The sequence below is a fragment of the Anas acuta genome, chromosome 1, assembly GCF_963932015.1.
Source record: "Anas acuta chromosome 1, bAnaAcu1.1, whole genome shotgun sequence".
Taxonomy (NCBI): domain Eukaryota; kingdom Metazoa; phylum Chordata; class Aves; order Anseriformes; family Anatidae; genus Anas; species Anas acuta.
The window spans coordinates 59,543,256-59,687,434 of record NC_088979.1 but is presented as its reverse complement, the minus strand read 5'-3'; the positions used below and the strand labels follow the sequence as shown (position 1 = coordinate 59,687,434).

Below are 144,179 nucleotides of genomic sequence, written 5' to 3'. Positions count from 1 at the left end.
CAATGCTATAAAAACTAAATATTTGGCCTTTTATCTGAGGGCAGGATAGAAAATGAATTCAATTTTTTAGCAGATTCTTTGACTGTATCCTATCAGGCACTTTAGAAGTAAAAGCTTATTTAAATACAAGCAAGAATCACTGCTATTTTAAAGTCACATTAATATCAATTCATAATAAAAATAATGACAATTAACCACATAGACACAGAGGTAGTATATTCTTCTGCATCCACATCAGTTTTTCTGATTGCTCTCGGAGTTCTTTCTGCCTTTTACTAAACTTGTTTGAAGCCCACAACTGCTCTCCTTTCATCACATGCTCCTGAGCTGTGGCACTACCCAGGAAACAAACCAAAAAAACCAACTGCACTTAAGACGGACTAACACTGGTTTTCATATCATTAACCATCAATTCCATATATGACAGAGATTTTCAAGTCATAGAAAAAAAAAAAAGAGCATCAGCATTTTCTTTAATTAAATATATTTTTACTTTCTTTTCATTCTCAAAGTAAGCATTAAAAATATAGTTTTCCTATTCAGTAAAACCATTGAACACCACTCTGGTTTTAACTCCTAAAATAAATAAATGAATAAATAATAATAAAAAAATCAACATTGTTTTTGCTGCAGTAATTTCTTTCAGTAGTGCAGATCACAGTAAATTCACTTGAGCAGAGTTTCACTGAGTCTGCCAAACAGTCTCCATTTTCCAGCAGAGGTGTTAATGTCAAGCACAGTACCAGCCTCAACAAATCTAAGATTATAGCTGGCTGATAGAAGAGTTTCCAAAACCAAAATTCTTCCTAGATATTCTTCATTGTAGAATCACAAAGGGAAAGATGCAATTTAGCAAACCATATTTGTTAACTCATTATCTGTTTTCTAATGTGATCTAAAATATTTTTGGAATATATTTAAGGGCTTAGAAAACTACATATCTAAGCAGCTAGTTTAGCTGCTAGTTTTGGCTGAGAGACTGTGTGTATGTGTCTACGTGCATTTGTTTGCATGTGTGAAATAAAAGATTTTGATCCATGCACTGCAACTGCTAGTACTCGCACAGGAACATGAGCAGTCCCCATGAACTGCAGTAAGAATATACAAAAACAGTTCAGGATCAGACACTTCTGTTGAAGATCCTGACAGTTCAGGATCAGACACTTCTGTTGAATTTTTGATTGGTATCCAGCTTCTAGGATGATTACAGACATATATATATAAAAAAAAAAAGCCTAATGAAATAAAGAGGGGGGTTGATACATACATGGGGCCATTATAGATTAACCTGAAGTTGCAGAAAATATCAGCAAGCAAACAAAGAGGAATAGAGCAGGGAAGTGTGAGTTAATTGCTCTCCTTAGACCCTGATACTGTAAACACTTCTGCAAGGCAAACCAACCGGACCCTTCGGAGGAATGAAACGGAGCATGGGTTTTAGAGTTGGTAGGACTGGGGCTCCTACAATTTTAAAAGGTTTTGCTACACAGGGTACTTTTAGTTGGGGGTATTACAAACCCACCAAGAAGACTCGGTGCCTACTGAAAATACACAAGTGAATTGTGGTCTGCCCTGCCAGCCTCAGGTCTGGCAACTTCCCGTGTGCCCGTGCAGCCACGCTAACAGCCCAAGAGCACAGAGATGGATCCCTCGGCTGGGATCCGGGCTGGAGGTGTCAGAGGTTAGTCCAGCACATCACTTTGGAAATCCTGAGGGCATTAATTCGGAAGCCAGCTTGCTTGCCCTGGGCAGAGAAAAGTTTGGAGGTATCAGCTGCAGGTATGCATCTCGCTCTCTGATTTTCAGCTCCTTCAGATCTGCAGCTGCTAAGGCTGGAGGATGATGCCCTCCTCTGGCTATGCATCCCCTTTTCATCAAGCCTCAGAGGCTGAAGAGAAATCACTTTGAACACTGAGGCGGGGAGCTGGAGGCAATTACTTGTGATTGATAGCACTAAATATGAAACCGCATGTACCTCATCCATGAAGCATGGAATCAGCAGCATATTGTTAGTGGGGGAGATGAATGGGGCTCGAGATAACCTTGGCAAATTAGGCATATGTTAGCATTAAGCTTTGTCAGTAAGCAGGCTATAAATTACAGACATATTGTAACTCCATAAACTCATCTAATGAATTGAATGACAGTGGTAATTTAAGGCAGAATGGAACTGTTTAACCCTTTTAAGAATTTAGCTGTATTTCTATATTATGCAACAATCCAAACTGTATTAAAAGGCTGCTGTTTCATATATGCTGCAAGATACCATAACAGGGAAACAATCGTTCCATGTTTCATGTACATTTTTAAAAACAGTTGGTGACCTGTGAATTATTTTACTTATGAGTTGATTAAAGCAGAATGGAAAAAGAATGGAATAGTTGGGGGGGGAGGGAGGGTGCTCCTTGCACGTTCTCTTACTTTGTCATTATTTTTCTGTGTGATCAAGCTAAATATATTTAAGCTATAAGACACAGCATGCCGCGCATTTCTGGACTACTACCGAACACCTCGGGAGGTGTTATAAGACACGAGGCTAAAGGGCAAGTGACTTTAGTCGTCAGAGAAGTGCAATAATCCCTTCAAAATGCATGGCCTGCAGTGTCTTATTGCTGTTCTGAAATGGAATTTATAAATAAAAATAAGAGGAAAAAGTCAGTCTCCTGCATTTACTGGCTGCTATTGACAGACTTATGCCATCAGTGACAGCTAATCCGGGATTCTGAAGCTATTTTCTATTTTACTGCATATTTCAGCCAAAGTAACATCTGAAAATCACCGGCACATCAATGGCACAAAAGGGCTTAAAATTGAAACCAGATAATTTAATGCAACATATTATCAATTAAAATGTGTTGACATAATAATAATAATAATAATAATAATAATAATAATAATAATAATAATAATAATAATAATAATAATAATAATAATAAAAATTGTTCTTATTCAGCTAGAAGTAACTAGAATTGATTGTATTGACTATACCATAGGTATGGTTTCTTGCCATAAACTGATATACTAGCAAATGAATCATTTTCACGTTTAGAAAATTTTAGGAAAGAACACTTTTTTACACACTGCAGCTCCTAGGCACTTGATCTCAGCACTCATACAAACTGCTGAAAAATTTCTCACCAAACTTTTGTAGAGTGTTTGTCTTCATACATCTCATTCCCTGTAAAAAACAAAACAGAACAGAACAGAACAAAACAAAACAAAAAAAAGACACAGCAAATGAAGCAAATGTAAGCATTTATCTCAGTGCCAAGTGAATACAGAGATCAGGAGTCAGTCCTGTGGGATGAAAGGTTGGAAGTGGATGCTGGCAAAAGGGATAGTAAGCAGAGGGTGAAATCTTCAGCACACGACCTTTCTTTTAAGTGACTAATTATCACTTCTGCTGCCCACCCATGCAATAAGCCACGGGAATAACTAAGAGTATCTAGCGTGAACACAGAATAATCAAAACGGCTGATCTGGGTTGAGATGAAGAGAGTGAAGTAACAAGATCAGGGAAGACAGGTTGGGATAAGAGGTAGATGTAGAATAAAAATGACAAGATTCAGTGACAACACAGTGTGAAAAAAGGAGGGAGAGGTGCTTTTATGGATTTTTTTCTTTTCTTTTCACTTGTGACATTTTGTAGTTAGTGCCTCACACATATTTCTTTTTAGAAAAGAATTATCTTTATCATAACGTCAGGAGATTGAAGTACATTGTTAACCCGGCTTTGCCAAGTGAAGAAACAAAGCCTCTTTATGGCTCACCTGGAGTTACACAAGGAGAGTACCAAAAAGCCAAGAGGAGATCAAGTTCTCATCAGTTCCATTCTGTTACCATGTGTGGTCTTAACACCCTGCCTGGGAACCTGTCTGAGATCAATGAGAGAGTTTTCTGTTGCCAGGAGTTGCAATATAGTAAATTTGGCAGGGCAGGAAAGTTAGCAGGGTACTGCAATGGCCAATAGAGATGTGAACCCTGAATAGATCAGGGTAAAAAGATAAACTGTGAGCAGTTGGCATGGAGTATTTAATGAAGCAGAACTTGTGATCCCCTGCTATATGTCTGTTCTTCCAGATCCAGGTGTCTCCTTTGCCTGCGTTTCCTGTAGGACCTGGTGTTTTCCACTCCCCAGAGTTCGTAGCCCCACATTACCCTAGAACAAAGTGAGTTCACTGTAATATGTAAATACAAATTTAATAAGGCTTGTAACCTTGCTGTGGTACCAAATGTAAAGGGTTCTTATTACTTTTCTTTTTTACATACAGTGCTATTATAACACATTTTTCCATTAATACATGTGGAGCAGAACTTAGGAGGTCTTCCTTAAGAAACTATTTCCTCAATAAACTATTACTTCCTTTATTTCTGTCCACATCATTTGTTTTTTAAAACCTTGCTTCAATAAATAAGACTAGAAGGTAAAGCTCATAGTTCAAAACCCCACTGTTTTTCAGTGCATTATTGCTGTCTTTCAGGGAAAAAGGATCTACAGAAAACTCCTTGGCTTTCATATATGTACTTATGAAATAAACATTTGTTATATTTTCTTATAACTGTAGTACACAAACTTATCTCTCTGTTTTGTGAATTTTCAGTGTGCCACAGGTTCAAGGCTTCTGGCACTAGGGACACAATGAGGAGTACAAGGAAAGATTTTGATTGAAAGTAAAAAGGTATAAGGAACAGGCATTTTGATTGAAAGTAAAAAGGTATAAGGAACAAAGCTGAATGAGGCAAAGGGGCGTTATGTTCATAGTGAGAGTTTAAAACAGCAGCAAGTGGGATACCAATGTAATTCCTGTAAGAAAAATGCTTCACTCAGCTAACTCAGGTACACTAACTCAGGCCAATAGCTGTAGTTAACCCTTAAGCTAAGGGGAGTCTGACAAGCAGCTTTCTGCAAAGCCCAACTTCTGGGTTTGGCAGCTCTAACTCTAGGCTGCCTGCTCTTAGACTTCCCTCACCTTTAGAACAGAAGCCCCATGGAAAGTGGTGTATGTGCCTGAAGCAGGTGGGTGCCTCGGGCTGCCAGAGCTGAGGCATCTGAGTCTGACATGTCTGATCCAGGACCTGCAGTAAAGTCACTCTCACCCTTATTACAGGATAGCTGGGTACCTTGAGACCATCTGCACTGGCTCTAGACTCCTGTGTTTAGGCATCTGAATTGCTCCCAACATTTACATGCTAAGAGCTTAAAATTGCTTACAGGCACTCATCAATACTGAGGTTGTAAAATCCATTTTTTTATTTAAAGACACTATACCTGTGTATGTAACTTTTGTAGTTATATCATACTGCCTTCTTTTAAACATGGAACAACTTTGTTAAACACTGAATATCTTTCATGTGGAAAAAGACGAAAAATAAAATAAATGACAATAAATTCAGTTTCTCTCTTATAGCAGAAAGTATTTCCTCTAAGTATCTGTGTAGGAAAAAGTGACTGCTTTGAAGAAAAAAGTGATTACTTGTGAGGCAGATCCAAGGTACCTCTCCACATCCCAGTCACAGATCATAAGGCCAATATAGACACTTTCATAGGATGGAGGAGTACAAAAGTGCCCATGGAAAAATGCCCTGCTTGTATGTAACATGGGAATCTCCCACTCCTGAATCTCCTACTATCCATGCATAGAAGGAAATAAGTCATTTTCCACATTTCCATCATCTGTTGGCAACACGTTTCACAAATATTGCATAGCAATGAAACTTTGTACATACTTAAACAATGGCATAGTGAGTGCTTCAGAGCTCTTGGTATAAATCTGGCCTCTGAATAAAATTGGTTCTTTATTCTTCATTCCAGAAAAGATTACTGTGACCTTTACGTCTCCATTTTCCTAATGGTTTCTACACTGCAATGACAAAATTGAATGACTATCTCAGCCATCTGTAAGATTTGGAATTAAATTTACCTAGTGCAAATCAATAGAGTGGAAATCAAAACTAAAAGCCTGGGGTTATTTTTGCAATACTCTACATGTAATACAACTTTGCATTTAATCTCTGGACTAAGTGGTGGCTCCGTAACTAAGTCAGTTGTTGAATGCATGCTTTATGTACTTTAACGGGATCAAATTGTTGAGATACGCAATGATTAATGAGAAGATCTGTTAAAAGTGATTTAGAGAAATGATACCTACTCAATCATGCAAGTTTGTTAGACCACAAAGTCAGTTCAAATACATACAAATTGATTGTTCAATGTAAAATAGGGTGAATTTTATTTCAGCTGTATAACACTTACAGGGGCTAATTCTAATGAAGGGATGTGCATGTTCATGATGGGAAGAAATCCACTTCCCAGCCATACCAATGGAAAGTACTGTAATACAAGGGATGTTCCCCAACTTCCAGCTGTAGGAATCTCACAGCTGTGGATTCAGGTCTTTCCCTGGTGATAGACAGCTTCTCAGTGGCCCTCACAGGTCCATTTGGGTCTGAAACCGCCAGTTCCATAAAGCTGTTTGTTAGCAGAACTTGGAAAGACAGCACGCATCTGTTTTTACAGATACAGGTAAGCTGTAGATAGCTTTCAGGTAAGCTGAAATAATTTGCCCAAAACAACTTCAGCATGGAAGCAGTATCACTGGAAGGTGAGCCCCACTTTTCCCAAGCTTGGTTCACTTTGTTGGACCACAGCAAGCAGGCAGCAGAGTGGTCACCCTCCAGAAAAACTCGTTCGTGACACCAGCACTCCTCACCCCACTGCTCCTCCACAGTGATAAAAGAACCCTATTTATCTTAGGGGCACAGGGATCAGACCCAACAAATACTAATGGACTCCAAAGTGTACTGTCATGTACCATTTAATGGGACTGTTATTACTGCCTTACCCCACATCAGTAACCTTTCAGAAGGGGCCAGTCTGAGTTTTTCTTCCCAGACTTAAAAGAAACTGGTAGAAACTCATCGGGAGTGAGGGCACACAGCCTCTTGAAGAGAAGCGATGCCATGAATTGCATGACCCGTAACACCTCATCCACCTCCACAGCAAACAACTCTTGCGTGCTCTGAAATCCAGGAACAGTGGAAGGGAAAAGCAGAGAGATGCTCATTCCTTCAGGGTGTTGCTGGGTGCCAAACAAAACATGTTTGTTCACCAGCCTCGGGCCGCTTGCCTTGAGCTGCTGGTGCTGGCTCTGCTCTGTTTTTTGAGCAGCACAGGTGTGGTACAGAGGGGAGAAATCTGTGCTCCAGCTACTGGGGCTGGGAGCCTCTCAAGGATGCTCATCAGCTCATAGGGGCTGGGAGACCTCCTTAGGCTGGGCAAGTAATGGGCAACCAGCTCCTTATAGATCTCTCCCCCCTATAGCACCCATGTATTAGTCAGTATTTTACAGGATGTAAATATTAATTCAATGAGATGAACCTTGTTTTTACTTTAAGATTTCAGTTCTTCAACTATTCTTGCATCCAGGATATGTCATAGAAGTAGAGCACATTAGTGTATTAAAACCGAGTATTAGTGGAGACTGTGAAAAGATGGGAGATACAAATTACTTTCAAATAACATACAAGTCTAAGTAGGCAGTATGATAATATATGTAACAACTAATAATAATATGTAAGAATTATTTATCACTACTTAAGATAAAAACACCTATTTTAACAAAGAACACAATCAAGATGATTTCTAAATATGATATTGAGAAGTACCTGTGTATCCCAATCTCTTGTGAACAAGTGTCCATAGGAATGTTATTAAGTGTCCAAAGTGGCAGCATGGTAATGGGTAGGACCTAAGCACAGTGTACTCCCTCATCCCACCGCCTTCACTTTGGTTTCTTCTTGAGACACACTTCAGGTAACTGGGTTAAAAAAAGGCCAGAACTTTTGGATGAAAATTAATCTGGTCTTAAATGCTGGTCTTACTTTTATAAAAAGCTCAGTTTTACTCCTGATCACTAGACTCAGACACATTACTGCAGATGGCAAACCACAGTTGGCTTTTACCATTCAGAGCTGAAGTAAGGGGTAAATCAAGCAAAGCCAAGAAGCTTGATCAGTTTCCACAGGGGGGAAGTGTCTCTTCACACAACTTCCTAAAATTTTCCTTGCACACATATTAGGTGTTCAGTCTTGTTTGAGGTAACATTTTTGGATAGGATCATGGCCCCTGTTGGCTTTGGAGAGGTCATGCTTTCACATGGTGTTTCACTGAGTAGCAAAGTCAGACCAACACTGCGAAGGCATATTCTGAAAAGTGGGAAGAGTCTGTCAATCTTTGATAAGATCAGTTTCAAATTACAAAGAGAGAAATCCACCAATTCAAGCTTCATGTGATTTAAGAATCATGAAACATAAAAAAGAATAAAGTAAGTGTTTGTATAGATTCAGAGTGCTTCATTGGCATGAATTAATCAGCTGTAATATGAATAAAAATACTGTATGTCAAAATGTTCATGGATTTCACTGGGGCCTGGATGTCATTACATAAAAGAAAGCCTGCTGATAGAGTAATTTCCAATAAGCTCTGACCCCACGAGATCTTTGCAGTCTTTTAAGGGGTCACATTAAAAGGGAAGGGAAGGGAAGGGAAGGGAAGGGAAGGGAAGGGAAGGGAAGGGAAGGGAAGGGAAGGGAAGGGAAGGGAAGGGAAGGGAAGGGAAGGGAAGGGAAGGGAAGGGAAGGGAAGGGAAGGGAAGGGAAGGGAAGGGAAGGGAAGGGAAGGGAAGGGAAGGGAAGGGAAGGGAAGGGAAGGGAAGGGAAGGGAAGGGAAGGGAAGGGAAGGGAAGGGAAGGGAAGGGAAGGGAAGGGAAGGGAAGGGAAGGGAAGGCTTAAAAGCAAAAACATTTGAGCATCACAACCAATTTACAGCACTTATTTTCAAAGAGACAAGTGAAAAAAATGCTATTGTTTAACAAAAAATGAAGAGGAACAGATGCAGCTAGTAACTCAGGAAATAATGATTCATTAATTAAATTAGGGATCAGAGTTCTTGAAACACCATTTGAAGAATTAAAAATTGGTCTGATGGATGACATTAAACATCAGACAATTAGAATCACATTTGACAGAACAGAGGTGTAGCAAAGAAACCTGAAGTTTAGAAAGAATAACGTTCCAGTAGTTTCTGGAAATATCTACAGTTCAGTTGATATTCCTATTTAAGCAGATGAGAGGATCAAATGCTGTCAACAAAGATGATTCTGAAATTCATGAAAGTTCATTTTCTGTACTGTTTCATGTGTCTCATTAAAAAACTTCCTGTGCCAACTAACTGAAATTCAACCAGTTCTTTCTTACCCATCTCAAAAAGTTTGTTGCCCTTTTAGGCAAAATTCATAGACTTGAAGGATTGTTTCCATTATGGTCAGAAAAGACTATGTTTACTAAAAATGTTCACACGGAGAATGGTATTGCTGACCCTGAAATCCTTGTGTTAGTAAGAACTTTCTTTAAGTGTAGTAGAGATGTTGAGATTGTTTTTATACATCACTTGAAGATGTCACTCATTATACTTTCTCCTGCTTTCCTCCTACCTGTTTATCTTACAGCTTGTAAGCAGTGTACTAGACTTTTTCATCTTGTTAGCTAGTTTGGAGGTAAAACTCCTTTTCTATTGCCTCCTGTGATGGTTTTACCTTGCTAGGCAGCTGAACTCCACCACAACTGCTCTCTCACTCCCCCTTCTCAGAAGAGGATGGAAAGAAGAAAATGAAAGAAACAACTCACGTGTTGAGATAAGTACAATTTAATTAAGGGAAGAATAATTATTACCAGAAAAATATTATTAATCAAATAATTTAACTAAAGGGAAAAGGGATAGGGGGAGAGGGGAAAAAAAGGCTGTGTGGAAACACAGAGGAAAGAAATTACTCTCTACTTTCCACAGAGAAGTGATGCTTGACCATGTCCTTGAAGCAGGCCTCAATGTGCATGGCCATTGCTCAGGAGGACAGATGTTTTCACGATGAGAGCCCACCCCTCCTCTCTTCTTCCTTTTGCCACCTTTTGTGCTGAGTGTGACACCACATGGCATGGAATATCCCTTTGGTTGGTTTAGTTCAGCTGCCCTGGTGATGTTCCTTCCTCACCTCTTGCTCACCCCCAGCCTGCTGGCTCTGGGGGTGTTGGAGGGAGCCCTGGTGCTGTGCCAGTATTGCTCGGCAGTAGACACATCACTGGTGTGATACCAGCACTGTTCTAGCTACAAGTGCAGAGCACAGCACTGTGTGGGCTGCTGCAGGGAAAGGTAACTCCACCCCAGCCAGACATAGTACACCTCTCTTCTCAAAGCAGCCACAGGAGCAAACTAAAGAAGCAGATACCATGATGTAAGGCTCTGTATTAAACTATCGTGACTACCTACTGAGCCCTGTCCAACCCATTCTATTCAATCTGTTCAATGTCACTGGATCTGAAATCACCATGACAGAGGAAGTATTAAAATCTTTCTCTCCACTGTAAAGTTTTATCTAAAGAAAGATTTCAGGCCAACTCTGGAAAAGCATTCTACAAGTCTTAAAATGTAAACAAGGTCTGTCCAGTAATGCACTCAGTGCACCTTTACAAGAGTTTAAAGTGTTCAGCACTTCACAAGACCAAGCTCTAAAATTTCACGTTCACATGACCTCTTAACAAATTTTCAGTCAATTTGGATGAATTTTTTGTTATCTAATGCAACAGAAGTCTTTCCACTGACTCCAGTGAGGTGAGAATTCACCCCCCCCCTTTTTTTTATTCCTCATCTTCCATCACACTTAGTCCTTTTAGCCCACTTCAACAACTCATTTTAGAATAAAGTTCATATTAGGTGCTATGTATAAAACATGACAGCTTTAAAAGTGAGAAGACTAAGCTAAATGACTCATAATCATTAGATACTCAATGTGTTGTCATGTTAACTATAGGGTGTAGCTCTGCTTCTCATTCCTTTATTGTTGAAAAGGGCTATCCCTGTTTCTCTGTGTTGCAGAATTCATGTGCTTTTGCATCCAGACTACTTCTGTTGCCCACATCCTGTGGATTTTCCCTTCTGCTTTTCCTGTCAGCAGCAGTAGAGGTTAGCCCAACGAGAAACTGCTGCTTTCAACAATGAACAAATAATACTAGATGAAAAAAAATCTCTGTCCCCTGAGTAGTTGTCAGTAGTGTCTAGTAATTAAATATTACAGGCTTCACTTCAGGTGAAATGCATCCTTCCTTGTACAAGGAAGACCTCTGACAAGGACAGAGATGGACTACTTCCTCACTGCCTTCATGCACGATGCAGGCCTTTGGTGGGCACCACAGCAAATGCTCTATCTTCCAGTATACTCCAACAGGGTTATGGGCCACTAAATCTGTGTGTATACCAGGATGCTGATCCTTCCCTTTTCTTGACAGCATTCCCTGAACTTTTCTGTGCAAAACTGTGTCCAAAACGTGCCATGCAAAGTAGATTAGCCCCACAGTCAGATTACCTGCCTGCTCTTCCACCCATGCAGGATCAATCCACCGCCAGACTCCAGTATTTCTCTTGTCACTAGAATGATGGAGAAGAACACGTGTATTTCTACATATATTTGAAAACTTTGTTTTACGTGAGTTTATCAAATGTTGGTAAATAATAACCAGTGTATTCTCTTGTGTGTGTTAGGAATTACAATGTGCACGTGTCTGATGATGAACCAGGTACAGAAAGGTAATAGACATCATTATTTTGCTTGCCAAGGCAAAAATTGGGAGCTGTGAACTTCATGAAAGAAAGAAAATAAGAATCAGTTCCATGGAAGAGAGTTGCATCATGAAAGAGAAGGAAAGGAAGAGGTCTACATGGGCCCCTGTACCTCCATGCTTCAGTCAATTATTAAAGTGCGTAAGGTGGGTCATGGTCTATAAATGATTATTTCTCTCTACTGACCATAAAACAGCCCTGAGTGACTAGTTCTTCAGAAGACACCTAAATGATGTCATGACCTGTGAGCATCTATAGTCTCATCCCACGTGTTTTGCTCCAGCAGAATGATGGTCTTGTAAGAAAAATCTGTCCATGTCTTCCTTCTGCACCAGAAATGTATAAACACAGAGGAATAGATTTACTGACAACACTGTATTTTCTCCCTTTGGAGAAAATAAAGCTCTTATTGCAGAGAGTATCATTAATTTCCTTCTTTTCAACTTTATTGCCTTTTAGGGGGATGAGACGGAAGGTTGACAATTCAAGGGTTAGTAAAAAGGTTTCTTAGTGGAAAGGACTTTTCAAAGAGGAAATCAAAGAGACAGACCTTGGTTTGACTGGTGTCGTTTGGATGGCTGTTTCAAACTGAATTTCTTGCAGTCATTATACTTTGGTCTCACCTCTTGCAGGGCTTATCCTGGATTTTCTGCTGTGTGATGATGAAAAAGAATACAGCTGCATCAACAATTCACAGAAATGTAATCACCAGTATAGCAGGGGCTTTATTGGAAATTTTATTCCATTTTTAAAGTTGGAAGCAAAACTTTAAACTAGTATCACAGGCTGCCAATAGAACCAGAAGGGAGGAAAGCTGCAGTGACCCCAACCAAGAAGGGGTAGGGACCCCTTTTATATCAGACAAGTTTCATGAATCATCTTTGCTTTTTCCTTCAATTCTGTCACTCACTGTAGTCTAGACTGGAAGTGACATTAGACAGTGTAGTTTGAAAGGCATGCCATAAACACAATCAGAGTTCATACAACAGGCAAGAGGGATACTTTCCAGTCTAAACAAACAAACAAACAAATAAATAAAGTCAGAGATTAACTATGGTTCAGTTCTGAAGGGAAGATATGTACAAGTCAAGTAGCTGTGCATAATTTTAGCAGTCTACAGACTGGAGTTCGGAGTCCATCTGAGGATTGGAAATATTTTTCTAAATTCAGATTAAAATAACTCACGACTGATTTAAAGAAATAATATTCTGGTGCTTTCCCTGTTGCTTACTCCCTGAAAGAGTGATGCTGAACAGTCATATATCCCTCTGGATCTTCATTCAGCCAGACTAAGCAAGCTCAGCTCTTTAGGTCTCTTCATGAATACACAAATTCTTTATCATCCTGGTGATTTTTCCCTGAACCACTTTCTTTGTTTTCTTGACACGGGTGAAACAGCTCTCTTATTAAGGGCTTTCCAGTGTTCTGTGTGTCACTGATACCAGTTATTGCATCCTTCCAAAAATAGCTTGTTGGATGCACCCCTAATAATATGATTGGTTCCTCATCTTCCTAAAATCAGCCTTTACACACAAATCCATACACTGTTTATTTCCTCCCGATGAACCTTTACTCACAGTAAAATGTAGTTATTTAAACTCTCTAAGACCAGACAGGGCACTCACCTTGACTATCTTCTTTTCCAGGGTATTACTCTAACTGCTGAGACAGGGTACCTCTGTCTCACAGGTACTAAATCTTCCCTGGCCATATTTTTAAAAATAGCAACAGGTGCATTTGCACTGACTGTATCTCTTTTCATCAACAGTCAAATGTGCTTAGACCATGACTACCATTTCTAAGGGATTTGGACAGAACTTCCCCTTGAACTAGATCAGATACCAGAAGAGAATAGGGTTAACAGCAGCTCTGGGTGGTATGCAGGAATCATGACAGCCTTCAGGACAAAGAGAGACCTGAAAGTTTAATGAAAGACTGAAGAGTTTTAGGATTTTTAAAATAATGAACTGCAAGTCTACTTAGAAGTCCCACTGACTTATCCAAGAAAAGGGTAGTCAATGTTGTCATCATCGCCTGCTGACCTCACGAATTCCTGGGGCCCAGTTTTGATTCAGAAAAGCACCTAGTACATGCTCAAAGCTATTCCTCTTCAGGAACTGACAGGCAAGCTCCTCCCAAGTACAGCACTGCAGATCAGCATCATCAGTCGGGACAATGTTGCTCACAGCACTGGTCCATCCAGCCCACCACCTTTCTTCTGAGGAGATGGGAGGCTGCTCAGAGCTGCAGGCAGCCTAAAGTGCTGTCTTATGCCTGCACACAGCACCATGCTTGGGCAGCTGTGGATACCTCCCACCTAACTTTAAACATGACCACATCCCCCCGTCTGCCTTGCAGTCCTGCCCCTGCCCCACCATGCAGCCCACTGACCCACACTCAGCCCCTGCCCCACGGTCTGACCTCCTGGCATGACCTTGCCCATTCTCATCACCATGAACTTCCCAATGACCTGGGCTCTGGAGCAAATGCTGTTTTACTAAGCCCTTCTTCTCTAATTCTGTTATCATTATGAGCACTGGAGATGTCTGGGGATGTAAGAGTTTCCCAGAGGAAAGCTGATATAAACTCACAGATAGAAGCTTGTACCTGTGATGTGATGACAAGACAGGATCAAGATTAATTCATATAACATCTGAAAAAAAAAAAAAAGCAACCCTGATTTTTAACATGGCTTATTTGCCCTAGTGACACTTTACAAGCCTTTGTACAAGACAAAAGTAGAAAGGACAATTACTTAAACTGCACGAAGACAAGAAATAGAAACTAAAAAAATCCAACAACAATATATCACAAACAGCTCAGTAAATAATAGTGCAATTTTCCTAGCTAATAGAATGGTTTAACACCTGAATACACTCACACGCCTGATTAAACACTAACAACATAAACCCATGAAAGAAGATTATAAGTTGTAATATCTCTTTGCAAATAATAGCATATTAGCCACTGTTGCATACTTCTCCAATTACATCCCTTTAATTCTTTTCATCTGGAAAACAGTTCACATTATAATAGTCAGCATCATTTGTGTTTTAAAACAAGTGATTACTTTATATGCAGTGTATATTGCCAAATTGCAGGTCTCTTTCTAAGTATACTTTCAAAGTTAAATAAATCAGCAATTGGTAATGTAAGTTATCTTGCACTAGGCATTCTATGAAAAAAAAAAAACGTTTAACCTTCAATAAACTGTTACTCTCTGTCACATTGGACATTTTTTCCAGGTCTTTTTTCTTTTTCTTACATGAATTATAGGAGCATGAATTATACGTAACAGCAGCACACTCACTTTTACCAAAATGCATGAACCTCTCCAGATCCACATTTACACAGCTTTGGTTTGCTTCTGTTCAGCTGACTTGAAACAAGTGTGGGGTGGCTTAGAAAGAAACGTGGGAATCCAAAGCCTCTGGTTTCAGTCACAGCAGTCTGTTCACCACCTATTGTTATCAATCACCTCCACCCTTCTCTTTTCCATCCACCTCCAGCTATGCAATTCACTGTCTCTTCTTGTTTGGACATTCAACTACTATAATTTACTGACCTTCAGAGCTGCCCTCCTGCTTGAATTACTTGGAAATCCCCAGCTAGCTTGAAAATCTCCCAAGTAAGGGAAGAGAAGAGAACCCCTGCAGATTATTCTGCTCCAGAGATTGAAGCTAGTAAACAAACTTTCCAATCCAATGGCAAAATACTGAAAAGGTGTAAATCAGTGCACTGTAGCATTTCTGCTGCTGGAGCTCTTTAAGAAATGGAGAAACAAACATTTCTCAGGATTAGTTTGGGTATACTAGATCCTGTTTTACTGCACAGGGTGAGACTCCATCATCTGCTGCATTTCCATGATTCCTTTGGAGCATGTAAGTGCAGAGCACTGTGGTAAATGAAGCCTAGGGCTGAGCCAGTATGGCAATTTATGTGTTTCAGAGGGTTTCAAAGTGAGGAGGAAAATCAGTCCAGTCTCCTTATGGCATGCTGTTTAAAAAAAGGGGATATTTGTTCTCAAAAGGTAGCCTGGATAGAAGTATCTATTAAGAACAAAGGTAGGCTACTTTGTGGATAACTGCTCCCTTTTTCTTAATTATGTATTCCAGCTATCGAGACATTAAATGTCTCAATATGGTGGTCAGGACTTGTTCATCATCTTGCAGAACTGTACTTTGTACTTTTTTTGTATTTTTCTCCACACTCTTCTAAAATACCAACTATTGGCTATTTACAAAGACAGGCCAAGGATGTTCTGGATCACTCTTCACTATTGATGTGGCTAATACTACCAATAAAGTTCAAATAGGTTAGATTTATATGACTTTTCCCTTTCACTTTTTTTTGACTCCCAAAAGCTTGCAATTTTCAGGGTCTTTATTCTGATTCTATATGCTGATATACCTCTAGTTCATTTACTAATTTTCTGGTGGATTCTGTGACAAGGTATTTTTAAACTGCTCCCATAACCAAGCCAAAATCAGAAGTTACAACCCTACTATTTCTAGTGATCGTTTCTCTGAGACAATAAGCTCTTTATGGGGTGGATTATCCAGAATCATCCTGCTAGCACCTCTTATAGCACCGTACATACCTCTTACCAAACCGCTGTTAGCGTGCTAAGAAGTCTTATTGAATAAAGTTTCCTTGGAGATGGAACCTGTGCTTGTAACCTGTAACCTGTGCCACAACAAAAGAGTGGAGAGTCCTGGTGATAGGGGACTCCTTGCTGAGGGGCACTGAGGCTCCTATCTGCCACCCAAATAACCTAGCCAGAGAAGTGTGCTGTCTTCCTGGGGCATGTGTCAGAGACGTTAGGAAGGCTCTGCCACAACTTATTAAACCGGAGGACTACTATCCTCTCATAGTCATTCAGGTTGGATCCCAGGAAGCTGCTATTAGAAAAATGAAGGATATTAAAAAGGACTTTGCATCCCTGGGGAGGTTGTTGAGGGGATCGGGGGTGCAGGTAGTGTTCTCCTCTGTCCTCCCACTGGGTGACTGGGATGAAGATAGAAGGAGCAGAACAGGACAGGTAAATGACTGGCTGAGGGGGTGGTGTCTGGACCAGGGATTTGGGTATTTTGATCTTGGGCTGTCCTTTGAGAGGCCGTGTGTGTGGGCTACGGACAGACACCAACTGAGCAAGTGGGGCGCAAGTGTGTTGGCGAGCAAGCTCTCTGGACTGATTACCAGGGCTTTAAACTAGGTTTGATGGGGGAAGGGAGGGGAGCTAAAGGTGACAGAGAAGGGCTGGGGGAAGTCGTCACTGCTGTCACTGTTGAAGACAGGGAAAAACTTCTGAGCTCTCCCATAGAGAAAAACTTCAGAAAAACTTCTGAGCTCTCCCATCTCTGAGGGCTCCTCAGAGAAGATAGCCTTCCTGATCCCCTGGCCAGTTTCTTCTTCTTGCCCCCCCCCCCCCCCCCCCCAGGGGTAACTGCACCTGCTGCTTCCCTAAAGTGCCTGTACACCAATGCATGGAGCATGGGAAATAAACAGTTTGAGCTCGAGATCTGTGTTTGGTTGCGGGGCCACGATCTCTTTGCAATCACTGAGATATGGTGGGACAGCTCGCATGACTGGAACACAGTCATGGAGAGCTATGTCCTCTTCAGGAAAGACAGGCTGGGGAAGTGAGAGGGTGGGGTTGCCCTTTATGTGAGGGAGCAATTAGAGTGTACCCAGCTCCAGCTGGGGGAGGGTGAAGGACAAGTGGAGAGCTTGTGGGTAAGAATTAAGGGGTGGGCTGGTATGGGAGACACAGTGGTGGGGGGTCTGCTACAGTTCTCCAGATCAGGAGGAGGAAGTCGATGAGGCCTTCTATGAGCAGCTGCTAGTAGCCTCACGATCACGAGCGCTGGTCCTCATGGGGGACTTCAATTACCCAGACATCTGCTGGGTAAGCAACTCGGCCAGGCATGGGAAGTCCAAACGGTTCCTACAATGCGTTGAGGACAATTTTCTGATGCAGGTGGTGGAGGAGCCAACGAGGCGGGGGATGCTCCTGGACCTCGTTCTTATCAACAGGGATGGCCTTGTTTGGGATGTGAAGGCTGAGGGCAGCTTGGGATGCAGCGACCATGAGATGGTGGAGTTCCACATGGAACTAGGCAAAGGAAGTAAGGCTAAAAGCAGGATTGCTACCCTGGACTTCTGAAGAGCCAACTTTGACCTCTTCCTGGATCTGCTTGGGAGTATCTCGTGGGATAGGCTGCTAGAAGGCAAGGGTGCTTGTGAGAGCTGGGCTACATTTAAGCAGCACTTCTTCCATGCTCAGGATCGCGCATCCCGAAGAATAGGAAATCGGGGAAGGGGGGCAGAAAACCCACATGGATGAGCAAGGAGCTCATCAATAAGATCAAAAGGAAGAGGATGGTCTATGAAATGTGGAAAAAAGGCCTGTCCTCTTGGGAGGAGTATAGATGTGTACAAGTATAGATGTGTGTAAGAGTATAGATGTATAGGACGTGATAAGGAAGGCTAAAGCCCACCTAGAGATGAGGCTTGTGAAAGAGATAAAGGATAATAAGAAGTTTTTTTTTTTCAAGTATGTAAACAGCAAGAGGAAGACTAGGGACGATGTGGGTCCCTTGCTGAATGAGGGGGATGTCCTGGTCTCGAGAGACGCTGAGAAGGCAGAGATACTGAATGCTTTCTTTGCTTCAGTCTTTGCTTCAAGGACGCTCCCCCGGGACTCCTCACCCCTGGCAATAGGACAAAGGGTCTGGGAAATGGAGGGCTCCCCCCTGGTGGATGTGGGAGCGGTTCAGTAGCGTCTGAGTGGGCTCAAGGCACACAAATCCATGGGTCCCGATGGGATGCATCTGCATGTGCTAAGGGAGCTGGCAGATGTGATCAACGAACCGCTCTCTATCATCTTTGAAATGTCCTGGAGAACGCGTGAGGTGCCTGAAGACTGGAGGATAGCCAATGTCACTCCGGTCTTCAAGAAGGGCAGGAAGGAGGATCCGGGAAACTACAGGCCAGTCAGTCTCACCTCTGTCCCTGGAAAGGTGTTGCAGCAGCTTGTTCTGGATGCCATCTCCAAGCAATTGGAGGAGAAGAAGTTTATGAGGAGTAGTCAGCATGGATTCACAAAGGGGAAGTCGTGCTCGACCAACCTCGTTGCCTTCTATGATGGCATCACCAGCTGGGTAGATGAGGGGAGAGCAGCGGATGTCATCTACCTTGACTTTAGCAAGGCTTTCAATACTGTCTCCCATTCCATCCTGCTAGCAAAGCTGAGAAAGTGTGGGATAGAGGAGTGCATGGCAAGGTGGGTTGAGAACTGGCTGACTGACCAAGCTCAGAGGGTGGTGATCGGCGGAGCAGAGTCTGGCTGGAGACCTGTGACTAGCGGTGTTCCCCAGGGGTTGGTGCTGGGTCTGGTCTTGTTCAACATCTTGATGAGCGAATAGTGTCTGCCCTCAGCAAGTAACGCTGATGACACAAAGCTGGGTGGAGTGGCTGACGCCTGAAGGCTGTGCTGCCATTCAGTGAGACCTGGACCAACTGGAGAGATGGGCAGGAAGAAACCAAATGAGATTTAATAAGAGCAAGTGTAGAGTCCTGCACCTGGGAAGGAACAACCTGAAGTATCAGTACAGGCTGGGGGACGACCTGCTGGAGAGGAGCTCTGAGGAGAAGGACCTGGGGGTCCTGGTGGATGACAGGTTGACCATGAGCCAGCAGTGTGCCCTTGTAGCCAAGAGGGCTAATGGGATCCTGGCGTGCATTAAAAGGAGCATGGCCAGCAGGTCAAGGGAGGTGATCCTCCCGCTCTGCTCTGCCCTGGTCAGGCCTCACCTGGAGTACTGTGTCCAGTTCTGGGCTCCCCAGTACAAGAAAGACAGGGATCTCCTGGAAAGAGTCCAGCGGAGGGCCACAAAGATGATACAGGGTCTGGAGCATCTTCTTTATGAGGAAAGGCTGAGAGACCTGGGTCTGTTCATCCTGGAGAAGAGAAGACTGAGAGGGGATCTCCTCAGTGTATATAAATATCAGGGGTGGGGGACAGAAGGATGTAGCCAACCTCTTCTCAGTGGTTTGTGGGGATAGGACAAGGGGCAATGGCTGCAAGTTAGAGCACAGAAAGTTCTGCACTGACATGCGAAAGAACTTCTTCATGGTGAGGGTGACAGAGCACTGGGACAGGCTGCCTAGGGAGGTTGTGGAGTCTCCTTCTCTGGAGATGTTCAAGGCCAGTCTGGACGCCTACCCTACCTGGACAGCCTGCTCTGAGGAACCTGCTTTGGCAGGGGGATTGGACCTGATGATCTTTCAAGGTCCCTTCCAACCCCTACAGTTCTGTGATTCTGTGATCCACCTCCACAGGAGAAAAAAAGGGCAGACTTTTACGTGGTGTTCAAAGATCCCTGATCACCTTGGATACATGGCAGTGGGAAGAGCCAGAAAGAAGAGCAGTAGTGTCTGCTCAAAGTTATTTAATTAAAATAGAAATCCTCTGGACACATTGGCAGCTTCTGTTTTATTCAGCCCACTCCTCACAAATAAGCTTTGCAAGAAACAGAGTATAAAGATTAAAAAAAAAAAAAAAAAGTATATACTTTATTTTTCATACATACATAGCACACCTCCCTACTCTGGAGGTGGATATAAAAGGAAGGCAACAAGGCAAGAACAAAAATGTAAGTAGTCACCACTCACCCTCGGAGGATTTGAGCACCACTTCAAACATCTAGAATCTCTTGAAATGGATGGGGGCAGTTGCAGGTTAGAAGATTGCTTTGCACATAGAAAGGCTGTGGTCCAGCCAACTAACTCCTACATGAGCCCTGTTCTCTGCAGCTGTGCAGCATTGGAGCCCTGGTGACAAAGTAGTTACATGAGTGTTTGTGTCCTTCATGTTCACTTATTAATATATTTTTCTTTTCCCTGGGCTTCATGTTCTCATCTGTTTACCCTACCTTCATCCATCACAGTGGTGTGGCTGGCCAGGATGCATTTCAGGTGTCCCCTCTGCAGAGGTGAGCAGGACCCCTTACCATCCCCACTTTGTCCTCAGTCCCAGCTGGGGCTGCCCCAGAAGCAGTGCTGGAGCATGTTGGGGTGCTCGGGCTGGCCTCCCTGCGCCAGTGGTGGGGTCAGGCCATGCTGTGCTGTTCCATGCTGCTCCTGGTTGCTGTAAAATAGAAACATGTTACAGCATATGCCTATTGACTGCCTCGCACATTGCTTCTGGTGTAATTATGGAAAAGGCACAGAGTGAAAACAGTATGTCTAAAACAGTGCTCGTGTGATGCAGCTGTATCCGTTCTTAATCCTTCATTAATGCCTCATCAAAAGAGTACTGTACTTTCCCTTTGTTTGATTTACCAAAGGTCAGCATACTTGGAAGCTATTGTCACAGAGCATTACAGAGTTTTTACATATTTCTCTGGTATTGTTCCAAGCCATCGTATACGCAAATGAGTCAATTGGTATGCAGATTTTCTATCATTAAAACCATTTCAAAATCAGCTTTGTCATTGGTTTAGTGTTGGAACTTGCATACCCTTCTTGAATGTAATGTGTTGTTCTGCGTGGGTATGGTGAGGCCAAACTCATCCTGGACCAGTCCTGGTTTTCATACAGGCAGAACTTCCTCTGACTTCAAGAGAAATTTTGCCCAAGTCAGGCCTGAAAGGTGAAGTCCCCTGCTTTTACTAAGTTGTTTTTGTGAACTGATAGGTCTTAATAGACTATACATGGCCGTGTCAGTGACCGTGCTTGTGCTTTTCCTTCCTCTCCCTTCACTATTTGCTGCGTTGCTCTTTGCCTCAGTGTCCAAACATGCCATTTTCAAAAGCTTTCAAAAGCTTTTCCTAGCTAGGCACCTTTGAAGAACCGTCAGCCCCCTGAGCTGCTACTGTTTTTCCACCAGGTGGCATATCTTCCACAGCTATCAGTGCTTCATGCAACAGTAGCTGCCTTTCTGTGGGTGGCACTGAAACCATATAATCATCCATACACATCAAAAGTTCACACGCATCCCATGGAGGAATGCACTTTTTTTTTTTTTTTTAACCGCTGAATTTCACCTCTGAGGAACAAATAATGCTTAAAGAATAATTATAATAATACTTGCCTTTTCTATTATCTTCACATAGTCATTTAGTGCTTCCTCGTTTTTTCTCTGGCTGTATTCAGGTATCACATACTAGTAGTGTAGAACCTGGTTTCATTCATCTATAAAAAATATCTTAATGACGTCTACGTGAGAAAAAAAAAAAGTGTTTTTATTTGCAGCTGCATTGTAGATGTGTCAAATGGCATAAAAGTCTTCTCTCTTTAACAAGTGAAATATATAATCATAATCAGAATAAAATGAAAGTAAAAATTAAAAGCTACATTTGTTAAAAGAATATTCAGTGACAGGAAATGTTCATTTTAACAATGTGCAATTTATCTGAAGTTTTAGAAGAACAGGAAATCTAGATAGGCATTTCTTTCCAACAGTAGAGGAGGGCTGAACTAGGAACCATCTGTACAAACTCAGTATTTACAAGCCGATGGGACCTGATGTGATGCAGCTGAGGGAGCTAAAAGAGTTGGCTGACCTCACTGCAACACCACTTTCTATCATCTTGGAAAGATCATGCAGATCAATGAGTACCATACAAGTAGAAAAGGGTTAATAAATTTTGGTGCAAGCCATCATGGAAGATATTTTCAAGCAAATGAAGAACAAGAAGGTGAGTAAGAAAAGACAACATGGACTTACCAAGGGCAAGAATTTAAGTTAGGCAAATAAACAGCCACTGAAAGCACAATCTTTGGTCACCCAGTGGAACCACCTGCCAGTGTCCCCTCTAAAGGCACAGCATTACTTAAGGACACAGCTATGTGTGCTAGCCCAGATACATGATGACCATAGAGATTCTGTCTTCATTCTTATGGAGGGCAGTAACAAAATGGGTATATGTGAACATAACATACACATGAAGGCTGAAGAAATAATCACTCAATAAGCTAGGGAAAACATGATACAATAATTCCTTAAATTTGGGATGTTCTGGCCAGTGGGAAAGTATTGGCGGAACACAATAATCCTGATGCTACACAAAGCAGAAGCTGCATGAGTGTGATGCTTTTCCCTGTGTGATATTAAATAGCAAGGTCTCCCATGGTGTCTTGATGTCCCCACCTCTCTTCCAGCTAGTCAAGTTATTTCCCACACTCTGATGCTTGCAGAGTAAGTGGTGCTATGTTAAATACTGTACAATTTACCAAACTAAATTTACATTGTAAAGCATTTTTGGAATTATTTGATTTGAGGCAATTCCATGATAAAATACTAAATAGTTATTTATTTGAAAGTATAAACACTTTTTAGCATTTTTTTTTCAGATGAGATATAAATTCATATGTTCTCTTAAAATCTTTGAAGAGCAGATTACAAAGATGTAAAAGCAAAATGTTTTGAACTACCCACTGAAATGATGGAGGAGTTGCAGTAGGAACTGGGGAAAGCAAAGTGTGCTCAGTTGAGTCTGTGTTAACTGGAAGACTCGTAAACCTGAGGTTTTAGAGCCACGTGTGGATAAACTGCTTACACAGCAGGAGGGGAACAAGCCAAGGCAGATTGCAATGACCCTCCATGTTATACTTTGCAGGTACTACAAAGCTGGTCCAGACTCTGCGACCAGTTCCAGTCCAAGCTGAGTCTCAGAGTAAGCTGTTACCCTAGTTTTACAATTGGTGCTGTGTTGTGCTCTGCATACACTGATATTCAGACATAAGACAAACTTTCAGTCAAACTTTCTGCAGGTTGGCAAGTTCAAGGCAGGACTGATGTTCAAAATAACACCGTCTTCTAATGTAGGAAGACGCCACCGTCTTCTAATGTAGGAAGTCAGGTCAAGATCCTGACTCTGCAGGTGCTTTATTTTCTTGACTGGTGCTTTATTTTCTTGACTGCCTTGATGAGTAGCAAGTTCCTCACTACCTACATGCCCAGAGAAGCTGTGGATGCCCCATCCCTGGAAGTGTTCAAGACAAGGCTGGGTAAGGTCCTGGGGAACCTTATCTAGAGGGTGGCATTCCTGCCCATGGAAGGGGGTTGGAACTAGGTGATCTTTAAGGTCCCTTCCAACCCAAGGTCTTCTATGATTCTATGGTACCTGTTACAGGGCACAAAGTTTTCCACTTGCCCAAGGGGAGAATGACTGACTTTGTGCCTATAAAAGGATGCACAGACAGGTTTGGGTTGCTAAGACTGGAAGACTTTGCTGGACCTGAATTCAGTCTCCCAGCCTGAACTGGAGCAAGCCAGGCTGGTCCACCCTCTTCTTTTCCATTACCTCCAGGGACTTCTGGTGTCATGTCAGTGCAGGATGCTCCTGTGTGCCTACACTGTGTGGCCTGGGTTCTTCCATTTGCTTTTGAGTTTGCAAGGACTTTCATACTTCTCAGATGTGTGGTTGTTAGAAAGAAGTGGATGCTGGAAGGAAACGTCACAGCCATTGCCACAGCACAGGGATCTTGTACAAGCAGTCAGTGCACAGAGCCCAGCGTGGGCACCAGCTGGGCCATGAGCCTGGATCCCACTCCATGTCCTGTCCCCCTGCAGGGTATAGCCTGCCAGCCTTGCTTTCCTTTTAGCTTCATGCCTTGTCCCTAGGAAATGAGAGCAACCTCACAAGTAAAAATTTTGGTTTTGAATTGCCTTGATTAGCACTAGAAGGAACACCTTTTGATGCACAGCTTGTGACTCTGCAAGCTAGATATTCCCTGTGCTTGTGGGAGTATTGCTACTGGGAAAAATATATTTTAGAGGTAAATGAGAAAGAACAGATATGCAGAAGAAATACACTATTTTATCGGTTCTTTTGCCTTCTTAAAGGCATGAAGTTTGTGCCCAAACTTAAAACTACCAGTGGAATTTGGAATAATTAATAAAGTATGCAACAGAACAGTACTTCCCTTTGTTGTCTATGAACTACATTGACAAGGCAGCCTATCTTTGCAATACTTCAGAATTTTCAGAAGAAAAAAAAAGACCCTTTTCACTCCCAGTCATTCTTTCTATAGCAACACAGATGCCTTTTCTATGTAATGATATAAAGACCATACTTATAGAGTATCTTCTTCACTCTTCTTCACTAAAAGCATGATAAAGGGGTCATGGTACAACTGAAGAAATCAAACGATCTATGCATACAATTACATCAGTCCTTACCTACTGAAATCTACTGCCAGTAAGATATATTTTTCCAAGTCTTCAGAAGAAAAACATTGAAATCATATACAAAAATTCACTTACCACTACTTTCAACTATTTTTTTTTTCAAGATTTGCTAATACAAGTCATCCACTCACATCATGATTTATCATTCGTCTTTTTGTCACATCTTTGTTGATGATTTGGATGAGGGAATTGAGTGCACCCTCAGGAACTTTGCAGATGACACCAAGCTGGGGGAAATGTCAACCTGCCAGAGGGTAGGAAGGTTCTGCAGAGGGACCTGGACAGGATGGGTCAATGGGCAGAGGCCAATGGGATGAGGTTCAACATGACTAAGTGCCAGGTCCTGCACTTTGGCCACAGCAACCCCATGCAGCGCTGCAGGCTTGGGGCAGAGTGGCTGGAAATCTGTGCAGAGGAAAAGGATCTGGGGGTGCTGGTTGATTCTCACCTGAACATGAGCCGGCAGTGTGCCCAGGTGGCCAAGAAGGCCAACGGCATCCTGGCTTGTATCAGGAATTGTGTACCCAGCAGGGCCAGAGAGCTGATCATCACCCTGTACTCTGCTTTGTTGAGGCTGCACCTCGAGTAGTGTTCAAATTTGGCCTCCTCACTACAAGAAGAACATAGAGGCCCTGGAGCATGTCCAGAGAAGGGCTATGAAACTGGTGAAGGGTCTGGAACACAAGTCTTACAAGGAGCAGCTGAAGGAACTGGGGTGGTTTAGTCTGGAGAAGAGGATGCTCAGGGAAGACCTCACTGCTCTCTACAACTACCTGAAAGGAAGCTGTGGGGAGCTGGGGGTTGGCCTCTTCTCACAAATAATAGGCAAATAATAAGCAATAGGACTAGATGGAAGGGCCTCAAGTTGTGCCAGGGGAGGTTTAGGTTGGAAATGGAGACATTTCTTCTCAGAAAGAGCAGTCAGGCATTGGGACGGGTTACCCACGGAGGTGGTGGCATCATGGTTCCTGGGGGTGTTTAAGGAAAGGTTGGATGTGGTGCTTAGGGACATGGTTCAGTGGGTGACATTGGTGGTAGGGGGATGGTTGGACCAGATGATCTTGGAGGGCTTTTCCAACCTTAATGATTCTGTGATTCTATGATCTGAAGAAATCTGTTTAAACAGATCCCAAATCCAGATGATACAAAATCAGTGTTTTTTAGCTGCAGACACAGCCTCTGTTCACTCACCAGTGTCTGGTGAGAGATGTCACTCTAACATGTAGCCTTGTAATGCAGGTGGTGTGGTTAGAATGTCCTTCGGGACAGTTTGAAAATGTCACCAGAAGGCACGGTTCAGCCCATCCTTGGAGAATAATTTATTACTAGTGGCCTACTGCAGTTACATGGACTAGTGGTTATTTATCCCCCTTTGGATTTGAGACCAATCTGTGCTTTCCTAGCAGACTGGGTACTATACACTGGTAAAGCAGTGTCTTTTGCATAAGTAATATATATATATAAAGCTGTATTTTAAAGTATCATTGCACAGAGGGAAGTGATGGTTCATGTTCTGAGAGCACTCTCTGCCCTGGTTTCATTTAAATTCTTTCCACTTCAGATCTTCCTCAATGACTCTTAACTGTAGGGGAAATGGGAGTAAGTTAAGTTGTACATGGGTGTGTGATGCCTACTGTGCTCTTCCCCAATGTAAACTCCAGCAGTGAATGCTGAATGTTAGAAAAATAGCTACATCCAAACCATCTGTTTGCAAAAGGAGGAGAAAGAAACACGGTAAACTACCCCTTCTGCTCAGTTTTCCCCTGATGGGCCTGAGAAGAATGATTATACCCTCTGGTCCTCTTGGCATTTTGAAGAATGAAGATTGCTCTTTCTCCATTGCCTGGCAGCAGCCCCTACCTCCCCACAGCAGGAGGAACAAGGCGCTGTCAGAAGCTTCTCTTGTATCTGTCTAGTCCTAAATAAAAGCAAATAGATCACTTCAATGTAAGGAGCAGCAGCACCTACATGTAAATAGCATAAAAAAATGTCCATTTATAATTTTTAGCTCCAATATGGTAACCCAGGTGAAATACCTGTAAGAAAGAGTATGGAGCCCTAACGCAATGCTAGGCACCTTCTGCTCCTCCTCATCTTTTACCCAATACAGTGTCCTACCTAATTTCAGGTTTTCTGCTGTGATATCCAAGCTAAGTGGTCAACAGACCACTTCCACTATGTAGAAGATGGTCAACTCCAAGCATAATCCCCCCAGCTAATATATTGAACATACTCATTTTCATTATCCTTCTAAGGACATTCTGCTTGAAATATTCCTCACATTTCACTGGACAGGATAAGTATTTGGAGTACCTGAAACACTGCATACAGGTCTGGAGCCCCCAGCACAAGAAGGATGTTGATCTGTTAGTGTGCGTCCAGAGGAGGGCCACAAGGATTATCAGAGGGCTGGAGCACCTCTCCTAACAAAGAAGGCTGAGAGAGATGGGGATGTTCAGCCTACAGAAGAGAAGGCTCTGGGGTGACCTCACTGCAACCTTTCAGTACTTGAAGGGGACTTATAAAAAAGATGGAGAACAACTCTTTGCTGAATCAGATAATGACAGGATGAGGGGGAATGGTTTTAAACTAGAAGAAGGGATAATTAGATTAGATGTTAGGAGGAAATTCCTCACTCAGAGGGTGGTGAGGCACTGGAACAGGTTGCCCAGAGAGGTTGTGGATGCCCCATCCCTGGAGGTGTTAGATGAGGCCCTGAGCAACCTGATCTAGTGGGTGGCGTCCTTGCTTACAGAAGGGGCTTGGAACTGGGTGGTCTTTGAGGTCTCTTCCAACCCAAGTCATTCTGTGAAGTATTTCCCAAGGTCATCCAGTCAAGTCTGCTTGCATACCAGCATTTAGACTAATGAATGAACTGAGTCAATAAAATTCACTTTGTCTTCTTGCCCATATCTATGCAATGTACTGTTGTGAAGTTAAACTGAGTCTTACCTAACACATGACTGGTATCATTTGGGCTTCTTGATCCAGTATTTCTTAATTTCGTAAACTACATCTCGCCTCATGCTGTTTTTGAATGCTTACTTTAGTCCTTATAGATGGGTTTTGTTTAGCTGAAAGTCAGAAAACATTTTTCCATCGCTATATGACCTCAGCTAGAGAAATAACAGGGCAGATTTTGTTGTTGCTATTGAGTTATTTTGAATACAAGGGAAAACTCTGGTAAGGCAAGACTTGAGCATTCAGAATGAGATTCTGTACAAAATTAATGGTCTATTTGCTGAAGCAATTTTCAAATCCAACAGTGCAAATTTAGTTTCATAGTTCCTCAAACAGATCCTAAGAGAACATTTTACAAATTAAAGCTCACAAAAATGGTTCTAGCGAAGCAGCATTTTTCAGCTGAAATGTATTTTATAGAACAAAGAAAGTTAAGTGTAGTAATGCTCCTTATAATAATAATCATAATGCAGTAAAGCCATGTGATCTATGATTCCCTTCTGCAGCACATCTTCAGTGGGAAACTGAAAATTTTCAGTCTGCAGGTAGTAGACTATGGATAGGAATGGTATTTATTGGATAGAGAGAAGAGGAGCACAGTGGAAATGTCGCTTGTCTTGGAAATCTCTCTCTACTACACTGAGATACCTTTGTTTATACTCTTTTTTTTCTAGAGATCAGTTCTGAAGAAGATTTTTAGATGCCAAAGGAACATGGTGTATTGGGAATAAATAACATGCTGTCAGCCACAAGAGGGCTGCAGAGGTGGCCTCTGTGAGAAGAGACCAGGGGTTGTCCTCTGCTGTACACGGACATTTCCAGACAGTTTCAGTGGACCTACTGCTGGACATAGCTGAGTCCATCAGCAACCCTGTTGGCATCTTGTGATACCATATGTAAGAAAGGGCAAAAACTATAGAACTGGCAGAAGAGGAGGGGAAAAAAGAGCAATAAGCAGGAGTGCAAACAACAAGGTCAGAGAAAGACAGGGAAGCGATGCTCCAGGCACAGGAGCAGCCCATGTAGGACCCCACACCTGAGCAGTTAGGTATTCTTGAAGAAACTATTGCCCATTGACAGTCCACACCAGAGCAGAGAAAAGATGTGAGAGGGAAAGAGTGGCACAGATAAACTGCTATGCACTGATCAACAGCCTGCCCTCCCCTCCTCCTTGCACAGCTCATTGCCTTGCTGGAAGGACTGAGTGCATCCACAGTGATAAGGAATAAAGGATAGGAGTCTGAAGGGAAGGAATGAACTTGAACATTGGAGAGGGGAAAGGAAATACATTAAAATAATGTTTGTCTTTTTGTTCCCCAATACCCAAATCAGTAAATATTTATTTTAATTGTCAATAAATTAGTTTTCCCCAACACAAGTCTGCTTTTCCTATAATGGTAATTGGCAAGTGATCTCCCCATCTTTATCTTTATTGTGACCAGATAAAGCCTTATCTATACCAGCTTGGTCAAGCTTTTCTGATTCCTAAAAGCTGAAATGAATGAGCAGCTCAGTGGGAGTTTGGCTGTTACCCAGAGCTAACCCACCACCTATGCCTACTGCACTGGAATTAGCCAAACAGACCACAAAGAATTTTTCAGTGAGGTGGAGTTAGCATCTCATCTTCCATACATGGGGATTATTCTGGGCTATTTGGGAAATATTCTGCAGCAAACAGAATGCCTAGGTCTTACACTGTAGCAAGCTCTTAAGGCTGGTAATTATTACTTAAGAAAGAAGTCAAGCCAGGAAATGGAGCACTATAAAGTCTTACTTCTTTTCCTGTTAAGAAGAGTTGAAAACAGGAAAGAGGACAATACTAAAAATAGGAGTTGACATGGAAAGGAACAAGAAAGCAGGAAAGAAGAGAGATGAAAAGAAGAAATGAGAGTGGTAAGGAGGGAAGTTCTTACTGTAGTCTCTGGAGTTGCAAAACAAGGGTGTGGCTGGTTGGAAGGGATGGAAGTTTAGTTTCCTACCAAATCAGGCAGGAAAAGAAAGTTTCCTCCTTATATAAAATTATGTCCAAAATCTTCCTTCAGGGGCCAAATGCAGTCCAAGAGTAATCAGAAATAAAGGCTTAAAGAGACAGGTTGAGTCTCTTGAGACTAAGGAAGCTCAGGGCAGTGGCTGATCTTTCTAAAATTGTGGGAGTAATGGTTGAGCTGTCACTCCCCAAGCCCCATGGTACAGAAAGAAGGTGTTCAGGGAAAGGAGTACAAGACAGACTTAAACCAGAGAGGGAAGGGTGCTTCTTTCCACAGCAGGTGGCAGGTAGTTCTCTCAGGTTGAAAGAGCACTTTGAAGAATTAATGGAAAGCAAATACATCAGAGATTATAGTAAAGGACTAAGCAGGGCTGTCACCTCTGTCACCCAAGCACAGTGTCTGAGGGAGTGGTGGGAGCCCAAGGGAAGGACCTGCAGAGAAGGGTGAGCTTTGTGTGCTCTCTTGGCACAGCATTTGTTGTAGGAATGAAGCAGTGCTTAGCTGGAATGCAACACCAATACTGTGTGGCTTCATGTGGTCCTATGTGAACACAAGGATGAAAGAGGAGAAATGTAATTTAGGTTAGTGCTGGCATAGGAACATATACATGTAGGCTGATTATAGAACCACTTCTTTTAATAGTTGTGGTGTAAATAGCCATTAGAGTAACTTTGTGGCAGACAAGCCTTCCACAATGGGAACAGTGGGAAGAAATGGCTTGCATTGCTTTAAGGGTCAAGCTCAGGACACTGGTAGAAGAAATTCCTTTAACATGGCAATAGCAATAACCTGAATGCATCAGTAAGCTCTTCCAAGATCTTTGTTCCTACAGGCTCCCAATCTAGATGATAAGGTCCCCTTTGGGGAAGTGGCTTTGAGCCCAGGCCTGCTCTCCAAAGCCCAGACTGCTCATGCAGAGATAAAAATTTGAAATACAACAACAAATTTAAATCATTAGCAAAGTTTGGCAAGTCTCCCTTGAATATTGAAATTGCAGCACTCCAAATCAGTGCTTATTAAAGGCCCTGTTCCTGACTGTTTAATAAGAAAGCTTTTAGCACCTGACACAGGAACAAGGCATTTATGAAGACAGCAGTGACCTTCCTTCTGTTTGCCCTTCTGTTACTACTTGGATAGGCTTTAAGGGTAAGAGAGAATTTGGCTGCATCTCACCGAATCAGCTCATTAAGAGTCATGATTGCTATAGCCCTAAAAGCAGTTCTAGAGACAATCTAAAGAGAGGCTCCACAGTGCATTCATATGTGGTAACTTGGAAGTTACTTTCATTGCTTCAGAAATCAACAAAATGTGGAGTTCAAGGACTTTCACTCATTCAGAGACACTAACAAAGTGAAAAATGAAATGTCATATCAGTTTGAGAGATTACACAAGGATGTCGAATATTTTCAGCAATACACAATGCACCCCATCCGATATATGGAATTACATGATTCCCTCCAAGAGGGGAGTGCAAGAGAAACACAAAGGCTGGAGATCATAAAGAACAACGAGGGGAGACTGAGATTGGATACTATGAAGAATTTCTTCACAGAGAAGGTGGTCAAGCAATGGAACAGGCTGCCCAGGGAAGTGGTGGAGTCCCTATCACTGGAGCTCTTTAAGAGAAATGTGGATGTGCTCTTTAGGGACATGGTTTAGTGGTGGACTTTGTACTGTTAGGTTGATGGCTGGACTTGATCTTAAGCGTCTTTTCCAGCCTAAATGTTGCTATAATTCTATCATTCCAGGACTTTTTTAATTGGCTTCAATTAAGAAGCCAATATATCATTGTCATTTTCCGAAACATTATTGAAGAGAACAAACATTAACTGACACTGCTCATAAGATATTCTATACTAACTCCACATCAAAAAAAGAATGATAAGACCACCAGAACTTCTTAAATTCTATCAAATCCTAAAACCATGAGCAACTTTCACAACTACCTGTTATCCACTGCTGCTGCTCAGAAACAAAAACTTGCAAGAACTACAGTACTTGCCTCACATTTGTTTTGCAAGGAAGTAAAGGCTGCAATCTTACTGCGTCATTTTAGCACTAGTCATTTTGTACCACAAGAGCTTAACATTTGTCGTTTTACCTTGTGTGACTGTGGCTTGGTTCTACAAGCACTGGAAGCCAGGTTCTGTTTTGTATTTATGCTAACAAAAGTAATAATTTTAAAAGTTTTTCTGTTAGGCTTGGTATTTGCTGATATTTGGACTGCATATTAATAACTGCATATTAAGAGCATTTAAGTAGCAGTGAGAAATGAGCTAAGAAAATCACCACTTTCTCCAAAATAAACAAGTATGGCTAAAACGGAGCAAGTCCTTGGTGATCACACTGATTTCTGAGTATCTAGATCTGCTAACACAGAGCTTGTTGCAAGCACTGGATATGAGATCAGCTGGCAGAGAATACTCGGGTGTTCATTCTACCTCCTGAGACTTGTGCAACAGTTACAGGAACACATAAAGAAACCATAAAATTACTTACGCATGCCTATTATTGAACACAGTTTTTACAAATAGCCAAAGCTGATGTGGCAATGACAACAATACACGGAACTGTGACGACATATACCAAACTGTGAGCCAGTTATCAGCTCTTCAGGACATATGTCAGACATCTGTAGCAGCACTTCGATTTCCAGAGGTGACTTAAATCAATGATTCTCTAAACTAGGAATTTTCTGAATCCTTCAGCTTTCCACACTTTCTGAATCACTTACTTCATTGACCAAATTTTCTCCTGGCTGAAATGCTGCCCGCAAGTGCTCCCATGAAGCTGCACTGGTAGGTCCCGTAAGTGGAAAAACAAACAACCAACCAAACAAAAAAATGGTATATTTTATTTCTCAGGAGTGGAGAATTGATTCCTTACAGCAGATCTGATCTTATAACTTTAATTGGTAAAGCCAGAGAGTTGCTGAAATGGCTTAATAAAGATGCAAGCTTTTAGTCAGTTTTGAGAGAAGGAAGCAAAAACTTGACTTCAGTCTTATAGGAGAAACAGAGCTTTACCTACAGCTAAGAGACACAAGAAGAAACCCCAGAAGAGAAAAGGAAATAAAGCTTTTTGAAGTCATCCACAATTCTCACCTAAGATTGTCTAAGGCTTAGGGAAGCACCAAGCAAGTCCCAGGAACTTGCTGTAGGAGGGCTCCAAGGAGCCAGGGAAGAGCAGAGGGCTATACTGCTACCAGGCAAGACATGGCAAGAATTCAGTTAAAGCTTGTTTAGTCAACTAAAGAAAGTGAAAAACAGAAGAAAGGGAAAGGAAGGTAAAGACAAGACACACTTTTCAGTAAACACACAGAAGGCCTAAGACATAAGAGCTTGGTATTACAGGTCTCCTATCCCTATTTCATCCTTTACATAGGTCAGTTTTTATGAAATACATTCATATAACGAGTATTTATGCTAAAAAAAAAAAAAAAAAAAAAAAAGATCAGAATCACACCAGAGTTTACGTAGGCCAGGTGAGACAGAGCACAGTAATCCTGTAACAAAGGTGAGGAAGAAGCTATCCATCTGGACAGAATGAGCAGCAGATGTAGGGCAGGTTCCTATCTTGTTAGTAAAACTGCTTACTAATCTTAGAGGTTGAATTTTGACTGCTTCAGAAGACTAACACCAATTTATCTTAATTTTACACTGCACCAGAACTTTGTATCATCAGGCAGATGTTCCCCCTGCCTAAATCAGTGAGGAGAGATTATCCTCATATTTGAGACAGCAAAATGACAGACAAATAAAACAGACTGGCAGCGTAAATTGCAGGTCATATAACACAGGTTATTCTGGTGAAAAGTACAGGACATATTACATTGGAACTTGCAGGAGGCAAAATAGTGCCTTTGCTCAACTACCAAGTGTGGAAAGTCTTTATTGCTCAGCAGATTTTTTTTTTTTTCAAGGGATTGGCAGCTGGCTAGGAAGTAAATCTGTTCCTTTGGATTTGATTTAAAGGGCTTCCTCTTGAAATGATAAATCTAATTGTCCAGAAAGGAAATATTAAAGTTGAAATCCCACCCTTTCAGGTGGAATATATTTAGCATGATGTCAGATGGTATGGAATACCCCTTTGGCTAGTTTGGGTCACCTGTCCTGGGTCTGTCCCCTCCCAGCTCCTGCTGCACCCCCAGCCTGTCCGTTGGCAGGACAGAGCAAGAAGCTGAGACATCCTTGGCTTGGTGTAAGCACTGCTCTGCAACAATTAAAACATCGGGGTGTTACCAGCACTCTTCTCATCCTAAACCAAAATATAGCATTCTACCAGCTACTAGGAAGAAAATTAACTCTGTCCAAACTGAAACCAGGACACTTGGCTATTTACTGTATAGAGGACTGGATCAAACACACTCATTCAACCAAGAGATCCTCCTGTTGAGTCACAAGGTTCTGAATGTACCCCCTTGCTTTCTAAACTCCTTCTCAGAGGAGTCTAGGTGTGGCTAAACCCAATCCTAGTCCCAGACTTGCTCAAGAGTTTTTGTCTAAAATGGATTATACATGCAATCAATCCAAAATACAACTTAAGAAAACTTCAGCATGCCAGCTATTAGTCACTTACCAAGAATCTGTTGTGGATAAGTAATCTGTCAACCTCACTGAATAACCCTGAGAAGTATCCTCACTCAAGGAAAGAAACTAGTGTGCAGCCCGCTGCCATTTCAGAGAGCTCAATGGGCTCCAAGCCATTCCCTGTTTGTAGGGTAAGATGATTGACTCAGTCATATTTGCATACCAAATGTATTTGTTTGGTGCATGCTCAGTTAGCCCTTGGCTATTGTGTTATCTGTCTCCCCAGTCTAACATGAGCCAGATGCAGCCATCATAACCACCTCTGGTTGTTACTGCTTCAGTAAGGTAATGGGTGAAAAAGGTCAGTTTGGGGATGGGAGGAGTACCCTGCCACACATCCCTAGGAGAGTTCAGCTCCTTTATTATTCACAGCAGCCTCACCTGAAAGGCCTGGCAAGGACCTCTACTTCCCAAGGGTACAAGTGAAGTAAGGGCAAGGGGTAAAAATGGCCACAGGCCTGGTTTATTTGAGGGCAATTGCTAATGAATTGCACACAACTTTTAAGTACAGATAATACTACCAAAACCTTGTAATGGATTTGTCTGCTGGCGATGTGTAAATTCACTGCACTCCTAAATGCAATCTTCTCTGTGCGTAACCCACTCAAAAATTAGTATCTTTCAATTGCAGAAAGCAAAGCAAGTGTTTGAAAGATAATTGTGCTTTTAATTTTTCTGTAAAATTAAATGTTTTCTGTGTTTTCTCACCCTGGTGAGGGCTGTGTGCATCTTCCCCAGGCTGGGGTGTGGCTGTGTATTCACTTGTGGGCTCTTCAGTGGGGCTGGGGGTGAATAGCAGGGGCCTCAGGTCTGGGCCAGGTGTTGGGTGAGGATTCTTGGGGGGGGAGGAGGGTCTTCTGAGTACAGTGTACATGAGGGACCAGTGTGTGCGCGGTGGTTTAACCCAGCTGGCAGCTCAGCACCATGCAGCTGTTGGGTCACCCTTCCTCCCTTGGTGGAATTTCTGAGGGGAGGGGGCAACTAAAAGCTTGTGTGTTGATATAAAGGCAGTTCAACAGCATGAAAGAGTAAGAAAGATAATAAAATCTGTACAAACCAACCTATGCATAAGGCAATTGCTCATCACTCCCTGGCTGATTCCTAGGCTGTCCCCACACAGAGGTCTTCAAGCCCTCTGGCTAGTCACCCCTTGAAACCACTCATCAGGAAGCCACATCTGGAATATTCCTGAAGCCAGCCAGGGGTCAGCTGTCCTGGTTCTGTCCCCTCCTTCTGTGCCCCCAGCCTGCATGCAGGCAGGGTGGTGTGAGAAGCTGAGAAGTCTTTGGCTTTCTGAAAGCACTGCTCTGTAACAATTAAAACACCAGTGCATTACTAACATGAGTCATTTTAAATCCAAAACACAGCACCATAGCAGGTACTGGGAGGAAAATAATTCCAGCCCAAACCAGGATGGAGTGTTGTCTGAGAGTTGAAGCTGGAACTACTGGTGAGGAGGAGAGCTGGGAAGTAGGCAAGGGGTCTAGGATGTGGGCAAGGGTTCTGGACAGCCAGAGGGGCCTTTTTTGGTGTTCAAGGATCTGCAGCTGTGTGTGTTCCTGTGAAAATGGAGAGTGCTGCGTGCGTGCCTGCAGTAGTGGACTTGTATCCTCCCTAGTTGGAGAGGAAGAAGGGGACTTGACCGAGTCTTAGGTCTCCGTGAGTTGTGTCAAAGATAGCCTTTGGCTCAGGCAGCTTGGGTGATACACCTTTTGTTTCCTGTTTGTCCCTTGTAACTGTGCTCAGCTCATGTTAGCATTCAAACTTGGGAAACTGTTTTGCCTGTAAATGTCTGGAGTACTTGCATGTGCTCCAACACCAAGATGAAGGGTTGATCTGAGAGATACAGTTCCTATGCTGTGCTACCTCTTGTAGTTGTTTCAGATAGAGAAAATAGGATAATGGACTAGTAAAGGTGTCTCTTTGTGCCAGAATTTCCTTGTTTGGTGTCCTCTAAAGATGGTTTGAAAATACAGATCTATTTCTTAAGTCCCTAGGGAGTTACAGAGTAGATACAATCAACTATTTATTCCTGAGGGCAAAGAAGTAATGTGGTTTAAGGAAATGGGAAGGACTTGAAGTAGATTGCTTGTGAAGCCCGTATTCTGTCACAGTCAAGTACAAGGGCAATTCAAATGACAGGGCTTTTCAGTATTTTATTTTTAGGGTGTTTGGTGAAATGGTGAGGCGTTGCTGGGTAATGGGGTTATGGTTGTCATTTGTGCTTACTAAACCAAGCACCTTTCTGGTAGCTCTTGACCAACTTCATAGTTGAAGAACTGAGTTATCAGCATGTTTGAAACAGTCCTTCAAGGCTTCTCTATCTTCCCTAAAATGCCTCCAGAATCTCAGGACTCCTTTAGGCCTTTTAAACAGAAAAATGAGTCTGGTGGGGAGGCAAACAAAGGTGACATAGCACTTCCAGAATGTGCCTGTGTCCTCTGTTTCTCAGTCCTCTTTTAAAAAGAAGAATTATGATAGGTGTAGGTAGTGAAGTCACTACACCTTGTTTACTTTTTTTGGGTGTTGGGGGAACACACTGCATGCTACTCTGAAAACAGGGTCATTTCATCTCCTGGCTTCTCTGGGCACCATGTAGTAACCACCTGTGCTGTCTTTGCAGCTGTGGTTCTGACAGCAGGGGGGAAAGGAAGACCTTAGCAGCAGCACCCCCTGCTGACCACCTCCTCCTTTCTAGCCCTTTCCAGAAGTTTCTGGAACATGGGCTGCTCATGTGGGGGTAATAAGCATATGGGGTGAGGGCTGGAGGTGGAGACTTGGGGGACTGGCTTATAAATTGTGCAGCAAGTGCTGCACTGGTGGCTGGAGGGAAGCTGCAGGTCACATGTGTGCCTGCTGCTGGTGAGGGCTGTTTTTCTTTTCCTGGGCTGAGGTATGTGGGATGTGCATGTGTATTTACCTGTGAGCTCTGAAGTTGGACCACGTGGTGAACAGCAGGGTCCTTAGGTCTAGGCCAGGACCTAGGCCAGGAGTTTGGTGGGGATTCTCGGGTGTCTTGTGAGCATGGTGTACTTGAGGGATGTGTTTGTAGTGGTTTTACTCAGCCTGCAGCTCAGCAACATACAGTTTTTTCCTTAACTTTGCCATGTGAGTGGGATTCGGGAGGGAAATGGGGGGAAAATGTAAAAGTTTGTGGGTTGAGATTAAGACAGTTTAATAGGCCAGGAAAACAAAAAATGGTAACAGTAGTCATGGTGCAAAACAGGTGATGCATGCTGCAACTGCTCACCACCCACTGAAAAACACCCACCCCCATCCCTGAGCAGTGGTGTGTTCAGCATGAAGCCTCACCATTTTGGCCAGTTTGGATCAGCTGTCCTGGTTGTCTCCTTTCCCCCCACACACACACACAACCTGCTCACTGGCAGAGTAGTATGAGAAGTTGAAAAGCCTTGGGCTTAGTGTAAGCACTGCAGTGATTATACTGGTAGCAGCAAAGCAAAGCGCAGAAAACATCTGGTAAGTGTTGAAAACCTAGCCACCTAATTCAGTGTAAAACTAAAGATAATGTAGTAGTGGTTTACAGCTCTTGAAAATGTAGCCCAACTTTTCCCACAGAGAATTACAATATTTGGACCCAGAAGGAAAACTTGTCACTGATTTGAAGTCTCCTAGTCAAAACCTAGGATCACTGTGGCTTCCAGCATTGGCACCAGTGTCCTGTTGTCAGGATAGCATGACTGTTTGTTAGATCTGGGCATGAGACACTGAACTCCTTTTGACAATAGAGCAGTTGGCTCAGCATTGATTTGTCTTAGCAAGGCTAAAGACAACAGAAATGGATATAACAGCATGGACTACTTTTTAGCAGGGAAGCACACAATAAAATCAAAAATACAACCTTAAGAAGCCATAACACATAAAAAGCACACATGAACACAGAAGTCAGAACTAGTCTGCATTTTAAGTCAGAATTCAAAATGTGTATTAAAAATCCTTAAGGATCACTATGAGGCCAGAGCTGAAAATGCGTCATTTGCAATTCTTCACTGTCCTCTAAAGGCTTTTTCAGGAATTTCAGCCTTGGAGTTTGAACAGCATATCTTAAATGTTCTGTACTCAGGCAATCCTGAAACACAGACCACAACATCAAGGTGGGAGGCTTACGCAGAGCTTCAACTAGAGCTCTACAGCTAGCTACAAGGGCATCAGCCTAAGCAGGGTCACAGGCAGTGTTTGTGGGTTGTGTTATGCTGTGCAGACAGCATAGCTCCCATCTCCCAAAGGAATGGGATCTACAGGACTTCTATTTGGTGTTCTGATAGTTTGGCCTGATGGTGAAGCTTGGAAGTCCTCTATACATGTCCATCTGCCTTAAGTGGAAAATGTGCATCCAAATTAAATTGGCAGGACTAACTAAAACAATGGTTTTTGCTTGCTACTTGCCTACTTCTAAGGTGCTCATGAGAAGTTACTTGCAACTCAAAGGTCAAATGTTTTTTACATTAACACCCAATTCTGTAATTGCTCATTAAGATACTCTATACTTTTCCAGTAGTGCCTGTACATACTTCTGACATGTTTCTTTTGAGACACTTAGTGTGCCCTTGTACATTTTTTTATGAAGTAGTAACATATTTTTTTCTGAACTAGCTGGATACCAGCCAGTAGCTCCTTTTATAATTATTTTCTATTCTGTTATTAATATTCATGTGTTTTTGGTTTAGTTTGTAGGAACTTAAATGTATTTTAATCTCCCAAACTTTTTGCCTATAAACTACTGGAATACATGCATGTGCTCTTCCCCAAGACTGAGGGTGGATCTACCCAATACTGTTGCTATGCTGCACTACCTCTTGCAGCTGCTTGGCTCCTTTTGCCTTAGAAGATAGGACAACTTATTAGTAAAGGTGTCTCTCCAAACATGCCAAAAATACTTTTTTCTTTGGTGTCCCCTGAAGGTGCTTGGAGAATGCTTTAAAAATAACTTGAAGTCTACAGGGAGTTACAGAGCAGATTGAATCAACTATTTTTTCCTGAAGGCAAAGAGGTAACCTGGTAACATAGCATTTCTCAGTATCTCAACTCTATTAGGAGGTTGTTCTTAGAAATTCTGAGGGGATGTTTGTGTAATGTTGTGGTTATGATTATTTGCCTTTTCTAAAGGAAGCACCTTCCTTTCAACTCTTGAACTGCGTATTTCAAGAACTGAGTTAACAACACCTTTCAAACTGTCCTTCAAGGCTTCTCTGGCTTCCCTAAATGCATTAAGAATCTCAGAACTCCTCTAGACCTTTGAAAGGGAGAAATAAGTTTGGGGGGAAGGCAAAGGTGAAGTCGTGACTTGGCATTTTTAGAATGCATCTGTTCTCTGTTCCTCAGTTCTCCTCTAAAAACGAGAATGACTATGGGCTTCTAGGGAGTGAAGTCACTATGCCTTCTTTTTCGGGAGGGGGGGGAGGGGGGGAACAAACTGCATGCTAGTCTGGAAAAAAGATGAAATGACCCTGACCTGTTTTAGGAACTCATTCATTTTAGAAGTGAGAGATCCCAGATGCATGACTGCCTAGTTTTTGTGGTATGAGTCTCAAACACAAACAACTGGCTCGCTTTCCACTCTGCATGGTGTGGGAAGACTTCATACACATTGGAATTCCATTTCTGACAACTCATACCTGTCATATCGTCAGTGTTCAAACTGATAAAACAGTAATACAATTGCATTTTCAATCTAATAACATTTATCTAATTTAGCTGCTGTTCTGATGTCTTCAGGAAGAAAATATTTAACAGCATTCACTCCACAAAGAGCTCAAGTAAACTAACTGCAGTGATAGAAGTTTCACCTCCTACACTGCCTGGATTTTTCTGTGTTTTTCTTGCTTTCCTGAGTAGCTCTTAGGTTATAACTGGCTATCTTTCAGGATGTCTGATCTCTTTTCCTGTGCCCTTCTTTCCTTTTGTGAGCAACTATCCATCTTGGTTTCTTCAACTTTCTGACCTCCATATTCCCTGTGATGCAGTATACTTCTGTTCATCTCTATCCTCCAACTTGCTATTGATTCTGTTTTCACTTGCTCTGTTCTCGGGTTTTGGCCCAAGGATTTTGAGAGAATGGTAACTTCCAAATGAAAAGAAATATTGATGGATGCACCTTTGCTGCTTCTCTGGTGAGAGAATGCAAGTAAAAAGGTAACCCAAGTGATTTTGATACCTTTGGATGCATTGCTCCAAACTAGAATATGGTATTACAATACTGTGTCAGGGGGCTTAGGTTAATACTTTAGAGAGACCAAATGGTTGGTACTTGAAACTCCTACTATTCCCTGTCAACATAAAACTAAGCTGTTTCTTATATTTAACTCAGCAGTTCAGCAAGCTGAGTGACATCTGACTGGTTATGTCAATGACTGCTGAAGTACCATGAATTAACTGTGGATCAAGAAGGAAAACATGAGCTTTGCTGTTAGCCTCATCGCTGTAAGCATGTTTATTTTGTTACATTAATATGGTTACAGACCTGTTTTAGCAGTCCTGCAGAATGCCTTGCTCTTCCTCTTGTGACTGTCTCTGTTGCACTTAAAAATGTTTGCACATCTTCCAGCTCTTCTTCCCCAGGGAAGTGGTCACTGCACCGAGCCTGTCTGAATTTAAGAAGAGATTGGACTGTGCACTTAGTCACATGGTCTGAACTTTTGGGTAGACCTGTACGGTGTCAAGAGTTGGACTTGATGATCCTGAAGGGTCCCTTCCAACTCAGGATATTCTATGATTCTATGATTCTTTTCCTCTCTTATTTTCCTCTCTTAGGGTAGAATCTTGTTACAAGGTGAAGGGGGTATTTTAAGGCTTAAGGAGCCAAAAGATGTTCAAAATAAATTAGGCACTTCTGAGAGTCACTTGTACATGAAATAGGCTCCATTATTTCTGAGATTGCTTGTTCAAAAATTAAAATGAGTACCCACAGCTGGTTGGTAAGGTCAGCATTAGGAAATGTACATAAAATGTCACAGGACTTCAGTCTTTAACTCTAAACTTAATGAATTAAGCTTCAGTTTTTAGATAGCCCTCATTAATCATTTGTTCTTTCGATGATTTAACTTTTTAACTGTGTGCTCAAAAATTAACATGGACACTTGAATATGTTAACATAGAAAATCGTTGTGATATGTGGCATACTGGAAACTACAGTTTTCACACTGACCAAAGATAGTTGGCCATTCTTGAAAGAAGTGGTACTTTGGTTGAAAGATGTTCTGTACAAAAAAAGGACACCTTAAAAAATGGGAAGGTGGGATAGTTTCCTTTAGATGTGATTATTTCAGTTAAAACAAGTCAGGGAAAGATTCTGTGTAGAGCTGAGAAATGTTAGCATTTTCACTGCATCTGGTGTAACAGGAGAAAATCCACAAGGCCTTGAGTGAAAAACAGGATCTGTAAAGTAATCCATGCTGACATAAATCTTGTACCCTAAATATGTAACTAATTTTCTGAGAAATACTCTACAATGTGCATCTCTATGTTCTAGTGGGTGTTTACAAGATGATAAAACTGCATCGTACAGTACCATGAGTTAGTTAAGCTCTTTTAACATAGGAAGGTTACATTTCCTGAGATGTTCAAATTTTTTACTTCTCTAGTGTTTGTGTTGGTCAAGGTGTCACTTCCATCCATGTAAGCTACCTGGTGAAATATGCCTTGTACTTGTAAATAATACATACTACTTTACAGTTCCTTGGATACTGGGTGCCATTCTAGGATGTCTTTTGATTAAATGTTTTTGTATTTCTACTTGGGAGATTTCTGAGAAAAATTGCGCTAAGTCCCTGGAAATAGTCAGGAGAGGACTGAACATGTGGGGTGAATTAGCAATGGCCCTGGAATGGGATGCAGACAGCAGGAGGAGCCGGGCATGTTTCAGCTTGACATGCAACCACTTGAGCTCTCTGCTGTAATTACGTTTTCAGATGCTGTAGCTCCAACAGTAAAACATAGGTTCACCTATAATACACACTTCTGCTGGTAATTTCAAAGATGTCTATCTTGTTTTACCTTCTAAGATGGGTAATAGTTAATTGCACTTGTGATCAACCTAGAGTTGCCAGCACGTCTTTCTTGAAAGAAGACTAGACACAGGAGGTGGTGATGCTTCAGCCCCTCCTTGCAAGTGCACTACTGTTCATGGGGTCATCCAAGGGATGGCAGAGGTAAATCTTGAACACTTGTTGCCTTGAAAGGCACTGACATCACAGGCAAAGGCTCCCTGCAGCTGTGGGTATCCAGGCCTGTGTGAGCATCCCACATAATTATCCTTGGCCCTTAGAGTCATTGCAATTCCCCATCTGTGCAGAAGCCTGTCACAACCTGGAATGAAGACTCTGCTCATCTGTATTTGATGGCAGGAGTGCCTGTAGGTCATGCATGTATCTAACATCTCCCCAGAAAGCTGTTTACCCTGCCTTTAAGGTAGATCCTTTGAGCCATGGGCAGGTAGCAGGGATAAGAGTCAGTCTTTACTAATGTCATAGAGTAAGAACTGACTTTATGCCTTGTGTCTGGAACATGCTGCTGTGCTTTGAATTTGAGGCTAAAACAGGCTGTTTGGGGCTATTTGGTGTGGTGTAACCCGGCAGACAGCGAAGTACCATGCATCTGCCTCCCGTTGCTGAGGGTGATTGGATTTCCAGCAATCCAACAACAAAAGGGTTCTCCAAAAGGAAAGACAGCTACTTCATTTGCTGTATTTCCAAGACAGTTATGCCAGAAGCCCACTGGTGACTTTGGGATTATTGAAGTACCCTCTCTTTTGATAGTGTATGTCAAGCATGTGTGGAGCCTTGGGGTCAGTCATGGTGGGGTGCATTTGCCTCTCCTTCCCAGTTAGCCTCTCTTCAAGTTCCTTGAAGGGGTTAGCTGTTGGGATCCCCCTGTCACTCCACAAGTACAGATGGGGTCTGCTGCTTTCTAACTTGCTGGCATTAGGGTACACTGGTGCCCACTAGAGTCTTAAACTCTTGTGGGGCTGATGTTCCAGGCCACTGAATCCACACAGTTGGATAAACCTGGTTGTCCTTCTCTCCACTTGGCTGGAGGCATGGCCCATCTAGTCCTGGTCATTCCTGTGTCTGGACGACTGCCCATGGAAACCGGAGCAGCAGTTCTCTCAGACACTTCTCAGTTCTCTCAGACAGTGCTTTTGCAGTTGTTCTCCTTGTAATTCACGTACCTCTAGGATCAAGGCAGATTTTACCATCCCATTTTCTCATGTCCTCTCCATGATCATGCAGGTAAAACTGCAGGGTGGCATATGCTGTGTACCCACTATATCCTGAGCAGAGGGGAATGCTTGCTCCTAGTAGCTGAGATTTGTACAGGTAGGGAGTAGGATGTAACCTTGTTGAATTGCTGGAACTTCCAGGGCAGTTTCTGCACAGCATTTTTGATTGGTAGGCCTTTGAGGAAACCTTCTCAACAGCTGAGATGTGAGCCTATTGGGAGGGAGAGGCTTTCTCTGCACTACTGAAGTTGGCCAGCCAATTAATCTGGCATGTGTTCCTCTTCTTTCCAGCTCATTACTGCCAATGAATTGGCACAGAACAATGGTGCACTCCATACAAACTTCTGCTGCAGTGGTCACATGTGCTTGACTTAAACTGGATCTTTGGAGAACAGGTCGTTGTACTGCAGGTCACCATAAACCCCCCAGCATGGCTAACTTCCTTTAGTACTGGATCCATCTCCATGGAGGCCCACTTGCTTGGGTGACATCTTCCCTGAAGGGATACTTCTCTTCCACACCTAACAGGACTTGCCTCTGGATGCTGATGATTTGTGACCCTTGTCCCATTGCTCTGTCAACACCACCTTCCCTCAGAGGGATCCAGCTGCTTGGCTTCCCTGTGCTCTAATTCCAGGCTACTGGCCTTCTTACTCCTGCACTGGAGCAACCAGGTGACAGGGTGCTCACCTAGATGATGGCAGAAATCTTCCTGTATGTCTCACAGCTCATACCCATAGCCCAGCTGTTGGGACTGGGCCCTTTTCCGCTGGGCAACTTTCCAGCCCACACCACTGTTATGGCCACACCACTGTTATGGGTTCTGGTACAAATGCAGCACCCAGCATTTACATTTGACTGTCACTTAGTCAGACTTGGCCTATTGACCTAGCCTATGCAAATTGTCAGGGAGTTGGTCTGCTTCAGGATAGGACGGCTTTGGAGAGCCCAATTAGTATTGTCTGCAAGCTTACAGAGGGTGGACTTGACCCACTTCTCAAGATCATTGATGAGAATACTGAACTGTATGGAGCACTGGGGAACCTCTCTGGTGACCAGCCACCAACAGGATTGAACTCTGTGCACTAAGTCTCTGAGCCCAGTCATGGCAGCCACTTCTTCACACAGCAAACCTCTTCAAGCCCTGATCAGCCAGTCTCTGCAGGAGAATACTGTGGGAAACACTCCGAAAAGATTTACTAAGATTCTAGTAGATGATGTCCACAAGTGAGCTGGGCAGGACCTACCTCTGATAAACTTGTTCTAAGCACAGCTGATCACTTGATTGTCTGATAAATTCTGTACAAGACAAAGACTACAGCAAAAAGGCATGCAGTGCCTCAGCCTTATCTGCACTTTCTGTCCTCCATGTTACCCCTTGCATCTGTGAGAAACAAGAGCCAGTAACACAACACAGGCTCAGGCAAGGATCTCAGTGAAGTAGCATTTTTATTAGTAACTGCACTAACTGCACTGGCAGGCATCCTGCAAGCAGGAGTGCAGATTCCCTATTACCTGATGCTTAATTCCTCCCATTTCCTCATTGGCTGAGTACTTCAGGTTCACAAACTACTTGACACTTGTTGCTATATGTATTGTATATTTGTACGATTGCATATGACCAACCATTAATTGGTCACTTTCCTTTTTTTTTTTTTTTTTTTTTTTTACCTTCTCTCAGGACTAGAGGGCCTATGATTTTTTGTTCTTACAGATTTTTCACTGCTCATCCATTATTTCTTAGCTGTCTTCCTTATTTTGGGACAGTGGGAACTTCCACTGACCCCTGATCTGCTTATCATAATGTGAGAAGAATCTCCTCTTTTTTTTTTTTTTTTTTTTTTTTTTCCAGACAGGGTCTTCTGTGAAGCTGTTTTATTTGCTATTGCAATGGTGGGCATCCTGCAAGTAGGAGCATGCAGTAAAAGTTGACCATAACCTTATATTCCCTACTACTGACACCTGATTTCTCCCTTTTCCTCATTGGCTGAATACTACAGGTTCATAACCTACTTGATCACAGAATCACACACAGAATCACAGAATTTCTACGTTGGAAGAGACCTCAAGATTATCGAGTCCAACCTCTGACCTAACGCTAACAGTCCCCACTAAACCATATCCCTAAGCTCTACATCTAAACGTCTTTTAAAGACTTCCAGGGATGGTGACTCCACCACTTCCCTGGGCTCGATGCCCTTCTATACCACATACGTACAATTTTATTTGACCAACTCTTAATTTCTCCTTTTTCTCCTTCTCTCCTGACTAGAGGGCCTATGATTTTTGTTTTCACTGATTTCGTACTGCTCATTCTGTTTTTCTTAGCTATCCTCCTTATTTGTGACAGTGGGACCTTCCTCGTTACCTGCTTAACATAGTCCCCATGGCTGTGGTACTGTCATGCCTGCACAATCACTTTTGAATGTGCATGGTTAGTGGATTTTCCACTGCAAAAACGACTTCTAGTGCAAAAACACTACCTTGTTTCTCACACAACCCCCACTATTGTACCTCTGAAATGGCTGCAGAATCACTTTTGAACATGCAAGATTAGTGTAATGTTTTGTCTGCACACAGACATTTAATTCTCATGCAGGGCATTTGGTGGAGGTCTTAGTAATGTGCATGGTCCCTCAGGCAGACTTTCGATCTCTTTAGCAATTTCCTCCATTTTTCTTTCTTTTTCCACATCGTCTGGATCTTTATTCCGCAAAGGAAAGTAAGATTCACCCAGCAGTGGTTCTCTGTGACAGAACAGAAGCGTTTTCAAAAAGAAAACATGTTAATAAGAATTGACAGACTAACGGTAAAGAAGTCTCTTAGCAGAAATCTCAGCAAAGAGCTGCACAGAGCTCCCTATGCTCCAGGATGTTCTCACTAGAAACACTTCCCTGCACAGAGCAGCAATCTAGCAAAGACTGCTGGGAAAACCCACTCACCGTTGTCTCCTCTTCAGCAACCATTTCACTGAGTAGCCCAAAGCTGCCAGAAGGAACAGACACACAAGGATTGCCAGCACCACAACTGCGGTGTGCTCTGGCAACCATTTGTGATCCAAAGCCTCTGCATTTTTTTCACCACCAGCCCCTGGAGAAAATGGGTAGTCATACACTTTTATGAGTCCTGTACCACTGACAGTCTCACAATGTCTTCGGCAAGTCCGAGCAGTTATCTTCACTTGGTTGCTTTCCCTCATTCTCGTGTGTTAGCGCCAGAAGACAAGGATGACCAGGTACAGTCCTCCTGAGCAAAAGCCCACTCATGACAGAGGGGCTGAATAAGGGCTAGCTCCAGCAGTGTCTCTGGGAATGAATATGCATGCCTTACCCATGCAGTTTTTCCCTTTCTCCATACCGCTATCCTGTAGAGAAGATGCAGAGCCAACATTGCTGGACAAATCTGCAAACAAAGGCAGAAAAAAAGAACAGCTCCTGTAAGATACTGCAACAAACATCTCCAGCTTTGAATGGCAGTGAATCCAGTTTGAACTCATAGCTACTCCCCAACACCTGTCATCCTCTTCTAAACCTTTACTCTTACTCCTAAAGAAGCATTGGCAATACACCCCTGTGATGTCCCTGTTGCTCAAAACCAGGATCCATCCTAAAATTCAATGAAATATTCTTCTTGGGAACAGCTGAAAGCAAACAGGGAGGAAGAAAGCTAGCATGAAATGCTGCAATACGCTGCTTCCTAAGAAATGCCTGCAAAGGGGCCAGGGTGACCTTCTGGGTGCAGCCTGGCAGCTCCCTTATGAAATACATAGAGCCAGTGTACCCAGATGACTTCTCCAAGACTCAGAATTCCACTGAAGAGATGCGGAGGCAGCACCTTGCCACATCTGCAACCAAAGGCACATGAGAACAGCTCCTGTCACATACTGCAATCAACTCCTTCAGCTTTGAATGGCAGGAAACACTACCACTGCCTGACACCCATCTCCCCCTTCCTTTGACGAGCACATGGCAGCGTGGTACCAGATGCCAGCACAGGCACTGTATTGGCACAAAACTCACCATGTGCACGGATCCTGGGGAAAAGGACCCCCAGGAGTTCACCCAGGCTCTAAACAGCCCCAAAAGCTGCTGTCTTTGAAGACAATGCTCAAAGAAGCTCAAGGCTTCAGCAGCTTGCAACGCAGCTTCACAAGATAAAGCAGCCTTGCTTGATTCCCATTCTGCTCTTCCACATATCTGAGCATCAGCAAAGACTGTATGAAGGTACATTCCCCTGAAAACAAGACTGGAAATAAATGCTGACACTGCAAAGCCAATAAAGGTGGTCTGCTTACCCCTGGAAAAGCCTTGATGCTTAAGAAAACTGTACCGCCGAGATGGGTGGCCTGTAGGCAAAGCTGTAAGCAAGCAGAGACAACAAAGTTTTTCTCTCCATGTTGTGCTAGGCTCCCCTGGAAAGGGGCTGCAGAGGCTGGAAGGGGATCGCATGATGCTGTGGAAGCCACACATGGCTGACACTGGGTGAGCCCTGGCTGGGGCCCAGACAAATGCCTAAGGACAACAGTATGGGCAACTCACCCCTGGGATTCCCCCAAGGCTCAGAACCAGTCTTCAGGGGAGAACCTGCAATGGAGTACAGAAGGGGAAAGTTTCTGTGACACATTGTAAGAGGCTTCATCACAGTGACAGCACAGGGATGATGGGATCCACATGTGGGACCCAGAAGCTCCCCAGATGCTGACCCAGGGCAATAGGCACCAGCAGTCAAAGACGTGCTGGATAGACAGGGCTGTGCTTGCCTGCTGGGGGCCTGTTACATTCCCCAAAGCAGCAAAAACTAAATGGGGAGCTGTGGAGGACAACAGGGTGTCCTGGAAGAGAGACCTGGCATTGTCAGGGGGGTGCTGCAGGAGAACAGTAGAAAGGCTGTTGTGCCTGGAGTCAGCAGCAGCTGAGCCTGGCCATCTCTGAGGCCCCAAGCTGGGATATGGGGAGATGCTTGAGAGCCACTGCCCCCCACCCTGCTGTAACCAGGCACAGGGCAGCAAAGCTCCCATTAGAGCCAGTGGCTTCCCTTATGGCCCTGCTGGCCAAGACTGCTTGCCAGGCAGTCCCCAGAAGGCAGTGCTGGGCCCAGAGCCAGCAGTGCCAGAGCATCCATCACTGCCAACCCTACCTGGGTGCAGTCCTAACCGTGGGATATTCAAGGTCTCCCCGGGACATGGGGCCACCAAGAGGAGGAGAACAAAGAGAAGGAAGAGCAGGCGGCAGCAGCGAGTAGCAGTCCCCTGTGCTTGTCCCATGCTACTTGCCAGCACCCAAACCTGCTTTGCACCCTCTAGGCCATGAGCACAAGGTGGGGATGACAGGGCATGCTACGGGACCGCTGCATGAATTCATGGGGCCCACTGTGACCTCACAGAACATCTGCAATGAGAGGGCAAATGCTCTGCGGGGGTAGCTACAGCAATGGAAGCAGACCAACTGGCTGCAGAGATAAACCTGTATGTACTGCTCAGGTGTGGCAGGATATTGCTGCATCAGTCGAGAAGGTATGTAACATTGATGCTCGCATGCCCAAGAGTCACACCCCCAGAGAACATCAGAATAAAGAGGTGGACCGAGCTTTGAAAACTCGTGTCTCAGGTGGATCCAGACAGGGGGATGGTAAGGGTGAGCTGTTTGTAGCTCAATGGGCCCATGAAGTGTCAGGACATAGGGGGAGGGATGCCACATCCAGATCGATGTGCTTGTGATGGAGGGGTGGACCTGACCATTGAGGCCAGCAACACAGGTGACCCATGAGTGTTGAAACCTGTGCTGTGTGTGATGAAACAAGCCACGAGAGTGAAGTCTCCCTGGAACAGCAGGCTGGGAGACCAGCTAGGATGGTGTCACTCTCTTCAGGTGTCAAGCAACAGGACACAAGGAAACAGTCTTGAGCTGCACCTGGGCAGGTTTACATTGGATAAAAGGAAGAATTTCTTCACAGAGGGGGGTGGGTGGTCAAGCATTGGAATGGGCTGCCCCTAGAAGTGGCAGTGCCCCCCCAGCTGTGGAGGATTTAAGAGACACGGATGTAGCACTACACTAAGGGACATGGCTTAGTGATGGGATTTAGTAAGTCAGGTCAACAATGCCTGAAGGGCATGGACCTTGCTTTGCCTGTTCCTACACAGGGGTTGTCACCACTGTCTGGCTGCTTCTGACAGCTAGCCTGAGGGGAACATTATGAGTGCATGGCACAGGCCAACAGGACAGTCTGTGCTCCAAGATTGCCCAGAGCTGGACAAGAGCTATTGGCAAGTCTTCAATAGCCATGGCCATTTTAGCCACTGTTCTTCCTTCCTCCAATCTACCTGGGTCTTCCCTCTTCAAGACACTGTTAGCATTGCCTAGCGCATGCTATTTCACATGCCAAGCCACTCCAATGAACACTTGCTCCCCCAACAAATGCTCACATTCCCGCACTCACAATCAGATGTCCACATAGCCACATTCCCACAGCAGCTTCTTAGTTAGGAAAGGATTTTGTAAAATACATTCTCATTTTAATAGACTGTATTTAATAAAATCCTCCTCAGTGGCATGAAGGAAGCAGCTGTTTTGCTTTCCCTGTCATTTCTCTCTTCTCAACTTTGCTTTGCCAAGATTTTTGTCCTGGTTTCAGCTAGGATAGAGTTAATTTTCCTCCTAGTAGCTGGTGGGGTGTTTTGGTTTGGATTAGGAATGAGAACAACATTGATAACACACTGATGTTTTAATTGTTGCAGAGCAGTGCTTACACTCAGCCAAGGACTTTCCAGCTTCTCGCTCTGTTCTGCCAGCAGCCAGGCTCGGGGTGCAGCAGGAGCTGGGAGGGGACAGACCCAGGACAGCTGACCCAAACTGGCCAAAGGGGTATTCCATACCATCTGACGTCATGCTAAACAATATATAGGGGTTGCCGGGGAGGCACCTGCTCAGGGATAGGCTGGGCATCAGTCAGTGGGTGGTGAGCAATTGATTGTGCATCACTTGTTTTGTGCACAGCATTAGTAGTAGTACTATTATCATTTTCTGTCCTAATAAACTGTCTCTATCTCAGCCCACAGGCTTCATTTTCTCATTTCTCTCCCCCATCCCAGAGAGAGAGGGTGAGCAAATGCCTGCGTGGTGCTTAGCTGTTAGCCAGGTTAAACTGCAACAGTCCTTTTGACACACAGCATGGGGCACAAAGGGTTGAGATAGCAAAAGATCTGACTAGAAGTGTGTTAAAACAAGATTCTTATAAGCATTACATCAGTTTAATAGTTGCTAATCACAATGCCACTTTTTGTGATCTCAAGTCTGCTATGCCTGTTTTCCAAATTGAGTTATATAGCACATTACTTAGTATATGTGTCCCCTGTCATGTTGCTTATCATTTCTGGAGGTCAGGACAGGGTTATTATTTTGCTGTACTATATAACACTGGCTTACAATATGATAAAATCACCAGCTGTGAGACTAATCTGGTATTTGTACTCAGCCTTGTCATCAACTCCATTCTTTGGGAACCCTACCTCAGAAACTATTAGTAACTACACCTTGGTTCTTCTTCAGGGAGCCAATCTATGGAGGGGTCAAGGGAAGATAGTTTTTTGCACTCGTTCACTCTCCCTTTTATCTCTCCAGGCAAGTTACAGTAGCTTTCCAAAACTTTGAATATCCTCGGGATGTTCAGACCAGCATGTTCTCCTTGTTATGTCTCCTGAATGCACCTTTAGGTTTTGTCTAAGGTTAAACAAATACTTAAGAGTGTCATCCAGAGATTTGTCCTGAGGCAGGATAGTTATGAGTGGCAGGGAGAGTGGGAGGATATGGGTAGGCATCTAGAGCAGTGGGCGCCTCCAGTGCTTTGGAAATCTACCGCCAAACAACTGAAAAATCCTAAAAAAAACTGGCAGAATACTTGAAAGAGGTGTGTCATCACCCTGGCAGTACCAGACATACAGAAATCCCTGCAACATGCTGGGGCTTGGCCTATGCTTACCAAGCTGCATTTGATGCCACTATAACCCCAGTGACAGACCCTGCAGCCACTTCAAGCTGAGACAAGCCCAGTGGCCACTCCAAGCCCTAAAACAGGCTCCAGAGCTGAGCCAGGGAAACAAACTGTACCAGTGTAGGTTGCACCCATAACCAAGGTGAAAGAATGGTATAGAGTCAGACCATTTAGTATGCAGAGAAACTCCTGCTAAGACTAGGTATGGAGATGATGAAGACGGGCCATCAGAGGAACAGGAGGAAGAATATCAATGAAGATGAAGACATTGCAAAAACAGTAGTATCTAGCCAAAATTCATACCAGCATGAGCTGTGAGATGTGCAAAAAGATTTTGGTTGCTGTATAGGTGAGCAGCTCATCACCTGGCTGCTCTGGTGCTGGGACACTGGAGTCAATTGTCTGGAATTAGAAGGCAGGGAAGCCCAGCAGCCGGGATCCCTTGCTAGAGATGCAGGCATTAACAAAGCAATTGGAGATGGAGCAGGACCTTACAGCCTCTGGAGGCATCTCCTGTCAGCTGTGAGGGAAAGGTATCCCTTCAAGGAAGAACTTGTATGCCTACCAGGCAAATGGACCACTATGGAAAAGGGAATCCAGTACCTGAGGGAATTAGCTGTATAGGAAGTGATTTATGAGGACCTAGACAACAAACAAATATCCACAGATCCAGATGAAGTCAAGTACACGACGCACATGGCAGAAGTTTGTACAGAGTGCACCATCATCATATACTAGCTCATTGGCAGTAATGAGCTGGAAAGAGCATGAGGAATCCACAGTGGATGAATTGGCTGAACAACTGTCAATACGAAGAAAGTCTCTCCTCTTCCCTATAAGGCTGCATCTTAGCTGTGGAGAAACTTCCTGAAGAGGTCCACCAACTTAAAGAGAACTTTTCTTCCTCCCCACCTGTACAAACCAGTGTCTTAGCTATCAGGTGTAAGCATCCTTCTGTGCAAGGAAGACAATAGAGTACACACCCCATGCCACCCTGTGGTTTTACCTACGTGATCATGGAGAGGACATGAGAAAATGGGATGGTAAATCTACCTCAACCCTAGAGGCACAGGTACATGAGTTGCAAAAGAAAACAACTGGAAAAAAGGGGTTCTCTGAAAAGCTTGCTGCTCCAATTTCCATCAGGTAGTCCTTCAGACACAGAAATGAAGATTTCAACCAGGACTAGAGGGGCCCTGCCTCCAGCCAGGGGGAGGAAAGGGACAATCAAGTTTATTGGAATGTGTGGATTTGATGGCCTGGCACATCAGATGCACAGAAGTATAAGGCTTTAGTAGACACTGGTGCACAGTGTACTGTAATGCCATCAGGCTGTAAAGGGACAGAACTCATCTGTTAGGGACTGAACTCATCTGAAGTTAAATCACTAACTTGTCTGGGTCCCCCCTCTGTGCAGCTGAGTGTGGACAGGGTCTTCCCACTGCCAGAACCAGGGCACTTCAGGAGTCCTCGAGAGTGGGTAGGATCTACAGGTTAGAATCCATTTCTTGGGGCTGGAAATTGGAGGACATTGCCATATCCAACTCTGAGATCTTCTCTTCTGCAGTGAAAGCAAGCTTCATCTGCAACACAGTTTTGGAAAAGAAATTAAGAAGCAAATGGTAAAAATGTCTCCCTAGAGAAATCAACAGCCAGGCCCAGGTCGACATTCTGAGTGCATGCCACAGTAACAATTGCACCACAACCAACCAGGGCTTGGCCGGAGCTAAGGAATAGCTATGGGCAAACTTTCCATTGCATGCGCACATACATGTGCACACAGGCACATTCTCACAGGGGCAGCTAACTTAAATGAAAGACAGGACAGAACTAAAGAGCTCCGAAATACCTCCTTTAGCAGAAGTTAAGATTTCACAGAAAGCATTTATCTCCCATTCCCTTCCCCTGCAAATTTGCACATCAGCTTACATAGCTTCACTGCCCCCTCCTCCAAGGGATAGAGCCAGCTCTGCCATCAAATTCACTGGAAGCACTGGAATTACTCAGAAGAAATTCTCTTTTTGCACAGTATCATTCAATTCTCTCTAGTCAAATACTTGGGAAAAGTACACCACCACCCTGGCAATTCCAGAAAGATGAGTCACAGCAGTGTGCTGCAGCCTGGCCCATCCATGCCTACCATCCATGCTAATCCAACCCCTGTGACCACCCCACCACCACCCCACACAAAGAGAAGGCAGCCCTGAGCCCACTCCAACCCCTATGACAGGTTCTGTAGCTGGGCCAGAGAATTACCTATGCCAGTACCAGTCACCCCCATCAGTGACCAGCTGCCTTGCAGGTTAGACCACAACAAATAGCCTAAAATAGCCTGTTTTAGCCTCAAATGCAATGTACTGCAGCACATCCCAAGCCAACAGAGGTGTAAAGTCAGTTCTTGCTCTGTGAAAGTAGTTAAGCCTGACTCTTACCCCCACAATCAGCTTCCTCCTGAGGGTGAGTGGAAGGGCAGGCACAACTCTTCTCTTTAGTGACCAGTGATAGGACTCACAAGAACAGTGTCAAGCTGCAACAGGGGGAGGTTCAGGCTGGACATCAGGAACAGGTTCTTCACCAAGAGGGTTGTTACACACTCAAACAGGCTCTCCAGGGATGTAGTCGTGGCACCAAGTCTGTCAGAGCACAAGAAGCATTTGTACTGTGCTCTTAGTTATATAGTCTTAATTTTTGGGTTGGACTCAATCCTTGTGGGTCCCTTCCAGCTCAGGATATTCTATAATTCTATGATTAATCTGTCCAAGCTCTGGCAAAGGATGTAGCTGAAAGGCAGCTTTCTGCAGAGACTTTAGATACATGCATGACCTACAGGCACTCCTGCAATCAGATACGGAGAAGTTTTCATTCCATGCTGTGACAGCCTCCTCCATTGGCAGAAGGGCAATGACTCTACAGGCCAAGGTTGATGCGGGATGCTCACACAGGCCTGGATAACCATAGCTGCAAGGAGCCTTTGCCTGTGATGTCAGTGCCCTCCAAGGGAACAAGTGTTCAAGATTTACCTCTGCCATCCCTTGAATGACTCCATGAACAGCAGTGCACTTGCAAGGAGGGGCTGAACCATCACTACCACCAGTTGTGTCTCATCTTCAGAGAAAGAATGCTTCCTGGCAACCCTAGGTTGATTACAAGTACAGTGAATTATTAAAAATCTTAATAATTCAAAAGACAAATTAACAAGTATTTCTAGATTATTCCTTTGAAAGTACAAGGGGTAGTTGACCCAGTGCTAACATGGAAGCAACATCTTGGCCAAGATCAACTCTGAGCAATTGAAAGTTAAAATTTTCTTAGATGGTTTCTTATCTCCTTCTTTAAGTTAGAAAAACTCAACTACCTCATAGTACAGTATGTTGCCATTTTACCATCTTGGGAATACCTCCTAGGAAATAGAGATGCACATTATACTATGCGTTTTTCAGAGAGTGAGTTACACATTTAGGGTAGGGGACTGATGTCAGCACATATCCATAAGCCAAATTTACTTTATGGATCCTGTTTTTTACTCAAGGCGCTGCATGTTTTCTCCTGTTACATCAGATTCAAAGCACAAGAGCCAAGGTCTCTGAACTCCACAGGGGGAGAGGGGTACTTTTCTTTATAGGAAACTAAATCCGTGTGATTATTTTAGTTAAAACAAGTTGTGGAAAGATCCTCTCTTCCTGCTAATGCGTCTTGTTTTGGACAAACTTCCTCAACACTTCCAAATACAATTTTTACTGAGAATGGCCATTCATCTTTGGTCACTGTGAGCACTGTCATTTCCAGTATGCCACATCTCATAACCATTTTCCATGTTGAAGTGTTCCAAGTGCCCTCATGTGTTTTTTAACACTAGTTGAAAGCTTAAATGATTAAATAAACTATGAAAAATTAGTTATAAATAAGCTTCAATTTTTAGATAGCTTTAAGCTTTCTAAAGCTTTTTTGGCTTTTATGCTCAAGTCCTCTGACATTTTATGCACATTTCCTAATACTGACCTCAAAAACCAGCTGTGGGCATTATTTATGCTCATTTCTATCTTCTTCCAAATAAGCAGCCTCAGAAACAATTGAGCCCATTTCACACACAACTGGAGGTAATTCTCAGAAGCATCCAATTCATTTTGAACATCACCTTTTGGCTCCTTAAACCTTAAAATACTCCCTTGAACCTCTAACAAGAAGTTACTAACTTCATAAAGGAAAGTAAGAGTTGAAAGTGCTTCAAAATATGAAAGCATTTTCATGTAACAGCAAAGTTACGTGAGTCAAAGCAAATAGTTCTGCAGGACTTCTAAAAAGTATTTGTAACAACAACCTAGTCCAACCAATTGGAAGGGTTACTTTTATACTTTCATTCTTTCACCAAAAGAGTAGCAAGGGTGCCTCAACCCGCATTTTCATTTTTGTTCAGAAGTTACTGTACTCTCCATAACAGCATTGGGCCAAAACCTAAGACCTGCAGAGTTGGAAATAGACAATTAAAAGTAAAAAGACAGATGAGCAGAAGCATACAGGTTCACAGAAAATGCAGAGGTAGGGGATGTTGAAGAAACAAGTGATGGATAGTCACTCACAAAAGGAAAGAAGGGCACAGTAGACAACAACAGACATCTTGGAAGACCCAAGAACTGCTCAGGAAAGTAGAGAAAAAGAGACAAAGGAAAATTGGAGCAGTGTAGGATATTAGATTTCTGTCACCACAGCTACATTAACTTCAGCTTTGTACAGCAACTGCTGTTAGCTGCTATTCTGATGTCTTGTGGAAGGAAACATTTAAGTAAACTGAATATTGTTGTATTGAAGATGCAATTGGACAACTGTTTGATCAATTTGAATATTACTGGTAAGACAAGATTAAGTTGTCACACTATTATAACTGTGCGTGAAATCTTGTGGTACCATGGAGAGTTTGCACTTGAGATCCATGCCACAAAAATGAAGTACTTACGCATCTAGAATTCCTCTCACTTTAAAAATGGAGAAATTCCCCAAACTAGTCAGGACATTGAAAAAAGGGTTGTTTAGAGTAGTATGCAGTGCATTCCCCTGCAGCCACCCTCCAACCACCAGTGAACCACTTGCTGCACAATTTATAAGCCAAGTCTCCACCTCCAGCCCTCACCCCATATGCTTATTACCCCCACATGAGCAGCCCATGTTCCAGAACCTTCTGGAAAGGGCTAGAAAGGAGGAGGTGGTCAGCAGGGGGTGCTCCTGCTAAGGTCTTCCTTTCCCCCATGCTGTCAGAACCACAGCTGCAAAGACAGCACAGGTGGTTACTACATGGTGCCCACAGAAGCCAGGAGATGAAATGACCCTGTTGTCAGAGGAGCACACAGTGTGTTCCCCCAACACCCAAAAAAAGTAAACAAGGTGTAGTGACTTCACTACCTACACCTATCATAATTCTTCTTTTTAAAAGAGGACTGAGAAACAGAGGACACAGGCACATTCTGGAAGTGCTATGTCACCATTGTTTGCTTCCCCACCAGACTCATTTTTCTGTTTAAAAGGCCTAAAGGAGTCCTGAGATTCTGGAGGCATTTTAGGGAAGATAGAGAAACCCTGAAGGACTGTTTCAAACATGCTGGTAACTCAGTTCTTCAACTATGAAGCTGGTCAAGAGCTGCCAGAAAGGTGCTTGGTTTAGTAAGCACAAATGACAACCATAACCCCATTACCCAGCAACCCCTCACCATTTCACCAAACACCCTACAAATAAAATACTGAAAAGCCCTGTCTTTTGAATTGCCCTTGTACTTGACTGTGACAGAATATGGGCTTCACAAGCAATCTACTTCAAGTCCTTCCCATTTCCTTAAACCACATTACTACTTTGCCCTCAGGAATAAATAGTTGATTGTATCTACTCTGCAATTCCCTAGGGACTTAAGAAATAGATCTGTATTTTCAAACCATCTTTAGAGGACATCAAACAAGGAAATTCTGGCATGAAGAGACACCTTTACTAGTCCATTATCCTGTTTTCTCTATCTAAAACAACTACAAGAGGTAATGCAGCATAGCAACTGCATCTCTCAGATACATCCTTAATCTTGATGTTAGAGCACATGCACATATTTCAGTCATTTACAGGCAAAACATTTTGGAGATTCAAATACATGGAAGCTTCTGCAAACCAAACAAAACCACAAACATCAGTAACAGAATAGGAAGCGATTACAAGAAGGGCAGCTAGCTAGCATCCACATAGTGTAAAAATACAGTGAACATTACACATTTTCAGGTAATGAAATGGTAAAGGCACACTCTAAGTGAAGAAACACCTATGTCAAGATGCTTACAGGCACTTTTGACTGTGGTGTTTCTAAACAAGTAATCACCTATTGGCATGTTTACATAAAGGCTTGACCTTTTTAAGTCACAAATAAAATTCTTCTTATCAGTGAGGTATTTCCCTTCTGGGTCCACGTGTTGCATTTCTCTCCTAATGGGAGAAATGGGGCTAACATTTTTAAGATCTCTTAAGCCACAAACAGCTTGTTTGGTTTTGCTCTAAATTTGTAGAAGGTAGCTATGTTCTCAGCAGTAACAGCCCATCTTACCACATGCTTTTCTGTTCTGGGCTGCTATTTGCTGCTACCAGTGTGACCTATGTCAAATATTGCCATTTTTTAAATAAGCTGGACTTCAATGCTGGTCTGGCATGCATTATGTTTGATACTGAAACAAATGTTGAGGTTACCTGCTTGTACATGTTAGGCCCAAGCATTCTCAGAAGTATGATGGTGCTGCCCCAGGAAGCCCAGAGCACTGGCAGAGCCAGTTCCCCTGAAGCTCGGGAGCCTTTGCACAAAGAACCATCGCAGTTGTGCACAGGGGTCCAGTCTCTTTAGAACATTGACCTGTTCTCACTGCAGACATTGAAGTGTGCATGGCACAAGTTTGAAGTTGCTAATGTTAAGTGAGGTGAAGAGCATGGCCACCTCCTCCAGCCCAGGACTGCTCCTGCATGGCTGCTTGTGCCCAAAGGACCCCTCTGCCCAGGCTGTGTAATGCAGCTCCACTTACAGAAGTTAGAATACTAACACAGCTGAGCACAGTTACAAGGGACACACAAACAGAGCTGCCTGAGCCAAAGGCAATCTTCAAAACAACTAATGGAAACATTAAGACTTGGTCAAATCCCCTTCTTCCTTTCCAGTAGGGAGGATACAAGTCCACTACTGCAGGCACGCATGCAGCACTCTCCATTTTCACAGGAACACACACAGCTGCAGATCCTTGAACACCAAAAAAGGCCCCTCTGGCTGTCCAGAACCCACATCCCAGAGCCCTTACCTACTTCAGAGTTCTCCTCCTCACCAGCAGTTCCAGCTTCAGTTCTCAGGCAACACTCCATCCTGGTTTGGGCTGGAATTAATTTCCTCCCAGTAACTGGTGTGGTGCTGTGTTTTGGATTTAAAATGACTCACGTTGGTAACACACTGGTGTTTTGTTACAGAGCAGTGCTTTCAGAAAGCCAAAGACTTCTCAGCTTCTCACACCACCCTGCCTGCATGCAGGCTGGGGGCACAGAAGGAGGGGACAGAACCAGGACAGCTGACCCCAGGCTGGCTTCAGGAATATTCCAGATGCGGCTTCCCAATGAGTGGTTTCAAGGGGTGACTAGCCAGAGGGCTTGAAGACCTCTTTGTGGGGACAGCCTAGGAATCAGCCAGGGGTTGATGAGCAATTACATCATTGCTTGATTTGTACAGATTTTATTACTTTTTTTTTCCTCTTCCATTCTGTTGAACTGCCTTTATATCAGCACACAAGCTCTTAGCTGCCCTTCCACCCCGGCCTTCTCTCCCCATGCCACTAGTGGAAGAAGAGTGACCCAACAGCTGCACGGTGCTGAGCTGCCAGCTGGGTTAAGCCAGCACACACTCGCACACTGATCCCTCAAATTCACCATGCTCAGAAAACCCCCTCCCCTAGAATCCCCACCCAACACCTGGCCCAGACCTGAGGCCCCTGCTATTCACCCCAAGCCCAACTGAAGAGCCCGTAAGCGAATACACAGCCACAGCCCAGCCTGGGGAAGGCACATGTAGCCCTCACCAGCACCAGGCATGACCTCCAGCCTCCCTCTGGCCACCCCTGCAGAGCCCTGCCCTCCTCTTGCTCATGCCAGACTCCTCCCATCCCCAACAGTTCAGCTGTGCCACACCACTCCAGTCCCAGCACCTCCATGTACCAAACCCCACTCCACCCCAGCCCTGAGAGGTGACTATACAGGTTGCCTCCCGAAGAGTAACAAGACTACTCCAGCCTTGGTGTCTCACCATGGGCTCAACGAGGCACTAATGACAGCTCCATTGGTCCACACAAACCTGAGAAGCCCCCAGCTCCCCAGGGAGAAGAAGAGGCAGGAGTGCACAGCAAACCCAGGCACCACCAAAAACCACTGTGTCCTACTCAGCACCATTTATAGGTCAGCCCTGAGGCTCCGCCCCCAGCCCACACACACTAATTATGCTAAGTGTGCTAATTAGCCACATGTGCAGTCCATGCAAGTTTTAGCCAACTCAGGGAGCGTGCTGTCTATCAACCACAAGGACAGGATTGACGCAGGGAGTGTGAGGGTGGGATGACCCCAAAAGATAAGGGAAGAAAAGGCTTCGTACACACACATAATAGAACCAGAAAGAACTGGCTTGGGCTGCTGAAGTCTGTAAAAGAAAGGAAGGGTCAGAAGTTTAGCAGCGAGGAAGACTGCTGGCCTTCATCAAAAAAACACCAGAGTACACCGGACTATCACTCAAGGACTCTAGCATGTGTGCAAACAGGGGTGGGAACCTGTGTTAATAATTCTTTGGATACCTAATGAATATGCAAGAGACTTATGGGGAAGGGAGATGAATATGTATATATGCTGTTAATATAAGCACCCCGGCAGTAACCTTTGGTGTGTGAATTAGGCAGAGTGATCCCCACACACACCCAGCACTGTAATAAAGAATACCTGCTTAATAACTTTGGTTACTGAATTTTCACTGTGTCAGACTCAACCTGTCCAGGTCCCTCTGCAGGGCCTTCCTACTCTCGGGCATATTGACACTCCCCCCAGTTTGGTGTCATTGCAAGCTTACAGAGGGTGCACTCTGTTCCCTCATCCAAATCATCAATAAAAATATTAAACAGGATGGCCCGCAACACTGACCTCTGGGGATCACCACTTGTGACCAGTCACCAGCTGGATTTCACTCCATTCACCACCACTCTCTGGGCCTGGACATCCAGCCAGTTTTTTATCCAGCAAAAATGTACCTGTCCAAGCCGTGGGCTGCCAGCTTCTCCAGAATACTGTGGTAGACTGTGTTAAAGGCCTGACTGAAGGCTAGGTAGACTTCAAGAGCCTTTCCCTCATCCACTAGGTGGGTCACCCGGTCATAGAAGGCGATGAGATTGGTCAGGTGGGACTTGCCTTTCGTGAACCCATGCTGTCTGGGATCATCCCCTGGTTGTCCTGCACATGCTGTGTGATTGCACTCAGGAAAATCTCTTCCATCACCTTCCCTGGCACCGACCGAGGTCAGGCTGACAGAAGCATACCAGCTACTATGAGGGAAATTAACTCTATCCTAACTGAAGCCAGGACAGATGGGAATCATGAAGTCTTGGTGGGATATCGCTGCTAGTGCACTGTCATGGTAGCAATCAACACCTGCTGAGGGTTCTTTGACCTTCAGTAACCCCACAACACAAGGGCCCTCCAACAGGGAAGACAGCTGCTTAATTTTCCCTGTCACCAAGGCAGCTATGCCAAAAGCCCACCAGTACCCTTCTGGGTCCCTGAAGTACCCTCTTCTGAGGTAGTCTGTGCCAAGCATGCATGGAGCCTTGGGGCCAGTCACAGTGGGGTGCTTTTGCCACTCCTTCCCAGTTTGGCTCCTTTCAGCCTCCAATACAATTAGCTGTTGGATTCTTGGATCACTCCAGAAATATAAATGGGGTCTGCCCATATACAGTTTGATGGCATTAGGGTACACTGTTCACCGGTGCCCACTCAAGCCTTACACTTCTGCGGGTCTGATGTGCCAGACCACTGAATCCACACCATCCAATAAACCTGGTTATCCCATTCCTCCACCTGTTCTACATTCAAGTATCATGTCCTCCAAGCTCAAGATTGATGTATCCCTATGAGCAAGAAGGCAGGCAAAGGGGGCAGGAGATCTGCCTGGATGAGCAAGGAGCTCCTGGCAAAACTCAAACAGAAGAAGGAAGTATACAGCATGTAGAAAAATGGCCAGGCCACTTGGGAGGAATATACAAGCGTTGTCAGAGTATGCAGGGATGTGATGAGGAATGCCAAGGCCCGTTTGGAAAAAATCTGGCACAGGGTATCAAGGACAACAAGAAAGTTTTTTTCAGATATATCAATAGAAAGAGGAAGGCTAGGGAAAATGTGGGCCTGCTGCTGAATGGGGTGGGTGCCCTGGTGACAAATTACACAGTGAAGGCAGTTACTGAATGCCTTCTTTGCTTCTGGCTTCACTGCTAAGAGCAACCCTCAGGAATCTCAGATGTAAGAGACAAGAGAAGTCTGGAGAAAGGAGGACTTTACATTGGTTGAGGAAGATCAGGTGAGAAATCATTTAAGCAAACCTGACACCCACAAATCCATGAGCCCCAATGGGATGCACCCAGTGCTGAGGAAGCTGGCAGATGTTATTGCTAGGCCACTCTCCATAATCTTTGAAAGGCCATGGAGAACACGAGAGGTGCCTGAGGACTAGAAGAAAGACAGTATTATTTCAGCCTTCAAAAAGGGCAAGAAGGTGGATCCAGGCAACTACAGGCCAGTCAGCCTCACTTCTGTCCCTGGAAAAGTGATGGAACAGCTCATCCTGGAGGTCATCTCCAAGCATGTGGAAGATTAGAAGCTGATCAGGAGTAGTCAGCATGGACTCACCAAGGGAAAATCATGCTTAATCAATCTGATAACCTTCTATGAAAGGATGACTGACTGGGTAAATGAGCAATGGATGTTGTCTACCTTGATTTCAGCAAGCTTTTCGACACTATCTCCCATGACATCCTCATAGACAAACTCAGGAAGTGTGAATTTCCGTGGAGAAAATATCTCCCTGATACTTACTTTGGTTGAATGAATAAATTGTACTAAATGTTTTGATTCTAGTGTTGAAGGATGTTGATTCTAATGCTGAAGGATAAAGCAAAGCACACTGAAACTATCTTAAGACCTCACCACCCACACCAGAAAAATGTTCAGCATCACCACAACAGAGCATTAGACACAGGTAGGCGGTGGGGTTTACAGCAGTCATCACTTAGCATGCCTGTAGGCATTGTCATAAAACTGGGAATTATCAGACTGTACTTAGGCACTTCTGTAAACTGTTTACTTCATTATTCAAGTAAGATCGAATTTTAGCATCCCAGTCTCTGTCCTCACATCCTACCTTCAGCTGTGAGAAGCTGTGTGACAGCCTTACTCTCCCTTCGGAGCAAGCAGGGTGAGAGGAGACCTGAGGGACATGTTTGATTCCTTTATCAGACTATTGAGATCACTGAACTTCATGTGCCCTATTTGTTCAGCAAGTGCATTAACCACTAAGCTTTTATGTTTAATAAGGTCAGACCACCACTTCCTCCTCTTGTGGCCATGTTTTGGAATGAAAATGTGTCATACTCAGTGCTGTCATAAGTAGGGGTGACTAGATAATGAATGTCGAATAGATTTAGGCTTGAGATAAGTACTGAGACATGCCATTTAGCTGCCCTGGGGCATGTGAATTGGCAGAACATTTTGTCAGGAGGGAGCTTTACCCATGGAGAGCTGAAAGCATATGGCCATGTCACTATTTAGGCTGCCAAAATACTTATGTGGAGTTAAGGTGAATCATATACTCGCACTGAAATCACTTACTTTTAAGTAAGTAAGAATGATGTTTTTGGTGACTTTCAATAACTTAGCCTCATGTTCAGTTTTCATGATTCTCTGTGGACCTCTACTGAGGAGTTCCTAAAAAGTGTTGTGTTTTATTTATTTATTTATTTGAGTAAAGCCAGTTCAGAAGTCAGTTCAGAAGCTATGCAGGATGTTCCTAACTGCCTATGCAGAGGCACTGATCGGAGCCTGCTCCCAGGGGAGTGTTTTGCAACTGGGTGAATGAGTAGTGGAATTTAGATCTTTGTGCACTGAAAAAATAGTTGAAAGCTCAACAGAGTGCAATGGTGCTGGAGTCTTTATTTGGACAGTGAAAGGATTTTGTAGTAGGACTGAGGGAGAGGGTGCTACCTTCTATATCAGGTACAAGTAGATGGCCATAGAGCCATAGAGCCAGAACTCTCTATTGCTTCTGCTGGGGATACCCTTAAGATATGCTCAGCACCTACAGCTTTATTGCTAAGCAGAGGCTCTGCTGGTCTTCACAGTCCACATAAAGCAATACTGTAACTACTTGTACAGGGAAAACAAAAAGAACACACAAAAAAAAAAGACACTTGTCCAGTCCAATCTAAAAGGAATTGCGAGACTCTGATAAACAATTTTCATATGTAAACTGTGAGTGGTTGAGAGTGCTTGCATGGTTCCCTGTTTACTAAACTACCTGGATTACAACAGCTAATACAATAGGAAAAGCTTGGGGTGGGGGTGACAGGGATCACACCCAAACCCGTTCAGCCATACTCAAAAGGAAAAAGTCTTCAACAAATTTAAAAAGCAACCTGCAAATTACAAAGAAATTTTTGACGCAACAGGAGTCAGCTTGCAAAGCAGTATAAAGTAGGCAGGGAAATTTGTACTGGGAGACGGAGATGGGGAACAGAGCTATGCACTCACCGGAGCGTGGGGTGGGCACAGGGGCTTCATGGGAGCTTTCTCACCAGGGCATGGGTCAGTGGGTGCAGGAAGCAGCACGGGGAATGACACAAGGCTGGGGCACGCACCTGCCCCACAAGGAGGGGTGTGCACAAGGGGCACCCACGGTGGCGGGGCCTGTTGATACCAGTAAATAGCTTGATTGTTTTGTTCACTTTGTTTTGTGTGGAAGAGATAAAGTATGTGCTTTGAGGAAAGGGCAAGATGACCCTGACCTTGGAGATGTCTGATGGATGATTAACTGAGGAACTAGTAATCAGACAAACTGTTATGTTGACATTCTTGAGGGAAACATTCTGGTTAGGTCCTTGAATGTGTTACCAATAAATATAATGTGAATAGCTGACTGAAAAACAAAGATTGGGAGTATTCTTATGTGAACTATCCATGAACAAACCTCGTGATAATAGTAAAAAATTAAGTCTCTCTGGGGTGTGAGACCCCAGCGCAACAAGGGACCCTCCCTCTCTGAGGATGCGCAGAATGATTGTGTCATGTCAGCAGTGTGCTAATTAGGTAACCAGTCGGAGACAAGGGAATTGTACAAACATGTAAACGTATTGATAAGGGATTGCATAAAGAGTAGTGCAGAAGGTCCTAAGAGTGCCAGCTTCGTGGGAAACCACCTCGTACCCAGACTTGCACAATTCTCAAATAAACAATATCTTGACCTAGCAGGTGGATTGGCTCATTGCTCACCAGGTAATGAATCCAAACTCTTCATTGGAAAATACTGTCAATGGAGGTATGTGTGGGGATGAGTTCTGCACAGGATGCTATAAATGGTATTTAGAAACCAGAAGGTATGTATTAACATTTTATGTTTGGTACTGTGGTTTGTCTGTTGCAGTTGATCCTGGTCACATAGTTCATTGATGGCTAGTTAATTATGTAGTTTTAATAAATCAATAAATTGCTTTGTGTCAGACTTTTTTAAGGTATATGAATTGAACTTTTTTTTTTTTATTAATTATTTATTTATTTACTTTATTTTATTTCCCTGTTACGTCTAAGTATTTTGTAATTTTGGGGAAAACAGCACTTAAAGCTATGGTGGTTTTGGAAACTTGCTTTAGAGAAGGAATATATATGCTTTAATTGCAGGAACTGTCTGTAGAATTGAAATTGTACTGTCTCCTGCTATTTATTCTTCCTAGGGTGGTCTGTTATATCAAACTCAGAGACAAGATATTTCAGAGCACCCTGGGATGAATAAACTGTAAAAATCACAATAAGATATGATGGAAGGATGCAGTGTATGGCTTTCTGGATCATTATCATTAGCTTTCTGGAACTGTGTTGGGTAAAAAATATGTACAGATGTTCATTAGTCAGTTAGCTGCCTGCAACATGAAACAAAGCCACAGAGATGGAGGGAAGCTCTTAGCCTCTTATCATATATGACATGATCTAGAATAGAAAATAAAATTACATTTAGCAAGGTACAGCAGAAGCTATCTGATTCTTAAATATTGCTGGGCACAAAATGTAGACACGAAGGCACTGCATTTATATTAAGCATCAAGTTTAGGCAGTTGAATCATCCACTAGGGAAACCTCTCTCTCCCATCAGATTTTACAAGCCAAAGTCACTTTATGCTCACATGGATGACAGAAAACTACCTCAGCAAGGTAAGTGAGGAAAAAAAAAAAAAAAAAAAGAAAAAAAAGAAGAGGGCAAATTAGGTTATTTTGTGTTAGTGATAAGCACCAGCCACAGCACCAGAGAAGGATAGGCAGCCAGCTGTGGGGTTCTTTCATGCTGCCAGGGTTCAACCTTAGCACCTTGGGTTTCCTGATCTGCACTTCTGTAGCCACTGAAGATGGCCCAGTGTTGTGATCAATCTGCACAAGAATCATGAGCAGAGTAATTGCTCTTAGTCCATTTGACAGTAAATGCATATATAGTCTCTATCTATCCAATTAACATCCTACTCATGGTTCTTCAACAGTCATTGTTGGGTGTGTTCACTTAGATGTGAATTTTAAGAGTCAGACCTGAAAACAATTATGTAATTTTATGCAAGCAAAAAACACCTGATGAAATCAAAATCTTAATTGAATCAATCTTGTGTAGTTTTATTCAGCTTCTTAAAGATCTCCTTTCAGCCTTCCATATTATCTGTACCTACACCTGACTAGCTATTTCTCATTAATTGCTTGCTCTAGTGTTACAATATTTTGTAAGCCCTCTTAAAAGGCTGTGAAAAATGATGTTAATGAATCAGTACTTCAGATTTGATATAAAGTTCATATTCAAATAATTACAGTATCTGTCTCATTATACAAAGCAGACAGTAAAAGTGTTTTCCATGAGACTACAAATTAATATAAGGCTTATACCCCATATTTTCCTAGATGAGCAGTGCACTTTTTGTGTGTGTGTGTGATGCAGTTCGTTAAATACAATGTGTGAAAGACACTCTCTCCTTTTTGCAACCAGTCCCCTGCAATTCTGAGATTGTAGAGCTGTTAGGGGCAAAAGGTTTCTCATCAAGTGTATACAAAGAGGCAAGTACAAACCCCTAGATGGCAGTGAGGCCTCTAAATTAACATGAACAGAGTAATAACAGTGGGCTGTAACGTGAAGGATTGCAACAAAGCAATGCTATTGATGTAGAAGAAAAGGTAGATGGATTAGGTGTATGTATTTGGAAGTGAGATACAAAAAATGCCAATCTGTGTCTTCAAAAGTATTTTCAGGTTGATAAAATTTTGGAAAAGGGAGAAAACAAAAAAAAAAAAAAAGGATTTGAAATAATTTATTCAAAACATGGAGTATGATCTTGAACTAACACAAGTTGTTCCATATGATATAGTACAAATAGCTTAAATTATGTGATTAGCATAAGCAGAATGGGACACATCAGAGCAAATACGCCCATAGGTGAATGCACAAGAAGAGACCTGAAGGCTATAGCTTTCATATAGCCAGAGTCCTTCAGGAGGAAGGATTGTTTCACAAGCTAATTGCTTGGGTAGGGGTCTGAGACCAGAAGTGAGAAGAGTTAACTGGAAAACAAGGTTACTGTATAGATCTGTACTGCCTTTCCTGTATAGGCCTTAGAACTCCACATACATCGAGACTAAGACCCTGTTAAGAAATACATGTAAGGTCTTTGATAAATTTTAAATCAGAATCTGTATGTTTTCCCACTTCATTCTTTAAATATCAGTGTATATATATATACAAATGTACACATACATATATAAAGTACATGAAAGTGTATTAGAACTTCCAGATCTTTTCTCAAAGCTTTCCATCCACTAACAGTATACTGGATTAGAAACAACCTCTGAATACACTTACAGTCTTAGCAGGACTGTTGTTATATTCCAGTTCAGTATTACTCACTCAGAATTTCCTTGGCTACTTTGCCTACACAGTTTATTAGTAAATATTGCCCAATAAACCTCTTCTGAAGTGATCTTAAATAATGGGAAAAAAAGATCACCTTTTTAGATTTGACTTAATGCCAAATTACAAATGATGCCATAAATACCATTATCTTTCATTTGTTTTTATATGCCATTGTTACTCATTTTACAGATTTGCTGCTTTTTCCTTCCACAAAGCTTCTTAAACCAATTAATCTCCAAGTAAATATTTTCATTTTAACCAGTTAATTCCAATTAAATCACAATTCTCCCTCTGCTCCTGAGCATAATAACATGATCTTATTATACACGAGTCTGACATTGGTGTATAACAAAATGGTTGCTTTTTTTTTTTTTCTTTCTTAACCTTCATATTTCTTGCTGCAACAAGGAAAACATTCAGCAATAGTCATGTTTCTTTCCTGTATGTGAAACTACATTAATAAAATACCATGCTCCCTTTTGAGCTCAATGGCTGCTGCAGTAGGTGAGATTATGAGCTAAATTTTGATAGCTACATTGTGTGAGGTTGCAACTGGAGGGTCTGACAGCCATGGAGGTTAAAAAGCTCATGTGCAGTATGATTCCCTCAACCCATGAATCATTTGTTTTAGGAGATGAACAGTGCCACAGAATTGCCTATTTTTCTCCATGGACCATAGTGGAATACTTAATGGTTGCCTCAGAATATGGATGCATCCTCATTGCACATCTTCGCTGAATCAGAAGAAGATTGGGTGTAGCCTGGGTGATTAAACATAGCCAATCTGATCTGATCTGTTGCATTCATAATTGGAGGGGTAAGAACTGGAGTGGTAAGAAAGCCATTTTAGTCACCATATTGGGTTTATGTGGCAAGGTTTTGGCAGCAGGGGACGGCAGGAGTGGCCCCTGTGAGCAAAGCCAAGCAGCTGCCCCATGTCAGATCAGAGCCAGCTCCAGCTGGCTCTAAAAGGGACCCGTTGCTGTCCAGAGCCAGGCCAGTAAGTGATGTTGTTTATACCTCTGGAAGAGCAGATTTAAGGAAGGGAAAAACCTACTGCACAACAGCAGCTGGGAGGCAGGAGTGAGAAGCAGCCCTGCAGACCCCTTTCTCAGTGCAGCGGGAGGGCAGGAGGTCCTCCAGGCACGCAGCAGCAGTTCCCCTGTGGCCTGTGGAGAGGCCCCTGGTGGAGCAGGCTGTCCCCCTGCAGCCCATGGGTCCCACATGGAGCAGATCTCCACGCTGCAGCCCATGGAGGAGCCCCCGGTGGAGCAGGTGGATGTGGCCTGGAGGAGGTTGCGGCCCATGGAGAGCCCCCACAGGAGCAGGCCCCAGGCCGGAGCTGCAGCCCGTGGAGAGGAGCCCACGCAGGAGCAGGGGGTCTGGGGGGAGCTGCCGCCCATGGGGGACCCGTGCTGGAGCAGTTTGCTCCTGGGGGATGGATGGACCCCATGGGACAGAGCCATGTGAGAGCAGTACTTGGAGAGCTGCTGCCTGTGGGCAGCACCCGCAGGCTCAGTTTGGGAAGGACGGCATCCCATGGGAGGGACCCCAAGGGGAGAAGGGGCAGAGAGGGACCATGAAGGAATGGTGGGGACAAAGCGTCATGGACTGACAGCAGCCCCTATTCCCCTGTGTCACTCAGGGAGAGGAGGTGGAAGAGGGTAGATGGGGAAAGGTATTTCCAGTTTGCTTTTAGTTTCTGACTTCTCTAGTCTGTTGGTGAGTTGTTTCTCAATTAAATAATATTTCCCAATTATTTTTTTTTTCTCAATTAAATATTGTATCCTGAGAAATAATAATAATAAAGTTTCTCTTAGGTAAAACAAAGGAAGTTCAAGAAAGCATGGTTTTGTTTTGTTTTGTTTTGTTGTCCTCAGAAGCAAATGCAGTACATAACAGAAGGCTTTGGCTCACTGTTACTTCACTTTCATAAAAAGATTGCTTCATTGGCATTGGTGCTCCATAAACAATTCCTTTTTCTATTTATTTTTGTTTGTTTGCAGAATCAGAAGTGATACACTCAGAAGAAAGAGAAGATTTTTACTACCAGTTTGGTTTGTGCTGATATTAAAACAGACAGAAACGGTCCTGGGCAGACTGCTTTAGGTGTCTCTTCTTGAGCAGGGGGGTTGGACCAGATGACCTCCAGAGGGTCTTTCCAACCTCAGGCACTTTGTGATTCTGCAGTTCTGTGAAAATGTGAAATCCCGACTACTGTGGGCACCGCTGCCCTCTGGTGGGCGACAGGCGGTCCATACATCTGAGTGAAGGAATTAATCTCCCTGAATTTACCATTACTAAAAAGATTATGGTTGTGTGAGGCTATCCACCAATAATTAATGAGGGTCGCAAGCTAAATTAGCTATTTTTATGCTGTAAAATACATTGCTTGTTCTTTTTATTTATTTATTTTGTATATGTGTATATGTGTGTTCTGAGTTTGGTGGTGATAGAAAAAGACAGAACAGGTGAAGATAGCAAATAAATGATGGAAGAAGTGGCAGACCATGTGTTCCACTGCTCACTGCTTCCACTGGTGGCAAAGCAGAAACAGAGAGTCAATTAAAGACACGAGTATGATCCATTGTAGAATATACTGAGTTGGAAGGGACCCGCAAGAATTACCGAGTCCAACTCCTGGCACCACACAGAACCACACAAAATCAAACCCTATGTCTGTAAGCACTGTCCAAACACAAAAAGAACAATTAAAGCAATGCATTTTCCCTAATCTCATCTTTAGACCATCAGAACTTTAGGGGTTGAAGTTGTCCAAGACAATTCATCCTGACATAAAACAGATACAGCAGTATAAGCTTGGCAATGTTATGAGACAACTGAAATTAAGTTCCTAGAGTGGCAGAAGCTGAGCAACTTGAGAAATGATCAGAGGCAGAAAGACCTTGTGTGTGACTGCACATTACATAACATACATATTTTCATTTTAATATATAAATTGCATGTTTCAAAGCAGCTATGTTATCTGCCAACTGCGCATCATTAACATAGAAAACATAGAATATCCAGAGTTGCAAGGGACCCACAAGAATTACTGAGTCCATATGTCTGTGAGCACTGTCCAAACACTTAGTGAACTCCAGCAGGCTCGGTGCTGTGACCATTGCCCTGGGTAGCCTGTCCCAGTACCCGACCCCCCTCTGGGTGCAGACCCTTTCCCTAACCCCCAACCTGACCCTCCCCTGTCCCAGCTCCATGCCATTCCCTCAGGTCTTGTCACTGTCCCCAGAGAGCATAGCTCAGCGCCTGCCCCTCTGCTCCCCTCATGAAGGAGCTGAACTTGGTCTCAAAACAAAAACAAACAAACAAACAAATTAAAACACTTGTGATTAAAGTCTGGACTAGCACAGAGCTGAAAGATTGCATGGGGCTACAGAGACAGTTGGGTAAGACGGGCAGCAGCAGCAGTGCAGCAGTCTTCTTGTTGTTGCCTTGCCTTTCTGCCCCCCTCACACTCAATACAGCACCAGGCATGCCTCTCCCCTCACTTGACTCTTACTTGCTTGGGGCTGGGGGGAGACTGCAAATCTCCCGTTTGAGAAAAAAATCAGTAACATGATTATTGTGAAACAGAGCTGTATATAGCCTTTAAGATGTGTCATCCTTGTGACCTTTTCTTTCAGAGGACAAATGAAACTAGTTAAGAAACCTTTAGCCAGCAGTCTGCTGCTAGACACTGCCTATCTTCTGTGCTCTGGCAAAACTTTCCCTTTACTCTTCCTGCTTTAAAATTGCTATGGTTGCTCTGCAGTGGTGTCAGTAACTATGAAGTGGTTGCTCTCCAGTTCCCATAACGGGGAGACAAACCCTGTCTAAGCACAGGTAGAATCATCACTGCTTCTTACACTTAGTATTTTCTGCAAGGTCTGTGAGGAGCAGAACCTCTCTTTTAGTACAAGAAATAGAACCAAATCTCTGGGCATTCTCTGTCGTCACCCCCACCAAATTTTCCAATGTAACGTTTAAATGTCTACAATGAAGATGAGCCAAATTTGTCTTCAGAATCTCAGTTCTTCTTTGCATCTGTTATAGAAGTTACTTTATAGAACCCCACGTTGTCTTTCCCATTAACATCCCTATCGCACTGAATGCACACAGGGTTCAGCACTCCACCAATAGTTTAAGAATTTGTCCTCTCACTTTTTTGAAAGCATAGCTCTTGGCTGACTGCACACTTTAAACTAATTCTGCCTCCAGATCAGAAATTATTTTCCCCATGTCTTTTTCAGAATATTTGTTGCTGTAGAATTTCTAAGCGTAATTATACAAACCTCCATATATTCAAAGCACAGCTAATTTCAGTTGCACTGAAATTGCAACACTTCAGCACAATGAATTTCAACACTTCTGCAAAACAGACCACAAGGACATCAGTCAGTCAGCCAGAAAATGAGGAACATTCAATTAGTGACCACCTGTGAAAAATTTGGTTTAGGGAACTCTGTGGTAAGGCCAAGGGCAGCTTGGAAATTTTCAGACAAAACAGAGCTACATGAAAAACACCACTTTGTGGAGTCCAGCACATTCTGTTTAAAGTATTTCAGACTGAAGGAAATTTCACCAGGTCGAAAGTGAGGTCTAGAGGGAACTCAGCTTAGACATCTGAAAGATGTGTTGGGGGATATGCAGGTTGCTGGGGACCATCAGTGTCAAGGGAGCTCATCAAGACTATTCACCTGGACAAGAAGTTCTAGAAGGTGAGTGCCCTTCCTGAGCTCAGTCTGGAAAGGCAACTCACCTATATACAGATATAGAGGAGTTCCCGAAGGCATAAGGATGATTACTAGTCATCAGGATTAGAGAAAGGATGTGAGGAACGGAAACTTGTGAAAAAAAAAAAATATTTTGGGAGATACAGTTTTAAGTCAGACTTGAACTAACCCTGGAGTTAAAAAATAAAAACAATAATCAAAATCTGTGGAAAGTAAACTTGTCTTTTCAGCTCTCACAGTGAGAAAGAGAATACAATTCTGATTTTAACTAGGATATCACAGTTTCCACTCCAGTATATTCTGCCTCATTTACTACTTCCTTCCAATATTTCTGAGAATTAGGCTGTGGCCCAACTTAAAACACTTTCCATCAATATCCCATTTTCCACGTGATAAAAGTGTCTCCTATTCACTGAGTGAATAGGGGAGGCAGGGCAGGAAAAAAAAGCCAAAGGAACCTGGCAAGTGAGTGAATGAAGATTATTAGTTGTCCAAGTGTTTTGATTCAATTTGCACTCCTGAGCTTCAGGTCTTGCAGTACCTGATGAGTGCTAGCAGCTTGCTGTGCTTTACTGGAACCTGCACTGTGCATTACATAAATACTTGCTAACACTGTTGAAGCTCACACTGAGGAATCCAAGTCTCATTTGTTCTCAGAAAATGAACACTCTTCCTTCATCAGCAGGGTCCTTTCTGATCTGTTTCTTCTAGTGTCAGTCCTTCCCCTCCCTCACCCCCTTCTGATTTCTTACCACAGAATCACTCAGGCCAAATGGATCATTTGGGACATCTGTAGTTCAGCCTGCTCAAAGCAGGAGCAACACTGAATTCAGATCAAGTTGCTCAGGGCTTTACCCATTCAGGTCTTTGAAATCTTTGGGAACAGAGATTCCATAGCTTTTCTGGGCAGGAATGACTGCAGTTGACTGTCCCCGTGGTAATTATTTCTTTTTCCTTATACCAAGCTTTATTTTCCTTATACCAAGTTTGATTTGAGCCCATTGTCTATTTCACACGATTGTAGACCTCTGAAAGGGTATTACTCTGTTTTCTTGACAACCTCCTAATAGGTATTGCTATTAGGACCCCCTTGCCTCTTCTCCAGGCTGGACAAACCCATTCTCTTTCCTCAGTTCCAAATTGTAGCGCAGGTGTGTGCTCCACCCTGACCATCCTCTTGCATTTCAAAGAGCGCCCTTCAGGTTTCTAACTGTCTTTCGTGTGTTTGGGATGTAGTGTGTCCAAGACTAGATGTACTGTTCTAAATGTTTATTGGAACAGGTTTCCAAGGGAAGTAGTTGGGTCACCATACTAGAGGTCTTCAGAAAATATGTAGATATGGTGCTTAGTGACATGTTTTAATGTTGGCCTTGGCAGTGCTTGTTAAAGGTTGTTAAAGGTTGGCCCAGATGATCTTAGAGGTCTTTTCCAACCTAAATGATTCTATGATTCTAAATACACTCTGAAAGGTGCCAAGGAAAGAAAAAAAAAATGCCCTTCCCTTAATCTACTGTTTACTCTCCTGTTAATACATCTGAACATGCTGCTAGTCTTCACCTCTGACAGGGCCTACTGTGGACTTACGTTTAGTTTGCTTTACCCCAGAAGCTGTTGGGTCTTTTCCACAAAGCTGCTATATTTGCCCCTCTCCCTGATGAAAATGCTGTGGAGACAGAATATACTTTCAAACAGCAATCATAAAATATTCTTCAAAAGCATACATCTTGGCCAAGTACAAATTCACAAGAAAGAAGAAAACAAAACAAAACAAAAATAAAAAAAGCCACATCTGATTAAAACAAAGAAAAACCCACATTACACACATTTCTTCTTTCAAAGCAGAGTCTCCTGACCTTTCCAAAGAAAAATACTCAAATCATTAAAAGAACAATTAAAGCAATGCATTTTCCCTAATCTCATCTTTAGAGCATCAGAACTTTAGGGGTTGAAGTTGTCCAAGACAATTCATCCTGACATAAAACAGATACAGCAGTATAAGCTTGGCAATGATATGGGACAACTGAAATTAAGTTCCTAGAATGGCAGAAGCTGAGCAACTTGAGAAATGATCAGAGGCAGAAGGACCTCGTGTGTGACTGCACATTACATAACATACATATTTTCATTTTAATATATAAATTGCATGTTTCAAAGCAGCTATGTTATCTGCCAACTGCACATCATTAACATAGAAAACATAGAATATCCAGAGTTGCAAGGGACTCACAAGAATTACTTTAGCCACACCTCATATGTCTTCCACTCTAGACCCTTTACTGTTTTTGTTGCTGTCCTTTGGACAATCTCTAATAGAGTTATGCCTTTCTTACACTATGGTGCCCCAAACTGCACACAGTACTTGAGATGAAGCTGCACTATTGCAGAGCAGAGTTGGCCAATCCCTTCCCTCAACCAGATATCAACGCTGTGCCTGATGCACCCCAGTGTACGGTTGGCCCTTTTGGATGCTAGGGCACACTCTTCACTCATATTCAACTGGCTGTCAACCAAAACGCACATGATTTCTTTTCTGCAGGGCAGCTCTCCAGCGTCTGTATGTATTTACAGGGTTGCCCCATCCTAGGTACAGAATCTGGCACTTGTTTTTGTTCAGCTTCATGGAGTTGGTGATTGCCCAGCCCTGTTATTCGTCAAGAGCTCTGTGCAAGGCCTCTCTACCCTTGAGGAAGTTGACAGCTCCTCCTGTTGTCATTTGGAAACTTAGTGTGCATTCAAGTCCAGAACCCACACATTGTTCATAAAAACATTAAAAAAAAACTCCACTAATGAGTGGCTGCAAGCTTGATGTAGCCCCATTTGCTATAACCCTTTGAGCCTGAAAGAACATACAACCTCACACATTCAATTAAAATGTACTGAAAGGAAAATATTCATCTCCCTTATGTCTGCCATGCTGCTGCTTCACACCGCATGTAAAAGAACCATAGTATTTGCAGTTTGTTGAATTTGCAGAAACCTATCTTAAATGCTAGATGTCCATGATAAGAATGTAAAATAAGATATCAATCAACTAGATACTACTTATTACCTATCACGCATTTAATACCACTTATTGAGTGCAGGAGTTTTCAGTAACGACCACTAACTGAAGCATAAGCATGACTGAGGTCGGAATGGACTTTGCTATCTCATCTATCGTCAGTTTGTTAGCAGAACCACCAGGAATGATATATCCTCTTTTTCTTCCTGCTTTGGTCAGAAAATGCTGGTCTGTTAAAATTCAACTTTGTGTAGAAGTGGATCAATTTTAAGAAGACAAGTTTTCTCATGAAGCCAGCAGAAAACTAACCCAACAACAACAAAATTGCCCGCTTTGTCAGTAGAAATATCTGACCAGACTGTTGACTTGCACTGTTTGCACTTGTGGGAGTATTCATGGTTCAGAATTTTTGTGAAGAAACTTGAGGTCCTGTTCCATCCTACCGTAGGAAGGCAACACTTTTGAAATATTTTCTCTCAGAAAAGATTTCCCACATCACACGTCAGAAACACTTTTCAAAATTTCTGTACTATCCATGTGTGTTGAAAGCAGAAGGAATAAATACAGTTAAGAAACGGGGCAGTGATGACAACAGATTTTGCTTCACAGCACTTTTGCTAAATGCTTAAAACACATCTATAATCCATTATATATATATAAATATAAATTAAATTATCAAAGCTACGTTTTGTAAAGTGCCAAGCACTTTGTTTCAGAATTGGCTTAAGCCAAGCAAGCCTACTGAATCCACTTGGAAAACTTACATATCAAAAATTAATTTTGCAAGTTTAGCCACTATGTTTAAGGAAAAACAACTTCCCTTCCCTTCCAACACTGCACCAAAAACAACAAGCATCTGATTAGAGATTCAGGTCATCTCTTTAATGTACTTCAGTAATAGGAGACAACTCATTGCATGCCAATAATTCTTTTATCTACAGGGACTCACACAAACTTTGGCTAAACTGAGGTCTCCAGTAGAGGATTTAAGATATCTTTGTGGCAAACTTAGCACATCAAAGTTACAAAATACTACTACTAATAATAGTAACAACAAATTTCAGTTTTGCCTCCAGGACACATAAATAAAGAACAAATATTTTAAAGTATTTGTAGAAAGAGGACTTCCAGACATTCTGAAACCTTAGTTAAGCCTCACAAAAATCCCAGTGTGGTAATCCAGTGCACATATCCTCATTGATGAAATGTCTTTCTGAAGCATGGAGAAGTTGAACAGTTTCATCAGTTTACCATAGTCAATAATTCCTAGCCCTATATCACTTTTATTTATTGTCTATCACCATAAGAACTCAAATCAAACAGCACTATAAAAAGAGACGAGGAGGCTGCAATATACAAAGCGTCTTTTCTTTACTGAATGAGCTTATATGACACAATTCTTAGACTTTTTTTTTTTTTTTCAAATTAAGCACAGTTCATTACTGTGGCTTTAAATATTTTATCTACCTCAGTAGCACTTCCATACTTTGTTGATCAATGGAATAAGTATTTAATGTTTTCATTACAATATCTGCTAGAAGCCTCGACCACCCTATTAGAAGCAATACACGTGGATTATTGGGTGGGAAAAGAAAGAAATCTCATTGATTGAAAAAAAAAACACAACACAAACAGAGGCAAAGAAAATCTACTTAGTCCTTTTACAGGTCTGTTTTGTTTGTTTAAAACAGATTTGTACAATATATTTAAAATTGCACAAGACAAACAAACAAACAAAAAGCCCTATTGTTATCCTAGGGATTGGGTCCAGATTTCTGGGATACAAAAGTATTTTTTTAATTTTTATGGTTGGTTCAGGGTTGTTGAATTTTTCTTTACTGTATTGCGGAGAATGGATCATAGCAAAAGCAAGAGAAATACAACAAATATGTATGCAACTATATTTCCATAGACTAATCTGTTCAAAAGAAGACAAAATTCTATAAAAAAAAAATTGTCAAAGATTCAAATGTGTGTGCATATACTTTCACATATATATATTTATTGTATATACACAACATATATATATATATTATTGCAGAAATTATGGAGTCAGAAATCCAATTATACCTACTATATTGTGTCTAATTTCATTACATTTCTTTCTATGCCTGCCTTGTTTACATGTATGTATGTACATATTCCTTGATGGGTAGCAATACTTTGAAGCTGTCTAAACATCTTATGTGTCCTTTTTCCAGTAAAATTAATTGTAATCAGTAAATACTAATAGACTTTAGTAATGTATATATCTTTTGTCCACAGAGGATAAGCAAGCTAGTGGCTACTATTCTATATACTTCTGAGGAGTTTACTTAATCGTCCTGTACATTTAGACTTTCTTTCCAAAATAAATCTCAATGTCAAACAAAAACAAACAAACAAAAATAAATAAACAGAAACCAGGTGACACCACCATTTCATGATAGGTAATCTAGTGTTTGATGATTCTTCCTTATCCTTTATGCTTCAATTTATTTTATTTTATTTTTTTTTTTGATGGAACAAAATTAAAATGCACTTGTGTTTTACTTTTCCATTTCTGGATAATAAAATGGTCCTGCTCATGCTATACTTTGTGGTCAACTCTTCTTTGATTTGTTTCATGGACAAGAAATTACTTCAAAGCCAAAAGCCATATCTTTACAGCTGTTGTTTAGAGTCTCCCATTGTCTAAAATAAATTGGCTTTCTGGTAATCACATGATATTTTTTATCTCACAAGTACGTCTGGTGTGTTTCCTGTTTTGGGTTCACTTATTAAACTGAAGAAAAGGTTTCAGAAGCTGGTGGTGTGGGAGAGAGACTGAATTGGCAGCTTTATTAAAATCTATTTTTTTTTTCCTGACAAATGCATTGGAAAAGAAGAAAACTGCACTAAGCATAACAACAGAATCAAAGGATTTCAGAAGAGTCTGACTGCACCAAAAAAAGTACCATCGCCATCCAAGGATATTTTGGCTCGTCTTCGTGGTATTGTAAGTTGAAGTTCGTCCCCTTCTTCTAATTTTGCAATGCCTGGCAAAAAAAATGGAATATTTTAAAGTTAATATTTCACAGACATTATTTTTATCAATGGTGTTCAAAATGTTATTACACATCATCTTATAAATGTAAGCATGGCTTGTTACTTGTGACAAGTGCTTGTTTTATCTTTAGGTACAATCACACAGATTTCAGCCTACCAAAATCTGACACTTAGCATCCTCTGTGGAGCTGGATCTACCTTTCTTTCCTTAGCAATTCCATTCTTCACTCATTGTGTCAAAGTTCACTTAAGCTAACGCTGCAAAAAAAAAAAATCACCTAACTGCAGTGCAATCAGATTCCCCATCTTATGGTGATGAGACAGTCAAGGTCAGCACTGGGCATTGCTGGTCCTAGACCATTCAGTTCCCACACTTCTAGAGGAGGTCTCATCAGCTTTACCAACCAAATGAAGTTACCATACATCAGCTGATCCACTGCAACTGCAGAGCACGAAAGTCTGCTTCCTGCAAGCCACACATCAGCTGATGTGGTAACAGAAAGCACCTTGCCTTCCAGTTGCAATCACTGAACTGAGAACAAAACTAACATCTGCAGCAACACGTGCTCAACAACATGAGATACTGCAGTAAAATTCAGTTTTCCAGGTGAAAGCAGAAGGTGGGAGTTTTGAAAGCAGGAACGACGATGTGGCAGAATGGAATACATGAAATTAATCTCTATGTAAAAAAAAAAAAAAAAAAAAAAAAAAGAAAAGCTTCCTTCCCAGCCCCATTTGTTTAGTACCACCACTTGTCAACAGTCAGGTCTTATTACTGAATGTAACCCACTTTTTATAGAAGACAGAGAAAAAAAAAGACAGATTTTATTCACAGAGATTTTGCTAGAGAATAACAAAATCAAAAACCCCCACATCCCTGACAAAGGAGAAAGACAGACAGGTAAGAGCTACTGAATGAGGTTTGATAGGCCTGGACAATAATTCCTTAAATGCTGCTGCAGGAAAATGCACACATATAAGCACTAAGCCTGCTGGATTTGCATTAAATATTTTAATTGGTCTTTTTTGTGGTGTTTCTAATTTGTGCAATTAAAAAGAGCTCTTTATAGAATTAACTTTTTCATCTAACCAGACAGTAAAATTGCATTAGCTATTATTAGGAGTGGAGATTTAAGCTAGTAAATGACTTTAGAATGACAACTATTATTTGGATGGATGGATCAGACGGTCTTGGGGACCTTTTCCAACCTTACTGATTCTAGAATGGATTGAATCTTTGAAAAGCCCACAGTGAAGTACACAAAAATTGTGTGGCTAAAACTCATGTGTGATATATTAAAGCAGAACACAGCTCCTAAATACGTTTTAGTGGGATACGTAAATGTGGAACCCAACACCTAAGTTAAACTCAGTTCTTCAGCAGGGACAGTATGTACTACTTTTGTCTGCCTCAAGCACCTAACTATGAAAGCACCAAAGTATCCAAGCACTTTATACAGTTAATGTAGAGACAGGAGTCACTCAGATCATCTAAGTGAGATGCATGTAGTTCAGCTGCTGATGCTTGATATAAATCTATACTTTTGGAATGTGTTTTGTAGTTTTGCAATTAACCAGATCCATTTTCCTTAGAACTGCTACAATTCTTAATCACCCGCCATTTGAGATTCCATTTAATACAGTTTATTTGCAAACAATGAGAAGGAAAATTTAGATGTTTACCAGCGGTATAGCAAGAATTATTCGGATAAGACTGTGGCATATTTTGGATGCAGCGAAATAATGTCACCAAGCTCAGATCATCACCAAACACGTGGGCCTTCTTCCTCTGTATTAGATGTCCCATAGCAAATGTTGTATCTGTATATAAAACCTACAGAATGAAGAGGTACAGACTTCAAATATATTGTATGCAGACATTAAAAATCCTTTAAAATTCAGATGCTGAAGTGAATTGAGCATTCTTACCTGGCCATATATGAAAAAATATCCTGTTTCTTTGATCACTATTTTATTTCCATGTTCTTCCAGAGCTGTTCCACGTTTAAAGCTCAGAAGCCAAGGGACAATGCTTGAATCATCTAAAAGAAACAAGAATGTTGGGGTAATCAGAAAAAAAAAAACAAACAAACAACAAACACCACCACCAACAACAAAAAAACAACACCACAAACAGACACAAATGTACTTCCCCAGTTATCATCTGCCAAAATTGAATAAAGCTGACTACTAGTTAAGACTTCCAGTCTCTCTAGCTGTATTTCCCCCAAAAAAGAGGATATTTGCAAGAGCTGCCCAGATGCAACGACCACATTATTTTATTTATTTATTTATTTTAAAATCGGGCCATATAACTCAGTTAGTGCTTTGAAGTTAATTAAAATAAGACACAAGATCTAAAACATGGAACAGTGAGCAATAAAATGTGGAATATGTTCCTACCTTTCTGTTGGATATCACTTTTGCTGTCAGCGATGAGTTGCAAGCAGGCCTGTAGCACTGCAAAGTGAAAGCATACATGTCATTTGTACAACGGAGTAAGCTTTTTGAAGCTACTTCAAAAAAATGGAAGAACACAAAACAAAACTATATTCTTTGTCTCACCACCTATTTGAAAACAGAATCTATCTACTGATTTCAAGGCAGATCTTACTCAAACATGCCAAAACAAAATTCATACAGCAACATGCACTAGATAGTTCTCAGAGAGCTACAACTAAGCAGCATATAAATTGTACTTGCTTGTTTTAATCTTTGGTCCTAATTGAGTTTAAAAAGTGCAGCAGTAAGTTAAATAAGCTATGAATCAGATCAATTAGCTTTGTTAATTTTTTAACTAAAAGCTCAAAAAACAAACAAACAAACAAACAAAAACCAACAACCCTGCCAGCTATGACAGATACCAGTTTTTCTAACAGTATTTATTATATTGCTAAAAATAGTTTTCAGTCATGGTTTGTGTAAAATGTTAATCATATATACTGGTTACGTGGTACTTTCAAGAACAGTAAAATCAAATTCTCAACATCCATATGCATGTACCCTCCATATATTTTCAGATGCATGCAGTCAATCACCCTGTACTAAGAGAGAAAGTACAGAGATGACTGGTAGCAAATAAATGCACACATAACAAATACCTTAGTATCTGACAAAAAAAAAAAAAAAAAAGCATTACTCAAAACTGTAGGTGTTGGAGACACGAGAAAATAGGATGTTGATCAGAGAAAAATACTGTGGCATAATATGATGGGATATATATTCTGAGATATGATAAAATAAAGGCTCCCAAGAGAAACAGAGAAAAAAAGAAAAAATAAGAAAAAAAAAATCTGCTAACCACATATGTCAGTGAAGAGGATAAAAGACAAGAGGATGGTTGCATTTGCAAATAGCAGGTTTTCAGGAAAACATCAGGTTGTAGTGGCATTTTGAAGACTGGAAAACACAGTTGTAACATTTACTGAACTTCATTTACTGCACTTAGAAACTGATACTAAGTTAAGAGAAGAAAATTCTGCTTTGGACTGCTGAATCTCTTTGTTTGCCTTGTTGTTGTTGTTCTTCAGATAAAAATGCCATGGGCTAGATTCAGATCCCCCCCTTGCTGCAAAGGGCAGTGACCTACTCTGAGATCTTATTTCTGTCCTGTCAGTGGTACCCCTGTGCACACCCGTGTTCATCAGCATCCACTTCTCTGTGCAGTGTACAGAGTGACAAGGTTGGAGAAGAAAGTGGTCTCCTGTCTGTACCTTTCTCCTTTCGAGGAGGCTGTCAGGGGAGGGCTAGATGCTCTATAGCACATCAGTGGCACTCACAGACAGTGGACAAAATTCACATGCAAGTCTGGGAATGCTTCAATGTCACAAGAATTAAGAACCTATGAGCCCTACTGACATTAACAGGAACACTATCGCGCAGTCAACACTTCCTTTAACATGCCAAAATCTATAGATTTTCAAACCAACAATTTAAAGGCATTTACATTCCCTGCCGTTTGATAAGTAATAGAAAACCAAGCCAACATAAAATCAAAAACGGTGTTTTACTTCAGTGATTTTTTTATTTCTTTTAAAAAAATCACATTTGTAAGTGACAAAATTTTCTGAAAAAGAAACTTCCAAATAAAATCAAAATGTGATTTCTGGAGTTGCACAACAACAAAAAGCATGTCAGGCAATTTACTTCACAAGGTATTCATTTACCTTCGTTTGGAACAAAATGCCTTCCTGGTGAATGGAATTGGCAGTAATCTAAATACATATAATTTTTCCTGCTTTTAAAGGAACTCACCAGTGTGGCCATTGGAATTTCCACTGTCCAAACAAGAGAGGAAACTGCCCTCATTCACAGTTTGTAGCTCTGAATTTGTGATTTGATTCTTAGCAGCACTGAAAAGCTATTCATCATTCATCAGAACTGCCACACAGTAATTAAAATCAGCAAGCTAGGTACAATCTGAGAACTTTTTCATATTAAAAACACTTTAAAAACACAGTTCTGCTGCAGTTTACAAATATCTGCTCTCTTCTCTCTGGGGACAGCGACAGGACCTGAGGGAATGGCATGGAGCTGAGACAGGGGAGGGTCAGGCTGGGGGTTAGGGAAAGGGTCTGCACCCAGAGGGTGGTCGGGCACTGGGACAGGCTTCCCAGGGCAGTGGTCACAGCACCGAGCTGCTGGAGTTCAAGGAGTGTTTGGACAACGCTCTCAGAGTTTCGTTTTTGGGTGGTCCTGTGTGGAGCCAGGAGTTTGACTCAGTGATTCCTGTAGGTCCCTTCCAACTCTGGATATTCTGTGATTCTATGGTATCAAATCTACACACACTCTCTACAAAAATCTGTCTTTTCCTTTCATGTATGCAGACTCTGAAGTCTTTAAGGCTGCGCAGAATGTAGTGAGTTTGCCTTTCAGGGAGAAATATGGATACAGAAGTGTCATTCGTGACAATACAGAGAACAGAAACCAGCACAGTGGCCCTTTTACCTAAAGCCACAAAAAGGAAAAATAATTTCCTACGAACTATTTGGGGAATTTAACCACCACAAGATACTTAAAAAAAAAAAAAAAAAAAAAAAAGTTCAGAAGCCAATACCATCAAATAACTATTTCCAGTATATACAAATACTTCACTTTGACCTGTGAAAAACACATATGCTTAAAAATCAACTAATTCACTGAAACAAATTCAAAGCAAACAACATAATTAGTTATTAAAGAGAAAGAAAGGATATACAGCATATATTTTCTAGGGAAAGTAATAGAGATGTTAAGTAAAATGCTAACATTGTTAAATGTTAGCAATTCTATTCCAAGAAGAACACAAATCTGAATTGCAATATGAAGAATATATGCATTACCAAATATGGCTTGACTATTTACTATCAGTAGAGAGCAGAAAAAGTCAAAAGCTCTACCCAAGTATGCTTCAGTTCACTGTAAATCAAACCTGCCTATCAGCTTTGTAGTATAAAGGATTTTTGAATATTTAATAATTTGAGCAGAACACAGGATTGGTAAAATACTTCTCTAAAACATGTAAAAATATCTGAAGTGTGCACCACCATGAGGACTTGCTGTACAAAACAACGTGTACCTAGAACAATAATGTGTGCCCCGACCTCTTGTGACTTCAGATGATAGCTTTGCTTTGATGAGATTTTTTTTTTTTTTTTTACTCTTCTGATATAAACCACGCTGTGGGGTGTGAGTGAGAAGAACATTTCAGACTTTTCCATGAAGAGAACAGACAATTCTGAAGAAGTTAATGATTACAGATGTCTTTACAAACCACAGCCAGCACTTGAAAGAATGTGTTCTTTACCAGTTGAGAAATGTAACCACAATTTCAAAAAAAAAAACACAACCAAAAACCCCCAAAACAACAACAAAAACAACAAAAAACGCCTCTCAAAAACAAACACATCTAGCTTTTGCAGAAGGATAAGAACTTTGTCTTCTGCATATCCATGTAGTTCTCTTCTGCATATCAGTAATATCAAATTCCCCCTCCTTCTTCTTGTTTTAACATGCATAATCATTTTAATACCTTGTAATCTAACTTTGTAATCCATTCAAAGAAAATTGCAAATTTATTATCTATGAACTTGTGCATAAATTGCTAAATTTTGGTTTCTGAGTATCTGTGGCCCAAGACATCTATCTCAACTTTTGCTGAAACAAACAAAAAAGATGAACTCTGAGCTTTAAAAAGAGACCTGTTTGCTTGGGTTCCTTCTTTGGTCTTGATGTATACACTGTAGATTTCCTGAAACACACTTAAACACTAGGTAATTTAATTTATAAATGATATGTATGTTCTTGAACAATTTGCAGCTTTTTTTTTTTCCTTTTAACTTTTTAATTTATTACCACAGAATATCTTCCTTTACTTTTTGCTTGTGCAGGTTTATAGACTGACTAATTTGGCACTTTTTAATTAAGAAGTCTTTATGGTGCATTAATCATGGATTAAATCAGTCACTGCATTAAAATGGCTTAGTCATCATTACACATACGATTCAGATCTAACAAGTATCTTTGAAGTATTGCTGGCATCATTTTAATCTTAATGGAATTAGAAGTAATGTGTTACAATTAGTATAATCAGGAATAATTTACTAAGAATTAAGAATAGTTTATATAGACTTCTATTATGCAGCATAAAGCAAATTTTTTTTTTTTTTTAATTAGAGCCTATTTTGTGTATTTTTTATTGCACAGAGGTCTGTATAATATGCAACACTGATTCGTTCATTCAGTAGGTGGAATTCTTCATGTAAAATTGTAAGCACTGGATGAAGTCTTTTTCTACTCTCTCACATAGAAATGTTCACTTCCTTTAGAGTTAGCCTATTGTCAGCAGAAACAAAAAAGAATAACATCTCTTTTGAGATTTTTTATTTTTTTTTAGCACTCTTATATTTCTCCTCTTCAAACAATAAAATAAGAAGTATTTGGTGAGGGAATTTTATATGCAGCATTTGCTTAAACCAGTAAGAAAAGGTCAGCTTTCGTGACTTAAAGATCTCTGAAGTCAAGTTCCACCCATAAAAGTTCATACTGTCTGTCTGTCATGGATATCTAAAACAATAGCATATGGAGTCAAAACACTTCTAATCAGCAAATGTACCAATTTGCCAAAAAAGCAAATATATCAAGAGTAATGGCAAAGGGGATGCCTTCTCACTACTTAGTGCTTGCATGACACCAGTTGTTTCCTGCGGATGCAAATGACATGGCAAAAGAACCTGGAAACAGCTAGTAAGAAATTGCCAGGTTAAGTTAGCCTGTTTCACTGCTTTGTGGACTTTGAATTTCTCTTCTGTGCCTTTCATACACACACCTGGTTGAAATGGATAACCTCAATATACTGAAGTAAATAATGTCCACAGGTGCCCCAGTTTGATCGCACCAGAACTTTGCAAATTTGAGCTTACAGCAGACCTGATGCTCACCTTGCTAGCCAACCATGGGAATCAGAGTCACACAGAGATGATTGGAACAAGGCACCTAGAGAGTGTGCAAATGAAACTTGGCATTTGTACTCCGAACTGTCTCAAGTAATAAAGCTGTATCTTGTTCCTGGACTGAAGGATATATACATCTTATAGAGAAGCATGCTGGCAAGGCAGTCAATAATTGGGATCAGGGTAATGTGTGTGTGCGCTCATGTGGGTGTGTTTCTGTTGTGTAGCAAGTTTTCCTCTACAGGCAAAATTTATAAAAAGAATGACAAATTAAAAGAAAAGTATTTCTGCTCTTAAGTGTCCTGATATGACACCTGCTAGAAGTGGTTAGATGATCTATATCTGCCTGCATATTAATAATATGCATCTTTCAAAATCACCCATTAACTCCTACTCATTGTATCAAGAACTCTGTTTCTGACTGTTAACTGTGCAGCTTTCTCTGCAATTGATGCTCAAAACCCATCTCTTCAGCCCACTTGTGCTGGAAACTTTTCTCAGGACATGAGATGTACAAATTCTGATGACTAATACTTTTATGCATGAACACAAAAATGCCTAGCCTATAAAAATATGAAAGCACTGTATTAGATCTATTTTCATTCAACTGTCATTTTAATTAAAATTACAATTTGTGGCCACTTTTATGAACACAATATCAAGCAAATTATCAAAATATTACAAAATATTATCAAAAAATTTGTGGCCACTTTTATGCACACAATATCAAGCTAAAATCAAAAATATTACAAATATATTAAAAAGGAAAATTCCATGTATTCAAGAAGAGTTGAGCTAGGTCTGAAAAGAATCAAGGGCATCCATTACCAGAATTTAATTATCAATGTTAAAAAAAATCACAACTTTATTTATGAACAACAACAAAAGGTTCTCTTTTACTTCTGCTCTCTGAAGAGACATAAGAGAAGCAATTCTATATCAGTGACATCCTCAAATATTCACTTTCTAAGGAACTGGTATGTGTTGAATTGAAATTACAGCTCAACAATTAATTCTGAGACTAGACTCTGCTTTGAGAGCTTGTTGAAGCAAACAGAAATAGCACAAGAACAAAGAACCTTACTCAATACCCTAATTTGTCTGCCATCATACTGGACTGAATGCAGTGAATCTGTGGAATACTTTAGAGGCTGCCAGGATTCCAATACTCTGCAATGGATGCAGGAAGATAAAAACACAGGGGTAGTAATTTTATGTTTATGACCAATGAACTGACAGAATTGAGGACCAGGCACAAAAACATGTTATTTTTTTTCAGTCACTCTACCATAACAAAATTTAACATTGACTAGCAGGTTCACGGTCATCAGTGGAGAGAAGTCTGGTCTGAGAAAATTAAGCTCTAAAGAGCTTACTTTGCTGTTATTACAGCAGGTAGAAAGGTAAGTCAGTGTAACAGATGACCTTCTATGTAAGGAAAAGATATATAATATATATATTTTTTAAAAATATATACATACAAAATACATTGGCTATGTTAGATTTTTTTTTTGGTAGTAGGTCAGCCTATATAGGTTTTCCTGTTCAAATGAATGTTCCTATTCTATGCTTTCTGTTAATCTATTCAAAACAATTTAACAAAAAAAGAAATATTAAAAAAAAAAAAGCCTACAAAAATATGAAGCAGCTTAATTAGAAGTTCAGGTGAAGAAACACATACAGATACAATCAGAGGCAGCTACCTGATGAGAAGAGTCTTAAGTCTGCCAGAAGAAAGCTGAGGAGCTCAAAACGCTACTCTGCCCCATGAACCCTCAAAGAGCAATAAGAATAAAGTTGAAAACTACAGTAAAGGGAACTGAATAACTTGCAAAATACTGATGCTATAATATCCATTAAAAAACAAAAAAAGACATGCCTCCTCATTTTGGTGATAGCTGTGGTTTAGGTATAACGGATCACTAGCTTTTATTTGGGAGACATTGGGGTGGGGAGAGCAGTTCTGTGACTCCCACTATAGGAAACAGGCTACAAGAAATACAATTTAAGTAATTTTGTCTTACATCCTGGTTGTGAAATCACTCTTAGCCAAGACCCTGAACCAAAAATTTAACGAAATACAATAAATCTCATTTAAACCTATAGATTTTGGGTCACGTCCTATATGAATATTCTCTTTTTAGAGACTTGGAGGTAAGCAGAATGATACCGTAGAACTTAAATTTAATTTAGCTTGCTGAAGCTTAACTGAAATACATTTCACATTAATTATTTAATCAAAAGCACATTTTAAGTGATCTCTGATTTAGACTTTATCTACTCGTTGTTAACACATTTTAACTTAATCAGTAATTGAATATATCAGCTCCCATCAGTCAAAACAATCTAAAACTATCTATAAGGGGATTTAATAGATTTAGCAATTTAGGAATATTTTTAGTTACTCAGTGTAATTATAACATGCATATTGTTATGTTTAAATGCTGTATTTCATCCTATCAAACATCAATGTATTTGGAAAGAAAATAACTAAAAGAAATTGAGTATTTTATCCCTGAAGGAAACAAGTATATCCCATTAATATATTGACATTATAAAACACATCAGAGGTGTTTTTACAGAGCAGTCAATAGTGCTTTCTGCAGCATCTTTTTAAAAGGCTACAGTAAAAAAAAAACTTACTGCATAGGAATGCCTTTATTAATTTTGATAATTATATTAATAGATGGTTTTATGTGGAAGTAATGCTATTTTTTTTGAATTTCTCGTAGTCTGCCTCTTCAGACAGGTACAAGCTAGCTTTTCTCTTTGAAAGCTCCTACTTCCTTAAAGTGAGGGAGCTTTCTTGCTACTTCTCTCTTTTAGGATGACTATGTTTTCCCAGAAAAATGACTTGACAATTTTTTTTTATTTTTATTTTTTAATAATGGTTTTCCCTCCTTAATATTTATCAGAGAGAAACAAATTAGACATTACCCTGAATTGAGAATGATGGATTTAGAATTGATCAATTTCCAATCTGAACAATTTCAAGTTGCCTTACTCAGCTCTACAGCTCATCATCGAGAAGTAACATAGCTACAAGATAAAGAATTGGGAGCTAATATTCAAAATTCAACCTGCAGATAGCAGAAATATCTGGTACCTTAAACAGTGCGGTAATCATCAAGCAAATGCAGTTCACAACATTCATTTGATAATAATTGTATTCAGTTGCAAAAATCGTAATAGGCTCTGGGAGCATTCATCAGCCTACAGGAGGAGATATGTCCCAAGAACTGCTGCTAGTCTCCCAAAAGCACCCACCTGCAGCATCCCAACCCACTTTGCGAGGTGCTATTTACCTGTTTCTTCTGTGTGGACGGCAGACCTTCTCCCCCTGTTTCTGCTCCCGTTCGAGATTTCCTTTTGGAAACTTTCAGCTGGGCTAGGGCCAGGAAGCTCGTTCTCCTAACGGGGACAGGCAGCAGTTGGTGAGAGCAGCCTCGTTCCCTGCAAGCTCGAGCCCTGCGAGCCACAGCCACCACTCCAGCTTACCTGCCTGGCACCAGCTGCAGAGGCTTGCAGGAAGGAAGAAACAGGGGCACCTGCTTTCTCGTCATCAGGGGAGATGGCTCGCCGCTCTAGTGGAGACCTTGCCTGGACCCTGTAGATCAGCTCGTGGCGCAGAGCTTCTAGCTCTGTTTTCAGGGTGAGAACATGGTAAAGAGACACTGCTGCAAGACAAGAGGACAGGAGCATTGCAAGCCACAGGAATGTGACAGAAAAAAGTCCCGTGGTGCCTGAAGCAGCACCAGGGGGGGCAGAGGGAGAGGAGGCGGTATCCTTCTGTTGGATGACGTGCACACAGTCCACGGATTTCATCGCTGCTCTTTCCTCACTAAAGCCAGAGGGAGAGTTCAGCTGTCCCCTTCCGAGGTGCAATCCATGTTACCAGTTGCTCTGTGAAACTAAGGGCATCCAGAATAAGTGAACAAAACGCCCAGATCATTTCCTGTCATATGAAGCCGTTGATACAACCATTAAACTTAATGTACAGAGTGAAAGTTTAACATTCAGTCTCCGTTTAGCTTTCTTCTTTCTGTGCTGCATTTTGGCAATGAATACTTTCTCATGAACTGCTTGCTCAACCTGCCTTCCTCCTTTCACTTTCAGCTATTTATTTTTGTGGCAACTTGCTTTTACCATTTCCCATTATCTTGAAATTTAGGCACAACTGGTACCGCTGGTATTTAGAGCCTTATCTAGAATTGCAGAAACAATGTAAGGTTTCCTGGTAGCGTATCATCCAGTTCCAATTAAAAGAGATAAACATATAGCAATGTGTGTTCTTGTAGGTATATATATATATATAGATATGTATACAATGTGTATATATTTTATATATGCATATATATCCAAAGTGACTATATGCCTGCAGAGTGGGTAGCCTATTCAAATATCAAATTTTGTTGTTTCCTAAACACAAGAGTGAAGAGTATTCTCAGGTATGAGTAAAAAATTATTGGTCTCTCAAGTGCATGAAGTGGCAGAGTCTGCAGTTCAATTTGTCATATGAACTTGGCAAGGGATGACTTTTTATCAGACTCATTTGATAAATACGACTTCTCTGTAGAATTCAAGGACCTGTGTTGCTGCACAAGAGGACCCACAGAATGGGGAGAGCCAACCTAGAAGGGAGGGGAAAACTAGAGGATGGGAAAGGACAAGAGAGGAGAAAGAAAAACAGGGAAAGAATAGAGGGGTAAAGAAAGAAAATAACATTTAGAGAAATTCAAAAAGGAAATTTTAAACATACATGATGAAGTTTTTGAAGTGAATCCTTTATATCTGTCCTAAGCTCATCTCTTTAAATTGTTACTAATCCTTTAATTTTAAAAGCCACATTACAAATTCCTTTCTTTTAACCAAATATCCAAAACAAGTTCAAAAGCTTTTTGTATTGTCTTCTCACACAAAAATAACGTTTTACTCCTTTTATTAAGAGTTTCAGTGATCTGGACCAGATGAAAAAAAAAAAAAAAAGATAAAGATAAAGAGCATTGCAACTAGGACTAAAATCAACAGGTCAACCCCCCACTGCAAACTAATCATTTTTACTGCATAAGTAAACTTATCTTTGCACAAGAGAGAGAACTTTTAAAGGTCTGTCCAAACTACTGTGTAGTGGCATGTGAATTGCATGCTCATGACAATACCTGTCAGAGTAGTTAGTTCAGAACAAGGTGATACTATTGGGAAGGAGAAGGAAGGAACAGAGAGAGAGCAAACGATTCTGTTGCCTCTTCCACATTTATTTCCTAAGACTGTGAGAAATGGGGGTCATTAAAATTTTTATCATCTTTCATTGCAATTCAAGGCATTCTTCTCATTCCTTTGCCACCTCTAACAACTATTCAATATCCTGCATGGACAAATCATTCTTTTCCTAAAAGGAGAGAAAAAAAATATAGCATGTATTTTAACACACGGTATTTAATACTGTGTGTTAACTCATGCCTCTAGAAGGCACCTACATACTACATGAAAAGTGATACAGAAACCAGTATATGGAGGAATAAGAGCAGCATCTGTTTTCAAGGTTAATTTAAGGTGTAAATGGGACTGCGTTTTGAAGGAAATTTAAGATGCATTAAAGTATTATTTTTTTTTTGGAACATGATAAGCAGTTATTAGTACTACACAGAGGTGTCTTGAAGTATCACCAGTAATCAGAACATTATCATCCTAGTACTGTGATAAAAAAATAAAATAATATGACAGCTGGAAAAGAAGTGCTATATAAGAAAATGAAACAAAGAATGAAAGTTATAACTAGCTGAAACAAAGAATGAAAGTTATAACTAGCTATCCAGGAATACTGAGAAACAACTGGCCACTGAGGTCTCTCTGGTCATTATCATATTAAAAAAAAAAAAAAAAAAAAAGCTGACATATAATTAGCATCACTCCAGTTACTTCTACAGAAAATAGGTTGTTCCCAGCCCCCACACCTTCTTTAAATGGGGTCTGTATATAACCTGACAAAATAATTGTGGTGACACAGAGGACTTCTGTAAGACATCTGGCTTTGTCTTGCTTATCATTCTGACAAATGAAAACTTCAAAGGAAAGAGGAGGAAAATCAGAACAACCCACACATGGCAAATTGTTAATTCAACAGGTGTTTCTATTCAAGTATCAAAGGGATTGGTCTGGTTTCAATCTCATATTGTTCTAGTTTCATAAACATTTAAATGATTTGAAAGAATGTAATCTGGACAAATTTTGCAACAACAGAAACATAGTGGGAAAATAAAAATTGACAGTGAGAGATCAGTCATGGGGGAAACAAACAAACAAAAAACAACACAAAGTGCCTAGAAATATACTTGTACAAATTACATTTTATCACAATCAAGTGAAGTTTCCATAAATTAGATTACTAACCACGTTAAAGTAACGAGAGCTGACGATTAACAACAAAAACAAACAAACAACAACAACAACACATGCTAGTTGTAAAGCCTACTATATGGATTTGTGTGAAGGCGATGCCTCAATGCTTGACTCTCTGCCTTGTCAGAATATAAGGTCTCTATTACTCCTCCTGTTAGCAAAATGACAAAGCAGCCCTTAACCTGCTTAAAGCAGTATCAGTAAGGTTAACACTTCTCTGCTTTAGACTAAGGTATGACTAAAGAGGACTAAGGAAGGCTTGCTCAGGTTAGGCCTGCCATTTGGAGACAAAAGAGGGTGTTGACTCCCACTGAAGAATAGCTCTTCGTTGAAACAGAAGCGTAGCATTTGCAGATATATACTGGGGCAAAACACTGTGCTAAAGTAAAAGTCACTGGTAATCATGCTTTAACTTTGAGAGGGCTGGTGAAGATGGTTCAGAACAAAAACCCAGAATGACTATACAGGGTATGAAGAACTCATCATGAAAAATGTATTCAGTTTGTGGTTAACACCCTGTTTGTAGTGCCTATCTTTCCTGAAAACTCTTCTGCAAAAGTTTGTGCCATATTAAGTCGTTTGACTCAGGCTATGTACACTATGCTACAGATGCATGCAGCAAAACCTTAGGGCAACAAGTGACCACCTCAAGCTCAGTTCAAAGCAGCTTTTTTCAAACTATTCCTAGAAAATCAAATGCCGCTACATTAAATTGCAGAAGTGTAGACTAGGGCATCTAACACTAGAAGCAAGTAGAAGAAAATCTTTATAATAAAGTTATTCTGAAAATATGGTCTATCCTGCATGCATGGTACAGCTGATCTATGTGCACACAGTAAATCCAACCAATTAGTGCCACCTTAGTCTAGATAGTGAGCTATGGTAAACACTTGGGTTGACTGGATAGGGAACCTTCTTAATTTTACCAAGGAAAATTATTAAGAAATGGGTTGGCTGGTCTAAGAATTCTACTTAAGTCAAACTTCTACTTTTGGGAAAAAGAGCATGAGCTAGGTAAAAGTAAAACTAAGAATACAAAAAAACAGAAAACAAACAAAGAAACGAAACCCACCACCACTGGAGACTATTAACGGTGAGAATGGTCACTGGGGGAAATGGTGGATTCTTGAATAAAATCAAGACTGATTAGTCTTCTAAGATATTACAGATGAAACAAACCCTGTAATTTCTGCTAGCAGATAAATTCTTTCATTTCCGTTACGCAGAATATCTGATTAAATAATCAAGATGGGCCCTGATAATCTGCAAATGTATAAAACTTCATCACTACATCTGTGGGGAACTGAAGCAGAGTAGTAAGCAATCACACAGGAAATTTGTGGTTGAACCAGAAAATGAACCCTTGATTTCCTGAAATCCAGCACACTGCTTTAACCACAAAAGCATCATCTTTGAGGGGGAGGAAAATCTGATAATAAAGTTTATTGTACAAAAGAGAAGCAGATGATTTGAATAAGAAGACTTGGATAAAAACCCAGCTTAGTGAAGAAATGTAGAAGTTTACTTAAAACTGTTCTGTTTTTAAAACAGAGGTTGCAGCATCTTGCAGATTCTGCAACACAGAAATTCAGGCCAACGTCAATGGTCATATTAAAAGTACATATCCAGTGGCAAAAGTCCAACTTCACATGCTTCTGAAGTGGCCACAAAATGGAACTGGTCCCTGTGGTTACTACAAAAAGAAAGAAGCCATCATAGCTTACTGTACTACGCAACAACGCACAGAGCAGATAGAGGAGCTCAGAGCAAGCAAAGTATCCATCCTAAATACATTTCAAAGTCTTTTCTGATGGTGGACAAGTTGGACAAACTCTTGTGGAGGAGATCAGATTAAATCCTATATGACAGTTTTCTGCTATTACAGATAACTGCATTCACAGCATTCAGAGATAGCCTTCTGAAGCAGTGCACATTCCCTTCAAGGACACTTAAAAGTTTCCTTCAGCCATTAGCCAGGACTACACAGCAACAAACCCAGGGAAGTTACCACCTCACATATGCATCCAAAATCACTCTGTGGATTCTGTGTACAGTGGCTGAGTATTTACAACCTATTATCTTAAAGCTTAGGAAACTGGTGGGTGCAGTGCAAATAGAGGATGTGTCATACAAACAGTTTAAATCTTGTTTGATATATTAACTTGTTAAAAGAAAAAGAAGTCACATGAGATTTTTCTGAAATAAGTGATCTTCTTTTCTCTTTGCCTTTTAACTCAAAATTGCCTAGGACAATGCAAGTGTCTGTATGCCTTGTAATGATGCCATGCTTGATTTATGTCTCACCTAAGGTTTTATTTTTCTACACATCTAGACAATGTAAGTCCAAATCTGGCATGCATACTACACAAAGTAGGCATACAGCTGCCTTGCAGCCATCATTACTATTTACATAGATATTACAGTGCTTTGAAAGAGGATAGGAAATGGCACAAGAAAGAAAAGCAATTCTTATGAGTGTCTCTCAAAGTATGCAGCAGAACCAACAAGAAATAAAATATATAAACCAAAAAAACAAACACAAGATAACACGAGATTTATATACTACAGCACCTTAATGCCAGCCTCCTCCCTCCACCCCCCTCCCACGACGTTATAGCAATTCCTTCTTACTGCACAGTGGAAAAGGAGCTCTCACTTGTCTTACAGCCTCACTGGTTTGTCTATCCAGCAACACGGAGTATTTCTCCACCTCTTCGATACTATGCAACTTGACAGATTTTACACAGATGGGCTTAAAATGCATTTGTATGGCAGCAAAATAAACAAGAAGCCATGGCCTTTCGTGTGGGAGCGGCTGCTCTTCTACTGCTAAAGTTTGTGGATCTCTAACAGAGGGTACAGGGTGGGGATCCAAATTGCAGCTACGGAGAAATATGAAATTCCAAAGATGCAGCTATGGAGAAATAATGCTATTTGCTACACTGTTCCTGACTTCTCGAGGGCAGAAAGGGAACGGTACTCTAACTGACCTTTTACTTTGCATTTTTGTAAATAATTACCCCACACCAGACGTAAGCATAATGCAGAACAGCTGTAGAACTTCCTTTCTTTCCATCTTCAAGCAGCAGAATCTGCTCCCTAGCTGCTTGTCAAAACTAGCAGCAACATCTCTCTGGAACTTGGAAAATTAACACAATTAGGTTTTATGCCAGCAACTATACCCTTGCAGTACAGTATTATTCAGCTCACTGCTTAAGACTAATAAAGATGTATCTGTCAGTAGACGGGTAAAACCAAGCTCTGTAATGCATTAAAAACATGCCTGCCCTTACACTGCATTATTTTTCAGAGAAAGGAAATTTGTTGTTCAAGACAGAGGAGAGTTATTCTGTACCCACTCAAGCTGAAGCATAACAAATTAATCACATTGATGTTTTCAGCACAATTCCAGAAATATTCAGTTTATCTTCCTTATCTACTTACAGAGAGAGAACTCTGTAAAAAGTCAAAAGTTAAGAACCTGAAAAGGGTCCAAAGGATTTAAAGTTCAGGCCTATTTAATATCTTGGGGGCAAACCATTTTTGTTTAGCCAGTGGTTCAGTGTTTTCCCATGATCTTACCTATGATCTTTTCCATGGATAGCAGACCTGCTGCCCTTGGTTTAGGTTTCATTTCTAGCATTTGTTTAGATGTTCATATGCATTTAGAAATTTTTACTGTGATTTAGGCAGTCCTTGCAAATTCTGAGAAATTCATATGCCATACTTCCGTCAATATGGGCCTACACATAATATTCTAAGAAAATGAATATAGCATCACATGGAACTTTTTGAGGTGTTCAGACCACAGTGTATGTTGCTTTTCATAGAACAGCTGCTTTACAATTTTCATGTAACAAAAAGCAAATGACTTGTATTACTTGACTTGTATTCTTCAGAGTAGCATTGCTCAAGTAAGGTTTAGTGACATTGTTCACAAGACATCAAACTGCTTTTAATTCAGGAAGGCTATTATTCACATGAAGTACCCAAATCCACCAGTAGAGTTGCTACTCTAGTTTTGTCTCCTTTTTAAAGATTAGAAATACCTTGACTTCACTCAAAATCAATAGGTATTTTGAATGAAGCTTCAACAGATCATCTAGAATATCCCTACCTCCTATGTATTAGTCTGAAATTGAACTAGAAGCCTTTCAGTAAACCAGGAGAGGACACACTTTGCAGCTTCAGAAAAAGCAGCAGTAAGTCCTTATTTTCCAGGTATTTCACATTAACAATGTGGGATAGCAGCAGAGGTGATATAAGATTAATCGCACATTTCTCTTTAAGGAAGCAGAAACCACCTCAGTCTGGGTATCCCACTACAGCTATGTGCGTTAACTAAGTCTGATGGAGGACCAGTAGCACATTTAGAAATACTTCCTAAGCTACTTGCTCAGACCACCTCTCAGTCCCCTAGATCAAAGTTTTAAAATGCAGAAGGTGATAGAAAGTGATGGGGAGTTACTGAGCATCAGTTTTACTTACCAACGCTTGGTGAACTAAGGGATGTATGACAAAGCTTAGAGATGGATAGCTCTAATTCAGCTTTTTTCCCCTGTTGTAATAGCTTTCCACAAATGCCACCTCTAACAATGCAGATGTCTATTCCATGTGCTCTGGTTTGTTTTGTAAGTGTCTGAAATTGATAGCTTGAGGTTGACAAGATACCATGCACACAAGAATACCCCTGTACTCATACCAAAGACATTCCACAAACTAGAATAAGACATTAACAGCACTTTTAATGTATCAATTTATTGCATATGTCAGTACATAAAAATAGAAAAGTGTGTTTTTTTGTAAAATTAATTTTATTGTAAAAACCAGACTAGGATGGGAATGTAAAACTTTGCCACAATTAGCACATATACAGTTACATTTATGCTTTGTCTACAAAACTTAAGAATACTTTAAAAGACATTTTTCCTTCAACTATACACTAAAGAAAAATCAAATAGAAAGCTTGCATCATTTATTCAGCGAGTGTTTCTGAATTCAAAATATGTCATTTAGAACTTGAATATATACTTTCTCTATCTACACTCTTGTGAATTCTACTCTAAATTATACAAGCAGGATGGTATTGTAAATTATTCTTAATTGACAGTGGATCAGGTTAGTGGATCCAGACTGGTCTGGATACACCAGGCTGATCCCACTACATGCAGGAGGCACTGATTTTGTATTTGGCAGGAGTGCCCTTAGCAAAATCACCTGTCATTAACAAAAATAAAAATATACTTCTCAAGAATTAAATTATGAAATACAAATGGAGGTATGCCAGCATTGCTTTGCTATTAGGAGACCATACCTTGGAATCTCAATTCAGCCTTGCATTCTTGACTATGAACATCCAACGTGACACAAGTGATTAGCTAAGACTCGCTGATATGCATATCTGATATAAATAGTTAATCCATTTGCCCTTCAACTGAGAGATTGTCCATAGCTGACCAAATGTATTTGTGCTATATTTCTAATTTTACCTGAGAAATGGACATGAGGGCAGTTGTTTCAGTTAATTTTTTTTTTTTTTTCTCCCCATCTGAAAACAGTTAATCACTCTACGTTTCACAGTTCAGAAGCAAACACTGGGAATGTAAACTTGGGTCAGTAGGAAGCCTCAAGTATTTCCACTAATTAAAACCACGCACACAAGGTCTCATACTAGATAATTCCTCACAAGGACTCTACAGCTACAGCTGTTCTAGTTCAACTCCTGACCCTTCCCTCCAACTTTAAAAAAAAAAAAAAAATCCTTAAGCAAGTTCCTCTTATAAAAGAGACAATTCCTTTAAAGAATATATTCAAGCCAAGAGGCTTTCTTACAAACCTGTAAAAATACGTCAACTTCCTCTTTGCAAACTAGAAATGTATGTATACACAGGACAAACACTTAGGAAACATCTATACACAAATGGAGAACTGGTATGGGAAAATATATAACAGCATTAATTGGAGTAAATGCAATGCAATCATAACGTTTTTGGCAATTTAAAGCTGTTACTACTGATTCTTGTAATGTACAGTCTGAAAATGGCTTTCAGCAGCAAACCGTAGGTTGCCATCACAGACCACAAAACAAAAATAAGTCTTGTCAGCAACAAGCTTCTTCCCCCTTCTCCCTCCTTCGGATCATATTTACAGCATTGGAAAATTTGCATAATTATTTCCTTCCTCTTTTCTTTCAGTGGATTCCACAGCCAAAGCAATGAAAAAACAGAGTAGGTATTCAGCCACAAATGTGTGTGTCCAATGTATTAAGGGAGAAGCAAAAATGTGCTTATGTGGAAGCTGGAAGAAACCACATTAAGTATGCATATATGATGAGAGCACACCTGATACTTTGCAAAACCAGGCATTTTTAGGTCCTGCAGACACTACAGTGAAAAGATATGGCTTGATAATCAAAAGTAATGTTTAGACACAGTGCACTATGAAAAGCTCTTGATTTCCATAATCCAAGGCCACACATTTGACATTGACTTAACTGTGGACCCAAATGTGAATACTTTATTTGTACAGAAGTGTCACATAATACAGAAGGTTGGAAGGGTACTGGCAGTGATTTTGTGTGAGGTTCTTGAATGTATTTGATTAGTGCGGAGCCGGGTAAAACGTCCTCTGTTATTTTGGAAATCCACATTTAATGAAAGACAATGGTGTTTAATGGCAAACTATGACAATTTCTGAAACAACTATTTATCTGCACGCAGCTTCCAACAAGTAATTACTTTTTGGCTTTGTTAACTTGCTTTCAGAAAAAGCAATGGTTGCCCTCAGCCTTCCTTGTCTCTCCTTTATCCCTCCACCTCAATTCTAAAGCAATATGAAACAGCTGAAACAATGGATTAGAGATGATGGAAGAACTTAGTACTGTTTTAGGATACATCACAGAAAGGAAATGCTATGTCTATTAACAACTTCTTGCTATATAGACACCTCTCTCCAACCTTCCCAATCCAAACTACACCAATACCTTGTCCCCACCCAATATCACCACTGAACATCAGAAATGGTTCCAGTTTCACTCAGATTCAAAACTATGCTCTGTCTACCATGGTTTAAGTCTACAGGTCCAAAAGTGTTTTTTTTTTTTTCCCTATACCTTTTTCAATTGTTTGTAAACAAACCTTAGTAGTAGGATGATGAAAGATACTTACCAGAGATAGCAGCAACTTCTGGTGTGTTTGTGTTTATGAAAAGAAAATAAAAAGACCACATTTAAGTTTTTGTAGTAAAAGATTTATCACCCTACCTTCAACTCTGACAATACATAAGTAAAAGTAAACCTGTAAATTGGAGGCATAACTATTAAAGCACCAGTTCAGGAAAGCAGTTTTATTCAATAAGAGAACTTCAGCACAAGCTTAAAATACCACTGTCCCCATAAGGAAACAGATTTTAAGCGTGTGCTGAGATGCTTTTCTGAATCAGGGCATCATTGCAAAAAAAAAAAAAAATTCATTTAAAAATTTCATTCTGAAGGGGAATTGTACAGGTTTTGTGGAAGATTTTCCACAGTTCCTTCCCATAAAAGGATTTTGAAGAGGCAAATTATCAGCTGCAGCAGATAAGCAATTAAACCTGTAGAAGAGATTTACACAACACACTCCAATAAACTGAACTAATACCATGTAACTTTGATATAACTACCCAGAATTAGGTCCCTTTGAAGCCAAAAAAAATCCCATTCAGTCACAATCAAGCTCTCAATTTAAGTATTGCTGGTTTGAAATGGTGTGATGCTACCTTCAAAAGTCTCAGTATAAGAAAACTCAGTTCTACTGCTAACGCATAGGCTACTTTCACTGTAAAAGATTTGTAAGCAGATGGATAAAAGTATGAAAAAACTTATGTCTGCCAAATATTATCCTCACTATAACAGCTCTGTAGGTTACTCTATAATCATGTGATCATTGGTAATTATTTGTTTCTTTAAGTAGCATAAATAAATCAAAGGGCACAGACTTATAACTAAACCAGCCTAAACCCAAACACAAATTGGATACTTTTACCTTGTGTGATACTTCCCTCTATCACACTCACCATCCTGCCTGGGAAATCTCACCTCAAGTGCATGGGCTAGAAACAGCAATAAATAGTTTGACTGTAAGTTAATGATGTGAGCTTGGGGTGGACAAGAGCTTTAGAAGTTAAATTACATTATTTTTTTTTTTGAGGGTTACTTCTATTTTCTGTGAAGAAATCGTCTGGGCAAAATCCACCAGCCACGTTTAGGCACATACAACTTTATGGGCAACGCTAAAATGCAAACAGTAAAATGAAAACAGGGAAAGTGTCTTTTCCTCCTCAGTTGCAGTTTGAACTATATATGTATGCATAACCATTAAAAAAAGTAATAACTGAGGATAGTATACCTGTCAGTATACTCTAACATTAATGTTATTTTATATTATTTAGCACATTAAAGATTTCCCATCTTGCATAATATAAAGTTTCAAGGAATAAAACACTATCTCATGCATGGCACACTTTAAATAAACTCTAAGAGAAACAACAAATCATTGTGCTAACCATGATTGTCCAAAAAGCTCACATACAGCATTGAAGCCTCCCACTGTTCTAAACTAATATGTTCTGTACTACTCTTGTAGCATTTTTTTTCGTTTAATAGCATCTGTTGTACATATCAAACAAATGGATTATATGGACATATCAAAAAAGTATGAGAAAGACAAAATGGTTCATTTACAATGCTGCAAATGTAAAAGTTATCCGGAACTTCTTAATAAAGCATCAGACCTTTCCAACTTTAATTTCACTCTTTAGGCAAGTACAGACATGACACACATGTAAAAATTAACATTCTTTCACCACTTTTCACAAACCAAGGTACAGTGCAGGTACTCCCCCGACCCCAAAGAAGAGTATCAGTTATATTATTGTAACATTGGATGATGTTTTCGCCATTTCTTCAGGGGAGTGACTCTTTATTACTTCTTTGATGAACTGTTCAAGTGCAGTGAAATATCCCTGGCACTGCCAAGTGTCATTATGAGTTCCGTCAGGAAAAATTGCCAATCTCTTAGTCCGAGCTGGGGATAATTCATAAAGTTGCTTCATCATGACTGGTGGAATTAACTGGTCAGACAACCCAGAGATGAAGAGTGAAGGCATTCTGCACTGAGATATTTTTCTGTAGGACAGAAATTTATTTTTGTAGCACCATAAAGGAAGGTATCTCATTGGAAAGAAAGAAAATAAAGTGCTGGCCATGTGTGGGATGCTAAGAAAGGTGTTCTCAACCATGATGGCAGAAATCCTATGGGAATTTTCAGAAGCTAAATGAATAGCTACTGCTCCCCCCAAGGAACGGCCAAAGAGAAAAATTTTTGTTTTATCAAGATCGGACCGAGTCATCACATAGTCTAACACAGCCTCAGAATCTAAGTACAAACCTTCTTCACTTGCTTCTCCTTCACTTTTTCCGTACCCTCTATAATCAACAAGGATTAAGTTTACTTTCAGGTTCACCAGCATTAACAAAGCATTTGGCAACCTGTGGCCAATGTTGCCTGCATTGCCGTGAAAGTAAATGATGGTTGGAGAATATGCTGCATTGTCCCCTGTGTATCTCAGCAGAATAAGATTGAGAAGAACTCCATCTTTGGTTTTGATGAAGATATTTTCATGTGGTATACCAGTAGGCATGGGAACATAAAGACGTGATGAAGAGGGCTGTTCAGGAAAGTAAAGCAGCACATCCTGGAATTTATATAATATACCTGCTATTGACACAAATATTAGTACGAGTAGTATAATGCCTCCATACAAGTGAAAAGTTACTATTAAAGGTAAAAGAGAAATACGGCAGAGACCCCAAGACCAGGAAGCCAATGCTAGTAGCCATCTTTCAACAAAGGTCCAAAGCATCCATGACTTTTCCATTGTAGTAGTCAGTAATCTTTTACTCCGAGTAAATCCTGTTAAAAAAAAAAAAAAGACATATAAATATGGCGGGAAAAAATGAAGTGATATTTTATTACATAAAAGTCAACATTACAAAAAAGCATAAGTGTCAAACTTGGAGTGAAACTCCTTTGGAATTTGGAAAACATACAGTTCTGTAAAACAGGTAGAAAAGTAAAGACAAGTCTTTGAAACTTTCCAAAATCACATTTGCATTATTTCAAATGGGTAATATCCAACAGTGGCTCTAAAAAATCGGTTAAGTGTAACCATGAAGTGTTTTCCCTCAGTCATCCCTACTGACCCAGGCAGCAAACATACAGATTAGTTTGTCCAAGCTTCTCAAAAGTAAATCTATAATTCAGAGAGCACAAACAAAAGTAGCTCGATTAAGGCCAAGAGGAACATTCAATAAGCCTATGCACTTCACTCCGCAACCACTCAAGGCTAACAAGGCACACAGGGTCAGCTATCATTCAGTAGTTTAAAATCTGAGTGTTTTTGAGTGTTTCAAAACCCCAATCAACTGTGATTATAGAGCGACATGCAAAACAATCAGAAGAGACACCAAGATCCCACACTGTACTTACATTTATAACAGAAGTTTTGCTATATTTTGATTAGTTCTGACTTACAAGTTTTAGAATAACAGATCAGTAAGCTGAATGACAAAACTGTCATCACACAGCTGACTGAGAACAGTCAGCTACCTGCATTATTCTCTGATCAGTGAAAGCACAACTGCTACGTAGTCCAAAACTGAAGAGACTTATGACAAACATGTGCACCATTAAATGAGGAGAGTGGTGCTCAATGATAACAGATTAAATCTCTGTGGATCACGATATAAAAGGCCACCACTCTAGTCACAGCCTTTGCACTCCCCAAATATGTCAATTAAGCAAAAATACCACAAAAAACTGCCATCTCTGCTTTACACAATTACAAATATATAAGTAAATCTGTTACACCTTAAGACTCAGATATTCACCAAATGCAATGTGAAATTATGTTTTTATACAGTCTATCTATTCAAAATACAGAACCATTGAAATTTAAAGTAGTTTAGGGATCAATTATCCCAAGTTTGTTTTTTTTTGTATGAGGAATTCATGTTCAATATCCAAATCCAAGTGTGCACAAATATTGTCTGTATAGAAATTTAATTCTTGTGAACCATTTAGGACAGATGTGAAGTAGGTATTTCAATTTCCAACAGAATTCCCTAATGACGTAGACAAACATTTCCTACACTGAAGACTAAGAATGCTAACATTGATAACCACAATAAAAACACTTCTCTTACGCCCTTATTCAATTTCTATTACTTCATTACAAAATGAAAAGTCCAAAAAACCTCTCAACAAGCAGTTCACAGAAGAGAAATAGACCCATCATTAAAAATGACTCGTAAAAAAATCTTACGTAAGATGATTACAAGTCTTGCAAATGGCTATCCCACATACACTATGGATTGTATTTGGAGACATCCTCTGATGGCTTTATAAGCCACGTTAGCTTCCCTTGGGCACAGCTTCCCATTTTCTAGGGCAATACTACTGAGTATTATACAACTCTGACATACTGCTGCTATGTGTGTATATATAAACACTTTCCTACCAGAGAGAAAAGCCAATGTATCCTACAACTAGAACTCAACTCAGACTACAAATATGTAGTGAAAGTAAAACTCAGGACTTCATAGATCAAACTCAGTTCTTTTCTAACAAAACCCAAATCCAACACATACTCAGGGTATTTCAGCCAGCTTTCAGTAGAAATATAGCTTGTGTTCAACATGTTATGGGGTGGTGTAGTTTACGCTTAATTGTTTCACACTCACCTAACATATTTCAGTAAGGCTGACTACCCCGCACTAATGAACAACTGCTTGACCATTCAGCTTTTCTTCCCAGCTACGTGAAACTTCACTAGTTTCATCTGCTACCGGGCCTGAATCATGTCTACCTCACACCTTGATGTGAGGCTTTTTTGTGTGAGAGAACAAAGATACAGGTTTCTTCCAGGTTCTTGCCTGCCTCCTTCCAACAGCAATTAAAGGATCACCAGCATGGAAAATTATGGTTTCTCAAACATGCACACAGACCTGGAAAAGACTAAGGGAACACAATTTCATTCTCAAGAAAGCTACAAGCCATGCTTTCTGGGGAGTCCAACGTAGCAAGCCTTCTAAATACACTTTCTCTGACCTGAATAGTAGAATACAGAGACTTCCATTTAAAGCATATGCACATCCTTTTTTTATACAGGGAGTGATATCTGTGTTTTAATTCAGTAAGGTTATCTTTCAAACACTTTACAGAATAACATCTTCTGATGCAAAAATTCCATATTGAATTATGTTGCAATTCTCTCGTATCTCTATATTCTGTGACTAGTTGGATGCCAGAAAGTGAGGGAAAGAGAACATATTTGGTCTTCAATGTCTGAGCTAGTCAACCTGAGAAACAGTGCACCTGAGACCTGGAAAAGCACATTTCTTTTTCTAGCCATGACTAGACTGTTCCTAGACTACATGAAGAAGTCCATAAGCCATCCTTAAGATGTCCCAGCTATAGCAAGAAGCAGGTACCCTTTACCTCTTCAAAAATAAGACCTTTTAAAATTATTTTCTATGTCACCTGCAAATACGACTAGTTAATATTGAACAGCCAACTCTTTAAAAGGATAATCTCACTTTTAATGCCTTCTACTATTAGAAGTTTAGCAGTATCACAGCTCTGCAGACAGATGGCATGAAACATCATCCCTGTATTACAGATGGAGATATTGAAACCAAGGGAAGTCAGCAAGCTGGCCAATGCCAGGCCTTCTGTTTCAGCTGGAGAAACTAGGTTTCTCCATGAGTTTCCTTTTCTGATTTACCAGATAAAACATTAACCCCTCAAAAAGCATTCTTTCTTAAGGTTGATCCCCCTTCACAGCACGCATAGTAACAGTATTTTATTACTGCTGATTATTTAAACTAAGCTAGAGGCTGTAGTGGTACACTCTGCCCTGTCCCCTTAACCTGATCTTTTCACCTGCAATCCTTCTTGGGAGATAACCATTGGTGGCAGCCGTGATGAACACGTCTGGGCTCAAGGTGGCCTTGCAGGAGATAGATCCAAGAGCTAACGGAGCGTGCACCAACCACATATGGCTGGTGTGCAAATATGGCTAGCAGTCAATCGTCTTACCCCATAAACAGGGGACAGCCCAGAGCCTGCTGACCTTCCCGTACTGCAGCAGCCTGCATGCCATGATCTCCCCCCTGAACAGGGACGGTTCTCAAGGTTACTCCTTGAGATCAAGAGATTCCTTACCTGCAACAGATACTCATTAAGAGCTAGTTAAAACTTTGCAAGTAACTTGTTAAGCATGCTGAAACTTTGCAGCCTTATCTAAGTGATAAAAAGGATTGATTGTGCATATAATCCTTTAGGCAGAAACCATTAAGTCTGGGATTGGGATAGGATCTGGTTGTATCTAGGCTCTTTGGAGTTTGGACAGCAAAAGGGCCTCTGCTCTGAACCTCGTGACTCAACGTGAGGGCTTCCCTGAAGCTTGTAGTCTGACCCTGTCCTGTATGCAGGAAACAATGAAGTGACCTCGTTTAGCTTCACTAAATCACTATTTGCATCAATAAATATATTGCTGCTTCTCTCTTATGAGTCAAGTGCATAATCCCGTTCATGGCTAAGGATACAAAAAAGTATAAGGAAGGTGGTTTTCCTTTTTTTTTTTTTATTTAATTTGGCATGTAAGTCAGTGTTTTATCTGGTAGATGTTTCCATAGATAACTTTTATATTAATGGAAACTTAAACATAAGCTGCTACTTGCTCTTAGCTACTGGAAAATATTTCCCAATACTAAACAGCAAGAAAGATTGAGTACCGAACTCACTACTTCTAGTTCAGTGTATATTAACCTCCACGTAACCTACCTTCAGTTTCTCCAGACTATATAAACCCAGGTCTTCTGCTCTCCCCTCACAGATGGTGCTTTCTTAGCCACAAGCATAATCAGAAGTATTTTGTCTAGCATCTAACTGCTTCATGCTTCTTCCTATCCCTTTGGTATAGCTATATTAGGGATGCTAGCCTTTGTGAATGACAGTAATTCCTCCAAGTTTATTGATGATGCTTGTAAATTTATGAGACGACAAGAATTGAAATACAAAGTTCTACAACAGAAACCTTTAACACAGAAGAACAGCAACTAGATGGAAGTCAATGTTCAGAATTAACTGAAAGTAAGACTCTGCCAGAGTGCTGCTGTGCCTCACACAACCCACCTTGCTTAAAGACCATTAACGACAAATTCTGTTTATAAAGCTTCAGAACTGTGCCACATCTCAAAGCAGAAGTGAAATTTGACAATCTTGAGTCTCAATCTCTGGAACACGCATGCATCCTTGTATCTATCTCCACTGCTGAACCCGCAGTCCAAGATCAGGATATATCACCACAGCCAGATCTCTGTGTTCTATCAGACGGGCTACACGCTCCATACTTAATGCAACTACTCAGAATATAAATCACTCAGGACAACAAAAACTCTGAGGAAAAAAAAAAAGTGTTCATGATCTAGATGTTTTAATATCATTCTGCTGTGCCCTAATGCTAATTTTAAACACTTAAATTTTTATGGTCTTCAGTTGATAATGACATTAAGTTCAAACTTAAGTGCATGGGAACAATCACCCACTCATTTTGAACAGCAGTAGAAATTACTTTTGTATTTGCCACAGATCTAGTTGAATTTTTTGCCTTTGTCTACATTTTAATATTAACACTGTTAATTTCACACACTAATCACATTATAAAAAGTTTACCTTTGGATGTGATGATTTCCCGTGCTTCATTTCTGCCTGAAAGACAATTCCATTTGGGAGCTTTGAGTAAAATTGCTTTTTCAATTAAACACGCAATCACTGTTTGTCTTCAATTATTTTACAGAAGCTTAAGAAGTGCTAGCAGCCAGTACCCTTAGAAGTTATGCACCTGCTTTAAGGATGAAGCCATGCATACCATATTCAAGCTCTTCCTGTCAAGCTCAACTCTTCCTTGAAAGAGCTGTTAAACTTGAAAATACCAGCTGGTAATGAAGTTCGAGAACCATGCTGAAGTATCCTGGACTACACATATAATATATAATATAAAACATACATAGCACATAATAATCAAGTTATGTTAGATTTACACTGCCTCCTTAGAGCTAACTTTTAGTCTGTGTATTTGCATGCTTAAAGTTTCATTTAAGAAAAGCATTCATATGTTTGAGGCTGCTCTCTTTCAATAGCTTTGAACAAGTTTTAGCAGTCACTGCAGCCCTTAAGATTTCATTACAGTTTTTGAAACAAACAAACGTGGTGGTTTTAAAAATACAGGAAAAAAAAAAAAGGAGAGATTTGTGCACGCCACATTCCACCACCTTCTCTAAACATAAATTAGGTTTATATGAATTTTACATTTACTCATACGTCCGAAGACTTTCTTAAGTAGCAACAGTCCTCAGCTATCAAAAGTGAGATTTGCAGGAGACACTTGTCTTAAAGAAAACCTACAAGATATTTAATAAGGACAGGAAAACTACACTTTCTTAGTAATAAAACCCTAGAACCGCTTAGCTTGGAAAAGGCCTCCACGATCATCTTCTCCAACCTTTACCCTAGCACTGCCAAGCCCACCGTTAAACCATGTCACTGAGCATGTCATCTATGCATTTTCTGAAGTCCTCCAGTCCTCTGGGGATGGTGATTCAACCAGTTCCTGGGGCAGCCTGTTCCAGTACTTCACAACCCTTTCAGTAAAGAAATCCTTCCTGATATCCAACCCAAACCTCCCCTGGTGCAACTTAAGGCCAACTCTTCTCACCTTAACAGTTGGTGCTTGGGACCAATCCCCACATCGCTAAAGCCTCCTTTTAGGTAATTGTTGATCTCAAGAAAAACTCTTATAGAAAAGTTCCAACAAAGTAGCTACCCCTAATTAAGCATCTACACCTACTGAAAAAACAGAGCACGGACAACCCAGCCTCAAAACCTCGCAGGCCGCTTGTTGCAAGCAGAACGCCACCTCTCCCACCACACGCACTGCCACAGCTCCACACCGAGCGGTGCCCACCCATAACTGAAAACGCAGCCCGCGGAACTCCCATTACGCTTCTCCCCCTCACCCTGCCGCGGATCCCCAGCGATTCCCCCAAGCGCACCCTCAGTCACCGCGGCACCTCCCGAGCCGAGCAGCGAGCACGGCCCACAGCCTCCCACAGCCTCCCCCCCATCCCCCGGCGGCTCCCCAGGCCCCCCCCGCCCCGTTGGCGGCGCCCCGGCTTCGCACCCGCCTCATCCTCCCGCGGCCGCCGCCGCAGCCCCGGGCGAGCGCGGCCCCAGCTCCGACCTCCGCCGCTGCCCAGGCAGGAAGCCGCCCGCCGCCGCTTCCGCTTCCGGCTCAGGCTCTGCCTTTGCTTCCGCTTCCGCTTCCTCCTCTCCTCTCCTCACGGGGCCCGGCCGCCCCGGGGCCCCGCCGCCGTCCCCGCGGCAGCGCTCACTGCGCATGCGCGGCCGCCGCGCTCCCCCTCTCCCCCCTCCCCTCCGCGTCGGACCGAACCACTGCGTGTGTGGGGCCGGGGGGGGGGGGGAGCGCCCGGCCGACACCGCCGCCGCCGCGCTCCTCCCCTTCCGGAGCAAAGGGCCGAGGGGCGGCCGCCGCGGCTGCGGGTTTCACCGGCGCTTCACCGGCTCCACGTAGGTCCCCTCCGGGGGGTGGCGGGTCCTTTCTTTCTCCCTTCCCTATTTCACGGCTTCCCCCCCCCCCCCCCGCCCCGGCGACGCCTTCCCGCGCTCCGCTGCGGGGCCGTTGCGTTGCCATGGCAACGGCACTCGGGGGGGGGGGGGGGGGCGTCGAGGTGAGGGGGCCGCTGCGCCGTAACCAGGAACCGCAGGAACCTCCACAACTATATCGATATATTTATATTTTATATGTATATATACATATGTTTTCTCCCGTTTCAGCGAGGAAGGGTCTCGGATGGCTTCCCCGCAGCCGCCTCCTCGCAGGACGGTCGCCTCGCACGTGCCCTTCGCGGACCTGTGCGCCACCCTGGAGCGGATGCAGGCCTGCAAGACCCGGCCGGAGAAAACCAAGTACTTCAGGGACTTCCTGGACTCGTGGAGAAAGTTCCACCACGCTCTTCACCAGAAGGAGAAGGACGTCACCGATTCGTTTTATCCGGCCATGCGGCTCATTCTGCCGCAGCTGGAGAGGGAGAGGATGGCGTACGGGATTAAGGAAACCATGCTCGCCAAGCTGTACATCGAGCTGCTCAATTTGCCCAAAGATGGGAAGGACGCCGCGAAGCTTTTAAACTACAGGACGCCTGCCGGTTCGCGTGGGGATGCTGGAGACTTTGCCATGATTGCATACTTTGTCTTAAAACCTAGGAGCCCCAAACGAGGCAGGCTGACAGTGGAACAGGTCAACGAACTGTTAGATGCCATAGCTAACAATAATGCTGCTAGAAACAAGGGGCAGTTAAAGAAAAGCCTTCTTCAGTTAATTACCCAGAGCACAGCGCTTGAGCAAAAGTGGCTCATCCGGATGATTATAAAGGATCTAAAACTGGGTATTAGTCAACAAACTATATTTTCCATTTTTCATCCCGATGCTGTTGAATTACACAATGTCACGACAGATTTGGAAAAAGTTTGTAGACAACTGCATGATCCCACTGTCTCACTTAGCGATGTTTCTATCACGTTATTTTCTGCCTTTAAGCCGATGCTTGCTGCTATTGCCGATGTCCAGCAAATTGAGAAACAAATGAATAACCAGACATTCTACATAGAAACTAAACTGGACGGTGAACGTATACAGATGCACAAAGATGGTGATGTGTATAAATATTTTTCCAGAAATGGGTTTGACTATACTCAGCAGTTTGGTGCTTCCCCCCTTGATGGCTCGTTAACACCATTTATTCATAGTGTATTTAAAGACAACATACAAAATTGCATTCTTGATGGTGAAATGATGGCTTACAATCCGGAGACACAAACCTTCATGCAAAAAGGAAACAAATTTGACATAAAACGAATGGTGGAGGACTCTGATCTGCAGACCTGCTTCTGTGTGTTTGATGTGCTGATGGTTAATGATCAGAAGTTGGGTCATGAAGCACTGAGCAAAAGGTACGAGATCTTAAGCAACGTATTTACCCCAGTAACAGGCAGGATACATGTCGTACATAAAAAAACTGCCAGAACGAGAAAAGAAGTAATTGATGCTTTAAATGAAGCAATCGATAACAGAGAGGAAGGGATTATGGTCAAAGATCCCATGTCCACGTACAAGCCTGACAAACGTGGGGAAGGCTGGTTAAAAATCAAGCCGGAATACGTCAATGGGCTGATGGACGAGCTCGACCTTCTGATAGTTGGTGGTTACTGGGGAAAGGGTTTACGTGGTGGAATGATGTCTCATTTTCTGTGTGCGATTGCAGAGACTCCCGCTCCAAACGAAAAACCTACTGTTTTCCACTCTATTTGTCGCATTGGCTCTGGCTACACTATGAAGGAATTGCATGATCTGGGTTTGAAACTGGCTAAACACTGGAAGCCCTACCATAGGAGGGACCCTCCCTGTAACATTTTGTGTGGCATTGAAAAACCTGAAGTGTACATCGAACCTTGTAACTCCGTCATCGTTCAGGTCAAGGCAGCTGAGATTGTTAACAGTGATATGTACAAAACTGACTGTACCTTGAGATTCCCCCGAATTGAGAAAATAAGAGAGGACAAAGAATGGTATGAATGCATGACTTTGGACATGCTTGCAGATCTCAGAAGTAGAGCAGAAGGGAAGCTGGCATCCAAGCACCTTCATATTGACGAATATGATGAGCCGCAAGAGAAGAAAAGGAAAACTGTATCGAAGGTGAAGAAGGTAATCGGAATAGCCGAGCAATTTAAAGCTCCTGATCTTTCTAATGTAAACAAGGTTTCAAATGTGTTTGAAGATGTAGAGTTTTGTGTTATGACAGGTACAGGAAAACACTCCAAATCTGAACTGGAAAGCCGAATAGCCGAATGTGGTGGGAGTGTGGTACAGAACCCTGGACCGGACACTTACTGTGTCATCGCGGGAGCTGAGAACGTCAGAGTGAAAAACATCATTGCTTCCAACAAATACGATGTGGTGAAGGCAGAGTGGCTTCTGCAGTGTTTTCAGTCCAAAATGCTTGTGCCTTGGCAGCCAGCCGTTATGATTCACATGTCTCCTGACACTAAAGAACATTTTGCTCGTGAGTATGATTGCTATGGAGACAGCTACACAGCAGATACAGATGTTGCACAACTCAAGGAAGTATTCTCAAGAATGAAGGATAATAAAATAATGCCCTTGGACGTGATTGCTGAGTTAGAAGAACGTTACTCATGGAACAGCTGTCAACTCAGTATATTCAGAGGAAACACTATTTATGTGGACTGTTATGCTGTTGTTAATGAACCCAGAACCAAAATCCACGGAACAAGACTATCAATTAGAGCTTTGGAGCTCCGTTTTTATGGGGCAAAAGTAGTCTCTTGCCTTGAAGAAGGTGTCTCCCATGTCATTATAGGAGAAGATCATTCTCGGGTAGAAGAAATGAAAGCACTCAGGAGAACATTTGGGAAAAAATTTAAGATTGTATCTGAGCTGTGGGTAACAGAGTCGGTGAAGGAGGGAGTCCCAAAGAATGAAAATCAGTACTTGATTTAAAATAGTTTTTAATCTTAGAGTAAAGCATTCTTGTTGACTTGATTGGACTTGGGTATAATGTGTTTTCTTAATTTTTCTGTGTGTTTTCATGTCTTATTAAACCTGTGGTTAAACAATGATTGTTTTGAAATTAGAGGAAGATTTGTTATACTGTTGTGGAAGCAAGAGGATGCTAAGCTGTGCTGCTGGGGGAGTAAGAAGCCACAAGATAAATAATGTAAGCCTTTTACTTCACGTACTGGTCTCAGAAGAGATCTAATCTCTTCTAAGAGAATTCCTAACTACTGATAGTGTTTTTCTCTATGGTTCAGAATGGAGCCAATGATTCAGTATTTTATGGAAATTCTACTGTTTAATATGTTTATTTATTGATTTGCAATCACTTTCATGCTTTTGTAAAAGTGATATTGTATATATTACATATGCTACATAATTCAGTAATTTATAAACCTTCTTTGTAGTGTTTTAACTTGTTTACACTGTTTTTAGCTTTAAGCTCCATGTAGCCTCAGTAGCACATTGGTTTTAGGATATTGCATTGATCTTATATTTCTTTTTATAAGTAAATGTACAATGAAACCTAAACTTCATATTGAGGTGCTAATGAACTAATATTTACTAATATATCTAAACTACAAATTGTTTACTTAACTGTAACGATGTCCTTTACCCATTATAGTTGCAGTTAAATCATCAAGCATTAGAGTGAGGCTTTTACTCTTTGGTTTACCTTTCAAAAATTAGTTCCATAAGCTATTTCAGTAATGAGATGAGTTTCCAAATATCTATTTCAATATATATATATATATATACATATATTAAATTATTAAATAAATATATTTTTCAAATGTGCCTGGTATGTTGTTTTTTTTTTTGTTGTTGTTGTTGTGAGAACTAACTCTTGAAAAGCATGAAACAGTTTCTGATTTTACACCTAGATAACTGAATTAAATTTGCATAGGAAGAGAAGTTCAGACGTCAGTTCTTGTTATGCAAGGTATCAAACAGAACTGGTCTGGGGCTGATCCCACAGAACCAGTTTCTGTCTGAGCTATTTGTTCAATGCTTTTTGTGGTTGCGTTCATTTAAAAATTGCTGTAAAAAGAATTGGGAAATGTTAGGCTAATTGAGAGGGAGTTTATTCTTATCTCTTATAGCATTTGGAGGTCCCTTACTCAAAATATTATAAACAGGTAAAAAGTAATTCAGGAGGTGTGCAGAGAATTTCAGGCATGATGTCTAAGGAGTAATAGAAGACAAGATTTGTAGGTAGATGTATGAGCTGATGTAGACTAGTAAAGGGTTTCAGTAACAAGGTCTATCTATTTGGATAGGTGTATATGTATATATACATTTTTTTTAAAGCATATAAAGCTGATTAGGTAATCAACACACATTAAAAACAGCATTCAACAAAAAGGAAAAGCTGGAGTGAAAATGCTGAAACATTTGCCTGATGTTTGAACTTTCAGAGGACCTCCTCTGATTACAGAGTATTGTACTCTTGTACTTTTTATTGCAGCAAATACTCTTGTTTTCTTAATAACATTTATATGTCTAAAAATGGGGATTTTGTAGGTGAAGATTTCTTGGCTTATTTACATTTTGTGTAAAGCTGTTTTTTATTTATTTTTAATTTTTTTAATAGCCACTTGTTTTGAAAGCAAACCTAATTTACACTGTAACATGAAATTTATTTTAAGATGATGATGTTTGTGTAGGAGTTTCAGAAATAATAGTGAGTTAACAGAAAAAAAGGACTGTATAGACCTCGCACTTTCAGGGAAAAGTTTGGTATAATTCCTATTCTCTGTTACTTTTTGAAAATGCTGTCAGAGAAAGGAGAAAGAAGAGAGCAACTTTTAGGACTTGCTGGAGCAGAACACCTGGTATGTACCTGTCCTGGCTGCAGCAGCAGGTTGATGAATGATGGTCTGATTTCAGTGAGCAGTTGCCAAGGCACGTCTGCACAATCCAGAATTTCACAATCCCTGGGAGAAGGTTCCAATGTTCTCTTAGTTTATGAAGCAATTCAATAAAACAGACTCACATCAAACTTTTTTTTTTTTTCTTTTTTTTTTTCTCCCTACTTTCCAGTACATATAACTGGTGCAGTGCATTTTTGTAGCAAAAGCTTGTGGGCAGCTTACACGCAGTACCAGAAATCTTGCCAGGGGTTCTGGGAGGAATTCTTTTTTTTTTTTTTTTTTTTTTTTTTCCTTCATATGATTTCTCTGCCTTCACCAGTGGAAATGCAGCATGTATTGACTGTACAGTGCTGGTAAAATCTCAGCTGTGCTTGCACTTCAGAGTATGTTCCTCAGTTCCACATCCATGATGTAAAAATGATTGCCAGTGTTGTAGACAGGGATTATGCCAGGTATAAAGCTGTTATTGCTCTTTTGTATACTTCTATCATGCAAATGTAAGTAAACATGGCTGTTGAAAGTCAATATAGAATTGCTTCCCCTTCACACAGGAGCTCTTGCACCATTACAGGAAAAAGTAAGAAGCTAAAATCTTAAGTGTCATTCAGAAGGCATTGGAATGTGGTACTGGCAACATCTATTTATTCCTAGGATAATTTACTGAATTATTCTAATTCCATGAATACTTGGAACGTATCTGACTTGTCAAGCAAACCACTAGTGTTTGACTAAGCTAAAAATGAAAAATATGAAGAAAATTGTTTCAATTTTTTGGGGGGAGGGGCAAGCTGTTTTCTGTGGGTAGTTTCTGCACCAATGGCAACATGAGAAAGCCTTGACTAGTTGTTAGGTGTTTACACATCAGCACAACTTTTCTCGGTCCTCTTTATTTCACATTTCATCTGCTTGTGTGTGTGCACTGAAAATAACTAAATGACATTCCTGCTATTTAAGGGGCTTAAGAAATATAATTATTCCATCTGCAGATAAATTTTAGAATATAGTCTTGTGAAATACCGTACTATTAACTGTTTAGTTATCTGTTGAAGACCTGAAAGTTTCAAATAACACTGAAATTAACAGTGTGCATGCCATAGATTGCAAGCTGCATGCTGTTGAAGATGTATTATCTTAGTAACTTCACATTTGAAATACTGGAAGTAGTAACACTGGAGAAGCTCAACTGCATGGATGAAAAAAACACTTCCCTCTCTTTGTGCTACAGCTGGGCTGTAGTATTGCGGCAGCTTTGGGACTGTTTATGCAACTCTAAGTGTAGTAAATATCAGAACCAAATTCCTCCATTTCCCTCCTGCTCTTAGGAAGGTAAATTGCTGGAGAAAGAAAAGGTAGCAAACTGTGGTGAATCAACACAAGACACTATTTTCATATACACTTTGCTTTAGTGCATAGTCATAGCTAAATGAATGCTTTAAGTAAGCAGGCAGCTATAAAGAGTGTTTTGCATAAAATATGATGAAAAATCATTATTATTCAAACAGTTAATGAAAACCATCCCCTCTTAGTTGAGTTAATCAATTTTTATTTTCTTTGCTTCTGAAGAACAAGGATGATTAATGTATTTAACTTGTGTAGCTAAATTATATTGTCAGTTTATTTTGGTACTTGGCACACAATGATAACTTCCAAGGAAGATGATTTCAAACACACAGAAGAATGATTTCTGATGTACCAGAACTTCATAGGAAGGGAAGGAGCTGTCAGATCCCTCAGTGCAGCCACCTCCTCCTGGGGCTATGGCTGCCTGTGCAAAAGGCTAGCTCTTATGTGGTGTAGCTGTGTTACCTTGCTCAGAGAGTTGTGAAAAGAGGTGCAACAAGCCTTGTTAGGAACCTGTCTCAACTTATTTGGAAGCTGTGTTTAAGTTCAAGTCCTTGGTTGCAGTCTTTGCTGTCACGGTCTTCCAGCTGTGCTTGACCATATACCTCACTGATAGCTATCCTGACCTACTGAGTGGACTTGCTGTCTTGATGTTGCACCCACCTCATCACCATACACTTACCTATCACAGGCTGACCGTGGCTACTGACACTGGGCAGCTTTGCTCATCTCTCACGGGACTCACATAGTGGGACTGTGCCATTTGCTGTTGAGGACACTGCCTCATGCCCCTTGCTGTCCCCTTGGCTCCCAGCACTCTGCCTTTCCTGGAGCAGCCCGCTTGCACCTCTTGATCTTACAGGAGATCTTATCTTACAGGGCACAAGGGGAACCAGGATTCCTTGCTTCTCTTCTTTACGGCATACCTCACCCCCCACAGAACCCCTTTCCCTGATATTCATCCGATATTTAGTTTGGATGTGGATTGCTTTCTGGGATGAAATTTGAAAATTGTGGAAATCTTATAAAATTTTGCCATAATACATCCTTTTGGAGAAACACTAAAACCAAACCAAACAAAACCCACCTGTGTGGCACCTGTTGGTCAATTTTCACTCACACTTCACTAAAATAGTACATCTGCATGTCTTGATTCTACATGAATGTCTTTGTAAAGCACAGGTTCATTTATTCAGGTGAAAAGCGATCAGACAAAATCTCTCAGTTTTGTCAGCTATGGCAAATGACAGATTGGGTATAAAATTCCTTTGATGGCACCCCGATTTAATGATGGTGACAGATTTTAAAAAGCTCTTTAATTTGCTAGTGAGATTGACACAATTTTTTTATAATGTTCAGTTTCAGTCTTTTTGAAAACAAACAAATATATAATAATAATAATAAAAACAAAACAACAAAAAAAAAAAAAAAAAAAAAACACAAACAACAAGCCACAGCATTTAATCTTTCAAATTCATAGGTAATTTCAGTTTGAATTCTTCAGAAGAGGGACTTGAAGTTGCTAGTTATAAAATTTCCTGTGAAGGAGAAAAAAATGTTCATTTGAAGGTGACTTGGGAAATGCCTGGTAACGTAGTTAAATTGAGCATAAAACTTGTGCAGCTGGTAACAGCTGTCATACCACAGTACAGTGGATGGGCCTATAAAATTTTATTGTACTGCTTTTTGCTATGAGTGGATAGGAATGAGGGAACAGTCTGTAAGTTTGAATTATAATACCAACCTAATGGTAAAGGTGGAGCTTATATGTAAAGATAAAATGTTTTTCCATGTTACATTCTAGAAGTATGAAAATTAAGAGTTATCTATCCTGAAATTATTTTCTTTTAGATATGATATTGCTATTACTTTTTGTAAAGTTCACATTGGCCTTTTGGGATAGATTCAGATACAAGCCTTAAGAAGGTCCTTGACACTGTCTTCCATTACATTCTCATAGACAGCTTATGAAGTATGGGCTAGAGAAATAAACAGGAAAGTGGGCTGAAAACTGGCTGAACTGCTAGCCTCAGAGTTGTGATCAGCAGCATGAGGTCCAGCCATATATTAAGCAAGAGTAAAATCATAGAATTTATGCAGTTCTGTACTGCAAAATCAATAAACAAGTCCCTGGGAAACAAAACAAACAAACAAAAAACTCACTACCAACAAAACAAAACCCAAAATATAAAAGTTTGTTTCTAAAAGTCAGATGGTGAGTTACAGTGAACATGAACACCAAGGTTTTTTAAAATCTGAACAGTGGAAAAGAACTCACTAGCCAATTAAGTATACATGTTTAAATAATAGCCAACTGTGTGAGAACAGAAGAGCTTCATTTCATTTTGAGGTGATTCACAGCTGTATCAGTTTTGAAAGTGAAAACAGGTTCAGTAACTGAACTGCTTTCATCTGGTTGCCTAGCCTTGATCCAGAGGTGTTTAAGTAAAAGTTGCTTTCTTGTGCTGGAAGACTTCAAAATCATGAGCACAGCCCTAGACCCCAGGGCCAGACCCTGCAGGCTGGTGGGATCAAGGCAAGAGGTAGGTTTCCTCCAAGTTCTTGCACATGGCAACTTTTCCCACAGCCCATGTGCTAAACGTTGCCCCTGCAGGCATTACTCCAGCAGCATTGAAGTGCAGTTTGCGCTTTCAAGGCTGCGTTTTCAGTCTCCGGTTCTCACACCTGCAGTTAATGATCTTCTTGTGTAGGGTTAACCACTGAGAAGCCAAAACATGTAACAGTGTGGTCAAAGGCAGGTGGATAGATATTGTGTGTCTGCATAGATACCTGTAGTGAAGAAACAGACAGTAACAAACATGTGTCTCATTTTACATTTTGTGGTTTCTTTTTTCTTGCCTTCTCTCCCACAGCTTCTCCCCAGCCTTAGCCTCTTCTAACTGGCATATTATAGATTTTAAATACCAGGCTTGTGTGCTGCCAGAGCAGAATCAGTTTGTTCATCAAGTTAGTCTAAAGCTAACTTGAGTACCCCTGTGTTACACTTCAGTTATTCATACGAACATGCTCATATATGATTATACCAGATGTAGTTAAATGTGTCTCAGAGTTATTACTTTTTTAGTTAAAATCCCTGAGTGCTATTGGGGTAATAAGAAAGATTTAAACAGTGGCTGCTGCCAACAAATTGAAGCTTATGTAAGGCAAAAATTAATATGAATATGACAGATCTCACAGTAAAACCCCTGAACAGGGTTGCCTGAACAGAATACAAATAAGCAGGATGGCTTATTTTGTTGATTCCATTTAACCGTAAGAGAAGCATAGCAGGTACTTGGTAAAACTGTGTGACAGCGGTGTAAGAGCAACCAGAACAGAAAAGTGAGATCATGTGCATTAACAGATTTCATAAATTAAAGTTATAAGAGAAAGAAAAAAATAATTTTGCCCCCACTTTTTTTTTTTTTTTTTACTTTTTTTTTCCCCCTCTGTCTTATGTGGTAAGTCTAGAAGCACTTTTTTTTTTTTTTTATTTATTTTATTTTTTTATTTTTTAATATATATATATACATAAATTCTTATGTTTGATGAAGTGTTCTATAACCAACTGTTGTACAGAGATCTCATGAAAATTCCTGGCAGACACTCCGTATGACATCTGAGTTGTAGTACAGGTAACATTAAAATACCTAAACATCCAAATATTTTATTTTTTAGTAATGGAGGACATAAAGCAACATCTTTCCACTGGAAAGAGTCACAGAATATCCAAATTGGAAGGGACCCACAAGGATCATCAAGTCCAACTCCTGGGTCCCCAAAGGACCAACCAACCAAACAAACAAACAAAATACTAATAATAAAACAGACCATGGTCAGACCATGTGTCTGAGAGTGTTGTCCAAACAGTCCTTGAATTCCGGCAGGCTTGGTGCCATGACCACTGCCCTGAGGAGCCTGTCCCAGTGCTCGACCACCCTCTGGGTGCAGACCCTTTCCCTAACCCCCAGCCTGACCCTCCCCTGTCCCAGCTCCATGCCATTCCCTTGGGTCCTGTCGCTGTCCTCAGAGAGCAGAGCTCAGCACCTATCCCTCTGCTCCCCTTGTGAAGAAGAGAGCCCTGGCTCTTAACAAAATAATGGGATAGGATAAATATTCCATTGCATATGTTTTGGATGATCTGCCTTCCTGACCTATAGTTTTGGTAGACATGGCCAATTCTCAACCTTTCCAAAATCATACTTCTGTTTTGTCTTATAGTGCATTACCTTTTCATGTAAAATGCATTTAGAACCACATGATATTTGTCTTTAAATGCATGAATGCACATGGTATGTGGCAGGTCTGTCTTTGTTTATGAATTCTGGTCTGGTTTACACAGTTCTGTGGTTATGTCGGGTGCTGAACCCTTGGAGGCTGTCCAGGGCCAAACTGTGACTCAGTCATGGCCCTGCTCAGGATTTCTGCTGCTGCTCACTGGTCTGTCCAGTGTATCAGTGAGCTCTAGGGACTGCAGGGCAGGGACAGGGATTACTAAATCTATTTTATTTCCTGGAATAAAGTATCCACAACCTGCTAGAGTATGTGTAAATGTGCATACTATCTACATGCTTCCCTCTCTCTCTATATATACACACCCAATATATAGATATATAGATTTATGTGGTGTTTCTGACCACTCCCTTCTGCCTTCACCTCTTCTTCTTCTCTCTCCACTGCCAACACCGAGAAATACATTTAGAGATCCCAGCAGTGAATGGGAAGGCAAGATGACAAGAATCTGTGTTAAGGTGTCTTAGTATTGGTGCACACAGACTACCTCACACTCACCTTGCTCATACCCCAAGCTAACCATGCTTGCTGTTGCTGTCTGGATGTGCCTTACATATGGACCTCTTTTCCAGCCAGAAAAAGGCACCATGGCAATTTTGCTTGGTTAACAGAAAGAAAAACTTGCCAGGACTCGGTTTAAGGTGCATTATCACTTCATGCATATAGATGCCTGCTAAACAGAATGAGTAGTTCCCAATTATGGCTCCTTAGTTTGTAATGTCAGTCACCAGCTAATTGTGGTCTGCCCTCAGAGAACCACAAAGTGACTGGAACACAGGGAAACTGTTTTTTTCATATCTGAATGCCAGGTGGAAGGTTACTAAGCAGCAAACCACATGATAAGGGATGCCACATTTCTCATGATAGTTATTTTTTTCATTTCTTGCAATAGGCTGGCTATGTTTACAGCTGCACCTGTGGCTCAGACCAAGTCCTTCTAGCCTGTGCTTGGTCAGTGGAAAATGCTATTTGGTCCAGGCCAAAACTACCAGAGACTAGACTATGCTACCGTTTACTGTTATGAACAACAGCATGATAGTGGTAGGCTTGTGTCCTGGCTCTGCTCAGTGCAGGTTCGCTGGCCAGAACCAAAAGTAAGCCTGGGATGAAGGAGCAAAGCAGAAAGGAGCCCTGGGACAATGAAAAATCCATGCTAAATCTCAGATTGTGCTCAGGAGCAGAGAGGAAGCATGGGAAGCACCATGAACTGTATTTCATGGTCACTAAGTGTGGGCAGAGTTCTGCTATGGGAATTTAAGCTCATGGGAAGTCTTGTAAATATTTACTATTGGAGAATATTTTCATCAGAGGCAACACTGAAACAGAATGAGCACCCAGAGGCTGAGAAAAAAGACCATAACTACCACTTACATTGACTGAGGAGAGATGAAGACCACTATGTTGAGCCAACAAAAAACAGCCTGGTGTGAATGTCCAGCAGAATGACAAAAATGGCAGGGCTTGGCTCATCTGTTCCATAATCTTCATCCGCAGCTGTCTGCCCTTTGACTAAATTCCAAAATTCCTGAAAATAATTTTAATATTCTTTTATCATCTCACAAAGGTTTTAGTGATCAAAAAGCATGCAACTTACAATTTATCTTTTACAATTATATTAAAAGCTAACAAGAATAAAAGTAGAGATTAAAATCATTCAGCAGTGTTCATACAATAATAGTTCCCTGAAGATCATCACAAGCAATATAAAACAGGCAGGAACCAAATAGTCAGGCAGGTGGCCAGCATAGATAACTTGACTCATTAGTATTGAGCAGAAATAGTCTTGGCTTTGTTAGTCAGCCTAACCATTACATTTTTTTCTCTATCTTTTATCTCCTACTTACTCATTTTATGTGGGGTTAAACCCTGCAGAATCCTGTGCTAGGTCTGGATTTAAATGCTGATAAAAGAGGGATACAGGCTATTTTAATTAACATATATTTGGCAGGGCAGCTTGGAAGTTAGTTAAACGCAGAAAAGGACTTCAGTCACTGACATTTAGCAGTATGGGCAGTAATGGTGTGAAATAATTTCTGTGTACAAGGATTTCAGGGTAGGTTGTCAGTGTTACAGCCATGAATATACCGTGAGTGGTTTCAAGACCATTATTTCCAAGGATGAAATAATTTCCCTTAGCATAGCTTCCTAACTTAGATGTTGACCCTTCAGCATTATGTGCATCTAACTCCAAACAGTGATCAGGCTACTTAACAGAAATGCTTAAAGTTGCTAAGCAGCCTCTGGGGAGCTGCAGAGAGAAAACAGTTATACCCTTTTCCCATTATTTGTATGGAAAACTTAAGCATTTCCACAGTGCCTTGCCACTGTTGGTTTGGGTGTCTAGCTTGTCTACTGGACCTGTAAACTTAAGGCTTTGTGAACACTTCCTAACGTAGAGTGGGCCCTCTTCCAAGGGCTGCTTCCTAGTAAAATGGTCATCTGCTATGGCATATGCTCAGATCCCAGGAAGCCAGAAGTAGAAACACACTTTCGATCTGTCCCAAAGAACCTAACAAAGTGAAATCTGATTCCCTTTGGCTCTTGACATCTCCCGCTTCATGACTTCTACAACCCAGTATGGATCCAAGCTTTGGGAGATCAGTTCAGAGAGCTTTCATCCAGTATATTCTTCCCTCCTATATACTTACCTGCTGTGTTTACAGTCTGGTATCTGGTGACTTCTTACTGCCTGAGTAGGTACTCTGACAAATGTACTGTTGTACCAAAAGAGGTCTTTTTCTAGAAACCCCATAATCTGAGTGGAATTCTGTCGAGAACTGAGAAAAATGTTGTTGTGCAGAGAAATCTTAACCCTTCCCCCCCACCCCTCCCTCAGATTTAGATATCTCAGATAGGACTCACACAGCATAGATTCTTCCTGAAGTTAAGTGCACTTAAACTACCTTTTGAAAAGCACTGGTCAAGGTCCAGATTTTGCTTTTAAAATGGCTTTATAAACTGGATTTGGAGCTGAAGTACTTGCTGTGGCAAGTTTCAGTCCCTGCTCTCAAATCTATTTGTTCATTTTACATGTGAACCCAGTCTGTACATAAAATGAGAAATCATGATGGGAATGGAGACGGTAATCCAGATAAATGCCCTAGCCACTGGCCCACAGGTTCTAGTGAGGGGTCTGCTGATGATGCAGGGAAGACTATTTCCAGAGTTCTCACGTAGAGAAGAGAGAGTTCAGACATCACAGCTCTTGTTCTGGTTGAAGACATGCATACATTTTCCTAAGCATCAGCTCAGAGATTCTGTCTGAGAAAACAGTTTACTTGTCAACTACTGTACTGCTTCTGACTGAACAAAATGTTAGAAGGTACTGTGGTCCAGTTTGAGAAGGGAACACATACAGCCATATTTCAAAGTCTGGGCCATACAATGGATAGCAGAGATCATTTTACACATATACTTTTCTGTAGGTAACCATGAAACACACCTCAAAACTTTCTCCCCCTTCAAGCTCTACAACCAATTGATTTTGTCCTGGACAACTTTATCCATTTACAAGGAGACTACATCAGCATCACATACACACCTTTAAAGTGCATAGCAATTATTTGTTAATTGGCACATATGAAGGATTTTCTTAAAGAAAGAGGTGAAATGCTAGTGCTCTCAGTCTTTTCCCCTTCCTATGTGACACCCACAGATTTTGCTAACCAGAGGGGAGCCAGGAATGAGGCTGAGCCAAGAGGATTCCCAGCTTTGTCAGGCCACAGAGCTTGCGTCTGCTGCTCCCTGGATCTTAGCTCTTCCTGCACTGTTAGATTTCACCTCTCTATTCATCCTTTATGATTTTTTTTTCCTTTTGCATCTTTTTTTCCTCTTGATTCCTCCAGCTGCTAACAGTCTCAGTTTCAACAAACCTACCTGCATCTACATTTTCACCTTTCTTATCTCACAAGGCTCCATTCTGCAGACTTTCTTACAGCTCTTTCTCACAAATTAGCAATTTGCTCAGAAGTGTGAGCCAAGTTTCCCTACTGGAGCTATGTCGTAGATTCTTGAAATGCATACAACAGAACCCTACAAGGAGGGAGGAAAAGCTGAAAGGGGGAGATTAAAAATGGGCTACACTCATAAAACATACATATTTTTAATTGAACTTGAAAGGCATCCTCATTTTTGGAATAGATTCAGAGAAAAGCTACGTGCATCAAGTGCTGTGTATAGTGATATCAGCTTCCCAGGGTCTTGCATCTTTTCTTTCTTCTCTCACTTGGAAATTTCTATGTTAATCATAATGTGGGAAAATTAGAGCCAAACTGAAGAGAAATGCAACTTTTTGAGAGTTGGACCTCTTCATGCAGAAATCAGTATTATCTGCTTGATCCCTCTGCCTCACCTCACATTTATGTTTTCCTAAAAGAATGGGCATTGAGCAATCAAAGTGTAAATGACGGTGTATGTGTTTATTCATATCTAATAACTTGTGAACCAAAGAGCTGATTCTAACTAAATTTCCCCAAGGAACAGTGATATTCCTCTCTCTGCCCACTCTTCTTCCCTGGCTCTAATGAAGTAGGTGACTGAGAAGAAGAGGGAGAAGGCATTAATGGCCTCTTTGAGGGAGAGGCTGTGTGAACCCATCTTTGAAAGAAGAAATTATAAAAACCTTCCAGATACTGGAATGAGTCCCCCACTGTATTCTCATCACATAGAATCATTCAACCCAAGTCACAGCAGTATGAAGACAAGTTTCTTTGGCTAGCAATGCTATTACAGTTTTTTTGTTTGTTTGTTTGTTTTTTTTTAATGAATATTCAATGAATCAAAATCCTACAAAAAATAAAAGGAGAGCGTACTCATATCATAAAGTAGTTTCAACTTGGAAAGCAACAGAAGAACAGAAAGACAAAGATAAGGTAAATGGACCGGTAGACTGAAAACCGTTCCAGATTGGTGCTTTTAGTTCCATAAACCAAATGATCACCATTCCTACAGCATATAAAGTGTTTGATCAATAACAGACTTTCACTTCAAAATCATGTGATTCAATTTTGTTTTGTATCATGCGGTGTTTCAGTGCTTCACAGAAATTACTGGGCATTCTGCTGGATGATGGAAAGCTGTACCATCCAAACCTATACGAAAACTGTTAATTTTATAGTTTTTTTTTGGTAATCCAGATTCAGAGCATACATTTTCCTCAAGAAAATGGTTTGGTAAGGTCTCATGTCATACTGTCAGTTTTAATAATTCTGTGCTGAAGAGGTATATCTGTTTTCTCCATGGATCACAGTGTAATGCTATTTACATGAATAACAACAGCTTAAGGAATAGCTAAGAGATTTATAGGTCATAAATTTAAGAAATAAAAAACAAAAAATAAATGTGTATTTCTGTGAATAGAAGGGGAGTTCTGAAAACTCTTCTACTGATTTAAAAATGTCGTCTGTGCAAAACTTATTTTTTATGATCCAAAGGATAAACTAAAATTCATGCTTGATATTGGAAGCAGATGCAGTAGCTTATATAAAAATTAATTGTCCCAGGAAAAGCAAACTCAAGAGACAAAGAAACATCCTTGTGTTGTAAATGATTTAGACATTAATGAGTCCATGTTCATCAACAGTGATGATTGTTAGCACTTAAGACAGCATAAAACATCAATGTCTCCTTTTAAAGACACTTATAAAGCAGACAAATTCTAAAGCAATCAGAGGGGAATGAAAGTACTTAAAAATGAATAACAATCAAATCAAGCAATGACTTTTTTTTTTTTTTTGGATGGTTCTTGTTCTCTGTAACCCAATATCACTGACAGCAACCAGCTCTTAATGCAGACAAAATGTTTCTTATGAATACTGAGTTGACATTTGAAGTCTTCTGATAAATCGGTTTAGGGAATACATGTGTAGGTTAAAAATTCAGCTAACATATAATTGTGTAAAATCAACCAGAGCAATGTAACTTTAACTTCCTGAGCACAAAGAATAAAACAAAGCTGCTGCTTTTTATGTTTTAGAAATTGATTACCTAGAGTTTGTAAATATTGAATGAATGGAGTATTGAATCCACAGTTCTTGAGTCATCAGTCAGTATTCCCAAGTGCATCAGTGAACAAGGCCAGTGTATGAACTACAATATTACAGGAATTAAACATTTAATCAGAAAATCTATGTTTGAAAAACACCCATCAGCTTTTACCAGCTGGCCTTTAACTTGTAATTAGTAGTAGTTCTAATAATGCAGAAAATGTAATGATTTGCTCCTTAGATCATCCATCTAAGTCCTTTAACATATGAGCACATCGTTATCCTCATTTTGTTAAAGCTGCAAAATGGGATTTAGCCATTAAACGCTCACCTTAGGCAGAGTTCAGGGACTTCTAATTAGCACCAAAATCCTGGGAGTCCTGTTGAATTGCTACTAAACCTTTATACATTCTTTGGTACCTTATCTTAAAAAACATTTTCTCTTCTGCTACTGGGTACGTAGAGCAACATCTCAGTTTTCACAGCACTGAGCAACTCTGTGTTGTTGGTGGTGAAGGCTGATGATAATCCACAATTGATAATCCACAATTTATCCATCCGTCTCTCTGCAGGGACTCAATCCAGTCAGCACTTCAAAGCATGCCTACTGGTGTGGATTCAGCCTAACATGCATTGAAATTCACCGTTTCTTTAAAATGATGCTGGTTGTCATTTTATGCAGGATGTGGGTGACTTATGCTGAACATCCTGTGGTGAAGTGGCTACAGGCTGACTTGTGCCAGGAAACCCAGGCAAGCAGGTTCAAGGCTGCATGTTACTGTGGGCATTCTGCCTTTTCTGTGGAAGCTCTAGAGGAGTGCTGCATTGCTGACCCTGCTTCAAGAGGTGTACACAGATTTTATCCTGCATGAGCTTAATACAGAATGAGTAAACAATCCTTCACAAATGGATTCAAGTTTACAGCTTTTACATCCCAAAACATCACAGCCATGTTTTCATTGACAGTTTAATATATTAGGTTTGTACAGATATATGTATAGCTTTATACATCCATATTAACTTTGTGCATATACATGCACACACACATATAAAACAGTTGTCCTCCTACAGAAAAGGTCTCAGCTGTGTATTTTAACTAAACGGAAAAAAATGTATCTGAGTAGCCTGGAGTTTTGTGTCTAAGCCTTGGAGACAGGTGAGCTTTCAAGTGTATCCATGTTCTTACTTATTGGTCATGCCTCCTTAGAAACTAAGAGGAAAAGTAAACCTTTTTCTATATGCACTTGTGTATAATTTTGTTTCCTTATGCCTTTATACATACCTAGAGAAGAATTAGAGCTATTCAGAATTTCCTTTTGTATGTACTCAGGAAGGGAGATGAGCCACATGAGCTACTAATCTGTAGAAAGAATTGCAGAATATTTGTGGTATAAATTGAGTTAAAAATTAAATTAACCTTACTGTCATAGAGAAAACCAAATAGTGGTGCTTATAGAAATGACATTTTAATAAAAGGAGAAAAAAAAAGAGAGACAAACATCTAGATGCTCATCTTCTTAATGGTTTAGTACATCTGCATAAGTATTTCTTTCAAAGTAGGAATGACATTAGTTTGTATCAAAATGCTGACTTTTGAGAAGAGCATCTCTTTTATTCTGATGGTATTGTCAGTGAAGCAGTATTTCATCTACAATAATAATTGACCTTTTTTTTTCTTTTTTCTTTTCCTGCATTTGAAAGAGCCTGAAGATACATTGCTGTTTCATTGTTGAAAATGCATTTGCTGTTAATGCTAAATAAAATCAACACATGCAAAAACCCCTAAGTCTAGTGCAGCAACAGCAAATGATTTCATTCATGTGCCATCCCTGTAACAGATGAAAGATCAGAGGCTATCAGAAAAATGCAAAGGAGTTCAGTGCTTTGGCTTGTAACATTTGTATTGCTTTCATCCTGCCAACTGCTTAAGCATATAGTTAATTTTAAAGCATGGAAGCTGTTCTACTGATTCATGTATTCTTAAATTCACTTTTAAAGGGCATGTATTTAAGCATGTGTAGGTTTGGATTTAAATTTAAAATTTAGTTTTCTCATTAGATGTGCAGAAATTATTCCAGACATCTTTACACACAAGTAACATTTAGGCCAAGCTTTCAATATATGAAACTCAACCATCATGCAGCCTTTGACTTTAGTACTAGTTTACACTAGTTGCAATCAAACTGTTTTATTTAGTCTAGAGCATAGTCAATTTTTTGGTGTATTTGGTTGAGAGATTCTGGCAGGTGAAAGCACAAAGCAGTCTGGAAACAATTTCCTTGTCAGATAGTATTTCTGGAAACATCCTGCAGGGTTCAGCAGAACAGAAACAGCAGCACTATAGCTGAGACATAGGTAATCTCTTCTCTACTCTGTTTTGACTAACTCAAAGCAAAATAAAAGGAAAAATAAAAACGTTTGGACAGAAAAAAAATGTTACTAAGAGAGATTCTCTTGACTAATGTATTTGTCTGACAATGAAATAAGGTGTATTTGCTCTAAAAGATGTACTGCCACTGAGGCAGTCACAAATGCATGTACCCATATATAGAGCAGGTTGCTCTGATTATTAAAATATTTAATTTATGAGACACCTACATAAAAATGCTTCATAATTTATGTTGCCTACAATAAGAAGCAGAAAGAAAAGGAAAATGTTGCAAGATGAGACATGTCTGAACAAACATTATAGCTGTTAAGCAACAACAAGATGACAGGAAATGGCCTAGATACTCAAAGAGGCATGGCATCTCTCCAGAGAAGCAGGGATTTTTTACAGTAAGACAGAGGTGATCACTAAAACAGAAATGAAGTTTACTTAACATCCATCACCTGATGTAATTTCTGGACCAGTAATCTTTTTCCCTTCCCTTCCCTTCCCTTCCCTTCCCTTCCCTTCCCTTCCCTTCCCTTCCCTTCCCTTCCCTTCCCTTCCCTTCCCTTCCCTTCCCTTCCCTTCCCTTCCCTTCCCTTCCCTTCCCTTCCCTTCCCTTCCCTTCCCTTCCCTTCCCTTCCCTTCCCTTCCCTTCCCTTCCCTTCCCTTCCCTTCCCTTCCCTTCCCTTCCCTTCCCTTCCCTTCCCTTCCCTTCCCTTCCCTTCCCTTCCCTTCCCTTCCCTTCCCTTCCCTTCCCTTCCCTTCCCCTCCCCTCTCCCTCCCAATATTTTTTTCTTGATTCTTACCTTACTTCAGTTTACTAAGCTAATTCAGACTCAAGGAGTAGTTATCATGACTGATGGTGTGACACTGAAGGGATCATGAATAATGAGGATATTCAAGTTAAACCAACTCCAACTGAAATTGCCTTTTTTTTTTTTTTTTTTTTTTTTTTTTTTTTTTCCCTCTTCACCAACAGGTGGAAGGAAAGAGCTCTGGATTTCCTGGTTCAGTGGATCCCAGGCAGCACATATATTTCTCTGTAGTGTTCACCATGTACAAGTCACAATTGAAGTGTGTTCCACTGCTTTCAGGGAACACACCTACTGGCATTACTGCTGCTAATGGTGATGCTCAGAAAAGATTCAGGAAGCTCTGCTCTGAGTAAGGATGCAATAGGGCTTGTGAAGGCAACACAAGAACATACGGCAAAATGTTTTGACATTGTAACAGGTAGAAAAAGGGAGCTCTGAGAGTTGTTAAAATGCAAGGAAATCAATCAAGTCTAGCGAGATAATGGTTATGAGTGAAAGATTTGGAGATTATAAATATATTGGGGGGAAAGAAAGGAAAGCAGAGAAGACACACTAAGAAAAAAAAAAAAAAAAGAGAGAAGATTCAGTTTTGAAGAGGCTTTTGAAGTGACACCTGAAAGTGCCAATAAAAAAGTGTCTAGAGGCTGCCTTAAATGTAGACCTGAATGAAAGGAGAAAAGGATTAGAGAGAAACTTTGGTGAGGTCATTTGGTAAAACAAAGAAAAAGTAGAGGGACAAGACAGGTGATCATAAAAACTACATAAGCAGCAAGGAAAAGTATAATCTTGTACTCTTATTGCTGTTGTTACTAATAGCACTTTAAATTAAACAAGTTGTTCCTATCTTTAGCATGGATAAATGGTAGAAAAGTGCACAAGGGCCTGAGTGGTAGGTTGCACTAGGGTGATCAAGCCTTTTGATGTTTTTGGCAAATGGGATAGCTGCATGGGGTTGGGAGGGAAGTAATATCTTAATCCTGCCTAGATGATGAGAGGAAAAGGTTTTAAAGTACCCAGAATAGAAACATTTCCTAAATTTCCATGCATCTTAGGGTCAAGCTTCTGATATTACATATAAATATATATTATATATCAATCATGTCAGAAAATATTTGGATGAATAGATAATTCAATTAGTATCAGAGAGAGATATCAACAATCTAGCTCTATTTAAAACATAAGGCAGGCTGCTTTATTCAGGTTTAAAAGCCCTGCAATTGCAAAGGCAATTTCAGTTTCTTACAGCAGGTGGTGGTATGTGCTATTAGAACAAAATATTTGCTTCCAAGAAAGACTGTTGCTTGCTTAATAAGAACATGAGTAGAATGGGCAATAAAATGCTATAAATGTGTTGGAAACTTGTAGATTCAAAAATTTAGTATTTATTACTTTTATTTTTAAAGCTTCCTGCTCTTGTGCTATATGAACACAGGTCTAACATTTGGACAGTTATAGACAAGCCATAAACATGGTACCAAAATTAACTCAAATAGCTTAACTCTTACAGGGTGGTTTTCATCCATTAATCCCACATTATTTTATAAAAGACTCATATAAAACACTTTATAACAAGATTTAAATTAAATTTAGTCTGGTAAAGCCAAAGCTGTAATTCTGATAATCCTCTTTTAGTTGCTCCCTGATACTGGGGTGAGCCAAATCTCTGGGATCTCTGCCACAGAGTCCACCAGGTGCACGGGTGCTCTTTCTACACGTGGAGCTGTGCATACAGCTGCCCAAAGCTCAGCTGGGTCTGATCCAAAAATTATTGGGTCTAGGGACTAGGTGTTCCTACACTTATATCCCTGAACCACTATGTATGTATGCATCATGCATACTGCTGACAAGATGAGGCTCCTTGAAAAGGAAAATGCCTGGATCCTTGGTAGAAATAATTTGTTCCTGTGGTGTTTCAGGGTATACTCAACATGTCCCCATTATCTCACTAAGAATCTGACAACTTTAGACAGTCCTCTGCTTAGCATGATGTCTGATTCAGATCCTTCTTTCCCTGATTTTCCCTGAGTAAATCCCCAGAGGACCCTGGATTCCTGTCATGAGGATCTAATGTGAAAAATAGGGACTGCAATATCCACTTCTTTTGTTGAACCCACTTTTGACCCCATATTTACATGGGTTTCCCACATGTGGAGTGAGATGCTGTGATCAGAAGCAGCATCCCTGGCCCAGCTCCTCCGTATTTTCTGTTGGGTGGGGGAATTCTGACAGCATCTTCTAGACTGGAAGTCCAGAGGTGAGATAAGAGGACATATGATTAATGAGTAACAGGAATTAGTGAGATGTTTACTTGCTTCCAGGCTGCAGCTAGTTCAGGGTGAAGCTGGCAGCAGATATTTAGGGTACATTTACCCATAAAATTATAGTTACCATGGCATTTGAAATGCTTACAAGAGTCATAAAGCAATAAAGATATTTGTCAAGCGGCTCAAAGACACAGCTAGGAACCTGAGTCCTTTTGTGAATTTTTGTAGGTTAGCCTTCAGTCTCTAAAGGCCTTTTGCCCTCATTTACTGCATTAATACAATATGTCTAAAGGTTGTTCCCCTCGTGATATTAATTTAACTCAGCATGGCCTTTAACTGAGCCATCTTCTTCAAGTCTGTGTATTCGTTTACAGATACACAAAACAGCAGTTAATTTGAGAAGGTAATTTTTCTTGTCACAAAAGCATTTAAGATTCTGATTATTCTCAGAGTAATATTTCGGCTACCAGTTCTGCTAACAGCTCAAACATGTCATAGATAGGACCCACAGGACCTTTGTCTGAGTTAATGTCATTGTTTCAAATACTAAGAGTTGCAGCAGCACCTGAGAGCAAAGTTTCTTTAAAAGCCATCTCTATCCTTATGTCTCTGGTTTTGTACAAATGAAACATTTTTCCTTAGACAATGTGCTTCTGCAGCTGGCAGCCTAGATTCCCATTGCAATGTGGAGGAGCATTTTTGTCTTCTGCTACCTTAAGGGCTAATTTATAAAACCAAGACAAACCAAGGCAAAGAAAACCTCAGTGAGATGGGTTTGTAAAAAGAGCAAGACTTCCCTTCACTGAGTGACATTTTAAGAATTTCAGTACCAGCTTTGTCTGAATCTGGGCTGTTACTCTGATAGGTTTCATTTTGTATTGACCTAAAATAACCCCATCATTCCCATATTCCCTTGAGCAAAACTTAACATTTGTATCAAGCAGTGTTGTGGCATCTTGATTGCAAATACCCACTAGATATTTAGCTGAAACACTCTTGGCTTGTGCATTACAAAAAAAATTCAACCCAGGAGCTCAGTTAGATAAAAGAAACTATAATCATCTGTGAATGATCTGTGGGTGGTTTATCCGGTTGCTGATTAATCACTCCATTAATCGTTGCAAAGACAGTGAGCTAACTCTGTGCAGAGCCAAGTTCTGTGAGCTGGGCTTCTAAATTCAAGTGCGGTGCCATGTGAATGTGGTTGTATGTGTCCAGAAATAGTCATTTTTGCACAGTTTGGACCTTGAGTCAGTAAGTGTAATGTCATTTAGGAGCTCCTGAACTGCTGCATGCAAAACCAACCCATACCTCCCAACACTCATTCCCATTACTGGCAGCTCTGGGGATAGTGACATGGATCCACCAGAATGATTCTGCACAAAACCAGCTCAGATTCAGCATGGCTGAGGCAGCAGGAGGGAGGATGAGGTCACAGAGATCCAAGGGAAATTCTTCAAAATCACTTTCCTGCAGTGTTGGTAAAATGATTTTCTAGTGAAAAATGAATAAAATGGATGTAGCCAACACAGACCCGGTGTTGCGTCTGAACTAGCAAACCTGTGTTGAAGCCTGATGCAAGGAAGCCTCTGTGAGAGTAATTGTAAGTTGAGCCAATGATTCACTCATTATTGTGAACTGAGTCCTCACAGAGTTGTTTGGACACCTCTGGTCAATGTTACCTAACATCCTTATCACCTGGGTTAGATTGCCCGCTTGCTTCCTCATCTGTCCCAATCCACTCCTTTATCCTGGATGGAGAGAGCTAGCTGTCCTCAGATGCATCTCCTGCTCACTTAAAGTGAGTTTCACCTATAACAGTATGATAACAAGTGTCCTAAAGAACTACAAAGACTGCAAACTGAAGTGAGGCAAATTCATGCAAAAATATTTTAAAAGTAAACAGCAAAGATAAATAAGCTTATATTCCAATATACTTTTTTTTTTTTTTTTTTTTTTTTTAAAGCTTTGACAACAAACTGGATGACTTTCTGACAGATGTGTCTAGTTCCAGGTGGTTATTGTGCCTGAAGGAAATGGTAAAAGCCTAAGAACAAAATAGACAAACATGTTTGTTCTTTTCAGTTTAAAAAGTCAACACAGTGATGCCAGCAATAGAGCTAATGCATGGATTAGGTTCTGAGAATCAGATCTGCTGATTTACAAGACTGATGAATCTCAGGTTTAAGGTTTAAACTTCTGATTTTTCTGTCTCGCTTCCACACAGCTATTTATTCTGAAAAAAATAAAAATAAAATCATAAGGAAGGTGAAAGGCTTTGCAAGCTCTCCTTTCCCAGCCAAAACACTCTGGTATGACAAAGGCAGGTAGGTGGCAGTAACAAGTGACTAATACCCTGCTGGATAATTACATTTGCCACATACTTATCTCTTAGCACCAAGTGCCTCAAAATTAAAAGCAGGGAGTATAAGAAAATGTTAGAGATATTAAGCAGAAGGGGAAAAAAATAGCCTGTAGAGACTCAAAGAGATTGTAGGAGTTCAGATGGGTAATGAAGATTTTAACTCCAACAGAGACAAGAACTTGCTTTTTATTCATTTATTTATTTTTTTCTGCCTGGGGGGGGGGGGGAAAGTCTAAAGGAAAATGTTAAAGACCAGAATCTATTTTGGGCCCCCAAAATAGGTGTGACAATATACTAAGGATAGGGTTTAAACAAGCTAAGTCAAGGTGATGTGTCTAGGCTTTCAAAGCTGGGGTAGAGAGAGAGAAGTGCATTCAGATGTCTGTGCAAGACACTTTTTCTTCACTATGTAAAGAGCCAAGCATTTCTGTGAAATAGTTCCGTATTTCCTATACTAAGCATTACGTCCCTGATACAGAAATTCACAGTAGGCTCCCTATTTCATAAAGATGAATCTTTGTCTAAATGGGGAGAGGAAAACTTGTTTTTTTGGCAGAATTAATGCAGTTGCAGCATGAATATGCAAATGAGTAGTATAAGATACAGGCTCTCCTCAGTTTGACAGCTTTTGAATATCTATGGTCCTTTTTTTTTTTTTTTTTTTTTCTCCCTCTCTCTCTCTTATTTTTATTTTTTATTTTTTTTTCTCTTACTTTTTTTTCTCTTACTTTTTCAAGTAAGACCATGTTGATGTGCTGAATGCAAAATTTAGGGTCTGCTTTTGTAACCATGGCTTTTCACTCAAAATAGATCCCCACTTTCAAAAGGGCATTCCCAACAGTGGGTATCAAGTGGGTGAAGATATAGCACTACAGTACAAGAAAAACAAGTTGGGGGTGGAACTGATCTCCACAAGTTTTAGCACATTTTTGATCTTTAATTAATTTTATAACAAATGCAATAGCAGTTTCTCCTCAACTTGAAAAAAAAACTAATCATGGAAGTGCATACCAAATTCCACACTGAACTACCAAATAATCATTCTTATCAGTCCATTCTACCCCAGAAAACGCAGTTAATAAGTGTAAAGTGCAGCCTGTCCTGGGGGCCACTCATTCAATATGTTCGTTAAAATAATAATAATAATAATAATAATAATAATAATAATAATAATAATAATAATAATAATAATAATAATAAAGTAAGTATTAAACTGAAGGGAATTTAACTTGCTGGGGTCTGAATAATTTATTTTTTCAGCAGAGGGCTTCAGCTTACATACCTTTGCTGATCACAGCTCTATCAATAAGGTATATAGAAAAGCTTTGCCTTGGGACAGGTTTTCCCGTTACAGTTGTGTCTTAATAAATCAACTGCAAATCTTAAACTCTATTTGGGAAGTGATAAGCAACAAATCCTGTGGAATTGCTTTCACTTGCTCCCATGGGATATAGTACTCAATATTCCACGTGAACATTAATAAGGTTGATTTAAGAAGCTGGTTTTCCATCTCAGAGTATCTGTTTGGCATATTAAGAAGGCTTCCTTTGCTTCTGAGGACTTAAGCCCATAAAACTGTTAAAGACAAGCAGATGTATCTAGGACCTCTAGATCACAGCTACATGTTTGGATTTGCTGCTATGATGTGTGTTTTCCATGTTAAGACCCATCTTGTAAAAATAACACCAGTGACTGGGCATGCTAAGATTGGAACCATTTGAAACATATTTGAATAGGGCAAAGTTGGTGATGATCTGAGCCTAGATGCATCCTGGTGCTGAGCAAAATGCACTGTAGCCAGTAGTTTTACAGACAGTGAGCCACAGAAATAACACAACTTACAGAGGAATTTTCACTCCAGACTTGAACTGAAGAGCCTTTTAGATTCAGAAGTTGAAGTAGAGCAAAGACAAACTTGAGTGATGGTAATGATGACAACACAGGTGTCTTTCAGGCTGCTCTCCTGTACTGGAAAGGCATACATAGATCACTCCCAAGGAAATGGTACTTGCACATTCTTTCCTCCAAGCCCAGTCCAAACCTCTTAAGATTCAGCATCGAAATAGTGTTGCCCATTTATGCAGTTCACATACGAGCAATGCTACTTTTTTATCTGTCTTTTAAAGTCTGGATAAATGGCTATGTCAGTTGAGTGGATCTACTGGTTGTATAAATTGCCTTCATTGAATTAATCAAAAAGGTGGGAATATCTTCCTGAGCCAGCCAGACCATCATGGAGAAGCGGACTTATATGTGACTTAGCCTAACACAGAGTATAAAAACTGAGCAACCAACAAAATTAACTGTGAAGAGAGCAACAGGCTCTATCTGGCTTCAACCTAGCCAGTGATGGCAAGCCAACGATGGTAAACGTACAGAGACCAGTAGTGGGAATCATGTTTGTATTATGGCTCAACTGTATGTTGCAATTTTGTTATGTTTGTGATGTGATTTCAGTATATTGTGGCATTGCTCTGCTAAATCAAAATCCACTGTAATGCCAAATAGTTACAAATAAACAAATTTTATGGTAAGAGTAAACCTTCCTTGTGTGGAGTACGTAAAATAACCTGGCTAGAGAGTATTGGACCCTGATATTTTTGAAGACATGAAATCTTTGCTATGTGACATCAGTAACAAAGATGTTTTTAGAGTGACAGTATCACCAGTTTTTTAATAAGTATAGAAAGCAACAAATGGAAAAAAAAATCCATAAGAAAACTGCACTTTTTAGAATCCCTGTATAAAGAAGCTTAGTTTTTACTATGTTTATATTATTTTACTATGTTTATATTAGTCAGTCATTCATGCTTGCATTTCATGTTTTTCTTTCAGGCTTATATTAAAATTTTATAAAGTTTTCCTTTGTTGTTAAGTTCTCAGCCTTTTTATTTATTTATTAATTACTTAATTAATTTACATTCTCCCCTACTTGCTACCAATGTTTCTGGTATGTATACTATGTTATGGGAGGTATCATAGAATGGTTTGGGTTGGAAGGATCAAAAGATCAAAGATCATCTAATTCCAACCCCCCTGCCATAGGCAGAGATACCATCCACTAGATCAGGTTGCTCAGGGCCTCATCTAGTAAAACTGTGTTCTTGCCAAGAAATAAACAAGATATATTGATCACAATTTAGCTGTATAGAACTATACATGTATTGAAATGCCTGCAGTTATTATTCTGTCAGCTTTGTCCTATAGCAGTCACAGAACTATCCATCACATAAAATTCAACACAGGTAGTCAATTTGAATCAGCCAATCTCTCAATCATTTCCAATCAAGTGAAGAATGTTCATAACATCACTTTAAAAATCTTGCCACCATACCTGCCCTGAAATAATAATTCAGCTTTCACCTTTGGGTGCAATGACAATTGTGAAGAAGAATTGTTTATAGCTTATCAAGGATGCTTGAAAGACTGATCTAGTTCTCAGCCTGTATGACAGTGAAGGAGGCTGAGCTCTTGTCCTTGTACTATGTGTTAATATTTATGTAAGATTAGTCAGTAGTATTCAAGGCAAGTAGAGATGTCAAATTAAGTTATCTTTTATAGATATATGATATTTTACTAGCTTAAGTCAGAAGTAGCTAGCCAAGCATATTAATTTAGCATCATTTAAAGGACTACCTTATCTTAGTGGGGATCTCAGTAGAATGAATAACAGTCAATAATTTTGAACAAGCTTTGAAGAATAGGAACCAGGAGTACATACTGTCCGGTTAATGGCAAGATTCTGAACTTATTTCGTTTATTTAAATATAATTTAAATATAATAACCATTTCAAGAATAGCATGCCCTTCAGGTGAAGATAAAAGTAACATATGTAATATTTCTACTTAGGTAAATATGAATAAAAATAGAATAATAACACACACCCACCATTGAATCAAATTCACCTTTAGCTTCAGTTAATATTATGTGAATATTTATCATAATTATAACTTGCCCTAATTGGGTGCAAAATTAAAAAGCTGTATTAAGATGCATGTAACATTTAAAAAATGTGAAACTAGAAATTAGATTTCAAAGTAGGCAGATTCTTAATTTATTAATATTATTACTTTTATAAATAATTGTGGTGGTTTTACTGACAGACCCAACACAATAATGAAAAAGTTTTACTGTGTGGGTTCAGCCCTACAATATCTTTTTTTCAGCCATTTGCTTCTTTTCAGCTCTAATTTTTAGACATCCTCAGGGAGAAATGCTTTAAGTTGTGAAATTTTCTAAACAAATTTTCTTTTCTTTTCCTTATAGGAATGTTTATGTTCCAATATTCTTTCTAGCATGTTCTAAAGTAGCACTATACATAATTAAACTGCTCTTACAGGGCAAAGTCAACAAGAGAGAATTTCAGGTATTTTAAAGGCACTAATTCAGACTCAGTAATTCATAATTGTGGTGCCCATGGTGTGAAGCAGACAAATTTTAACAGTTGGAGTCTGACATTTTATGTTCAGGCATTTAAGAACGTCAGCAGCCCTCAACTCTAAGGTCCTGTCTATTCTCAGTTCAGCAGAAGCATGATTTTCCAGAGGAGGAAAGATGGTGCCGGTAAGATGACTGCTGGCATGTTTCAGATGCCTCAGAGCTTGTTCAGGCTCTAATTTGAGGAAAGAAACACATACAGTACTTGACAAGGTGCTGACCTCTGTACTAGTCATTATTGTTTTCCTCCTTGAAGTGTCCACAAACCTTCCCGAGAGACTTGCAGTCCTAGTAACTTTCTTAGCCACTTCGTTAAATGTGAAGATTTGATTATTCAATATGGGAACAAATAGGCAGAGCACAATAATGATCTTTCTTGAAACTTCATGTAAACAGACCTTGTGTCCACGTGCAAAAGGAGTTTGGTTTACAGTGGCCAAACCTCACTGTAGCAGTCTCACAGCAGTTAGAAAGAGTATACAAAGCCTCATATGAACAATTGTTGATAAAAATTGTCTAAAAATTATGAAAAGCATGTATCTTTTCTAAAATTATCATTAACTGTAAGTCAGTTTTCAAACAAAATCCCCACAGTAATAATAAAGATATACAGAGGTTCAAACAACACGTGGAACAAGTCACTTTTTACTTTATCTTTTTCCATTTGTTTACCTACCTTTAAAGCTAATTTCTTAAATATATTTTTGCATTTCTTTTTTTTTGGAAGTTCTAGTTTTGCCTTTTTTTTTTTTTTTTTTTGGTGGTTCTCGTTGGTTTTATAGAAGATGTTACTTCAGAAGGGCACTACAATTTCTTGTTCTTTATTCCATTAGTTCAATGGATTGAGAGATTGGAAACACCTTCATCTGCATTGGGTTACTATATCTAAAAGAATGAATGTCTTAACATGCTGCATTTATTAGTCTTCTTATGTATGTATCTGTCAATGGTTTAATTCATTTATTAGCGGAATGTGCATGAGTTAAAATAAAAGGTTTATGCTAAACCTCTTTTTTTTTTTTTTTTTTTTTTTTTTTTTTAAGGATAATGTGGGTTCCCTTTCCTCAGGATTCAAAATGGCCTTAACACCTACACAATATTTATTCTCTCTCATACTGCTTGCAGTTGTTGAGTTTTACTGCTGAAAGAGAGTAATGAGACAACCTCTCGCTTTTGTTCAAAGAATAATGAAAGGTGGATTCTGCTCTCTGGATTTAGAGCTCTTCAGGAAACATTTGAAATCCTTCTGCTTATTTCCACTGATTTGTCTCTTCAACATTTCTGATGCCCTCTACAGCTTTCCCAGTTCTTTGCAGTTGTTTTGATATCTTGTTATTGATGAGACTCCTCCTTCATTAGAAGTCCACTGCAATGAACAAAAAAAGAGCTACTTGGCAAGAATGAGTGGAAGGGAAGAGACCTCACCTCACCAATAGTTTCTGAAGTGTGAACCCGGAGTCTTTTCACATATTAAAGTGAGATTTTTGCATTTCATTCATACTTCTTTCTGGCAGCCAAGCTGTTAGGTAATTTTTCAGTATGACAGCTAAGATAAAAAAGCAAACAAATAAAACCACAAACAAACCAACTAAATTCTATAAAATGATTTGAGGAAAGTTTATGTTTTTCACATATCAAGTGGCAGCAAATGGACAACAAATAACATTTGCTTGGATAATTACACTGTGTTTTTGCAAAATATCATGGAGGTGCCAAAAGATTTGTTGGTTGATAGTTCACTTTCTGTATTCATATTGGTTTAAAGATCTGTTCGGGTGGATCTTGTCAGAAGTTTTGTTTCAAAAGGGGTTTTATGCCAGAAAACTGAATATTCCTCAAAAACAAAACATATTTTGCTGTATTTTTTTTCCCCGCAAGATACAGTCAAAATTTAGAGACAGAAATGCATTTACTAACCAGAAAGTCGATGATTTAATTGACTTGGATACCTCTAGGTCCTGGGTAAATAGTCTAAATCTCTTGTATATTTTTTTTCCTAACCGTTGAGCCAATACTTGTTTTGAGGTAAAAATCTTTTTTTCTTCTCTGATTTGTACATGTATACCATGTGAAAACCTTTACATTTAGGATTTTTGTCAATGTGGAATGGGAAAGATTTTTTGAAAGATTCTTCAAAATGTTAGGTACTGTAAAGCATTCAGAGGAACACAACAAAGGTGGTAGAAAGGCTGGAGGGCATGTCCTGTGAGGAAAGGCTGAGCACACCTGCTCTGTCTAGTCCGCAGAAAAGAAGAGAGAAGCGAGGAGAAGAGAAGCGAGGAGAAGAGAAGCGAGGAGAAGCGAGGAGAAGAGAAGCGAGGAGAAGCGAGGAGAAGAGAAGAGAAGCGAGGAGAAGCGAAGCGAAGCGAAGCGAAGCGAAGCGAAGCGAAGCGAAGCGAAGCGAAGAGAAGAGAAGAGAAGAGAAGAGAAGAGAAGAGAAGAGAAGAGAAGAGAAGAGAAGAGAAGAGAAGAGAAGAGAAGAGAAGAGAAGAGGCGACCTCCCTGCAGCTTCCCGAGGAGGGGAAGCACAGCGGAAGGTGCTGGTTTCTGGTCCCTGGTCACCAATGACACATGGGAACAACACAAAGCTGAGCCAGGGAAGGTTCAGATTGGACATTAGGAAAAATGTCTTTACTGTGAGGGTGGTCAAGCACTGGAACAGGCTGCCTAGGGAGGTGGTTGATGCCCCATGCCTGTCAGTGTTCAAGAGACATTATACCACAGGTTATGGGATATTTTCTGTTTTGCTCTTTTCTCAGATTATGCAAATAGCAAGTAACCAGGATTCCCCTCTAAATCCATTGGCATGCAAGGCACTGTATGTACAAACCTGGGTTCTAGGACAAGTAACACTGGTATAAATCACAAATATATTTACTGACATAGTCTTTATTGAAATTCACTGGGTTCTAATAAGGTGCAACGAGATCTGTGATAGTCCTCCTCACAATCCAATGATCATGTCTCCACACACACAGAGGAAGCTGCAAATTTGTTACTCAGCTTAGCATATTGCCAAGAGATTTGGACCAGACACGTCTAGTACAAGGGTCATACAGTCATTTGTTTTCTTCAAGTAGGAAGTCAGTCCCCTGCATTTGAGAAAAAAAAAATATTCTTGATATAGAGGGCAGAATGAATGGCAGCATTTTTTTGTCACTTTTTGCTATATCCCATCCCATGAGGGTGTATAAGCAGAAAATTTATGTACATTAGTAGATACAGCTCTTAAAGCTTCCCTTCAATCTTCTGCCAGAAAGAGGAAATGAGTAGTTTTTTAGATGCCACAATTTAGTAGTGGAACAAGCTTTGATCAACAGGCAGAAGCTCTGCGGGGCTGTGTTTGCAAGAGATTACTAAGGAGCGATATAAATCAGCTCATTTCCCATACACCATATGCCCATATGCTTTCATAATAATTTTTTCTGACAACTTTCCTCTTCTGGGGAATGCACTTTGGGCCCTCTGGCCAAAGGAAGAAAGCAGCAATGAAGTGGCACAGTATGGATGCAGATCTCTGTCTGACATTAGCTGGCATAACACAGCTGAGGAGTGGGCACAGGTGACAGCTCCATGCCAGCCTGAAAGCTTTGTTTGGGAGTAAGGGAGATGAACCTTTGTGAGGAATGTAGCCATAGATACTGCTTTGCTTTTCTATTGAGGTTTAATATGAGTGCATGCCGCGTATTGTCTTTCACCTATTATTTCTCTGAGGCTGAGTGTTACTGCTAACAATAAAATTTCACAGGCTTACTTTAGCAGAATATTAATGAAAATCTTCTAAATCCTTGCAGATACACATGCAGGGTAGCAACTGCTTTCAGTACTCCAAGTGAGATTTCAAACATTTACTTACTGTCAAGCTTTATGCATAGACGTGCATGTGAAAGGTCAGAGATGGTCGTTCTATCATTTGGGATGAGCACAGCTGAATTGAAATGTCACAGCAGTTGTACCTAGCAATTTTAAAGCTTTGGAGTGTTACAAGCCTGTGGATTCTCCTGCCAAGCAAATAAAAATCGACTCTAACTGTACAAATTTACATGATTACAGATAATATATTTTACATCATGCTTGTGGAGTTTCTGAGCACCGGAAGAGCACAGGCAGCTTTTGGAGTTGATTGGAGATGAGAAGCTTGCTGTGCAGCCCTGGAGCGGGGAAGCTGGCTGTTAATGTAATGCCATGGCAGGCATCAGTCAACCTAATCGTCTGCATGCAGCTGATAGATGTTAGCCTCTTTAGACCTCTTGGACATTCTGAGGGAACTCTGTAGAAGAAGTAAGGGGATGTTATGGTATAATAAAAGATCATTTAGATTTTTTTTTATTATTTTTTTTTAAACTATTGAACAAAAGATGTGTCTGAAAGAAGGGATATCCTAAAAAGAGATCATAATCCATTTGTCAAATATTTATAGGTGGTTGTTCCAGCAATTTCCTTGCTGAGAGTGAGCACCACACAAATAGTACAGGAACCTGCTGACTCAGGGGAAGGGAGATTGCTTTTATAGGTGCTCCTTTCTGCAGGAAGCATTTTGCTGAAGAGAGAGTGGTGGCTAGCTCAAAAGGGGGTGGAGAGGATGGAGGTTGACACCTTATCAATGGCAATGGGAGGGTGCCCATTACAAAAATAATGAAAATTATGAACACTCAACAAGGTAAACAGTGTTGCAATTTTATGCTTGTGTAAGGAAAATGAAATCAAGAGGGCAAGAACAAGCAACTTGGATTCCATCTTTTCATCTGAGGTTCATCCCAAGAAAGAAAGAAATTTAGGTTAATTTGTTTAGCATATGGGATGAGGACAAGTCATAAAGAAAATCATCTCCATTCAGAGTTACAAACTGTACTCCTGACTGTCTGTACAGTCATGAGGCATTTTTCTTGAGCAGTCCTCCAGAAGAAATGACAGCAATAATGCTCTGTGTTAGTTCTGGTCAAATGTTTTGAGACCCACAGAATTTAATAAAGAGTGGGCTAATGCCTATAGATTTTAAATGAACCTACAGGCTCATAAGGCAGAAAAACTTATGCCTCTAATTTAATATGGTTAAAATAATAAGATATTTCATAATTGTCTAATTAAATTTTATAAATGATTTTTAAGGTTTGTATGTTTTGCTTCTCCAGCAAAGACAGATATTATATGATTAGGGAAAAACAACTATTATTCAAAAATAGGCTGTTGTCCACCTGCCCACTCTTAGCATACGTTCTGCTTTGCAAATATAAAATTAGGTTATATGTTGTACATCATCCACTAAGTGGGTGCTTCATGGCATCAGTGATTCTCAACATATGTTGTTTAATGACCTGTAGCTGTCCTGATTTCCAGTGTACCCATCATCTATAATTATATTTGAAAACAGTATCTAGTTGAGGACAGGCACAACATATCCAGACTCCTAAGTCTTCCTCATAAATACTCAAAGAAAAGGGTGTTCAGACTCCCACAAGCCTAATATCTTTTTCCCTAACCATTCCTCATTCTTATTTGTTTGTGTTATTTATTTTTTAGGACAAAATCTCATTCTTACTCTTCCCTAGCACAGTGAAGCTCTGACTTCAGTTGAAGACTCTGCTGCGATAATGTTGTTTCTAGTAAATAAATAATACTTTTGTAAGAATTTATTTTCCAATCACTACAACTGCTCTCAGAGGCAGAGGACATAATCGCCCAGCACACAGGAAACAGATTTTGAGCAATTCACCCTGTGAGTAGTACTCACTGTTAGAGAAAGGCCATTTCAGAGCTCTCAGCCATTGTCAAAATCACAGCAACCTGGCTGCTGCTCAACAAAGGTTTAGAGAAGATGGGGAGATTTTCAAGTTGTTAATTTCATGAGGGAATGAAAGGAATAAACTGAAAGACTGAATAAAGACAGCTGTCTGAGGAAAGCTGGGGATAAAAATGGGAGGTGTTTCATAAGGTGTTTCTCCTTTAATGACAGTCAGGAAATAGAAAAACAAAACAAAACAAATGAACAATTAAAAACAAAACAAAAACAAAACAAACAAACAAACAAAAAACTACAACAGTCTTGCTGGTAAGGTCCACTTACCTATCAGAGGCAACCGGAAGGAGAGATCTGGAAAATGTAAGAAAAGCCCCTCTTGTCTGAAGAATTCTGGCTGCACCTTTCACACTTCTGTGACCATGAATAACAGCAAAGAGGGAGAAACAAAAATACAAGATTTTGTAGTGTAGCCCATCCAATGCAGTCTGGTTTATG

At 40.7% G+C, this 144,179-nt stretch overlaps 3 protein-coding genes and 3 long non-coding RNA genes across 10 annotated transcripts; 2 read left to right on the top strand and 4 right to left on the bottom strand.

Annotated features, from left to right (window-relative positions):
- Positions 1-37,316: 37,316 nt before the first annotated feature.
- LOC137854637 (uncharacterized) lies at positions 37,317-45,641 on the top strand. Its single transcript, XR_011095310.1, has 3 exons — positions 37,317-39,415; positions 40,733-40,845; positions 43,934-45,641. It is a non-coding gene; the product is annotated as an uncharacterized lncRNA (long non-coding RNA).
- Positions 45,642-46,047: 406 nt separating this feature from the next.
- Positions 46,048-60,034, bottom strand: LOC137854634 (uncharacterized). 2 transcript variants are annotated; one of them, XR_011095304.1, is made up of 8 exons: positions 59,923-60,034; positions 58,934-59,040; positions 54,061-54,261; positions 53,021-53,211; positions 48,181-48,225; positions 47,937-47,999; positions 46,585-47,044; positions 46,048-46,389 (listed from the first exon to the last, which is right to left on the bottom strand). It is a non-coding gene; the product is annotated as an uncharacterized lncRNA (long non-coding RNA). The 2 variants fall into 2 exon arrangements; XR_011095305.1 differs by lacking the exons at positions 47,937-47,999; positions 48,181-48,225.
- A 16,905-nt stretch (positions 60,035-76,939) lies between these two features.
- On the bottom strand, positions 76,940-90,106 carry TNFSF13B (TNF superfamily member 13b). Its single transcript, XM_068678317.1, has 6 exons — positions 89,541-90,106; positions 89,348-89,453; positions 81,016-81,072; positions 80,542-80,654; positions 80,296-80,446; positions 76,940-78,602 (listed from the first exon to the last, which is right to left on the bottom strand). Exons 1-6 carry the CDS (start codon positions 89,865-89,867, stop codon positions 78,490-78,492), a joined length of 867 nt encoding a protein of 288 aa, XP_068534418.1. The 5' UTR covers positions 89,868-90,106; the 3' UTR covers positions 76,940-78,489.
- An 11,091-nt stretch (positions 90,107-101,197) lies between these two features.
- ABHD13 (abhydrolase domain containing 13) lies at positions 101,198-108,892 on the bottom strand. 4 transcript variants are annotated; one of them, XM_068678283.1, is made up of 3 exons: positions 108,783-108,892; positions 107,216-107,251; positions 101,198-102,391 (listed from the first exon to the last, which is right to left on the bottom strand). In XM_068678283.1, exon 3 carries the CDS (start codon positions 102,354-102,356, stop codon positions 101,343-101,345), a length of 1,014 nt encoding a protein of 337 aa, XP_068534384.1. In that variant the 5' UTR covers positions 102,357-102,391; positions 107,216-107,251; positions 108,783-108,892; the 3' UTR covers positions 101,198-101,342. The 4 variants fall into 4 exon arrangements, with proteins under 4 accessions (XP_068534384.1, XP_068534377.1, XP_068534392.1 ...); XM_068678276.1 differs by having other exon boundaries at positions 108,723-108,877; XM_068678291.1 differs by having other exon boundaries at positions 107,216-107,247; positions 108,723-108,872.
- Positions 108,893-108,922: 30 nt separating this feature from the next.
- On the top strand, positions 108,923-113,001 carry LIG4 (DNA ligase 4). The gene is made up of 2 exons (XM_068678262.1): positions 108,923-109,129; positions 109,397-113,001. The coding sequence occupies exons 1-2, from the start codon at positions 108,939-108,941 to the stop codon at positions 112,140-112,142; spliced, it is 2,937 nt and encodes a 978-aa protein (XP_068534363.1). The 5' UTR covers positions 108,923-108,938; the 3' UTR covers positions 112,143-113,001.
- A 2,518-nt stretch (positions 113,002-115,519) lies between these two features.
- Positions 115,520-126,310, bottom strand: LOC137850139 (uncharacterized). Its single transcript, XR_011092294.1, has 3 exons — positions 126,020-126,310; positions 121,076-121,229; positions 115,520-118,201 (listed from the first exon to the last, which is right to left on the bottom strand). It is a non-coding gene; the product is annotated as an uncharacterized lncRNA (long non-coding RNA).
- Positions 126,311-144,179: the final 17,869 nt, after the last annotated feature.

Bases quoted from the DNA above. Each gene is read 5' to 3' on its own strand.
- TNFSF13B (XM_068678317.1), bottom strand. From the start codon at position 89,867: ATGAAATCCGTGGACTGTGTGCACGTCATCCAACAGAAGGATACCGCC. The intron at 80,655-81,015 runs GTAGGAACATAT...TGTTTCTTTTAG, and splicing joins AAGTGATATCCAACAGAAAG to ATGATTCAAGCATTGTCCCT. The intron at 78,603-80,295 runs GTAAACATCTAA...TTTTTTTGCCAG, and splicing joins TAATTCTTGCTATACCGCTG to GCATTGCAAAATTAGAAGAA.
- ABHD13 (XM_068678283.1), bottom strand. From the start codon at position 102,356: ATGGAAAAGTCATGGATGCTTTGGACCTTTGTTGAAAGATGGCTACTA.
- LIG4 (XM_068678262.1), top strand. From the start codon at position 108,939: ATGCGCGGCCGCCGCGCTCCCCCTCTCCCCCCTCCCCTCCGCGTCGGA. The intron at 109,130-109,396 runs GTAGGTCCCCTC...CTCCCGTTTCAG, and splicing joins CGGCGCTTCACCGGCTCCAC to CGAGGAAGGGTCTCGGATGG.